We start from the raw sequence: 144,179 nt of genomic DNA on the forward strand, positions 1-144,179 counted from the left end.
AGTGGTTTCTGAGTACCTGGGCAGCTGAACCTGGGAAAACATTGGCCTGTGCAGCCTGTCTTAGTCAGGATTTCTATTGCTGTGATGAAACAGCGCTACCAACACCAACACTAACAACCTGAGGAGGAGAGGATTTCTTTCTCTTACTCTTCTATACCCCAGGCCATCATTGAAGGCAGTCAGGACAGGAACTCAAACAGAGCAGGAACCTGGAGGCAGGAGCTGATGCAGAGGCCTTGGAGGAGTGCTGTTTACTGGCTTGCTCCTCATGGCTTGCTCAGCTGCTTTCTTATCTAATCCAGGTTCACCAATCCAGGTTGGCACCACCCGTCATGGATTGGACCCGCTCCCATCAGTTACTAATTAAGAAAATCAGGTTTGTCTACAGCCAGATATTAAGGAGGCTTTTTCTCAACTGAGATTTTTTCCCTCTCCTATGATTCTAGCTTGTGTCAAGTTGTCATTAAACTAGACAGTACACAGCTCTCTGTCAGTAGGAATCCACCCACTGTAGGTCTCAGATGCTATCTGGCAGTGTTCTTAGTCCACTGGTTGATTGGAAACTAGGGGGTCTGTTTGTGCATTCCAAAGGATTTACCTAAGGGTCACAAAGATGCTCTGTCCTGTACAGAGGAGGACAGCCAGGGACTATTTAAAGGTCTAAAGATGCTCCCAGGTGAAGTGGCTCTGGACTTGGAGCATTCTAACCTTCTCCATAACACCCCAGTTCTAATCCGTTAGCCCAGCCTTGCTGACGGCCCAATGGGAGGTGCAGCACTTCACAGCAGCCTGCATGGACGGTGGCTTAGCCAACTGTAAAAGGAAGGGAATTGAAAGCAGGATCTGGGACAGGAACTGCAATTTGTATGAGGTATACCCCAGAACATACTGGAGACTAAATTTAGTAAATATTAATGTGCACTCATGCATGCCAAGCAGATCATTCCCAGCTGTACCCCTGCTGTAGCTCAGCTCCCCCAACTCAGCACTCAGGTCAATTGTGCTCTCATATCTGAGTTCCATACTCTAGTACTGCACACTTACCTTATTTACTTTTCTCGATGCTCTGATAAGATACCCGACGTAAACAACTGAGAAGAAAGGAGGATTTGTTTTGGCTCACGGTCTCGGAGAGTTCAGTCGCCATGGCAGTAGGAAAACGTCTCACCTCACAATGGGAAGTACAGAGAGCGGTACAGAAGTGGATCAGGGCAAGACATAAACCCCAAAGGATGGACCCCCACTGGCCTGCTCCAACTGTGTCAGTATTCCATTCAGTGGTTCGTGTGTGTGTGTGTGTGTGTGTGTGTGTGTGTGTGTGTGTGTGTGTGTGTGTGTGTGTTAGGCCAGAGGTTGACATCTGGCATCTCTCTCAATTGCTTTTCCACCTTTCTTTTTGACACAGTTTCTTACTGACCTGGAGCTCGCCATTTCATCTAGACTGGCTGACCAGTAAGCCCCTGGGAGCCTACTCTCTCTTCCTGCCCAGCAATTAGATTGCAGGCCAGCTTGTGCAGAAAGCACTTTACCTAATGAGCCATCTCTCGACTCCAGTTGATGTGCACTGTAAATCTCTATGGGTGCAGCCCCTAGCCATGCCTAGTGGCCTCTAGCTGCCTCTAGCCATGCCTAGCTGCCTCTAGCTGCCTCTAGTCATGCCTAGTGGCCTCTAGCTGCCTCTAGCTGCCTTTGGCCATGCCTAGTGGTCTCTAGCCTCCCCTAGCTGCCTCTAGCTTCCTGCCTGGGTAGTCCCAGATGATTTCCAAGAGGCCAGTGACTCTTGCTTAGTGCTGTGCTTCAGAAGCTGCTCATCTGTCAGTATTCTCCCCAACTCGATCTGCCCTTGGCTTGTAGTGTGTGATTTACAGAATGTGAGGCTTTTCAGTGATGTAAATTTCACAGCAGAAAAGCCCAAGCTATTTATTCTCCACTAAGAGAAAGCAGAGCTCTCTAGAGTGAGAGTGATTTCCATTCTTTAGTAATATTCTAGACTGCACTGGAATACTTATTGTGAGAAAGCAGTAACACTGTCGGAATAACAGAGAAACACAGAAAAAAGCTTAAGGGGGAGCCTGTTGGTCCATTTGTGAACATTTGAACACCTAAAAATAAAACCAAAATTATGGTTAATTAAAATTACGTTGAGCTGTAAAAAGCTAGTCAGTAGTGATAGCCAAAGGAAAATAATGAGAATTTCCTTTTTAAATAACAAGACTTACGCCGGGCGGTGGTGGCGCACGCCTTTAATCCCAGCACTCGGGAGGCAGAGCCAGGCAGATCTCTGTGAGTTCGAGGCCAGCCTAGGCTACCAAGTGAGTTCCAGGAAAGGCGCAAAGCTACACAGAGAAACCCTGTCTCGAAAAACCAAAAAAAAAAAAAAAAAAAAAAAAAAAAAAAAAAAAAAATAACAAGACTTACATCTGGGCTGTACTTATTCAGATAAATAAAGATGCTCTTCACATTTAATCTTATGACTACACACACAAACACACGACCGTGCACATGCACACTCACATGCACACTCACACACATACATACACAGAGGCAGATGAAAGAGTCAGAGGCTGAGCCGATTTCAGGTCTGTGTTGGGATGTCCTCGGCTACTGTGGTGACCGACGAGCATTCATCATTTGCTAAGTTATTGTGAGAGTCTGCGGAGCCTTAAGATACAGTAACCCCTTCACTGCTCACATCTCCTAGAATTTTCAGTTAGTAGAGAAACATTGAAGTAGGAATCTGGAAATAAAATTCTGGACAAGGGTTGTGCAAAAACTAGATTTAGCTAGCCGCGGGTCTTCTCTGAGCTTCTAGGAAGTACAAGATTCTCAGAAAATGAAATGGCAGGATCCTTTTTCCCTCCCATGCCAGCAGGCAGACTCCTCAGCACCTGCTGTAAGTCTGCAGCTTGTCTCTACCTGGCAGCAGCAGAACCTAGTGTAAGCGCTATTGACCTTCATCCGACTTTTTACTCCTGATACAAGGAAACTTCCAACCCTCACGCCTTTGTCTCCTTTGGATATGGAAGTGCTTCAAGGGCAACCGGGAGCCCAGGGAGGAGTGAGGGGGTTTTAATTTTAAAGAGACCAGAAATGTGTGAATGGGTGTCTGCTGGTTTGCATTTATTTGCTGTTTTGGGTTTCCAGCCGCTGTTTCTGGTTGCCCTGGTTACTCCTGTGACTTTGCTCTGGCCCTGTGTGATCACTCAATAGAACTGCCCATAAGAAGAAAGATGGAGCCCCAGACCTCACACCTGGTGCCCTTCTAGAGGAGGAGGAGGAGAAAATGCTGTCAATCAGATCCCCAAGGGACTTTACTGAACCGAAGGATTCCTGGGAGGTGGCAATAAAGGACAGATCATTTATGATACCTGTTGATCTTCAAAGAGAGTAAAATTGGAATAGTTCATGTCTGGGGTTTCAGGCCTGGGCTAAGACTTACGTATTTAATAGTTTTGGAAGGTAAATCACACCAGAAACTTCTCTTGACAGTGTTCCTTGGACTGAGATCGGCTAGAATGGGACTGCTAGGCTGAGGCAAATTTGTCATTCTGCTGTAGGAATGCAAAAGGGCAACGTGAATACAATTGAGAGGTTTTGAAAGGCATCTCTGTAATAGCAGAACTAGAGACATGATCTTAGGGAGAATGAAGAGGGAAAGCCGAGAGAAAGGGCTCCCCAGAACCCAGGCAGAGATCGGGGAGCTTCAAAATCAGGAATCGTCGGCTTCCAATCCCGCGTCAAGCAATTCTGTCCAAGTTGACAGCAGGCACATTGAGAGGAGGTTCAGCGTGTTTTCACAAAAGACGAGGGGCTTGCTGAGAAATAGGGCCGCTAAGCGGTGATGCCTGCGTGGTTTCTGTCACACTACGAGGGCTTTTTTTGGAAGTCAGAGAGAAAACACAGGAAGGAATAAAAAGAGTCAAACGCCCTTTTACAATGTTCTCTGTGCTCCTGGACTGGAAAGCAGGTTTTCACTTTATGAGTAACTGCAGGCTCTGAGATGACTGTTATCTTCATTGAGTCCATGTTGAGGCGGAATTCTACCCAACTGTTGTGAGGCGGAGAGTAGCATGGAGAGTGAGGTCAACATTAGCATATTAAAGAAACAGTTGGCACAGAGACCAGCGGCGGCTCTTTGCCACACAGGCCAGTATGTACCAAATAGAGCATGAACAGAAAAGGCCCATGCTGTGTGAACGACCCCAAAGCCTGGGATATAAAAATTCCCAGCAGCTTGTACAGCGTTCACCAATGAACCTCTAATTGTCCTCTCAGCTCTGGCCTCTTTCTGCTCCTGGAAGGACAGCGTTTCTCTGTAAACTATCTCTTCTTCTGCTATTACCCATGTGTCTCTGTTCAGGTTTTGGTTCTGGGACACAAGAAGTTGGAAACCCCCGTGGAGACTCACTGGATCCTAAATCCACCAACAGGTGGAGACTGGCTAATCAAAGAGTCTAGTAGGTTCCAGTCATGCCATACTAAACATCGTTGCTTCCACAAGACGCAAGTTATACTATGGTGACCCAAATGGGAGATGGAGTGGTCATTTCTACCTTGGTGGGATGAGGAGGAAAAGGCGTACAGAGGAGGAACGCTTTCAACTGAGTCTTGAAGGAAGAGTAGATAGATGCCGGGGGGTTGGAACACCAGACAAACAACACGAAAAGTAACCTGCAGCATAGCCAAGAGCAGCGAATGACATAGGCTGGTGTTTGTAACCATGAGCAGCTTGTATGGCTGGCTGGCTTGGTGTGGGTTGTCAGAAGCAGGCAGGATGTCATAGTAAGCAGCTGCATGAGAAGCAGGACCTGATCATGGAATTCCCTGTTTTGTGTTACAAAGATTGCTTTTTCTTATCTGTTCAATAAATGCATAGATTAAAAACCTACCAAATGTTAATTCTCAGGAGACAGATTTGTAGTTCTTTTTTGTTGTTGTTCTCATGGGGCTTTTAGTATAAAAGGGACAGACAGATATTAAGCTAATGATCATACAATTATTTAATTGCACAGACAATAAGCATCTTCTCTGTGGAAGTTAATGATGTATAGTGAGAGTTGTAACAGGGAAATCTAACTTAGTCTAGGGTCCAACAGTTCCCAAGGAGGTAACACAAAATCCGAGACCTGTATAGATACTAGTCAGCTAAAGGAGGCTCATTTGGACACTTTGGAAAGAGGGTTTGGACAGATATGACATGGACAAAGGTCTGGAAACAGTTAGGCGGAGTTTTATAGAAACAGGCAGGTGGGAAAGTCACATGGCCATATCTTCATCTCAGCAACCATTCTGTCTGCATTGTGAGGAATGCTGGATGGAGAGTGTGGTGGTTGGTTTTATGTTCTGAGGGCAAAGGGATGGCCTGATAGCATGCCAAGCTTTACTTCTAGGTGTTCCCAGTGGCTGTCTCAGGAAGAGACCAGCATTTGATTCAGTGGATCCAGTGAAGAGTACCACTCAGATGTGCACACAGCATCCTCCAGTCCCCCAAGGGCCCAAGAACAAAAAGGCAGAGGAAGGAGCAAGTGTCTCTCACTTCTTGGGCTGAAACTTCCATGCTCTTGTGATGAGGAGAAGGAAACTACTTGACAGGTAGTTAGGGTGGGGACCTCCAAAATCAACCTGTTCTGTCCTGGCCAGGAGCCAGCAATGGCCTTGATTCTATGGCTGTTCTGTCCGGGCTGAAAATGCCAGACACGTTTTGGCCAGGAGGCATTGGTTTGGTTCATGTCCTAGGTTATTTACATATTTATTTATTTACTCTTTTTTTCTATAGCATAACAACCTAATGAATACAGCTGTCTGGAAGCCACACATGAAGAGATTCTTCACTGGTCCTTGAAGACTTGTGCCAGAATCTCAACCCAGTCACCAGGATGGAGAGACATCCTGTCCACTGTGGGGACTTATGGCTGGGCCAGCTGGGCTGACCAGCCCATGTCTCCTTATGTCTTGGCCCAGTCATTTCAAAGACTTAACTACTTCTTTAGTCAAAAAGTCCTATTAACTCCTGGACAAAGCCCCTCTCTTGAGACCCCCTCTACTTTCTATACTTGCTTTCTCTCTATAATAAAGCTCCTTGTTGAACTTATTCTTCATTATTTGTGAAATTCACTCTTGGAGTTTGCAACACCAGGAACCTGGAATGTCCATTGATCCCATAGAGGTTTTAGCAACTGTGACCCTGACCACTGAGTTAAGCCCACTTGAGACTAGAAAGTCTCTGTCATACTTAGGGGGCCGCCATTTTCCCACCTCACTTGAACATCAGTGCTCCTGGTTCTTAAGGCTTTAGACTCAAGGTGGGATTTACGTGAGATCCACATTTTTTCTTAACTTCTGCTGTTTGGATGGGACAGTATTGCTGGCGTACGTGGGTACCAACTTGGAAAGAACAGATGGTGGGACTTCCAAGCCTCCAGCATCATGTATCAGGTTCCCACAGAAAACCTTCCCTTATATCTCCAGGCACCATATTGGTTCTATTTCCTTGCAGACTCTTGGCTAACACTGGATTTGTAGGAGGCAATCTGTGCGACATTGTGACCCATCTGGTGGGAATGACAAAGTGACAGAATTGTGACAGAGTGGACAGAGGAGATGGAAGAGACTTGGCAGATATTTAGGGCTTCGAACTGGCTATACCTAATGACAAATAAGTTAACTATGGGAATCATGGAGAAAAATGTCAAAAGAGTAATCCTTAGCTATTTGGATGGAGCCCTGTGTGAATGGTAAGATGAGGACACGAAGGACCAGGTGGGTGGCAGGAATGAGGGGACAGAAAAAGCTTCAGTGTGGATGCCTTTACCTTGAAAGTAGATAGGCAACTGGATGCGAGCATCAAATCTTCAAAAGATTGCAAAGCAAGAGTTCCACAAATAGGAAATGTTAGCAGAGAGGTAGGTGGCGGCAGAAGCCCCAACACCTGAGAACCCTTACAAAAGAATGTGAGCCTAGTGAGAAGATAGGAGAGTCAAGGCCGGAGCCTCTGTGAGAGTGACTGAGAAGCTAGATTCCTGAGGACTAGCAGTGATGCCATGAGGTAGATCGGGAGACTCTTGGTGCCCTTCCTCCAAACTCCATGACTTTCCTTCTCCTAGGCAAACCCTAATTCAGTGGAAATTCTCTGGCTTGGATCCAGACTGTGTGCCAACTGTCTCCCCACACAGACAGTCAGGAGCTCACACCACACTCATGTTTAGAGGCTGTGCAGATGCAGGAAATGACAGAGAAGCCAAGACTAAGAACTGTAAACGGATTTACTGGATTGACACTGTGATAATGTTGACTCAGAAAGTGACTTTGTGAAGAGAAACCATGACTTGTAGTTTCCAGGACGATCCATGTGGATTTGGGGATGTGAGCCCGGAGTCTAAGTGGGAGACTAGGCCTTGTCATGTAGATCTGGCATCTGTCTCAAGCTGATTGTTGGAGTGATAGGGCTTGTGTTTGCCAGAATGTCCCATCACCCACCCTGAAAAATTCATTTTTCTGAGTGCTGTTTCCTGTCTCTACTTCTGGAGTGCTGGGATTACAGTCGGTGCCACTGTGCCCTGTTTACACGGTGCTGGGAATTGAACCCAGGGCTTTGTGCAGGGTGAGCAAACAGTCCACCAACAGAGCTCTATCCTCAGCCATAAAACGTGGCTATTTACCAATGTTTACTTCTCTTTGGTGGCAGGCCCCTCGGGATCTGAGGGGTCTTCAGCAGAATGTGGTGGTGGTGGTAGTGGTGGTGGTGAATGATCCACATTTGGGAATTCAGGTCTCCAAGGCAGCAGTACCAGCCTACTGCCTCTGACTGGGGTCCCATATCGCCATCATATACAAATGTGCCTGGGGTCTCATGGATGTGATCGCTTGTGGCCTGGGGATTGGGGCCAGATTAATATATTCTCAGGGTCAATGGAGTTAGAGTCACTTTCCAGATTCATCTCACACAAACGAGTCTGGACCAGAAAAGAGAGGGTTTCCAAAGAGACCTTCCCGAATTTCACATTTCCTCAGAATCCTTCGTGAGGGGATGTCCTCATCACTTTCTGCTGATGTCACATCGGCCTTGTATTCTCCCAAGTTCCTGCTGGGGAGGGCCTGACTGGCCCCACCCTTCTCCACAGATGCCTGCTCTTCCGGCAAGCTCCTTGTGGCCTCAGAACCCTCAGAACTAAGGGTAAACAAAGAGCCCTCATCAGAATCAGACTCATAATTGGCCACCCAGTCATAAAGAGGGTCAAAAGGAGCACCTCTCAGCACAGGCTCCTCAGTGGCAGGTGTGACATGAGGGCCACTGTCCCACCTTGGCATAAGGGAGGGTGGGTCTACATCTCTTGGGTCAATGTGTAGGACCTCATCGTAGACATCTGAAAATCTTTCCTCTGCATCGGCTTCCTTGAAGCTTGGCTGCTGTGTGGCCAGCCCCCTAATGGAATGGCTCACTTGCCTTTCCTCAGAAGATTCCATTGGTGAGCCCATAGCTCCCAAAGCTTCAGGGGACCCGCTTTCCTCACTCTCTCCAGACCCTTGCGTGTTCATTTGTACTAGAGTTTTGGAGACAGGAGCTACAACATCTCTTGACTGTGACAGGCGCAGTTCATCGCATCCACCATCGACGATGGCACTGGGAACAGTTCCCAGCGGGACAGCAGTGGAAGACCTATCCGTCACATCCTCATAGAGAGAATATTCCTGAACCACTGTGTCATAATGTGATTCTTCGGGAACATTGCAGTAATCCTGCACAGCCGAAATCAGCTCGCGAGTGTCAGCGTTCGGAAGTCCATGGAGAGCTGCGTGGGCTGGGTGGCCATATGGAAGCACGTCGCAGTCTCTATTTCCGGCCCCAGTGTCGTGCTCAAGTTGCCCTGGGCTCTGTTGACTACTGAGATCCATTTTGCGGTTCCCTAGTACCCTTTCTGACATGACAGCACTGTATGGGGCTGGCTCTGTCACCTGGGAAGGGTTCTGTCTCTCATAAAGGTTTAGGTGGTGGGAAGCTTGGTGCAGCTCTGTCCCTTGGTGCTGTACACGTCGGGGAGCTTCGGCGTCATCACAGAAACCTTCATTTGAATAAGCATTTTCTGAGCCGGGCCTTTTGTTCAGGCATCTTTGTTGCCACAGTCTGTCGATATAAGGCCTAGCAAAAGCGCCCAGGCAGAAAGCCACCACAAATGTGCTCAACACCGACAGGCAGATGGGCAGGGCAAGGTCTGGGGCGTCATCATCCTTTCTGTCGGTGACATGTTCGTCCTTGGAGTCTCTGAGTTCTGTGGGGGGCTGTGGCCATATCTCCTTGAGATCATCATAGCCCACCTGTGCCTCCTTCTCCAGAGCTGAGGGGTGAATGTCCATTCCTTCCCGGGGTCTCTCTGCTTTGCCCTGCATGAGGCTTTTCACATCACTCGGAGTAGGAAGAAGGTGTGTATCCCTGGAAATTCTGATCTGAGGGGTCTCCAAATATGGCTTCTCATTCTCTGCAAGAGAGAGATGGGAAAACACACTGACTAGATGTTGGAATAAGACACCAGGCTTTCAGAGCTTCTGTGAGCACTCCTCAATCTTCAGCTAGCTCTGTTTTCAAGCATGCATCAAGGTAACAGGTAATCTTAGTCATTCATGTATTCTTTCCTGTTCATTGCCCACAGTGTGCACATGGCTCTGCATACATTTTCACGAGACTGTGAGACATAGGCCTGCTTCTCACAGGCCCAAGAGGTTGTGTTTCTGAGGCAACCTGCCAGACTGCTGCCCACAGGTGGAAGCAGCCAGATGGGAGGGCTAACACATGGCTTCTCCTTCCTCCATACCCTCAACTACTTCTCATTTGCTAGAACATTCTATTAAGCCTCTACTGCATCTGCTCCTGCCCTACTTGTTGTAGGTTGGAATATTAGTTCCTCACTATTCTCCAGTTCTGGTAAATAGTAAACCACCCTCTCTTCTCCTCTGCCCTACACACTCAGAATGCTGGTCCTGGCTGGTGACTTCCTTCTGCTCCTCGTGGATGTCTTCTAAACTCAGTAGTCATGGCCATGACACTGCTTTAAAGGCAAACCCAAAGTGGTCAGATTCCAGGTCTTTTATCCTCAATCTTTTTTTTTTAAATCTTTTATTTTTATTTATTTTTTTAATGTGCATTGGTATTTTGCCTGCATGTCTGTGTGAGGGTGCTGAATCTCCTAGAACTGAAGTTACAGACAGTTGTGAGCTGCCATGTGGGTGCTGGGAATTGAACCTGGGTCCTCTGGAAGAGCAGTCAGTGCTCTTAACCGCTGAGCCATCTCTCCAGCCCTTATCCTCAATCTTGTTTCCAGGATAGTGAGTATAGCAGGGAGATTAAACCTCCCCAGATTGTCCTGCCTCAGTGGTATAATCTGTTCGTAGGAGAAGGATGAGGATCAAATCAGATGAATCTTTACTTTTGAAATCTGCACGCTTGTGTTCTGTACTCAGAGGGTCACGTTTTAGAGGTTAGGAAGCATTTGGAATGATGTTAAAACCCTTTCTTTAATCAATAATTAAGAATTGGGAGGAAATCTGCAACATTTTGGGGGCGAGGCTTCCAGGCAAAAGTCTTTTCTAGCTAAAGAAATGTTGTGTTTCTTTGATCATGTAAAAAAAAAAAAAAAACCTGTCAGAAGCCAAGGAAACCGGTTAAGTGCCAGGGATTGTCCTGTGACTCAGGCCAAGGCTGAATGGGGTGGGGACCAGCATCCTTGTTTTTTGAGAGACTGTCACTACTTTTAAGGAGACTGCCTTCTTACATGCATTTTCCAGGCCAAATGAAACTATTTCAGAAAAAAAAAAAACAAAAAACTAGAGATACCACTCACTTACCCACAGACATGCTGCAGATAGCATTCCACTTTTTCCTCCAGGATGCAGAGGTGACGTTTTGGAAGTGGACATTGTTCTCGCCACACTGCCACTGGTTATCAGCCAAGTCAAGTTCCAGGTGGGGTAATTCTAGAGCAATGGTCACGATGGGTGCAAGGGTGGTCAGTGCATTGCTTCTGAGGTCTACCACCTGCTTGAAAGGAAGGAAATGTAGGTCGGTCTGTGCACAAAGACAGTGAGGTAAGAAACTATAAGGAGTTACACACAGATATTTCTAGCTCTACAAAAGGAATACAAATTTAGGCCTGGTATAAAAGTCAGTGAATACCGCGTTCAAATCCCTGCCCTACCCACAAAGCCTCTGCATCTTGGCAATTGTTTGCTTTCTGTGATCCCACCTCCCAGCGTTGTTCATGGGTTAGATGCTTGCAAAAGCTTTTCAGACATCCAGACACTTCATGCTCTTTATTTACCATATAACCTATGGTAAATTCCAGACTCACATACTATTATCGTTCAGAATTGGATCCAGGTCAAGAATTTCTCAAAACATTGCCATCTTGGACATAACAAAGGATGTGAACAATGAGGCCAGGAAGCAGAAAAGAATTATGTGTGGTTGGTTGACTATCTCAGATAGTCGTACGTGGTTCTTAGCGCATTTGCGTGTTCAGTATCTGCAAGATGACTGGTTCCTCCTGGACAATTAGAAACGCATGAAGAACCAGGGGACAGAAATGATTCAACGGCTCAAGTGACAGACCAGGGTGTGCTAGGCTGGGCACAGTAGTGTGTGGCACAGCAGGGAAGTTATGTTGGGTCTGACTGTGTGCCTACTGCTAGCAGGGCAGCGTTCTATACCAGGCATTCTGCGGAGTGGTTTATGTATGTTTTCCCAGATTCCCCCAACAACTACCACGGCTCCCCTTTCACACAGTGTACCCCACACAGAACGTACTTGGTGGAGGGGTCTGGATCAGAACAGGCACTCAGCAAATATCGGAAACTATAAATCTGGTGTGGTGGTGCATCGTAATCCCAGCGCTTAGGAGGTAGAGACAGGAGGCTCAGAAGAGAAAGGGCAGAGAAAGCACCAAGCTTGAGACCATCCTGAGCTACTCTGGATGCTCTGAGTAGCTCAGGATGTAAGTAAAACTCTGAGTAAGACTCTGTCCCAAATGAAAATAGCAACAATGAACGGAAATGCTGGAGAATTCAAGGACAGAGTAGCAATGCTTTCTGGTCTCTTAGCTGTGTGTCTTCACTTCAAAACACACCCTTTCTGAGCTACCACATTAGTGTGGAGGAGACATTTGGGGACCATCAGGCGGTGACAACAGAACTATATGTCAGAAAACAGAAAATGCCAGCCTTGCTTCAACAAAAGAGGACATAGGTGCAAACTAGAAAGGTCACTTATCCCCAACAACAACATTTTCTCTCCCGTCCCCCAAGAATAGTCAAATTTTCACTATATAATCCAGGCTCGCCTCAAACTCATGGCAATCCTCTTCACTCAGCCCCTTGATCAAGGCCAATTTCTGAATAAACATCTCAGATTATACAAATTCCTAAGATGAGGTAAGTCTAACAACCAAAAGACTTCACCACAAACACAATCACTAGAAATACAATTGAGTTTTTCATGAACTTTAATGAGGGTGATTTGCCTGTGTTGAGCAGCTATGTGGCCTTGACTTTTCCTGAAACTAGGAAGCAGGAGGCCAGGACAAGGAGGGAAAGCATCCACTTGGGCCTGGTGTTGCCCAGGGACGGGGGTTGTCCCCCATTGGTACCCTGGCTCAGCATCACACTGAGTTATTCTCATGCTTTCTGAGGAGATATTTCCTCTTTGGTGTATTTTTATATCCTAGCATTTTTTTTTTAATATTACAAATCATGGAGCTGAAAGTCAGTGTGGAGGAAAGAAAATGAATGAAATAATTCAGGAAGAATGATTTCCAAGAAAAGAGGAGAATAGAATTGCAACTTAGCAAAAGAAATCCCCATCCTACAGCATTTGAAAGGCACATATATTCCAGGAAGGCTGGGAGACCGGCAGGGTATTGCTACACAAATCACTGTATCTAAGAAGAACGAGATAAGATTAAGAAGAGAAAGGCTAATTTGAAATGTCGGTGAAACTTACTCCATCCTGTTTAAGTACGCTGATGGATTTATGTTTTAAAAATCTATTTGGCTTCCGGGAAGGTGCCCCAACAGGAAGACCGACACAACAGTGCAAATGTGAAATTTATCTTCCAGAGGGAAAAAGCCAACTACTGTGATAGTCAGCTTACTGGTGCCAAACATCCTCATCACGGTCCACAGCCAGTGGGTGGAGTTATTGCCAACCACACAGAAGGGAACGCTGAGCAGGGAACTCGATGAATATTCCCAGTACTGGTGAGTTGGGGATTATGGCTATATTCCAAACATGCTCAGAGCTGATTTATAGCTTGCCCACGCTATTCTTAACCCTGGAGCTTCGAAGACCCGTGAAGTACAATAAAATGCACAGGCGAGGAACACACAGGACGAATTCCACATCCAGATGTACCCGTAACCAGTGCGCACTGGTTAAGGCTCCTTCACAACTTGCCAGTCTCCTGCCAGCCAAGTGAAGTGAGCTCTTCTGCTCCAACAGCTGCCGTGGCAGACAGACCCCAGAGTGGCCCCCATGACCCCACCTTCTGGTATGCAGGCCCTTAAGCAATCTCTTCCCCCCAGTGCAGGCAGGATAGGCAATTTGGTTTTCAGCCAACTGACTCTACCAGTGCCAGCAGTGGGGTGCCGCTTTCGTGATGATGACTTTCCATACCATAGAGATGCTTTTCTTATGCAGAGCAGAGAATGCCAGAGAGACCACTACCTCCAAAGCAAGATGCCACAGCGTGAATAGCCTGGTGGAGAAGGCTTCAGGGCAGAAACCTGAGGGCAGGCTTAAGCCAACAGCTGGTAATGAACTGAGTCCTCAAGTCCAACCGCCCAATAAGGAAGTAAGTCCTGCCTGCCTTGCTTAGGTGTCTGTTCTCCTCCAGTGGGGCTTTTAGGCGAGACTCCAGTCACCACACCAGGGCAGTTCTCTTGAGTGACCATGAGGTGGAGGCCCCAGCTGAGTCATGTCAGAATCCCTGTCCCGCAGACATTGCGGGGTGATAGATATGTGTGGTCTTAAGCCACAAAGCTGTAGATACAGCAGTAGACCACTGGTGCAGCCACTCAGGAGCATCGCCCATTGTGCATCCCATTGTTCGTTCAACAGGGGCTTAAAATGCCCTCAGCTTAGCCCTGGGAAACAAACTCAGGCATGATGCTCTCCAAGAATGTGATTACCATTTAGTGTGAGCGGGGACAGGGCTAGGCATGGACGACTCACCATGCTCAAACCCTGTAGGCACCAGTGCCAGAAGGAAACATGCCTCCACGTTGTGAGCTCGTGAACAGAAAGACTAAGGCACGCCTCCGAGCGGAAGTGATGTTCGACCAAAGCTGGGAGGACTCCTAGCCCTAGTTCTTGCAAGATAAAGGGGAGAAGCAAGTGGGGGTGGAGGAGACCTGAAGGGCAGGCAGGAAGGACAGTGGCACACATGGGGACAGACAGCCGTGCACAAAGGGACAGTAGTGTGGAGTGGGTCTGGAGAGGCAGCGAGGGGCTGGGCCCCGGCTGTGAAATCTTGGAAGGGTTCTAAGAAAGAGGAGCGGCACGGTTAGATTCGTGTATTAGAGAGCGCACATCCCCCCAGGTCCTGTTCTAAGCACTCCATGCGCAGTTTAGCTTCTCATCCTCACGCGGAACTACCCTCTTTCTGTTACACAGGCAGGAGACTGGGGCGCAGAGAGGGACGTGGTACCTGGCCCGCGGTGCTGAGGTTGAAAGTGGTGGACTCTAGGCTGGAGCCAGCCAGTTCGCTGCCCGCCTCGTCACTGCTTTCTCAGTCTTCTGTCCACGAGGAAGGTTCAGGGAGCCATGGTGGGTGAAGGGGAGAGGTGGAGGGTTTTTTTTGTTTTGTTTTGTTATTTTGGATTTTTTTTTTTTTTTTTTTTTTGGTTTTTCGGGACGGGGTTTCTCTGTGTAGCTTTGGTTTCCTAGAACTCACTCTGTAGACCAGGCTGGCCTCGAACTCACAGAGATCCGCCTGGCTCTGCCTCCCGAGTGCTGGGATTAAAGGTGTGCTCCACCATGGCCCGGCTGGAGGCTTGCTTTTAATAGCACTTTATGAAGTGCTGGGGAAGCATCCGTGGTCTCTGTCCAGGCTGCCTAATATGACAGCCATTAGCCACGTGTGGCCACTGAGCACTGAAATGTGGAGATATAAAACACACACTAGAGACTGGAGGCTTTGCTTGAAAAGTGGATTGTGAACTACCGCCTTAACAATTTTATATTAATTATACCTGTAAAAGCTGTTCTATTGGGTTAAATAATGTCCATTATTAAAGGGTAAACTCTTCATTTCCCTTTTTAAAAAGGATTTATGTCTTAGCATTTTTAATTATGTGTAAGTATGTGCACATGAGTGCAGATGCCTACGGAGGCTCTGGCCTGGAGCTAGAGTTACAGGTGATTGTGAATCACGTGGTGTGGGTGCTGGGAATTGAACTCCTGTCTTTCTGCGGAGTAGTGCATGCTCTTAACCACTGAGCCATCTCTCCAGCCCCTCAATAACATTTGAAATTGCATGTGTGTCCAACTTTGTAGTGAACAGCAGTGACCTAGAAAAGTAAGTGTGTGTGTGTGTGTGTGTGTGTGTGTGTGTGTGTGTGTGTGTGTGTGTGATGGAGGTAATGAAGATAGGAACTGAAGAGTCTCTCAACTTCCTTGGTGGTCCCTCTGATATGTCTGAAGGCCACTGATAGGAGCCATCACGCTGTCCTTATCGACAGGAAGGACATGGGGAAAAGTGTTTGCAAGAACGGGACTTAGGGGTTCCTCAGTTTCAGCCCTATCAGGGAGGCAGTTTACAAGGCTCACGGCTCTGAAATATGACATAGACACCCAACTAGGAACGTCAGAGGTGTTTGGAACACCAAATGGCATGTGGTAAGTCATGCACATGTATGTACTATTATCACTGTCATTTTTATTGCCCCTGTATGCTTTGGATATTAAAACTACAGGGTTGCTAGCCAGCAGCAACCCATATGATCCTGAGCTGCTGACATCTCAGCGTTGGCCACAGTGGCTCAGAAGGACCTCCCAATGCTCCAGTTTGTGCAAGAGACCTGGTACCTCTGACTGAACTTGCAGCCTAGGCAGGTGGCATTATTTATTTGTTTGTTTGTTTCATTCTGTAACCCTGGCTGGCCTGGAACTCCCTAAGCAGATTAGACTGGTTTCAAACTCTTTAAATAACACATTTAATTTCTTGCCAACTGGTAAATGGAAACTTGGAGTTGAATCTAATTTGATTTAGATAAATAATATACCAAATTTTTTCTTTCATTTTTAGATATTGTGTCTTGCAAGCCAGCAAGATCTTGAACTTGATATATATGTAGGTATGACCTTGAACTTAATGATCCTCTTGCTTCCATTCCCCAACCCCCCAGAATACAGGTGTATGCTGGGGATCGAACCTAGGGCTTGTGACCTTCTAGGCAGGTCCTTTATCCACCCAGCCACATCTACAGCCTAATAATGTGAATTCTTGCTGCTGAGAATTCTTGTTAAGTTTGTGTCCATGGTTGTGGTCTTTGAATTTTGAGCAATAGATTTCAGTTGTTTTAGGAGCTCTTAAGTAGACTCACACACTTTGACTAACAGCCAGTAGCCCTGCACATGGAGACACCCTTCAAAAGAAGTAGCCCTCTAATCTAATTGGCCACAAGTCTGTATGGTTAAGACAGCTATAAGAAAGACTTTAGAACCTGTAATTTTTTGAGGTCCTTGAAGGCGTCTGGGTGAACGGTGTGTATCTGGTTGCTCTTTAAATAGATGCACTCCAGCTGGAGGCAGCTATGAAAATCAGACAACCCAATGTGAACGATCCTGTTGAATGACAGATCCAGACTCTGCAGCGACTCCAGCTTCCACAGTCCTGGGAAAAGGAAAGGCAAATTAAAACCCAAATCTGGTGCTATTGCCGGCTGCATAGTGGGTGGTAGAAAGTTGGGGATATTGATGGCCCTCGGGTCGGAAGCTGCCGAACTGTATTGATGCTGTGAAAAACTAAGTGGTCTTAAGAGAGACTGGGACAATTCACCTGTGAACTTATTGAACAGGAAGGAAAAAACTAAGTCAAAATAGTATAGAATATAATAATGGCAATGTTCTTGAGGGATACACAGATACAAACATATGTAGATATGTATTTTGTGGGGACAGAAATAAGGAGGTGAGTGAAATTATCAATAGTCATTGAAGTTTGGGGTAGGACGGCTGAGGGGAAGGAAGAGGGGTATGGACAAAGCTTTCTTTTAACTTTGTACACATTGGTTCTTTCTTTCAAAGGAGCATGTGCTATTTTCATCACACATTCATTTATTATTTATCTTTTGTGTACTTGTGTGTGGATGGCACAGTGCATGCATGGAGGGCAGAGGAGAACTACCAGTAGTCATTCTCCACTTCCACCTTGGGGGCCCCAGGATTCGAACCCAGATCATCAGGCTTGGCTGGAAGGACCTTTCTTTACCTGGTGAGTTGTCTTACTGGTCTAGGGTGTGTTCTTTTTAAATTAAAGAATCGATTTTAAAAATTCTAACCGTGATTAAGCAAGGTGATGAGCAGATGTTTGTTAATTTAATTAACCGTGAGTAAAACTGAATGATTTCCCTATGATAACACAGGAGAAACTTACCCTGAGGTTTATTATTACATAAATGAATTCTTCCAATTTTAAAGTTTCTTATTCGGTTATTAAAGCTTCCTTTTTTAAAGCTCTCGTTGCGTATATTCATTCTACATTGTCCTGTAGGACATAAGAATATTGTTGTGCAAGTGTATTGTATGTTGAGTGTGTCTGCCTCCCCTCCCTCTCTGCTTGTCCCTTGTTCACTTGGAGGGTTCCAGTTCTGCTTCCATGTCACACACACACACACACACACACACACACACACACACACACACACACACACACGTACCTTTATTTTTAGCCATTTCCATTCTCATAACTATTTATCATTGGTATTATAACCATATTCTAGGTATTCTTGGATATTTCAAAGGTAAAGAAACTACATGCAGACTTTGCTTTCCAGCACAAGAATCAGAGGGAGTTTTAGCCTCTGCCTTTGTGTCTCACTTTGTTCTGGGAAGCACGCAAAAGATCCCATTGGCACTGAGGAGGAAGAGGGTGCCAGTCACAGCAGACTTAATCCCCAGATGGGTCTCCCAGGGAGGTGCTTGCGATTTCACACGTTCCTCAGCCCTGTTCTCAAACGTGGGCTGAGTCTCTAATTTCTGTGTAGCAGATCAAGCTTATTTAGTTCCAGAACCAACTTTATTTCTTACGTACTGTCTGCAAGGTATTGACGGACAGCCAGACTGATTCTGAAGCGAGAGAGTAGCGTAACTGAAACGGCTCTACCACGTAGATCGTCATACATTCACTTGAGGTACCCAGATTAAGCAAGCGAACTTTAAAGCAATGAATCAGTCAGAAGATTATGATGGAGGCACTTGGTGCTGATGACAAATCCTTACCCCAGAAGCTTGGAGTGCTGGATGATAAGACACGTAGACAAGAAAAGTTACTTGTCAGGCAAAGTGGTTCATCATCCACACCACACCACTGTACAATGGGCTATTTGTCCGTCTTCCTGACTATCAAATGATCAAATCTTTTCTGTGCAGAATAAGGTGAACTCTTGTAATGCTTGGGATGTAGGGTTTGGCCTGTATACACAGAGATCCAAAAGCATTGAGCCAACATTAAGGATTCAATGCAAAAGCCTGCCTCTCAGGCTTCTCTGGGAAGATTCAAAGTTCCAGCTGGCGTATGACATTTGGCTAGATGGGGCATGAGCTTGTAGAAAGCTATTATTTCTCTGAGTACACACACTCTGTCTGTCTGTCTGTCTGTCTCTCTCTCTCTCTCTCTCTCTCACACACACATACACATGAGAGAGAGAGAGAGAGAGAGAGAGAGAGAGAGAGAGAGAAAAGAGAGAGAAAGAGAGAGAGAAATTGGTCAAGAAACTCTATTTACAAAGCAATGAGAGCGTGTCAGAGCTGGTGCTCAGAATACACGTGTGTGAAATTCTCCCATGTTGCACGCTCCCATGCCTGGAGTCCGTGTGTGCTGTCCCACTGTCCTGGTCCCCCAATGTACCTTCTCCCAACTCTCCCCAAGTCCCCCTCAACTCTTTCTTTACGCTAGCATCAGTGCCAGGAGACATCCAAATGGGGACCTGGGGGGAAGGCCAGTTGTCAGCAGCCTCAGGAGTAGAACACCTCCTCTGAAGAGAAGACACGTCTTTATGCAGAGCACTTTCCCCCGTGTTGAAATGTGCATAAACACACGGGCTGGGAAGGGCATGAAAGACCGCCGGGAAGAGCATCACAGGTTCCCTGCCATTTTCCTCGTACTTGTCCGGCCTATTTAGAAATGTGGATTCAGGCTTCCGAAAATGTCTCAATGCTCAGCTGAACCGAGTAGGTTCCTAGGAGCTCAGTGGAGGAAGAGCACACACTGGCTTTGAAGGGCAGAAACCCAACTGTGTGACGCTCCCGTTTAATCATGGACTCTCTCAGCTCTAAGCATTTTGCCAGTTTTTCATTTTTAATGTTCACAAAGTCCTGGGGCTTCTCCCCACTTACAAACAAAACACCAGGGCAAGACTTGCCCAGTGACAGAGTGGAAGGAGCTGGCTCAAGGCCCAGGTCTCATTACCCTGTAACTGTGCCCCCAAACTAAACAACAACAAAACAGACATGGGCAGATACTGGAAGAACAAAGTGTAAAATGGGACAAGAGAGTAGAGCTCACTGGGTTCTTAGTCACCGTTCTATTGCTGTGAAGAGTCCCCGGGTCCAAGGCAACTCTTAGAAAACAAAGCATTTAGTTGGGGACTTGCTTACAGCTTCAGAGGTTTAGTCCGTTATTATCATGGCAGGGAGCATAGCAGCACGCACGCCGGCCAGCCTAGTGCTGGAGAAGTAGTTGAGAGTTTTACATCTGGATCTGCAGGCAGAGAAAGAGGAAACTCGGCCTGGCGTGGACTTTTGAAAGCTCAAAGCCCACTCCCAGTGACACACTTCCTCCAACAAGTCTACACCTTCTAATCCTCTCAAATAGTGTCACTCTCTGGTGACCAAGCATTCAAATATATGAGCCTATGGGGGCCATTCTTATTCAAACCACCAAATTCCACCCCCTGGCTCCCCTAGAACTGTAGACACATCTTAATGCAAAACTGTACTCAGTCAAACTTCAAAATCCCCACGGTCTATCACAGTCTCAACACTGTTTAAAAATCTGAAGTTCAAAGTCTCTTCTGAGATTCATGCAATCTTTTAAGTATAACCTCCTGTAAAATCAACGTTAAAAAAAAGCAGATCACATACTTCCAACATACAGTGGCACAGGATATACATTACTATTCCAAAAGGGAGGAAAGGGAGCATAGTGAGGAAATACTGGACAAAAGCAAGACCAAAACCAGCTGGGCAAACTCCTAACTCTGCATCTCCATGTCTGACGTCAAAATGCTCTTCAGATCTCCAAGTCTTTTCAGCTCTGTGGACTGCAACACACTTCTCTCTCTTGGGCTGGCTCCACTCCCTGTTAGCAGCTCTCCTCAGCAGTTATCCCACGGCTCTGGCCTCTCCCACATCTTGGGGTCTCCAAGGCAATCCAGGATTCATCTTCACAGCTTCACACAGTGGCCTCTCTGGACCTCCACTCAGGGACACCCCTGACACATGTCTGGCTTTGGCAGCTTGCCTTAGTCTCGGACGGAGATGCCACAACTCCTTTCTTGGATCCTTGACTCTAAAGCCAGAACCCCGAGGCTGAAGCTGCCAAGTTCTACTGCTTGTTGGAGGTGGAACTTGGCTCCCTCGTTCAGTTACATCTGCACCAGCTGTTTGTTGTGGATGGTGGCCTTTGCTGCTTAAGCTTTTCTTTGGGATACCTGCTGAGGAAAGCTGCTAATAGGGAGTGGAACCAGCCCAAGAGAGAGTTCCTGCCCTGAGGTCATCACTCCCTTTATTTCGTTTAGCATCAGGCTTTCCTTAAACATTTTTAATCTCCTTGAGCACCGGATTTAACTCCAGGACACTTCCTGGTGCTCCTTTTCTCCTCAAGCGGTAGTTCTGCATTTCTCCTAGCCTCACGTGCTCCTTCTCAGTGTAGATCTGCACAAGAGCGACCGCTTAGGAACCATACAACATAGTCCATCCGAGGCTGTTTTGAAGTCTCCTCTTCCAATGACATTAATCCAAAATGCTTCAATTTAACCTCAAGCGGAGTCTTAGGACAAGGGCAAAAAGTAGCCACATTCTTTGCCAAAATATCACAAGAACGGTCTCTAGGCCACTAATATTATTGATATTACTAATATTCTTCCCTTCTGAAACTTGAGCGGGGCCTCCAGAGTTCAAGCCTCCCTCGGCACTGTCTTCCATGCTCCCACTAACCCTCACTGAAAGCGTCCCAAATCTTCCAGAATCCTCCAACAAACAACACAGCGAGTCCTGTCATGGTAATACCCCAGTCCTAGTACCAACTTATGTCTCATTTTATTATTTTATGTTTTTGAATGTTTTGCCTGCATACACCCACACATCATGTGCATTTCTGTGGAAAGGTGTTGGGGTCTTCAGAAGAAGGTATTGGGTCCCCGAGACTGAAGTTACAGATGGCTATGAGCTGCCATGTGAGTGCTGGGAATTGAACCTGGGTTCTCTTCCAGAGAAAGTGCTTCCCCCCCCCCCCCCCCCCCGCCCCGCCCCAAGACAGGGTTTCTCTGTGTAACCACCCTGGCTGTAGACCAGGCTGGCCTCGAACTCACAGAGATCCACCTTCCTTTGCCTCCCAAGTGCTGGCATTAAAGGCTTGCACCACCACCACCGGCCTGCAACAGTGCTCTTAACCAATGAGCACTTGTTTACTCTAGTCCTGGATGGATCGTTTTATATATACCAACGGAATCAAGCTTTTTGATTAGACTATCACTTCAGCTAGATCCTTACTGATTGCTTGTCTCCTTGGTCTATTCTTGACAAGGGGATGTTGAACTACCAGGTTTTTTTCAACTATTTTTTTTTTTTTTTTTGTTTTTTTTCAAGACAGGGTTTCTCTGTGTAGCTTTGCGCCTTTCCTGGAACTCGCTTTGGAGACCAGGCTGGCCTCGAACTCACAGAGATCCACCTGCCTCTGCCTCCCGAGTGCTGGGATTAAAGGCGTGCGCCACCACCGCCCGGCCTTTTTTCAACTATTCTTATGCTCCATTGCTAAGTGCATTTATGTTTAGGATTATTACAGATTATCATTATTTTTAAAGAATCATCATCCTTATCATGATGTACTACTCTTCTTTATCCTAATAATTTTTTTCTGTTCTGAGGTCTTTGTCTGGAATTAATATAACTTCTCTGGGCTGGGGAATGGCTCAGTGGATAAAATGCTTGCTGTGGACCTGAGTTCAGATTTCTAGCTTTCTCATAAAAGCTAAGTATGATGGTGTGAGTCTGTAACCCCGTTACTGAGGAGGCAGAGACAGGTGGGTCCCAGGACTTTGCTGTCCAGCTAGTCTAGCCAAAGGTGAGCTCTAGCTTAAAGGAGAGACTCTGCCTCAAAAAATAAGGTGGGGGCTGGAGAGATGGCTCAGTGGGGAAAGTATTTGTCATATAAACATGAAAACCAGAGTGTGGCCCACATATAAAAGAAGCCTGGTGGGTGTGGTATCCCACCTGTAAACTCAGCAACTGGGAGATGGTGGAGACAGGCTCTTTAGAGCAAGTTGTCTATCTCTGTTAGCCAAACCAGCAACTTCAGGTTCCTTGAGCAACCCTGCCTTAATGTCAGGTGGAGATCAGACAAGAAAGTCACTTGTCATACCTAGCATTAATTGTTCACTTGACACACACAAGAAAAGTCTCAATTGAGTAGTTGTCTATCAGGTTGGTTTGTAGACATGTCTGTGAGAGATTGTCTTGATTGAAGGAGGATGGCCCAGGCCACTCTGGGCAGCACCATTTCCTGGGCAGGTGATTTGGGGATATGTAAGGAAGCTAGCTAAGAATAAGCCTTCCAGTAAACAGCATCCCTCCATGGTTCCTGCATCGAGATTTCTGCCTTGACTTCCTACCCAGACTTCCTTCAATAATGAATGTGACTTGAAAGTTTAATCCAAATAAACCCTTTCCTTCCCTGGGTGCTTTTGATCAGGGTATTTTATCAAAGCAACAGAGTGAAACCACACACACACACACACACACACACACACACACACACACACACACACACACACTTTGCTTTTCTTTTGGTTAGTGTTTATCTTTCTCCACCCATCTGCAATGCAGCACATTTAGCTTCCCCCATACTAGCCTAACTATCAACCGGTAAATGGTGGACTTACACTCAGCAGTGAAAAATAACAAACTATTTAATTGATAACATGAATAAACATCAAAATAATAACACTGAGATAAAGATGCTAGAATAAAATAAAAGTTCTCTACAGATGCTTCCTGATGTACAAAGATCTTGCATTTTAACAAATCCATCATAGGCTGAAAATATCATGTCAAAAATGCCTTTACTACAACTGACCTACCAAATATCCGAGCCGGGTGGCGCACAGAGTCATTGGCTGTTTACCTTCATGACCAAGAGGCTGATTGGCAGCCATGACTCGGCCACTGCCCAGTATCATAGAGAACACCATATGATGTATCAAAGGCCCCAGGGGAACAAAAACAAAATGCAAAGGACAGTTTCTACTGAATGTGCATTCTTTTGTCACCCCTGTGAAACTGAAGAGTCATTAAGTTTGAAGCATCACCAGTCAAGGTCTGTCTGTATTGTATGATTCCACTCATGTAGATAAACGTACAGGAAGCTCAAGTGGGCTTACAATGCCTGGAGAGGAACCGGTGTTTTCCTGGGTGGAGGGGATGATGAGATGAATGGGAAGGACAGATTACACAAAGGGTATGGAGAAACTTCCGTGGTGATGGCTAGGTCACATCTGGATGGTGGTGATGGTTGGCTTACCGGCCAGAATAGCTTAGAGTCAGAGCACAGATCCAAGGATGCCTAGAGCAAGGAAGGGTAGGGGCCTCTAACACTGTAAAGGCCCACACAACTGTGAACATAGCAACAGTATAATTGACAAATACTCTGAACCTTTGAAGACCATCAGAATAGCTTTTTTTAAAAAAATGAGCATTTGCTCTTATAAAACCTGGATTGTTGTCTTTTTCTCTGTCAAATATTTCTGTACAAGATTCTTTTGTTGCTGTCTTTGTTTTTTGAGACAGGGTTTCTCTGTGTAGCCCTGGTTGTCCTGGAACTCACTCTGTAGACTGGGTTAGCCTCGAACTCACAGAGATCTGCCTGCCTCTGCCTCCCAAGTGCTGGGATTAAAAGCATGTGCCACCACCACCTGGCCAGAATATAGCTTTGAATATTCTATTGCCTGGAATTAAAGAAGCAACAAGGACAGAAGACTGGGGTGGGCCCCACAGTTGCAGAGCAATCCAACAGCACCAAAGGTGATTAACGGTGCTAAGTGTTCTGTATGACATCACTCTGTATTCCAGGCTACACAGTGTTTGTGTGTATACACATTATTTGGTGATCCTGTACACTCATTATTCTCAGAGGAAAGACTTTCTTATGTTAAGTGAGTTGTTGAAGGTCAGTTAGTAAGTAAATAGAGTCATGTAAGATGTTTTATTCAACCTTCCTCATAAAGCCAACCCACGATTTCTCAAGAAGGGTCAATTTCTTCTGGCTGTGGGACTTGGTGTCATGAACTTCTTCCGATTTTAGGGGATTAAGATTTTGTTTTATTAAGGTACTGGTGTGGTTCTTACAGATGACCTTGGCTACTTAATTGCTGTGGGATGTTCTGTATGGCAAATGTGTTGCTGATTAGTCATTAAATAAAACACTGATTGGCCATTGGCTAGGCAGGAAGTGTAGGCGGGACACGGAGGAGAATAAAGCTGGGAAGTGGAAGGCTGAGTCAGAGAGACACTGCCAGCTGCCACGATGAGAAACAGCATGTGAAGATGCCGGTAAGCCACGAGCCACGTGGCAAGGTATAGATTAATAGAAATGGGTTAATTTAAGCTGTAAGAACAGTTAGCAAGAAGCCTGCCACGGCCATACAGTTTGTAAGCAAAATAAGTCTCTGTGTTTACTTGGTCGGGTTTGAAAGGCTGTGGGACTGGCAGGTGAGAGAGATTTGTCCTGACTGTGGGCCAGGCAGGAAAACTCTACCTACAAATGGCGTCCAACGTGGTGGCAAGAGTTTCCACCTAAAAACTGAGAAAAAAAAGATGCTAAAACGGAGCTAAAAACAGCTTCCTAATTGTCTCTCTCAAATGAGCGGCAGCTGCCGGTTTGAGTTACTGGTGGGTTCCTAGAGTGCGTGCTCAACCTGCAGTATGGCGGGAATGAGGCCTCTGCAAGTGGCACATTAAGCTACATGGTGGATTTAGCCTTTGCTAGTACAAAACAAAAAAGGGTTTCTGGGCTACTTGCTGCTTGGATAAAAGCATAGACCCACGATAGCTCCCAGAGCTGGCGGTAAAGTACCACGCCATGTTGGGAAGCTGAGGCGGGCGGAGCCAGCAGCCACAGCTGCTGCAGCTTAAAGCAATAGATTCACAATAAGACAGATTCAGATGTAATAGTTTACAATGTGTGTAAAATATACGTAGGCTTGAAAGAGACAAAAAAGGTGATATATAAAGTTATATAAACAAATACATAGTTTTAAAAAATAAAGTCTTTAAAGAGACAGTAAAGGTAGTATAAAAAATAAGCCACGTAAAAATGGATATTACACAGAGAATCTGGATTGTGTTGTCTTTGGGATTTTTTTTTTTTTTTTTTTTTTTTTTTTGGTTTTTCGAGACAGGGTTTCTCTGTGTAGCTTTGCGCCTTTCCTGGAACTCGCTTTGTAGACCAGGCTGGCCTCGAACTCACAGAGATCCACCTGGCTCTGCCTCCCGAGTGCTGGGATTAAAGGCGTGCGCCACCACCGCCCGGCTGTCTTTGGGATTTTTAACTGCAGAAAAACATTTGATTGTAAAAGCTGTTGAGTTATGCCAAAATGTATATTTTAAAGATACCTTGACTTCAAAATTTGGATATAAGGATATATTGCTTTGGAAAAGAGTCTCTTTTGTTTCCACAGAAAGCCAGAGGCTATGGATTTGTTCCAGATTAAGATATATCAGATTTGACCAGCCAAGACCCCCTGAAAGGTCTCCTATGACACCATGGCCCAGATGATCCAACATCCAGAATGGTTTCAAGGCAACTGGCTCAGACGATGCAGCCTCATGGACTATTCCATAATCCTAAAATTTTCTTTGTTTCCCCATAAGATACAGTGCCCCCCTCCAGCAGGAAGTAGTAAGAGAAGCTACGCCCAAATTCCCAAATTATATGTAATTTTACTTTGTTAAGGTTAAAACCTTCCTTTTTGAAAAAAAAAAGGGGGAAGTGCTGTGGGATGTTCTGTATGGCAAATGTGTTGCTGATTAGTCATTAAATAAAACACTGATTGGCCATTGGCTAGGCAGGAAGTGTAGGCGGGACAAGGAGGAGAATAAAGCTGGGAAGTGGAAGGCTGAGTCAGAGAGACACTGCCAGCTGCCACGATGAGAAACAGCATGTGAAGATGCCGGTAAGCCACGAGCCACGTGGCAAGGTATAGATTAATAGAAATGGGTTAATTTAAGCTGTAAGAACAGTTAGCAAGAAGCCTGCCACGGCCATACAGTTTGTAAGCAAAATAAGTCTCTGTGTTTACTTGGTCGGGTTTGAAAGGCTGTGGGACTGGCAGGTGAGAGAGATTTGTCCTGACTGTGGGCCAGGCAGGAAAACTCTACCTACACTTAATGTCTCCCAAGATGGAGTTAGGTCATTCTAGGCTGCAAAACTAAATGGGGAAAATGTGTTTCTTATTTGAGCCACTGAGGATAGGTAGTCAAGTGAGCAAAAGTTGTGAGGCACTGGTTGGTACTGGGACATCCTATGGCAGTTAGAATCCATGTTTCAAGCAAGGAGAATTCAGTGCTGACAGGAAGAATCCGAAGTGGCTTTGTGGAAATGGAATTAACTTTGGAACTTCATTCTGATGACTGCATGGGCTATGAGGGGCTGGAATCTAGCCACTGAGGATTTAAGTGACCAGAGCTGGTGTCATTATTTCCCTGGATCATATTAGAGTCACTAAGTAAAAAGGCAGGAGAGGATGTCTAGCCACCACCGTAGTAAACACTGTCTGTGAACAATGAACTTCTGCATGCCTTCCCAAGTGTGATCATCAGCAACCATGCCCTTCTGGAGTTAATGGCTTCAAGTTCATATTAAGAACTGAAGTAGGGTCTAAAATGGTCCAGGGTGGGACATTTTATTCAATATGTCATCCCTTATTGTGACCAAGGTGTGTAAGTGACTCAAAGTTTGTTCTCTTAGCTTAATGTCTTCTGTACATTTTGTTTTTTTAAACATTGAATTGACTTTGAGAACAATTTGGTTATTTGTATTTCTATAATCCAATAGCAATCCCTATGGGTAAGAGAATACAAAAAGCTTTTGTTTTATAGGACACAGGATTTTCTCTCCTTCTTAATTCTTCTCATTTCCAATGTCAGGAATTATTTCACCTAGTCTCTAATGCAGCTCTCTGGTTTCTGGAACTTGGTGGACTGGCATGAGGATGCCAGCCTGACCCGTCAGCCTCACTGAACTAACGCAAAGTGTTTGTCCTGGTACATTTCCAGGTACTCTGAAAAGCACTGAAAATACTGCTGGATGAAGGACTTAGAGTCTGACCCCATTGCTCTAAACTCCTCAAATACTCATTGCTATGGCCTGGCCATCTGTCCCCAGACTTAGTCCCCAGCTTGGAGCTACTGAGAGGAAGTGAACCCTTCAAGAGATGGAGCCTCCCAAGAGGTCTGAGGCCACTGGGTACATGGCCCTGATGGGGACTGTTGAACTTGGGAGTTCTTGCTCTCTCTCACTGTCTGATACCACAGGTTCTATCATGTGTTCCTGTGAGGATGTACAGCTCAAAACAGGCCCAAAGCAACAGAATCAACTGACATGGACTGGAACCTTCAAAACTGTGAATTCAAACAAAGCTTTCCTTTTTAAGTTGTTTCTCTCAGATATTATGTTACAGTAATAATAATAAAAAAAACCCCTAATACACTGATTTGAAGTTGTTACTACTCTGAAGTTATGGGTGGAAGGTGGAACTATCATTCAGGTTACATTCCTGTCTGGCTTCTCTTTTGTATTGCCCAGCACCGGACCAGGGTGTTTCCTCCACACACAGCCTGTTGGTGATGTCACAGTTGACTCAACACAGGAGCATGCCTGACCATCGATTAGTCAACGTGATGTTCCAACATTATAAAAATGAGTTTTTCTGAGTGTCCTATAAACAGTCACTGTTAAAGACACCAGTCATGGCTTATAAAGCTGTATGTGCTACATGGCTAGTTGCCCGAGAGCTGCCTTCTGGGGTGTCTCCAATTTATTCTTGTTCTGGACAAGTAAAGCACATCTAAATAGACGCACACGGCTCCCTGCTCATGAATTATAGTGGACTATGGATCCCATCCATGGCAATAACTATTTAACATTTTAAAAGCCAACTTGAGATTTAGAGAGAAAGCAAATTAATTATTTGTTTCTAAGTATACTGTTGTTCTCAATTCTCGCCAAGAGAGCAATAAAAACTAATATTTGCAAATCACTTCCAGGTTTTTAAACTACCTTCTACAACTTATAATTGCTACCATATACTGTGCATGGCTTACCACATTATAGCGACCTGAGGGACCTTTTTCATGGAATCTTCACAGTTCGAATAAAGCTTGATTTATGATGGCCTGAGTTATGATGTTTTTTCTCGCCAATGGTACGAAATTGCGCTCACACAGCCACCGCTTCCAACCTTCGGTGCTGTCTGTGTTCAGCGTTACATGGGATAACCCAGCGTTTTATCAGAAAACGGACTTTATGTTCCGTGGCTTCCATCTGGCTGCCAGCTAATGTAAGTGTCCCGAGAATGTCTGAGGGAGGGCACACTGAGCTATGATGCCTGGTAGGTTAGGTGCTGGATTAGGTTCTTTTCTGTTGCTGGGATAAAGTATCTCGGCAAGACCGACTTAAGGACAAAGGGTTTTGGCTCACAGTTCCAGGGTCCACTGTGGCTGGGAGGGCGTGGCCACAGGGAGAGAAGGCATGGTGCAGGAGTAGCAGCAGGCTGATTACATGGCATCCAAACTTAGAAACACAGAGAGGACAGCCAGGGGGCCAAAGCCCTCCCTCAGTGACATATTTCCCCCAGCAAGATTTTTTTTTTTTAATCCTTCTAAAGTTTTTGTAACCTTCCCAAGGAGTGTCATTAGCTAAGGACCCAGTATTCAGACACATAAGCCTTTGGGGGGATTGTTTAATATTCAGACTCCAATAGGAATATGTAAATGCATTTCTGATTTATGGTATTTATGACCTGTGATAGGTTTACGGTGATTATAGGTCAGGGAGCACCTGCTTTATCTAGACGTTATCATTAGACAGACTTGAGCAGGAGAGTTAAAGAGGGAAGGATAGCCCAGAAGTAGGGCAAGGCCCCAAGGAGCACCTCTCACCGACTCCTCCCTCCAAGATGGGATTTAAGGTTGTGTACCCTGCCATAGTCAACCTCACAGAACGGCAAGGGGTTTTGGAGAGGATCCAACCTGGGCAAACTTCAAGTGTACGCCGACTACAGGTAGTGAGTTCAAATCACAAAAGGACTGGATAAAATGACCTCGCTACCCAATCAGATTCACAGATTACAGGGACTTTCTGTGTTCGCATCCTTCCTCTCCTGACAGCATCGTTTGCCAGAGTTCGAGCAGAATTCCAGATGCAGGAGTGGCTCATTTCGTTTCTCTGCATGTTCACCACCCCCCCCCCCCCTTACATTCTGGGAGGCAGACATTTAACCTCAGAGAGGAAGAAGCCTGTCTCTCTACTGAGCCTTTGGCCCTGAATTGAAATTTCATTGGTATCAGGCAGAGCTGCAAGCCCTCTGGAAAACACATCTGTCCTCGGGAGGGAGGGTCGGATTTCTCTTCACTCGGGGACAGCATTGTCACTGGCTAACCCTGTGAGTCCCCATTGCCTCTGTTCTAGGACAGAGCAGGCCTGTGCTACTGTCCCCAGCAAAACCGAGGCAGAGGGGTTTGGAGTCCTGAACCTCAGAGGAAGGAATCCCCAGGGCTTTTCCCGAAGAGCTTTGAAGAAGCTCAAAGGGGAAGACATTTCCTCCAAACTGAAAGACTGAGAAGGGATATTCTCTGAGCAGCAAGGGGTCTCTCGCTGTCTCTCTGCACCCCCCCCCCTCTCTCTCTCACACACACACACACACACACACACACACACACACACACACACACACACATCCTGATGCCCTGATAGAACCTAAAATTCTACCCCAGCTGTGGAGCAAGACTTAGAAAGGGCGCAGGAGGGTCAGCCTAAGGCTGTTGCATGCACCCTTGCAAACACCCTCCTTACCCTCCTCGGGGCTCAGAGCCAGAAATTCCTCTGTTCCAGAAAACTGAAGGCCGCATCTCCAGGGCCCAGCTTAAGCTGCAGCAAGGGATTCTGATTTTGATTTCACAGTAGGAAGTTTTACATACAAACAAATATAGAATATTGTAATATTCTTAGTCTACATTTGGAGGACAACTGAAAAGGCAAAATGTATTCCAAAAAGAAAAAAATTGTAAATAGGATAACATGTATAATTTGAATTATATTGTATATTAAAAAATACCTGTATCCATTCTTTCTCAGCGCCTTCTCATATTAATAAACATATATAAAAAACAAAATAGATATCTTGGCTAGGCATGGTGGCACTCATGTTTAATCCCAGCACTTGGGAGGCAGGTTGATCTCTGTCTGTTTGAGTCCAGCCTGGTCTACATAGGGGGTTCCAGGCCAGCCTGGGCTACACAGTGAGACCCTGTCTCAAAAACAGACAAACATAAATACATCAGAGATTATTATCTAGCACTTAGCTAAGTCCTAGGGTTTCTTGACCAGCTCACACAACATCAGTTCGGGTGGTACAAGTGGGAGGTTAAGCCGCACTAATTGTAAATTCCTCTTGGGCAGGCAGTGCCATTAGGAAACGCCTTTATTGTATTTGCTCGGTCAAACCGCTTTGCGGTTTCAGCTGCTCCCTTGAAACTGAACAAAATACAGCGCTCTTGTTGACATCAAACACCAGCTTCCCACGCACTGTTTCTCTGTCTCATCCATTCATTAAAAGTGCTCACCTTTAGGAGTGCCACGGAGTTGATTTCTTTGAAGGATCAGCACCTTTAGATGGGGGAGACTGCAGGGCCAACCTCCGCTGTGGTGCTTTTGCTGTGAGGGGCAAGGCAGGGGCAGATCCAGCCAGAGGGAGCGCATGGCGTTGTCGCTGAGGTTTAGTAGTTCCAAAGCATGTAAAGGAGCGAGAGCGCTGAGGGTCATGTTCGATATGCTGTGGTTACTGAGGTCCAGGCATTTTATTTGCCATTCTTTTCTCGTGTGAGACTGGAAGAGGACTCGAGAGAAAAGGGAGCTCACATCCACGGTGTCTGCTGTCTGGGATATGTGCCTTGTAGACCAGTTTGTCAGAAGATGCCCATCGCAGTGGTACTCAGAATTGTGAAAAATACTGCTTTTTCTTGGTGGGGTTGTTGCCGTTTCCAGAAAGCAAAGATCTATAACTATGATAGTAACTCCGAAGTAGAAGTCTTTCATAATGCCTGGGAAAAGGTAAGTAAATTGATTCATTCAAAATAACACGTTAAAAAAACAATAGAAAACTTAATTTCCAACTTACGATTTAGGAAGCATTCTTAATTATCAAGTGAAATGAACATGTAATTTCTTAGAAACTGGCCTCTGAGAGGTCGCTACCCCAAAGCTGTGACTGATATAATGAGATGTTCATACATTCTATGGAAAGACCTCCCCTCGGTATTCACAGAATAGACATTTACCAAAGCCTCACCTCTACACTGCCTTCCCAGGATCCTCCAGCCTGGAGTCTGCTTCCTAGTGAGTCCAACGTCTCTGCTGCTTGTCACCAGCATGGGGCAAAGTCTGTTATGCTTATCTAGAACACCGTCATGTGGTTTATTACATGAATGACACACAGTTACACTAGAGAGCAAACCTCTCATATGAATAGAAAGTGCAACTCACAGAACGGGCACCCGGCTTTTTCCCGACTGGACCCATAAGCTTTATCTTTATGGCGTTTGCTACTTTTCACATACTTTTGAAATCTTTTTCAGTATATACAAAATAAATAAAAATGGTCATGAGAAGGATGTCCTGCCCCCGAGTCATGAGGATGTCATAAAATATAGAAATGTCAAGTCTTTTTCATGTCACTCTGTAGGTTTTGGAACAAGTTACAAAGGCTGAATATACACAGGAAAGTAATGGCAACAGGTGAGTAAATGGATCCTTGAGATTTGCCTTAACCTAAACTCCATGAAGACAAAACCAGCGTACAAAGAATAAGCTTTCTCAGCAATGTATCACCCATTCCTTTCTGGTCTCAAGCCACCTGTTTGAGTTGCCATCACATCTGAAGTACTAGAACAGCTGTTCTGAACTTCCGGCCCCTGCGCCCTCCCCCATCCATTGTAGGTAACATCAAAGGATAGGTTTTTCAAAAATACCATTACCCTTATGCATTTTTCACCTTTGAAATTTTGAAATGTTCCTTTAATTGCCTATAGTCTGAATTCCCAAGGTTGGCATTCAAAACTTCCCATAATCTAGCTAGCCTGGTGAGCTAAGTTTGATAAATTCATGTGGGGTAGTAACTGCAAGATGTGGCCCAGACCAGGGATACATATGTCCACGTCACACCAAATGAGTTTTTCAATCTGCCCCTAATTCATGATCAATGCCAATCCCTCCCGTCTGTGGTCTGAATCTTGCACATTCAAGTCTTATCTCAATTACTATGGTCCGAACCCCTCTTTCTTGAGTTAGCCAATATTTTGTCTTTGCTTTCACAATACTTTAAGTATTGAATGAACATATTCAGTACCCTTCAACTGGACAGAGTGTCAAATGCCATCACACATCGTTAGTGCTCTGCTTTGTGTATTTCAAACAAAAAGGAAAAAGAGGGTGAGTATCTCCCCCACCCATGTTTCATAGTTTTAATGTTCTGGAGTCTGTCACTGGGTTGTGTTTTCTCATGAATGAATGCACAGAATGAAGGACATTCTCACTATAACTTCAAAACCTCCATTTCATACGAGGTCAACTCTCCCATATCTCAGAGGGTGTCTAAATTTAGGTACATAAACTGCAAAGTTGCCCTACCTACAGCAAGGAGTAATTTATAGTATACCCCTTATACAACAGCAGAAACTGAATTCATTTTCCTAGTCAGAGAGATATTAGTTTCGACACTAAAGCTGCAATCATTATGTGCACGATTGGATGTCAAGCTAATGTAATATTAGCAAAAAAATACATCAATCATAAATGCACATTCCTTTGTATCAGAGAAGAAAATAATGGGGTTGAAAAGCATACCTTTTTTAGAGTGAAAGATTTCTGTAATCTGGCCCTTTTCAAGGTAAAGAGGTTGATATATGAATAGGTTTGCATTCAAAACAGGCAGGTTAGAATAATTTTATTTCTAATGGGCAGTGATGGCACACACCATACATAATCCTAGCACTCGGGAGGCAGAGGCAGGCGAATCTCTATAAGCTCAAGGCCAGCCTGGTCTACAGAGTGAATTCCAGGACAGCCTAGGTTGTTACATAGAGAAACTCAGTCTCAAAAAACCAAAAAAAAAGTATTAATGTTAAGAAACATTATTTATATTACATACAAATGTCTATGCATGGGGCAAAACAAAGCAAACAAAAACAAAACAATCCCCCCCCCCCAAAGAAAACAGTGAGAACTCCAGAGGAAAGTATAGGTAATTAAATAGAATGTAAGTCTTTAACTAGACTTATTCAAGTTGAAGTATGAGGAAGCAGTTAGAAACAATTGGGGACACGCATACATCAGAGTGGGCCAGAGAGGTAAGAGGAAAAACTGAAGTAGAGAAAAGGTGAAGATTAATTCTCCCATAAGAAATTGGAAAAAGAGAATGAACTAGTGAGGCTCTCTGGGTAATGAGACATGGGAGGGACAGGACTCCGCCCTCAGGCCTACCTCAGGGTCCTTAGGCAGTTTCTAACTGCACAGTCTCCAGTTGATTGGGCCATGTGGGGAGTTCAGATCTGTGCCTTGAGGCTCCTCCCAGGTTCCCCGGCTCTGTAGCCAGGCAACGCCCTTTCATCTCCTGGCTCTTTCCTTAGTGAGTGAACACCCTCTCCTGGGCCACCGGGGAGAAGCCTTCTGTAAGGCACAGATGACAAGACTATCTAAACAGGGACTGCACAGCTTTCTGACTCCAGAGAGGTCACATAAACAGGTCTCCGTGGCCCGGTCTCTAGCTTTATTTAGAAATCTGTGTTTGTGTAAAGTAGAAGCACATTAATAAAGTCATTAAGAAACTGACAGCAAAGTTCACAAAATTTTATTGTAAACACATTATAGGTTTATCTTTGTGTGGCATAGCTTGTAACCTTTGCCCCTCTTACGTCTTCGAAAGATCACAATGACCAACACTTCAGGGCTCCTCTTCACCAAGTTTAACACAGAAATTCCACCCCCCTTAAAAACCACTCATCAAAACCAGGTCGAATTCCTACCTTTAATCATTAAAACTGTCACACAAACTTTATTTTGCTTCTGTTACAATGCAAAAAGATTGCCAATAAAGCGTATTTTAAAAGACTGCAGCTGATGGCTGGCAGCTCCTGCTTGGCTGTGTAGACTCCCCTGTCCGCTGCGCAGTCTCTAAGGAATCTTGTATTTCTTCTGTCTCTTTGAGCATCTGATATCCACGTCTAAAACATTGTCCTTACTTACAAATGTTTGTCTGTTTTCCTCTTACGTCTCCTTCCCCCCAGGCTGCGGCAGCCAAGTCCTCTGAGTGTGCTGTGTTCCAACAGAAGAAATGAACAGATGAGCAGGAGCCCTCCCCCTGGTGGCCAGCTTGAGCAGTGTGGCTTCACTGTGTACCAGGACTTGATCTTGCTTGGCGCCTCAGCAGAGCTAGCAGGTCAGTGCCCCCCCCCCCCGGGGGGGGGTCTACCTGCAATGCCTTCTAGAATGTCACACCCAGTCACCAGCAGCTTTGCAAAGCATCAGGTGTTCTCTTGCATCAAAGTGCTCAATGGAGATGTATCAAAACACAAGTGTTTCTCAAGGAAATGCAAAAATACATTTTTCATGAATTGTATTTAGTAAAGAATACTTTGTAATATAGTGTTCTGTGGTTTTAGTAAAAATATTTATTTAAAGAAATTCTCAAAACAAATTGAAAAAGAACACGTAACAAATGTACAATTTAAAATACACTGAGCATGGAAATGAGAACTCCAAACATGATTTTTCTGGGCATTTTTTAGTTATTAAACAATCCTTGACCATATCCAGAGGCATACATCGCTCTCTTCCTTTACATCTAAAACCTGCACTTAGTGTCAGGTCTCAGCCTGAGTTCACGATCTCTAAGGTATTCAGTTTTTTCCACTTGACAGAACTGTGACAGTATTGAACACAAACTGTTTTCTAGGTTGATTTTCTTATCTACACATGACCGTGACAGTATACAGGTGTCCTTCTGTGTGGCTAGGCCCATGACACCTCCCTGCTGTCTACAGCTATGCATTCTGGGTACCCGATCCCATGTATCTTAGTAGTACCAGAAAATTGCTTTCCAATCAAGTATAAAATACACTAGAATCCACTCGTTTGAGGGCTGTAAATAGTTAAAATGAGACAGTGAGATGAGGGGCAGAGATCAAAGTTTTATACCTAGCTAAAAATCACCTGTATCATCTCCTGCATCAGCACCCTTTGTCCTAGTGTGTACTAGTTCTTGGGTGCAATACACTTCTAAAGGGGGATGCTGGTATGGGACACTGGAGGAAATACATCGGGCAGCAGGCCCTACTGAGGCCTAGCCTCCCCATTTCCCCTGAGTCTCCCCAGGGCTTAAGGGACAATATATTGGCCTCTCTGTAACTCATTCAGGTGCTCCCATGTGGCATGCAGACCAAGCAGATCTGTCTATTGAATGACAGCTTGGAATTGGCTCAAGATAGTTTAAAATCTGACAGTGATTGGTCATATTTTCTAACAGATTAGTATCTTAACTAGAGTAGCACACATGTTTGATTTTTACCTATTAGGTAAATTAGAATTAAGCCTTTTCCATCTTTTGAGAGTTTTAAATAATTGACAATTCAGTGTAGAGTATAAAGGCAGAAACACACTTGGAATCAGTTTCCCCTAGTTTAGAACTGTACTTGAATGCCAACCCAGGATCCATCCTTTACTATGTGGTTGGGATGGGGCAGCTCCTTAGTTTCTTTGACTCAGTTTCCTGATGGGGGAAGGTGGATTGAAGCACTTCCTGAGAGGCGCAGAGAGAATGAGAGAGACTAAACACACAGTGTCCAGGACGGTGTTGGGGAAGAAGAGGTCCACTGATGACAACAGCTACTGTTACCACTAGTAACAGTACACACAAGTGAGAACTGGGGTTGGGGGTCAATGGCTACGCACTGCAGATACTTATATGTATCATTATTTCAAGTAAACATTCCATGACAGAGTATTTTCTTTAGTGCAAAACTAAGGAAACATAGTTTCTTACAAGCTCATAGATGGAAAGTTCTTCAATGACTTGTTTGTGAAAATGTGGCTTCGGGTTAATGCAGTAAAAACCTGTGCCTTTTCCCATAAAAGCCAAAAAAAAGAAAGAGCACAGACAGTGATGCTATGCTCTCCAGACATCTCGAGTGGATCTGGAAATAACCAGAGGCTTACTTACATAGTTCTTCATCCCTTTGTCCTTTAGACAAGAGATAGTAGAATGTTAAAAACACTTCAAGATTACTTTTCATTTTATTAATTTCTCATAATTATTTTAGAGAACTGTCATTTTAGTATCAGTGCAACTTAATAAAGCATATCAGAATTTAGGCACTCAAAAGTCTCTTAAGTGTGGAGCGTACATAATCGATACAGTGGTGCTCCCCAGTTAAAATACTTACAAGTTACCGCAAACTGTAAAAACATGGTTCACATGCATTCTTAAAAAGAAAAGGTCAAGTGGAGAGTGGAACACACTGACCCTGGGGACAGAGCTCCTAGTGAGTGTTTCCACAAGGGTTGTCTGCCACCTGGCAGCCCATGTTGTGGCCCGTCACTTGTACTTTGAAGAGTGTGCCGTCTGCACACATGCAGAGCTTGTATCGTACCCAGTCACCGCTCCCCGACTGGTCCCCGCTGGAGGAACTGGGCAGACGCGTTGGGCTGACCATCACGGTTCCATTGAGGATGATGCTGTTTTCCTGTGAGGACAGGAATATGGGCATAGAAGGAACTTACTAAACCAGACAAAACTTACCAACTATTAAAAGGAAAAGGTGGCAACCAGAGTAAAGTCACGACCGAAACAACCGTGGCCACAGCAAAACCAACCACACACAGGATCAAAAGGCGACTGCTCATGTTAGTCAGCCCACACTGAGTCCACAAACCTGAAACAGAGCTTGCCGACACTCGTCAGACACATCCTCGCACAGCAGGACCGATGGTGACAGACTTGGATAATTTTCACCTTCTGACTCCAGAGAATTTTTAGTTACTGACTAATGTTGATATGGGGGGGGGGTGCATTTTTCTCTTATAGGAAACTAGTTTTAGTTAATAGAAAGTCAATTAAAGACTAGAACTATATAGTTTATTAGACAAGGCTTTCAAAGAAACTGAAGGTTTCTTCTTTAAACTCATAGCTACAGAGTCATTGTCATACTGCAAGCTCTTAGGACCCTTTGTGTGTGTGTGTGTGAACATGCGTGTCTTTGTAAACGGCTCTCGACCATACCTTATGTGGTGAGGTCTCCATCTCCCTGACACTGGAGCTCAGCCAGTAGCCTCGGCTGTCTGACCCATTTGCCTCTGCACCCTCAGTACAGGACTCTAGGCACATACAGGATATGTGTGCCCATCTGATTTGTGCCCTAGGGGTTCTGAACTCAGGTCACACGCTTGTTTGGAAACACGTCACCAGCTGAGCCATCTCAGCCTCCCAAGACCCTTCCCTTTTAGGGACCAGTAGGTCTCTACTTCTCCCCCCCCCGCCCCCCCCCCCACCTCCCCTAGGTGCTGGGGTATGACCGTAGACAAATGGGTAACTGGCCCGTTCTTGTAGAGTGCTATCCAGCTGTAAGCATGGAAGTCATCCCTTTAGGGAGGGCTTAAAGCACTGGGAGCTGGCGGTAAAGTGTCAGAAATGTCTAGTGCTATGCGCAGACTGAAGAGCGGCTTTTGTCGCAAATGCTTGGAACAGAACCACTTCACATTTCTAAGTTTATTTTATTTATTTTGGAATATCTACATAGATTTTACCGGGCAAACATCCAAATGTTCAGAATACAGCGCTCAACGTTATTCTGAAATAAAGTTCCGAGTATTAAGGGACCTACTTCCAGTTTTGTGTCCATGCTGCCATCTTGTGGTCATTTAATTTTTCTTTCTTGAAACTATAACTGTTCCATACACTGTAACACAGGGTGACTAAAGTTAACAGTGTTTGTCTATTTAAAAACAGTCAGGGGGGCTGGAGAGATGGCTCAGAGGTTAAGAACACTGACTGCTCTTCCAGAGGTCCTGAGTTCAATTCCCAGCAACCAGCACATGGTGGCTCACAACCATCTGTAATGAGATCTGGTGCCCTCTTCTGGTCATACATGCTGTATACAAAATAAATAAATCTTTAAAAAAAAAAAAAAAAAAAAAAAGGTCAGGAGAGATCATTTTGAATGGTCTTAATCTAAGAAGTGGTAGATATCTGAGATGATGTGCATGTTAATTACTCAAATTTGATCATGCACACATGTATAAAAACATACAATGTACCCCATAAATATGTAGATTACATGCTAATTAAAAATAAAAGTGAAAACTAAAATTTAAAAGGTAGTTTGATAAAATTATTGCTAATGATTAGCTTATATACTCTAAATCTAACTACTGATATCACCTGACTTACAAAGCCGAGTATCTTTTCGATACTAGAAACTAGCATGTATGAATACTTCAGGTATTTTAAGATTCGTCACATCGATAAGGCAGAATGGTGTGAGGATTTCCTGGAGGACACAATGAAAGATTCGGTAACTTAGGCGTGTTCTGCATACAAAGGGCTCGGACCTCACTCCTCTGACCTTTAGCGTCAACTACAACCTGGAGCCGTGACGGCTCGGCATTCCTCAGGGAGCTCCCTACCACAGCGCCGGGACACTCCTGGGGTGGCTATGCTGCCTCCGGCAGGAGTTACAGTCCATGGTCATCCTTGTCATCCTGAGAGGGGACTGGGCACTTTAGGGGGAAAGCCGTCCAAGTGAAGTGCCTACTTTTCTTCCTAAAGCTTATCATTTCTAAGAGTTATAAACCTGGATTTCTCTTGAAAGGGAAGAATGATCTCTAAGTCCTCAGATTTAAGGCCATTTTTGTCACGTGATGCTTGGTGACACACATTTCCCTAGCCCCATGTAAGCAGCATGGTACCCAGAGGCATGTGGGATAACTCCGTTCTGGCCCAAACTATGAGCTAGTAAGAAGGGTGCAGACTATGGCTCCCTGTATGACGTAGGAGGCTGGTCAAAACCCAGATAAAATCCGTGAGGCCAAAGCAAATGTCCCAGTGAAGATAGGCTCTCCCTCACAGCTAACAGACGTCAGATAAAAACACCTGTTCCCATTCACTTACGGTTCTCTTTATAGCCTGGACACAAAACTTGGGAATGGATAGGAATAATCTTCAATTAAACAACAACAGCTGCTTCGGGGGACACAGGTTTTGATCTAGAATTCTCTATCAGAAGGTCTGTTTGGGGTTTATTTTTCTGCCTTTTAAAATAATATAAAAATACAAACTAGCAGAAGTAAAAATGAAATCACCTGTTATTCTATCACTCTTAGCTAAATATTGTTAACATTTTACTATATCTTTCCAGATTTTATAAACATGCACATGTTCTGAAACAAATGAGGTAGTCCACAAATTATTTTATAACTTTCTTTCATTTCACAATCCATTTGGAACATCTTGGCATGACAAAAATAATTTTCAGTGATTATATATTATTCTACATGTAATTATATACTATTCCAAAATCATTACCTTGAATTCACACACAAAACAATACTCACAGCCTTTAACTCCACGTTGCCCCCCATGTGAAATTCGATGGTTTTGCCCATGATGAACACGCCTTCATTGCCACGCACAATTGCACGCCCATCAACTTTGATATTTAAATCACTGGTAGCATTGCTGGTAATCTAAAGAGGAAAACACATGCTGGAAAGAGTTCATCGGTGAAGGGAAGAATCCTCATAGAGAAGTGAAAGTTTCAATATGGGCTGTGAAGGGCGGTTTTATAATTGTGGGAACTACCATAAAGAGAGGACTTACTCTCCTGCAGGCTAAGGACAGGGTTAGAAGCAGCCCCTGGACGGTCTGGGGGCCATGTTTTCAGGCAGCCCAAACCCTCCCCCAGAGAGTAGCTGCAGCCAATTCCCCCAGTGATGTTGAAAGAACAAACCACACCCTTTCAGTGGACGCTTTCTGAACATTCAGACTTTTCACTCCACTTGGCAGATGAAACTCGTGAGTCTCGTAATCGGTGCTGAATAAGATGTTCTGTGTCCTTGGGTCAAAAAACTGCATTCCAATGTCACTGGTGATAGACGTTTTGTTCTTTTCTACACTCAGCTTGGTTGTTCCTTGCTGAAAAACAATCTTCAGAAAAATGCTTCATTTGAGTATGTTTTTGAAGAATGCGCAAATGTTTCAATGTTCACGAGGACTACTATTTTTAGGGACACTACAAAACAGTAAGGTTTAAGAACTAAAATGGCGGAAAGAGCCAGACTTTCAACTCTCTTAACTGCACCTGCCCATGAGACTGCATAATGCACAACTTTAAAATGAAGGACAAAATGAAAAAGTGTGCACTCCTTTGCTGATCTATGGACCCACTGGACAAAAACACAGGTCACAGGGAACATGGCTGGGCCAAGATGGCCAGTGTGGAGGTGAGTAACCTCCTGAGGTTCATCCAGTTCAAGGTCTGTGTGCACTGAGCAGCATTTCTCTTCCCAATTCCACGAATCTGGACTTTCCGACCTGGGAAGGTGCTTTTACAAAGGCTTTGTCACTGAAGAGCCAACAGTGACCTACCAACCTGTACACTCATTACTCCAGCCAGTGCTTCCACTGGGGGAAAACTCTAGAATATTAAATACCCAACTCCAGTGAGACTATAAAGCTAAATATCACTGACCATTGGGTATTTATGAATGTGGATACGTTTGTGTGTATAATAGATATTTTCAACAAGAAGACAGTATTTTCCAGCACTCAACTGTAGGTTTTCGTGAGAACTGTGGTCCACGCCTCTCTACCATCTGCACACTTCCTTTAGTGGGAACTTACTGGCTGGTTGTTGCCAGTGATGACCAGGTTCTCATTCCTTCTTCCTCCCACGGTGCTCTTGTAGAGCGGGTGGATGACGCCCATGTCAGACACTTGCTTGAATCGCAGCAGGCCGCTTTCGTGGAACTCCATGCTGTCACAGCCATTTGGCCCGATGCGAATCACAGCCCAGATGACAAGCGTAATCTGAAGGAGAGACATGTCCGCTGTCACTAGTCACACACCAGACACACCTGGAAGCAAACAGGAGTGAGCATGTCCCAATGTGTGTGGCCTCCTGACAGACGTGTTTAGTTAGGAGATGAACTCACTGGCGGTGGGCTGCTTAGAGGATGCGTTATTTTTATCTAAGTGCTAAACACACACAGTCAAGAGCCGGACATGCGAGGTCTATAGAAAATGCAGTGCTGCTTCTTCCTGTTCTCACTTCATCTTGTTCCCTAAGGACAACCGACCACGTTCAGCAACGTTAGCCCCTCCGTCTGGAGTTGATCTCCCTACTTCTAAATAATGTATACTGAATTTCTTCCTCCACCGATTTCCTTCACTTATTTCCTGTTTTAGCAGGTAAGAATTTGAGCTTTCTGTTACATCTTTTCTCTTCCAACTCCAAACAGACTAGGTTAAGTGTGTGTTCAGTATTTGTGGCCACATAAGTATTATTTACCATCGTACCAAACACTATCCTGTAACTCTTTTTTAATATGTATGTCTTCATAGTTCAATATTTTTTCATTTGGAAATTCAACTAAATCTCAGGCACTTCTGTATTTCTGCAAATCTCTCAGTAAAATAAAAGTTCTGCAGTTCAAGCTGCCCCGACAGTGTCGGTTCTGTTTTTCTCTTCCAGTCTGTTTTCCTGGACCTGGTCTTTTTGCTCCATCCACTCATGTGCTGGGACTGTGAACTTGCCTCTCACGCTTTCTCCCACGTGACATGCCCAGCTTCCTGTATCCCCAGATTGGAAGGGCTTGCTTCACTGCTTTCTTTTGGTAGCCCAGTGGCTTCCATAGAAGTAAAAATGTTTGGCGCATGTGTATGGTAAGACACAGTCTGTAGAATCCCTCACGTTGCGGGACGATCTGGTTGACGTGCTTCTGAGACCTGACCTCTGACCTCTGAAGGCCATGGTTTTATTACCTTGCTGTTTCCAATGATCACGACAGGGCCAGGGCCAGTTTGCTTTTGTGTTCATCCTACGTAACACGTTTTTCTCCTCTCTAGAAATTTTGAATCTTTTTATTTCCAGTTTTCTTAAATTTTACAGTGATAGTGTGATCTGTCTGTCTGTCTCTCCTTCTTCTGCCCTCTCTTTTAAAATATATCACACTGAACCCAGAATGGTTTCAATTTTTCTAGAGAATTTTCTTTTCTCTTTTCTTCCCTCCCTTCTTCCTTCCTTCCTTTCTTTCTTCCTTCCTTCCTTTCTTTTTTTTTTTTTTTTTTTTTGAGACAGGGTCTCACACTATAGCCCTGGCTGTCCTGGAATTCACTCTGTAGACCAGGTTGGCCTCAAACTCAGAGATCCACTGCCTCTTCCTCCCGAGTGCTGGGATTAAAGGGGTGTGCCATGTCACCAGGCTTTAGAGAGTTTTCTTAGTTCATTTGATTTGATTCCTTTCCTTCAATGCTTTCTCTATCCTCACTTTCTGAATCTCCTTTATTAGAAAGCTCCAGATTGACCCTTTGATTCTGTAGAACTCTGTGGAAGAGCTTCAATCTTTCCAATACCTGCCCACCCACCATGGATGTCTATTTACTTTTTAAAAAACTTGTTTATTTTTCTTTTATGTGTGTGGGTGTTCTGCCTGCATGCACTGTCTGTGACCACATGTATACAGTGCCCTCAGAGGCCAGAGAGGGCATCACATCTTCTGGAACTGTACTGTTGTAAGCTACCATGTGGGAGCTAGAAACCAACCCCTCCCCCACACCTCTGCAAGAGCAGCTAGTGCTCTTAACCGCTGAGCCATCTCTCCAGCCCCATATGTGAATATCTATGAGTTCTTCATTATTTAATTGCACCATTTGAAATGCCGTGTTATTTTTGTTTCATGGGTGGAATATTGTCGTTCTCAGAAGAAGCTAATTTTCAGGGAGTTCTTTTTGTTGTTATTTCCTGAGACAGAATCTCATGCAGTCCAGGCTGGCCCCTAATGCACTATGTGGTCAAGGCTGGCTACTTCCCAAACACTGGGTTTACACGTATGCACACCATGGCTTTGTGGGGTTTGTTTTCTGCCATTCCTTGCATTTTCCCTATCTCCCTGAGCTTCTGCTTCACCCACGGTGGATAATTTGTCTCTATCAGTTTTCAATGATCACAGTTTCCATTACAAGTCCACTGACCCCTGGCCCAGTGCTCAGACAACAGCACAGCTAGCCTGTCTCTTCGGCCCCTCCTACTGGCATTCACCACCACAGTGAGCTCATAAGGGGCTCTATGTGGGGTGGACCTCCTGACCTACAGGCTTCCCAGCAGGGAGTGTTCTTCTTTACTGGCCCTGTCAAATGTCACTGTCATGTGGCATTCTTTCTCTGGGTGCTTTAACTCTCCAGAGAGGGGCCCTCCATCTCTAGGCTACTTCCAGGTAGCTGGAGGTAGAGGATGAAAGGAAAGGGGTGTGGGAAGTGAGCCTCTGCACTCAGGGTTAGGCTGCCCTGTTTTCAGGATGGAAGTTCCCTCGTGCAGTGGTCCAGGGTGTCTGGACACACACGGCTTAGCTGTAGTCGGACAGAATTGGTTAGCTTCTGGTTGGGAAGTGAGGCCCAGGAGTTTCACTAACCTCAGACTTCACACAATTTATCTGTTTCAATTCCTGCCTTGATCCTGAGTAGTAAGGTCCTTGTCCTTCCAACTCTGGGTTCTGCAAGGCACTTTACCAATACAGGTTGTATTCTTCTGTCACACACACACACACACACACACACACACACACACACACACACACAAGCCTGTCTTTCTCTTCTGATAAGTTACCTGCCATTCTCCCTCCTCTTTTGTCTTCATAAATTATGCCTTAGGATTTTGGCCACTTTTCACTCTCTTCAAATACATTGATGTTCCTGACACTGTTACTTTGGAGCGAGCTTTTTAGAGAAGAGGACATTTCTATGTCTTAATTCTGCCATCCTTGCCAGAAATCTCTAATAAAGCAAAAGTATAAGGCACAATAAATCCAGACTGCATGCTCCCAGTAAAGCTATTTATGGTACCTTCTTTAAAGCATGTTCCAGCTCTTCCCTGAGTGAGGGATTAGACACGAATGTTCTGGAAGTACATACATGGAGTACAAAAGGATGCTCAGGAGCATGGGACGGGGAGGAAAATCAGTGGCTCACTTTGAACAGATGGTTCCATTCACTGATGGTGCCACAGGCTCCAATGCTAACCACCGGAGCTACACCCTCATATTAAAAAGCCCCTTCCTCAAAACAGTAACTACCCTGGGAAGGCACAGGCCAGTGCTCAGCACCTCAGTGAGAGCGGGGAAGGCTCAGGCCATGGCTCTATACCTCAGCGAGATTGGGGAAGGCAATTTTTCAATTTTGTTCACTTATTTTTGTGGGAGTGGAGAGAGAAGCCTGCTAGGTTTTTCATGTTAAAGCACTAACTAAAGACCAATAGGAGATAAAACACCTACAGAAAAGCAGAAGGCAAGAGCATCCCAAAACACAATACACAAGCAAACTCCGTGATCTCGCTGAAAAAGATGGAAAATTCCCCAAGGTAACTGAAGAGACCATACTCTGCCCCACAGACTCACGAGTAGGTTGATGACAGCCAGGATAAACAGGAGGACAATCACACAGATGGCCAGGTTGCCCTTTCTCCCTCTCAGGCCAGTCTTATGGAGGCGATCTTCATCAATAGGAATATACCCGGCTTTAAAGTTGCTATTGTGCTCTTTGTTAACGTTCCTTCGCTCCACAGCTTTCTCCCGCATGGACTTCTTCACTGGTCCATTGGAACTTTGCTAAAAACGAAACAGAACAGAACAGCTACACTCTCTTCTGATGCATTTTTTACATTCAAATTCATAGTTAAGTGTTGCTGATAGACGTCCCATGAATACACTGCAAGTCAGGTTGAACTGCAGCCGTCAAGGTCACTGTCATACAGCACATCTCTCTGTGCTTTTGGTCATCTGACTGTCAACGTGGGCACAGCTCGTTTCTGTGTAGAGCTGGCACACACATCTATTGCAGTGGGCGATCTCATTTTCACTAGTGACTTGTTGAATTTTTACTTTTTACATCTGCATGAAAAGAATTTGGAATGGTTGACAGAGATTGCTACTTATAACTCAACCAATTAAAGCCTACCTTACTCTAGATCAGCAATTTTCAAAGTGTTCAGGGGCAGTTGTGTGAGTATAAAAGTTAGGGGGGTACCAACTGAACTCTCTTCAAGGTCTGAAATGCCAGACACATTTTAAAAATAATAATATTTGTTTCTCACCCTCACTCTTTTGAATGAATAATGGTGTTTCTAGAGGTCACGTGACCATTTATAATAACATGATTGTTCTAAGAATTAATGAAATGTTTGTCGGGCATTCCTATGCTTTCACAATTTCTAAGTTTTAATTTCTAATATGGTAAATACCAACAGATATTTTAGAGTGTAAATAGAATCTAGGATCAGAAAATTTGAGAACTTCTTAGCTTGACCACACCTAAGGGACATTAAGCATTCATGTATAACAAACACAGAAGGACCAGCAGAAATGGGTACTGCCCAATTTCCACATTTTTTATGAGTTCTGAGATCATTCATTTATTGTAGAAGGCACATACTAAGACCTGTATGCTGAAACACTATCATGATACATAGGAACATAAGCTAGGAGGACGTGATCCTTATCTGCATGCATTACAGACCTGCATTGTGTGTTATATGATAAACACACTCTGTGTGTCTGGGTGCCAAAATCAGTAGTCTAGGCAATACATGCTTCAGAGTTCAAATGGGGGCGTTGGGACACTCTGGAGTTGTTAGGAGAATGGGGGGAGCGATGGTCAGATCTGGAACACTGGGAGAAGGAAGGTGGGAAGTAGAGAAGGGTGTAGACTCTGGTCTTTGGGAGTCACTGGAGGCTTCTGAGCACAAACGGCACACGCTTCAGCTAAATGTTAAATGAACACTTGACAGGTAAGCAGGCGCTCTCAGATAACGTAGGAGTGGAGGTTTGAGGTAATGGGGGAATGAACTGAGGTGGGAGAGAAAAACGAACCAAGGGAAAATAAAGTGAGAGATGTGGTAAACATCAAAAGCACCACAGTGTGAAAGATGAACTTCCTCCTGGGGGCGGTGGGGAACGACTGAGGCACTGCTGCTGCTGCTGGGCTCCTCTTCCTACTCCTAATCTCCTTCCTTTCCCCCTCCTTCCTCTTTCTACTCAATCTGCCTCCTCTTCCTACTCCTCATCTCCCTTCTCCTCCTCTTCCCTCCTCCAACCTTCCTCCTCTTCTGTATTTCTTTATTCTTTTATTTAGTGTGTGTGTGTGTGTGTGTGTGTGTGTAAGCACATGCACCATGGTATATGTGGTATATGTGCGGAGATCAGAGGACAGCTGTTGAGAATTGGTTCTCTCATTTCACCAAGTGGGTTCTCAGGATTGACTCAGGAACTTAAGTTGTCAGCCTTCGTGGCTAGGACCTTTATCCACCAAGCCATCTTGCCAGCCCCTACTGAAGACATTCACATGGCAGCAAAATCACGCCCCAGAGGAGAAGGGCTGGATAGAACAGCTGGAGAAGACGGTGTCACCACATTTCCTTGGCTTTGGAGATGGAGCTGGGGGAGAACTGCCAGGAGCCTGTGACTGTGACACAGAGGCGTCCACGATGACTTCCAAACAGAATAGGTTACTTAATTTGTGGGACCCCGAGAACAAAAGCAAGTCTTCCTGTTCAAATACAAAGTTGAGGACAGCAGATCATTAAGCCCAAATCGTGTTTCTCTGTTCAGGCAGTCCTGCTCTGGTTAGGGTAGCCAAGTGAGCAGATGACTGTAGCCTTTGAATGGTCAGAACAGACCCTCGGGGCATCAAGATGCATGCACAGAACAGCAGACTCTCTACCTCAGAGGCTGATTTAGTTAAGGGGTAAACTAGGAAACCAAGGAACGGCTTCAGTCCCAACAGTTCACGTTGTCTCCTTTCGGCCTCACTTGTTCTTGACATTTTGTTGGGAATCTGCACTTTGCCTGTAGTTAGAGCTGACGGTTGAATTTTGTTTGGCCATTTGACTTTTAGGCACTCAAAGGCAGATTTCATGTCCTCCAGGAACACATACCTAACAGGTCTCTAAAACGTTAGCCACCTAAGAAAAAAATCTTCCAAAGCCAATTGAATATTGGCAGTTTCACTCCCTTCCCCCCCAATGATGTTGAAGAATGGGACGTTTTAAAGGAAAACTATCTTACTGGTTATTTTAAAAGGGAAACAAGAGTAAAGAAGTGACTACAGAAATTGTTTTTATTATATTATCACTCCGGCAACTACATGCACGGGCACGTATTCACACATCTCACACACATGTGCATGCTAAAAGTACAGCCTTTTTTAAACTCTTCTAGGCTTACCACGAAGACCAGGAAGTATTTGCTAATGCATTCCTTAAAAGTAATCTTAAACCCACTGGACACGGGTCAGTTTTTATATTGCTCCGAGAAACCAAAGTGGGAGGGGAAAAATGTCTGCACATCGGGCAGGGCAGAAACAAGACCTGGCCACGATCCACACCAGGCAACAGCTGACCACGACTTGGCTGGTGTCGGGCAGCCTCCCGGCCCCAGCTGACGCTATTTTTATCCGCACGGTGGCTGGCTGCGGAGGAGAGGAGCGTCCAGGCGCAGGCTGCGCAGGCCGGTGACCCGGGTCACTCCCGCCGAGGGACAGCTCCCCTCACCGGCCTGGGTCCGCGGCTGTGCAGGTTCCCGCCCGGCCGGCCTTCGCCAGCATCGCCGCTGCGGACAGCTCCCGCCGCCCCGCCCTGCCGCCCCGCCCCGCCCCGCCTCGCCTCGCCTCGCCGCCCCAGCCCGGCCCTCACGCCCGCGTCCCCGCCCTCCGTGGGGACGACCCGGCCACCCCGCTCCCCAAGCCCTCTCTCGGCCTCAGCAGGCACACAGACCTGCTCAGCGGCCGCCGCCGCCGCCGCCGCCGCCGCCATCTTGGCCCGCTGCAGCCCGCGCTTGCGCTCTGGCACGGGGGTGGGTGGGGCTCACATCCTCGCTGGCCACGCCCCCGGCACGCCCCCGGTACGCCCCCGAAGGAAATCCAGAGTGGGCCGAGGGAGTCTTGTCGGCTCTGATCCACCCAGGCGGGTCACTCGCAACCGTGAGCGGCTGGCTGCGGGTTGGATGGGCGTGGCAGGGATCGTGCGCGCTCCGGGGCGTCCTCAAATTCCTAGGAAAGGACGCCTTCAAAGTCCAAAACACGCCTTTCCCTTCCACACACTACCTCCCGAGATGTGAGGTCTTGAGAGTTCTGGAAAGAAATGTCATCGAGAGTACTCGCGGGCGAGGCTTGGGAGCAGACCAAGTGGACGGAAGTTAGGCAGTTAAATCAAACCAGTCCTCCAAGAAGACCGTGGTCAAGTCTGGCACTCTTTCTCTGAGGCATTAGAAGCAGGTTGTCTGTCCGTACAACGTTGATGCGCGGACTCTACCAGGTTCTTAGGAACCCAACTATGGACACACAGTGAGCACCAGGAAGACATTCGGAGGTGCAGGGAACAGGTGCACATTGGTTGCTCTCTGGTTAACAATCCGTTATGTCGAAAGGAAAACTGCAGTAGAGTGAGTAGCATCCAACGTCCAAGAACTGTTCCTCAGGTCATGAATAGCTTCTAGAAAGTACCACGGACCCCCCCCCCCCCAGGGGATGCTGGACTCTGCTTCCTTTCCCCAGGAGCTGGGTCATCTTGATTTTGTAACCAGTCACTTTGCCGCCCCGCCTACTTCTGATGGCTGTGAAGTTTAGATAGGCACTCACATGACGAATGTCTTCTAACCTTTTTCCTTTCTCATGTCTGATGCGGGGTAAGAGCTTCACCTGTGTGGTCATTTGCCTGCTCATGTCTTCTTCCCCACGTGCTGAAACCACCTGGCTCGATCTCCATAACATACCTACATTTTAGGCAGGAAGTCCATAAATACACCCCTTTGGGAATCAGCAGTGTCTGTGTGATAGCTTGCCTCTAGTCCTGTTTATCAACGTTGACAACACAGCCTTTGACTGGTTCTGGGATCCTGTGCGTCTTTCACTGTGGTCAGAAGGTCTTTTCCTTTTTCTCGACAGACATACTCCTTTGTATCCCCCCCAGACCCCATCAAGTGTCACATTCTTTTTGGAGCCGTTTGAGGCTCAAGTCAGTAGTATGGGGCACTCTGTTTTTAATCTTGTGTGGGGTTTCAGTTTGCAGTGTTGAAGGCCTATGTCTCTATCACACACAATAATGAAACTTATTAAATGTCGTCCACAGCTGCCTGACATTCCAAGTTAGATAAAAAGCTCCATCTTGCTTTTCCTAACCCGTCTCCACGCAGGAGCTTTGATAATGGATTTTTCTGAAGTCAGATGCCTCTTGGCTGTCTGAAGATCTACTTTCCCTGGATTCCCCATTGCTAACAGGACATCCACTTGTTTTCCTTGCCAATGTGTCTTGTTTTTTTAAGACTTGATATTTCATGTGTTTGAATGTTTTGCCTGCAGATACCGATAGGCACTACCCGCATGCCTGGTACTGGTGGGGATCAGAAGAGGGTGTGAGACCCTGAGACTGGAATTACAGTTATGAGCCATCCAATGCGCACAGGGAACTGAGCTCAGGCCCTCTGCAAGAACAGCCAAAGATGTTAACCTGTGAGCTGTCGCTCCAGTCCCACTCCCTTTTGTCGTTTTAAAAAAAGAGAACCAATTCATTTATTCAACCACAAGCATAATGTGAGCCATTTCTAATGCTATTATTTGGAAGCCTTTCCCCCCTCTGAAATATTTGGAGGGTGCTATGTGCTTGGCAATGTCTCCCAGCAGTCTTGTTTTAACTGATATTATACCAGTTCACTATGACACACACAGTTTATATTTAATATTTTCTTATGTAATTTTGCTTTTAGCATAGTTATCTCCTAAGCAGACTGGATGCTCCTTAAAAACTGGGTGCAGCCGGGCGGTGGTGGCGCACGCCTTTAATCCCAGCACTCGGGAGGCAGAGCCAGGCGGATCTCTGTGAGTTCGAGGCCAGCCTGGTCTACAGCGCGAGATCCAGGAAAGGCGCAAAGCTACACAGAGAAACCCTGTCTCGAAAAAACCAAAAAAAAAAAAAACTGGGTGCAGTATGTCATTACATATTACTCCAAGTCCTGATCACCGTAGGAACCAAATACACAATAAATGCCCATTAATTCAGATGACTGAATACTGGCCTTTTTCATTGACTATAAAAAATGGTAAGTACCTCTGACATAGATCTGTTTTAACACCCACCGTACAATACCCCAGAGAAGGACCACATTCCCATCACCTGTGCTTCCCAAGTACTCTTCCTGAGTCCCATCTCACCTCCTACAGGACCTCCCACATGCTGTATAAGAAGAGATCCAATTACAATTCTGGCTGCCTTCCCACTGCCTATGAAATAAACATTAACCTCTTGGTACAAACAGCTCATCATAGCCAAACCCAGGACTATTCTCGGCTTGTCTCTGACTCTGTAGTCACAGTGGACTCTATATTTCTTACCCTTGCAGCTTTTATTTCTCTGCATCCACTTTCCTGTCCCTGGTGGACTCCTGCATCCTTCCAGAGCTGGTTCTAAATGTCACCTTCTTCCGAAAAGACAGGGGAGGAGACAAGGGAAGGGAGAATCACTATGTCCATAGCTGTATAGGTGTCCTGTTAGTGCTTTACACACCGAGTTACAATTGTTGTGTCTGTCTCTTGCAGATTGTGAGATCCCAGAGAGCAGGAAGCCAGTCTGACTTCACCTTATACATGAGACAGATGGGTGGGTTGTCATCGAAATCCAGGAAATGCTATTCAGTGCATGAAAAGGATCCATTTCCATACCGCCCATCCTAGGCCCTGCCTTCATGCTGTACCATGTCATTCTTCTGAGAGGATGACGGGTATCTGCAAGGCTGATCAGACCTTGCTCCTCTCTCTACGGTGTCTCAGTGTGTGCTGAGCCCTCCCCTTCAACGGCCATGGCCACAGCGCCATGTATCTGCTCTTTCACTGAGCAAGTGGTACTGAAAAAGTTGACGTCAGGGATCGCCTCTGTGTTGAAGTGAGTATAACAGACACCTTGGTTGGGATTGGGGGGGGGTATTTGGGCCAACACAATATCCCTGTCTCATTTTTCTCTTCTATTCTGTATTTAAATTTATTGTAAATATTTATTTAGGTATCATAGTGATAAAATTTCAATAGATTACAATTCTTGCAGTTCGTTTGTTCGTAGGCAAACTGGACATGAAGGATCGTACAGGAAAATAATTCTGGTCTGTCCAGAGAGAATGCACACTGGTATTGTATTGGCACTCCACAGGATACCTTGACTTTACTGCTTCCTAGAGGAGGAACCTGCCCTCAGCTTCCATCTGAACCAGTTGATTCTTCCTTTGTGGGAGTGTCCCGTGTCCCCCTCCACCACCACCCCGCCCCCGTTTAAGTGGAAGAAAGCATAAAGGGCAAAATTAAGTTCCTGATGTAAGAACAAAGACCACTTGGGTTAGCAGATGCTGACTAAAATGGACAAGGAGGACAAAACGTCTTAGCACACCGCGAGTAAATTCTGGTGTGTGTATATGTGTGTGTGTGCGTGTGTGCGCGGGCACACACTTACGTGTGAAAAAATATTTCAATCTCTTAACCTTATTTTTTGAGACAGGGTCTCTCCTTGAATCCGGAGTTCAGTGATTATCTAGACTAATTGGCCAGCAGTCCCAGCCAGGGAGTCTCCTGTCTCATTCCCCTCCCCCCCTTTAACGTGTGTACTGGGGATCCTCACGCTTGCTTGACAAACCGCTTGCCAACCGGGAAATCTTATCACTGCGGCGACTGTTTTAAAAGCAATTTCATATCAAGTAGAGCAAAAGCTAGTTTTCCACACAGAACACAGACTGGCTAAGGGCTTGCACCTGTCCATGCTGAGGAAGACCTGAAAGTTAGGACGAGGATCTACCTCACCGTGTAGCTGTGTGTGTCCTTCTATAGAGTACAAATCTATTGACTTAGACCCACCGAGTGGGTCCAGCGACAAAGCCAAAGATGTAAGCCGTAAGAACGGACGTTTTAGCCCCCGTTTCACACAGGCAAACGGAGAATTCAAGGCTTGAGAGGTGGAGGAATAAAGGAAGGGTCAAGGAAGTCTGCTCAAAATTTCCACGGAGTTAACCTGCTTTCCTAAGGCACGCACTGTCTGTCGCCCAGTATCGGGTGCCGCCGCAGGTTAGGTGTCCTGCGGTCACCCAGTCCCCCGGGCAGGCCTAGCCCAGCGCAGGGTCCGGCAGCAGCTCCCCCTCCCCCTGCTCGCCCCTAACCCCCCCCCCCCCCCGCCCCGGCCCCGGATCTGGACGTCCTCCAGCCGCTCGCACAACCCGGAGGTCCGACCGCTTCGGTACCCTCGCCCTGGGCCGGCAGAGCCATCGCGAGGTGGGGTGAGGGGTGGGGAGGTCGCGGTCTCGGCAGACCCCCCCCCAAGGTCCCCCAGTCTGGGCGCGAGCTGGGCTGGGGTGGGGCGGGGCGTTGCTGCGACGCGAGCCGCGGGTCCCTGGCAGCCGGCCGCCACGTCAAGGTTTGTTTAATAATCGACGGGTTATTTATGGCCTGGCTGGCGGGCGGCGGCGGGGGAGCTGGAACAGCGCGCCGGGCCGTGGATAAGACGTGACGCCTGCGGCTCAGGGCGCCTCCCCCCTCGGCTTCCCGAACCCTGCCAGGTCCGACCCGAGGGGGAGGATGGATACTCCTGCTGCGTTCTGAGCCTGCGCAGAAGATAACACCCCTGCGGCCACAGCACCCCACCGTCCTGCCCAGGCCACCCCCTCGTCCCTTCTACTAACTCGGTCCCCCGGAGTCGGACGCGTGGAACAGCGCGCGATGGCAGACCACTTGAAGAAGCTGGCCAAAAGCGAATCTTTTCAGACCCTCCAGGATAAAGTCACCTACTGGATGAAGGACTACAACGTGAGTCGGGCTGGGAGACCCCAGGGCTCGCCCTGCCTAAGTTTCCCCGCACAAACCTCGACCGGGGCTGGCGTTCACAAAGCCACCGCTTTTGAGACCCCAAACGGGAATCTCAGACTCCTACCCCGATCAAAGAAGGAAGCCCCCTGTCTATTGGAACCCTTCAGCCGGGGTGGGGTGACTCCTGAGGCCGCAGAGCGCTAATCGGTGTTCGGTAACCATGGACGCTGGAGGCCCTAGCAACAGAAGAGCAGAGTCCGGGCTGCCAGCCATTCCCCGTTCTGTCTGCCTGCTTTGGAATTATTTTCTACTGCACCCTTCCCACTCCCTGCCTTTCCACAAGGTTCTCACTTTTCAGGACACCCAGGATCGTATCAGAGTGAACTTTTCTAAACCTACACCGGGGAGTTACTTATTATAGGAAAAGGGGTACTTGCAAAAGTTACACCTTTTGCGTGCTGGTCAACATAGTAGTTAGGAAGGTACCAGAGCGGCTTCCAGGAGGTGTTACCAAGAAATTACTGTGTCACCAGCATGCTGTCACACCCAGAAACACACTCCCAATTTCACTAATCCCATTCCACCCCGACTCCAGCAGCAGCATGCTGAATTTGCCTCACATTCGATGGAAGTGCCGGGAATAGGAGGCGCTGGGTTTTACCCAGCGCACAGAGCCATCAGCAGGGAGAGATGTGAGCTGGGAATTCAGGTTGGCCTGAGTTTCTTGGTCTGAATGTGGCTACAAATAGCCAAGTAATGTTTCCCAGCTACTCTGGGTCTCAGTACTTCGATCTGTTCCATGGTTGGGATTTTAATTATTATTAAATACTAATTAAATAATAATAATAATAATAATAATAATAATAATAATAATAATAATAATAATAATATGTAAAGTTACTTTCTAGCCCGGCGGCAGTGGCGCAGGCCTTTAATCTCAGCACTCGGGAGGCAGAGCCAGGTGGATCTCTGTGAGTTCGAGGCCAGCCTGGTCTACAGAGTGAGATCCAGGACAGGCACCAAAACTACACGGAGAAACCCTGTCTCGAAAAAACAAAAGAAAAAAGAACAAACAAAAAACAATCAAAAAACCAAACCGAAACAAACAAAAAGTTACTTTCTAGATCTCAGATTTTTAAAATCTAGATGGACTGGTTTCTGAATTTATGTCTGAACGCATTCCATATTTTGTTATGTGTAGTTTGGATTTGTGTCAGTTGCTAAGCATGTTCCTGCAACCCCCAAAGCTATTTTATTAGTACTAGGGAATTTTGACTTAAACCTTAAGGTGAATATTCACTGCAGCAAGCTCTAATTGTTAAAATGCTAGTTGTAGGAAAACTACATTTATCAAAAAGCTGTAAATTGTATTTGCTTTGGAAGGTTGATTTTGCTGATTGTATCCATATTGGCTTAGTTAAGACTGACTTTAAAAAACAAGTCATGCATAACCCTTTACAATTAAAACCGCCCCCTGGGGGAAAGTTATTTTAAAAGAAAATGAATAAATGGCTTATATTAATCCTAAACTCAGTGCATAATTTAAATTTTCTTCCAATTAATGATTTTTTCAGACTAACACCCGGTTTAGCATTCCTTGATTTCCTTCCTGTGGTTTCCTTCCCTTTCATCCTCCTCTCCACCTGGTAGCTGTGCGTTAACACGGGCTCACTGTGTACTGTGCCTCAGTTTCCCTTCAACCATGGTTTCACCTTCCTCAATTTCAGATACCTACAGTCAACGATGGTCTGAAAAATATCAAACAAAATTTCAAACAAAACCAATGGCTAGGTTTTAGATTGTGTGCGGGGTAGGGTGATGAAATCTTTATTAGAGGTGGATTCGTGCTGAAGCTTGTTCAGAGTATGCCTGAGCTATACACTACCCACAGATAGCACCGCCTCAGTTTCCAAATGGACAGTTGATGGTCTTTAAAAATATCAATCTATGCCCCAAAGCACTTAAAAATCTTGGCTTAACTGGGTGGTGGTGACTCACCCCTTTAACCCCAGCACTTGGGAGGCAGAGGCAGGTGGATGGATCTCTGTGAGTTCGAGGCCAACCTGGTCTACAGAGTAAGTTCCAAGACAGCCAGAACTGTTACACAGAGAAAACCAAACCAAAACCAAAACCAACCAAAAAACCCCAACCAACCAACCAACCAAACAAAAAAACAAAAACAAAAAAAATAAAAAATTTGGTTTATTTTTCATCTTAAAGCATCTAGCAGTCTTCTGGGTCATGGAAGAAATTACTCCTTGTAGATTCAAACACAATGCTTTTTAGGGCCAATGAGATGGCTCATTAGGTAGAGTCACCTGCTGCCACGCCTTGACCTGAGTTCCATCTCCAGGACCCACATGATAGAAGGAAAAGACTGACTTCCACAAGTTGTCTTCTGACCTCCACATGTGTGCTGTGACTCAGTTGCACCTTCTATCCAGACATAAATGTCATAAAGTGTTATAAAAAAATTTCCAGGAAAAGGATGCCTGAAGAGACCAGAAGAGGGCACCAGGTCCCCTGAAACCAGAGTTACAGATAATCGTGGTGGTACATACACCATGTGCATGCTGAGAATTGAACCAGGGTCCTCAGAAGAGCAGCCAGTGCTCTTAAATGCTGAGCCATCACGCCATCCCTAATGGAGCTGTGCCTTAATGACGAGCCTCCATCTGCAGAAGAGAAAGAAGGCTGGAGAAACTCCAAGTACAAGAAGTAGGGTGCCTGACGGAGCTGGTGGGGCCAGGATTAGCTCAGCGTGGGGGATGGCAATGAGATGAGACTGAGTAGGTTGGAGGCAGATGTCAAAGAGCTGTGAGGGGTGTGTTTGGGAGTTCAGCCTTTGCTTGAGGGCCAGAAGGAGACTCTGAAAGCACACTGCAGGAAGAGGACCATTTGGAATCAGGTTTTATACTGGTTGCTCTAGTTGTCTTGTGATGGGGAAATTGAAATTTCTAGAAAGAGGGCTTGGGGCTAAGTGATACTTGAGGCAAGAGAATGTATGAATGAATCAAACTGGCATATTTAGCAGACAAGATGAAAGACACTAAGAACACCCCTTAAGGTTTATGTGAGCGCCCACTGTTTAAATACCTGAAATTCATGGGGCAACAGCTGTATAGTTTTATCGGCCAATTCTGTAAAAGGCAAGAATCACTTTATATGCAGAGATGAATATTGATGACAATTACTCATTGGACATGTCATTTGAAGACGAGAAATGCACCTTATGTTACACTACCTTCAGTAGGTCAGTTCCAGACTGAATCCCTTCTCCCTCTGGGATACTTCCATTGCCCCTCAAAGTCCTATGGACCAAGGAGTTAACTTGAGTTAGATGTGCTTAGCCTTGATTCTAAAGGTGTGTGTTCTATAATTAGAGCAGCAAATGGTAAATATGCTATCCTTTATAATCTATCCTTAAGACATGGTAGATGACTCTTTTTTTTTTTTTTGGTTTTTTCGAGACAGGGTTTCTCTGTGTAGCTTTGCGCCTTTTCCTGGAACTCACTTGGTAGCCCAGACTGGCCTCGAACTCACAGAGATCCGCCTGGCTCTGCCTCCTGAGTGCTGGGATTAAAGGCGTGCGCCACCACCGCCCGGCTGACATTTTTTTTTTAATCTGAGTCTTGTTACATTTCAGCCAGGTTAGCTTCTAACTTGCAATTCCTCTGCCTCAGCCTCTTGAGTGCTGAGATTATAGGCATGCAATTGTTTTTAAAGTAAAATAAGAGATAACTAGGACATTACAATTCAGAAATTTTATTTGTTTTTTGTTCTTTTTAACAGAAAAGGATCTCAGATAGCCCAGGCTGGCCTCAAACTTGATTTTGTAGCTAGAGATGAACTTGAATTTCTAGTCTTCCTGCCTTTACCTCCCATGTACTGGGATTACATATGTGAGCCATCATGCCAAGTTTATGTGCTGCTAGGGATAGAATTAGGGGTTTGTGCACGCCAGTCAAGGATTGAGTCAGTGGAATCCCAGCCCCTAGAAAGTCTGGTTATTTAATATGTGAGTGAGGCTAATGGCAAGAGCTGGTAATATAAGAAGAGATCTCTCTATAGCACTTCTCTTACCTTAAGGATTTCTATACTAGTAGTTGAAAACATGGTATTAAATGTCAGCGTATAAAAAGGAGATCTTACTGAGGTGTGTATTCCGTTTTGTTTAGAATAGTATTTGTGATTGAAGTAGAGGTCTGTCCATGTTGCTAGGGTGTATTCAAACACTCACTGACCATTGGAACCGCTCCTCAGTCAACAGACTAACACGTTCTTCAGGGTGTAACCCAAGCAGTAAACTTAGAGAGAACTTTACCCTCTTCTTCATCTCTTTTCTACCAGGTCAAGCTGCAGAAATGAACAAACCCTCGGAGCTCAAAATCTCAATGGGAAGGACACTTTTAAAAAGTCCCAGGGCAGCTCTCCAGCTCTGGTTCAGTTCCCCTCGGGAGAGCGTAGCTGGTGTCCTCTCATGCCATCTGGAGGAGCTGCAGGGGAAGGAAGCAAACTTGTACTGCTCTCTTACATGACATATCAGTCTTATCCATCATCCCTTTGCCAGAAGCATGCTTGTGTATCCCTTAATGATGGATGTATCTTTTGAGAAAGGTATCCTTGGGCAATTCTGTGGTTGTGTGAGTATCACAGTGTATACTTACCCAAGCTGAATGATGCTATGGAAGTACTATCTTGCATATGGCTGTTAGTAACAGAAATGTCGTATAACCATAGTTCTGTGGCTCCCATCTGATTGTCAGGCAGGTAAAGAGCAGCTGAGAGTGTAAGCACACTGCAGCATCACAGAAACCTGCTCTTGCTTTCTTGGAGCCGCCCTCCACTTTGCCTTCTTGCTCCTTCATCTTTCTCTTTCTTTTCCTTTTTTTTTGTTGCCACCATTTTTCTCCTTACTAGCTGCCCCTTCTTCCTCAGCCCACTCTGGACACAGCAAGATGGTCCCTGAGCCCTCGGCCCATCCTGTGTCATTACTGTGATCTCACCTCTGTGGACTTCAACTCTCTCCCATCCAAAGCCGCCACCCCCTCCCGTCCCCCCATTCCTGCCTCTCTTTAGCATTCAGGACTCCACCTGTTTTTGGTAGTGTTGGTAGTGTTGTGGTGTGAAGCATGTCTCACATGCTGAGGTTGTGGGAAGCAGTGTAGAGCCCAGCTCAAACATCCTTTCTTCGAATGACCTGTCTTTTCTTTCCTGCGTCGGTGAGTCTCCTGTAGTTAAGATAGCCAATGCATAGGATTGTTTTGAGGCTCATCCTGCAAGGTAGTCTATGTAAAGTGTCTTAGCACAGTGCTGGGAGGGAGTAGAGGCTCAGGTAGAGATTCTTATTAGACATTTCTATTTCCATCGGAGGGTCCTGCAGGCACCCTGAACTGCCCATGCCCAAACTCACTACCCTTAGGTAATGCTGACATCAATGGGATCTTGGCTGATGTAGGGGTGATTAATGATGGGGACCCTTGGGATATCCACATCCTTCATCCACTCCCCTTCAGACTTACTCTTCTACCACCCCTCACCCCTGCATCTTCTACCTCTCTTCCAGAGTCACTCTCTGATGTAACCTCTACATGATCTGTCCTAAAAAGAGTTCTGTAAGGTGAGGAGCACCACTGATCTTGTCAAGTGACCTGACCTTGCTTGCTCTGTTGGTGTCGTCACACGTGGATCAAGCCAGAACCCTTCTCGTGGCAGGCTGAGGCTTTCCTTTGGGTCTTTGGATGAAGGAGGCACGTTCTCCAGATGTGCCTGCTGTTGCTGCTTATGGGTCCTTCTCTTGAAATGCCGTCCCCTCTCCCCACTTCCCCTTCTCTTCTTTCCCCTTCTTCTCCCCTCCCCGGCTCTCTCCCCCACCCCGACCTGGAGCTTGTTTTGTTCAGCCTCTCGCTTACTTCCCACACAGAACACTTGATGTAGTCTGGGATAGTCATTTATAGACCATTTGCTTCTCATTCTCCTTTTTCCCCAGCTGAGCTCTTCCATAACAGTCAAAACATTTCATTTAAAAGCAGCTTCGGCATGGGGGCTGCCAATCCAAGGCCCTATATAGACTAGGAAGTCCGGGACTTATGAATGGATGAATCTGGAGACTGCGCTCTGGACAGAGTACATTTAGTTCCTATCTTTTCTCTGTTTATTAGATGATGGGGCTAATCAGGTAATGTGATCCTATTATAACTCAAGCGTCGTGTGCAGTGCTTTGTGTGGGGAGCTGGGCATGCTGTGACATGCCTTGAGATAGCCTGTTTGGCTATTTGTGTTGTCTACACAAACGCTCCTTAGGATACCAGACAAGGTGTAGAAGTAGGCAGTGGAAAACCACAGACACACTTCTAATTTAGAATCTGTGCTTTTGTTAGCTCAAAAAGTCAATTGCTTCCTAAATCTGAGGACACAGAGCATCTCATTTAAATGTCTTTCATAAAAGAATTTATCTAACTAGTGGAGAATGGGATTTGAACCCAGAGCTCCCTGATTCCTAAGTCCCGATCACTCCTACGTACCACCTCACAGCTGCCATCTGTTTCTTGAAGGGCTGGGTAAGTTGGCTTAGGAACTTTTTCCTAACACTTTGCATGATATTATCATTCCTGCAGTATGAGATGGGAAATGGGCCTAGTCAGCAAGGTTGGGTAACTCGCACATAGTCCCGACATCTATGTAGTTTACACCCATGGGATTTATTGCTTGTTCATAGTTCTGCCCCTTCTTTCAGTGTTGGAATCAGTTCAAGGTGTAGCTTTGAACGTTAAATAATGACCAAAGCAGAATAAAAGGCAAGAGGCCCACGTGACCTTCAAGTGTTTCATTCTCATCACCGAAAGGGTTCCACATCCAGTAGGGCCATCTCTTTCCCGCAAACCACCTAGCTGACTGAATTTCTTCTCAGGCTTTAGAACCTCCCCCAATATTTCAAGACAGCAACTCTTCAGTGGACTTGATGCTTCTCATCCTCTCTCCCTCCCTCCCTCCCTCCCGTCATCTATCTAGTGGACACAGGCCTCCTTTTGTCTTGTTCCCCACCCTGTATCTGGCACCCAGCACAATCCCTCCCTGCTGTTAAAGGAGTTGTAAACTCGGCACATAGAATGTTCAAAACTGAATTGTATGTACAAGATGAATGTTAAAGTGGATAAATGAGGCAGCAATGTGTATTGGGGGTGTAAAAAGTCTCTTCAGTTCATAAGGGGATTTTTTTTTTCCCTTTCTGGATTCTACTGAGTAGCGTCATTCCTGTGAAAGCAGCTCCTTAAACTTCAATGGCTTAAACACCCACACAACAGCTTCCTCAGCCGTTTATCAGTTGAGTGCCAGTGTTTATCAAGTCAACAGCTTTGGGGGTCTTGTGGCTCCATACTCCCCTTTCCTCTTAGAGATTTCACAGGATTGCCCAAGAGATTTTCTCTGCCAGGCCTGGTCATGGTGTATACCACTTCCCAGACCATGACTTAAACTCAATCACAGGGTCACCTGGGTCAAACGGCTCAATCCCAGCTGTGTGCCCAGAGGCATAGATTTTGGGGGTGCCCAGCAATCTCTGTCAGAGCCTGGTAGCCCCTGGATCACACAGGCTCATGTCTATCTGCAGTGGGTTCCTGAAAGTGGGAATTGACCGGGTGTCTTCTGTTTTGACATTACAGACCAACACCTGTGATGAAAATCTAAATTATTGCATCGGGCTCATCGAAGAAGTCGCCAAAGTACAAGCACAGCTCTTTGGGATCCTCACAGTGACAGCCCAAGAAGGTGAGAGCAGCTTCTTCCTCCCACCCTCCCACCCTCCCCTTCCCTGTTTGCTCTCTCTCTCTCTCTATATATATATATTTGTGTGTGTGTATGTGTATGCAATGTGTGTATGTATGTGTGTGTATGTATATGTAATGTGTGTGTATGTGTATGTAATGTGTGTGTGTATATGTGTGTGTATGTATGTGTGTATGTGTATGTATGTAATGTGTGTGTATGTGTATGTATGTATGTGTGTATGTAATGTGTATATGTATGTATGTATGTGTGTATGTAATATGTGTGTATGTGTATGTATGTAATGTGTGTGTATGTGTGTGCATGTGTATGTATGTATGTGTGTATGTAATGTGTATATGTATGTATGCATGTGTGTATGTAATGTGTGTGTATGTGTGTGTATGTGTATGTATGTAATGTGTGTATATGTGTATGTATGTATGTGTGTATGTAATGTGTATGTGTGTGTGTGTGTGTGTGTGTGTGTGTGTGTGTGTGTGTGTGTGTATGTGTGTGTGTGTGCATCCTCTGGCTAAGATCTTTCCCCAGTCCTGCTGATCTACCTTGTATATTCTCTTAGGAGGACATAATGAGGGTGTGGAAACAATCAAGGGTCGCCTTCTGCCTTTGCTGGAGACTTCTTTCAGTTCTGTAAATGTGACAAAACTTATGGAGAACAAGGACTCCTCTCTGCAGGTAAGGATGCTCAAGGATGATGCAGCATTAAAAAAATTGGAACTTCCAAGATAGGAAAATTAAGCAAAGAGTGTCCTTACTTAACTTCCACAAGTCAGTGTCGGCATCTAGACAGTTGGAACCCAACCTGGAAAGACAGGATGCACCATATAAGGCATCCTGTTGTCACAACTAATAAACAAGTATACATACTTTACACTTTTAGGATTTGAAAGCCCAAACACCATGGTGCAGACTCCAGTGGGGATCCCGCAGGAGACAGCATTACGTTGGTGGGCATATGTAAGGGGATGATCACACATCACACGGCCGGACAGGAAGCCAGAACATGGGGAGGAGCCAAGCTTGCTCCTTCATCATAACTCTCTTGAGAACTAGCCAGGCTCTTCTGGTTTTCCATGCTCTAACGGCTTCTCCCATCAGTCCCTCCCTGTCACTTGCACACACCAGGGCCCAGGCTTCCAATCCATGTACTCTTGAGGGACACAGTGTAGCCATATTATATACCATGGCTGCCAGTAGTTTTACTTCCAAAAGTTTAAATGGCTTTGCATAGATTCCTTATAAGAATGGTCATAGTTAGAGTGGGCTGTTGTGAGCAGGAAACAGCAGCTGAAGGGTTTCTACTTAGGTGAGAACCAAACTGGACAGAAACCCGTACTCTCTGCAGACCCTAGGGAAGCTGTAAACTTTTGTTTTCATATACTTGTTGGTCACATGGGGACAATAAGTTTGCCAATTTAATGGTAGGATCCTGATTTTTAAAATGTGGTAGGTATAAAAAAAAACCATAACAGTTTTGCAGAGAGCCTAGCACCCGGTAAGATCTCTCTCCAGCTAGAGATGACACTTGCCATTAATGTTCTTTGAGGATATATGCTGGTTAGAGTTTTACTTCCTGTGGGTGTTATTCAGGTTAGGATTATGCTTTAAGTCTTTTTATTCTGGGAGCAGAGACGATGCAGGATGATGTTTTAAAGTCTTCCCTTAAAATCAAGTTGTAATTTATATTGTAATTAATTTATATTGTAATTTACCGTGAAGCCCACAGCAGAGGAGTTTTGAACCAGGAACAAACACACAAAATTCATTCCTGCACTGACACACAAACCATCACCACCCTCCCAGCCTGTTTGTGCTATGTTCAGAGTAGCTGCTGTTCTGGTTTCTGTCGTCTGGGATTGAGGGCTCCTGGTGTAGAGTCACGCTCTCTTGTGTGTGGCTTCTTTTGCTTAGCACAATGTTTTTGTCATCTGTCCATATTATTTTCCATGTCCATATTACTTTTTTTTTTCTTTCCAGGTCACGTATCTTAGAGATAGAAACAAAGACCGTAACGTGCGGGAACAGGACCAACAGCCATTAGACAGTGACTTCAGCCCAGACCGCCAACAAAACCAGGTTCAAGACGAGTAAGAGGAATGCAAGTTATCTTTTTTTCAAGCAGAATTGTTCTACAGTTAATTACTTTTTAAGTTTGGAAAGAGAATAATGGGTCATGAAAAATGTAGGGATTTGCAAATTTCTGTGTGTGTGTGTGTGTGTGTGTGTGTGTGTGTGTGTGTGTGTGTGTGTGTGTGTAAGGGAGGAGGAGAGGGGGATGGAAAAGGAGGAGGAGCAGAAGGTGCACGGGAACTTAGTGACTGAGTTGGGGCCTGGATATCTACATTCTATGACCCTTGGTTCTTCACCTCTGGCTCTGTTGCTCCCTCAACAGCTCATATTTGAAATAAAGAGCATTGGCTCTGTTAGTCATCAGAGAATGTGTAGAAGAAGAAGGATGAAGCAGGGTGAGAGATGAGCTGAAGAGGGAAACTGAGAATAAGAGGTAGAGCAGGGACACCTGTATTAGTTACTGCTCTTGGTGCTGAGACAGAGGATCTAATAAGAGGCAGCTTAAGGGACAAAGGGTTTATTTTGAGGAAATAGATTCCATCATGGAGAAGAAGGCATAGAGGCTGAATCACAAAGCAGCTGCTCACATTGCGTCTAGTCAAGGGGCAGAGAGTGATGAATGCTAGGTTCGGCTCTTTTCCCTTTCTGTTCAGTCTGGCAGGTTAGGCTGCTGCTTCCGGCTTCAACTACCCTAACCTAGATAATCCCTCATAGGCATGCCCAGAGGCTTATGTTCCAATGGTCTTCCTTCCTTCCTTCCTTTCTTTCTTTTCTTTTTTCTTTTTTTTTTCTTTTTTTTTTTACAAGATGTAGACCATGGCTGGTCGGGAACTCACAGAGATCCACTTACCTCTGCCTCCAGAGAGATAGAATTAATGGCATAAAGGCATATGCCACGACACATGTGACTTACCTTCTAGACGCTGTCCAGACCTACAGTATCTATCTATTATCCTTTTTTAGGGAAGCATTTTTATCTTACTAAGATAATTGCAAACTTAGTCCAGATTTTGAAATAACTAGCTATTATATATGTCATATATAATATATTATACTAATAATATATGTTATATATGTGTTAAATTTAATATGTGTATATTGAAAGGTTAGACAATGTCAGGCAACAGGAATAGCAGTCAGGTTAAGCTTCTGGAATCACTGCAAAGAAATTTCAGGCTTTGGATCTGAACTTGAGGAAGACAGGCAATTTATATGGGACACCATTCAACATGCTTAATTAAAAGTAACCTAGCAAGCAAACAAACAAACAACAACTCAAACCCTATCACCCATACCATTCCTACTATGGACAGGACAGTGAGGAAGTCAGGGATGGAATAGTTTGTGACTCTGTCTTGTTCTCCGGTGGAATTTTCTTTTTTAATCTCTACATGGAAAATCTTCTGTTTTGCTTGATAATAAGAACAATACAATTTTCCTTCTCAAATACATAGAAATATAAATGTAAAGGTGGAAGTCATGTTGGCTCCCAATGTCAACATTTTGACATACTTTTCTCCAGACACACTTCGTGTGTGCTTGTACCTCTACATACACCTATGCAGCAGTTACAGAGCAGCAGTAGCCAAATGTACACACACAAACACCGAGTTCCTCTAAAAGACTCTAATGTGTTTCAGCTCATGCTAGCTGATCTTTCTGTATACCACTTCTTAGTGAGCGTACCTCATTTTTTCGTAGACTTCTTTGTGGAAAGTGTCTACTAAATTCCAAGAGCCATTTCCCTTTCCAGTTGATTTGCTTCTTGTGGGATTCTTTCCTGGCTCTATTCTTAGACATCCCAAAGATGAGTCACTTGAGGTCTTACACTGCCCTGTGGTCTTTGCTGGCCTTGGTTCTCTCTGGGCACTAGTGTCTTAGGCCGGTGAGTTCTGAGTCAGGGTTTATCTGGTTCAGTTTCCTGGAACATTAGCTTTCAAGGGAAGAGGTGAGGACTCTCTGGTTTCTCTAGTTATAAAGGAAAGCTTTGAGAATTTGTTGCATTTTGATGTCTGCCAGCACAAATGGGGCCAGAATTTCCTGCTTCCCTTTTGTGTGTCACATGGTTCTTAAGGGATAATAAGAACCAGGAATCTTGGTTGTCTTAGTCAGTGTTCTCTTGCTGTGACGAGACCACGACCATTGTAACACTTATCATTGAAAGCATTTAATTGGGTCTTGCTTACAGTTTCAGAAGTTTAGTCCATTATCATCTGTTGTTGTTCAGCTTTCTTAGCTCTAGATGGATATTCGAGCCCCATGTTGGGTACCATTAGTTGTTGTTTGTTTGTTTTTTTTTTACTCTTTTTTTTTGAGGGCCCGCCACCCAGCTCCCAAATAAACCACACACAGAGGCTTATTATTACTTATGAATTCCCAACCTTAGCTTGGCTTAGTTTCTTGACAGCTTTCCTTAACTTATTCCATCTACCTTTTGTCTCTGGGCTTTTCCCATTCTCTAACTTCCTTTTATTTTATTTTATTTTTTAAAGTTTTTCTTTTTTTTTCATTAAGAATTTTTTTCATTCATTTTACACACCAATCAAAGATCCCCCTCTTCCCTCCTCCTGCCCCCCCCCAGCCTCTCCCTCCCAACTTACCCTCAAGAAGGCAAGGCCTCCCATGGGAGGCACCTTCAGTAGAGGCAAGTCCAAGTCCTTCCACCTGCCTCAAGGCTGCAGGATGTGTCCCATCATAGGTAGTGGGCTCCACAAAGCCTGCTCATGCACCATATGAATTCTGATCCTACTGCCAGTCCCCCCCCCCCAAACAGATCAAGCTACACAATTGTCTCACCATGAAGAGGACCTAGTCCAGTCCCATGCAGCTCCACAGCCATTGATCCGATTTTCATGAGTTCCCTCTAGTTTGGTTTGGTTGTCCCTGCATTTCTCCCCATCACTATCCTAATGCACTTGCTCATAGAATCCCTCTTCTCTCTCTTTGATCGGACTCCTGGAGCTCTGTCTAGTGATTGATTGTGGATCTCTGCATCTGCTTCCATCAGTCATTGGAGAAAAGTTCTGTGATGACAGTTAGGGTATTCACCGGTCTGATCTCTGGGGCAAGCCAGTTCAGTTCAGGCATCCTCTCCACTATTGCTGGTAGCCCAGGCTGGGGTCATCCTTGGGGATTCCTGGCAACTTCTCTAGCACCAGGTTTCTCTCTATCCCCATGATGTCTTTCTCTATCATCTATAAATCTTACTCTTACTCCATGGCTCACTGTGTAGCTGGGTGGCTGATTCCTTCTGGATCTCTTCTCTCCTCCTTCTCTCCCTTCTCCCAGATTTCTCCCTTTCTTTACACTCTCTGCCTGGCAGCCCTACCTATCCCTTCTCCTGCCTTGCTATTGACCATTCAGTTATTAGACCATCAGGTGTTTTAGACAGGCACATTGACACAGCTTCATAGAGTTAAACAAATGCAACATAAACAAAAGTAACACACCTTAAAATATTCTACTACAGTTATCATGGTGGGAAGCATGGTGGTGTGCAGGCAGACATGTTGCTGGAGAAGTAGCTGAGAGTTCTATATCCAGATCTGTAGGCAGCAGGAAGAGAGAGACATTGGGTCTGGCTTGGGCTTTTAAAACCTCAAAGCCCAACCCCAGTGACGCATTTTCTCCATGAAGGTCACACCTACTCCAAACTGCCACACATCCTAATCCTTCTAAGTGGTGCCACTCCCTCATGCCTAAGCATTCAAATATACGAGCCTATGGGGGCTTCTCTTATTCATATCACCACATTGGTGAACACATATTTTTTATAAAAAGGTTTTTCTTTGGAAAATGCTTCAAGGATAGAAATTTGTAAGACTAGTGCCCACAACACCTACCTACCCTTTCATGTCATGTGTCTCATATACTTTATTACTTCTGAGTGACTTGTTTTCCCTCCAGAGGCCTTCATGCTCACGTGGAGACACTTGCTGCCATGTTCTTATTTTGGTTAGTTTTGTCTAACACCTGTTTGGCTCTTATTGTGCTTTTATTTAAGATCTCCCAAATGATGGAGTCTGTGTGTCCTGTATCAGAAATTTGCTCAGAGAATCAAATCAATCCATCACCAAACATTTAAATAGAATATATTTTAACCTGACTAAAACAGCTTCTAGTTTAGAACTGCATCTCTAGCTCTTACCTATTCTTCACGTGTGAAATCAGTCCTGTGTTGGCATGTGTACGCTTGTGCATATACACGCTCATGCTGTGTGCAAGGAGGGGATGTACTTCCTCATCTCTGTCTGTACCCTTCCCTCTTGTCTTGTACTTTTCCATTTTTTTTTGCTACTGTTGATTTTCTTCAGTTGTCTCTTGATTAAAAAAACCTCACTCTTCCACATTTACCTTTAAAATCTGTAATAGATTCAAATTTTATTAGAACAAACTAATTTTCTTTCAACTCGCAACAACCATATTAAGTCATGTCTACTCCAGCACTCTTTTAGACTGTAGACACTTTATTTATTCATTCATATCATGTTTCATCTTTCACAAAGATCCGTGTGTTAAGCACTGCTTTAAGGGCTGAGGGTAAAGAGGAATGATACAGTTTGTAGCTTGTGGTATGAATAGGAGATAAATGTGAACGGCACTCAGTGGAAGAGGGGGCGCTGAGCATGAAGGTGTGTGTGTCCGGCGGCATGTAGAGTGGCGTGGTAGGAGGTGGACATGGGGTCACGGTGTAGGTAGTGACTGACCGCCTAGTTATGTGAGGTTGGTAGGGATTCTTCATCCCCTTATTTTCCAGTCTGCTTCATCCTCTAGGTGAAGATCTGCGTTTGTCAGATTTCCAGTGCTGTGTCAAAATACCCGAGATCTAGAACTTAAAAGGAGAAATGGCTTTTTGGCTCAAGGTTTCAGAGATCACGATCTCTGGGTCTCTTCACTTTGGGACAGTTGAGGCAGAATATCATGGCAGGGAGTGCACAGTGAAGTAAAACACATAGCTTCATACTGGCTGGGCAGTGAAGAGAGAAGGGGCAGTCTCTCTGTCCCCTTGAAGGCCCTGCTCCAGTGTACTGTATCTGCCAAGTGGGTTCCACGTGTTCCCATTAGCATTTACAACCAGGCACCAAGCCTGGCACACTTGAGTTCTGGGCACACACTGAAGATTCAAACCGTAACAGGATCTCAATGTTTTACCCTCTACTATTTTTTCACTAAAAGACTCATACTCTATAGACTCAGGACTACTGTGATGAGACAGCCTAGATATATCATGAAAGGAAAGTCACAGATGTCATGGATCCTTGGGGAACCTGCGATGTCTCCCCATACCAGGGTAGCTCCATTGGGGCCTTCATCCAGTGTTGTCCATCTCACCTCCACTCACTAAATTTAAATTCTCTAGAGAGAGAAAGATGATGTGTCTTGATCCAAGTTAAGAGGGTCCTGGATACTAATTTTGACGAAGGTATTTGGAAAATTGTGCTTAGTAAGTAGTGAAAATCAGGTGCACAAAGTCATGAGATAGGTGTATGAACTACTTTTCTCAATGCTGTGTCCAAATATCTAATGAAAAGCAATATAAGGGAGGCAAGGCAGTTCAGGCCACATAGTCCACTGTGGCAGGGAACCCATGGTAGCAGGACCAGCTCCTGCCTGTGGCATCAGGAGGCTGCTTGCTCACATACTGGGAGATTGAAGAGAAAGGGGACTCTTGGTATTGTGCTGACTTTCTTCCTTTTCCCAGTTTCCTCAGACGTATTTGATGTTGCTGCCCATACTAGAGAATGTCTTTCTCTCTCAGTTAATCCTCCATGGAAGCTCCTTTTCAGACAAGATCCTAAAGAAGTGCCTCACGGATACCTTAGATGCTTCTCGGCCTATTAAGTTGACATCAGGATCAGCTGTCACGAGGCTGGCGAGATAGTTCAGTGGTTAAAGGGTGTTTTCTGTCAAGCCTGATGACCTAAGTTCCATGCCTGGAAGGACAGAAATGACTCTCACAAGCTGTCTTTTGACCTCCACAATGTGCACTGTGGCATGCATGAGTACACACGGTATAAAAAGAGAACTTTAAAAAGCAACCGTAGTCAGCCTGACACCCAAGCACACCGCTTTAAACCATAATCGTATGTCTTGGCTCCTATAGCCTCAGGCAGATCTCCAAGTGCAGAATGCATTTAGTTCATCTTGAGGAGTTCCTGAAGTCTTAAGAGTTCTAGAACTGTTCAGAAACCCAAGTTCAAAGTCTTCTCTGAGATTCAAGGAACCCTATTAGCCCATATAAAACAGAAGAGTAAGTTCTGCACTTTTAATATACAGTGACACAGTAAACATATCAATTCCTTAAAGGTATGAACTGAAGCATAGAAAAGAGAGATCAGAGCAGAGCAAGACTGACCTAGCAATTCAAAACCACATCCCAAGGCTCCATGTGTAGCATCTGGGGGGTCTTTGTGGAATTATCTAGGCTCCAGTGGCTTTAGGGGTAGCCCCATTTTTCTGGTGTCTCTAAATGTTCTGGGGTCTTCACTGAAATATAAGGAGCACTCTCACAGTTTTGTGCACAGTGTACTTGGTAACTTCACACAGGCTAAGCAACCTTGATACACATCACCTGCTCTCATTAGTGTTCTGGATCCTTGGTATCTTATCTCCATGCCGCCTTCATCCTTGCATCTTGCATGCCTGCAAAAACAGCACCATATGGCTAATGCAAAGTTCTCCCACCACCTTGAGATGCAGCCCAGCACCCTTGGACCATAGTGCAGCGACCTGTGTGATTTCTCAGCTGAAGCCAGGAAAATACTTTCTCATCTAGCTGTTTTTCTGTGGAGTACCTTGAAGGCCCTATCTTGTCAAACACTCTCCCTTCAAACGAATTAGCATTAACAGACCCAGGAACCATTGTTGGTTGGGATCTTGTCTTCTACACAACTTTTGTATCATCCCCATGCAACATTCAAAGTTTCTCTTTAATGCTGCTAATGTGTTTAATCTCTACCTGCCTGGTCTTCAACTTGAACTGGGTCCAAGTTCTCTCCCCCCCGCCCCCACTAAACCGCACACTTCTGTTTGCAGCCGTGTCCAGGTTCACATGGTTCTTCAGCAAACTGCGCCTTTTTCCGTCTTTATGATCCGCCGCTCACTCTCACTGTAAATCTGGGAAATGTGGTGAGCAATAACCACACCACAATCTACAATCTGGACATTATGTTGTCCTGAAATTTCCTCTGCCAAACAAAGGATGCACTGTTTTCAAATTCCACCTCAGGCCGTGGGCAGAATGCAGCCAGACTCTTTGCCAGGATGACGTGAGTGGTTCCTAGTCCAATTCCCAGCGAAGTTCTGTTAGTCTCAGACCTTGTGAGCTGATGCTGTCCATGCTTCTCCAGTTCACACTGTTCATATCTCCGTTCTGTTCTCAGAGATCCTCCCGGAGATCTACTGAGCTCCGATCACAGCATTCTAGAGCTTTCTCCAGCCTGCAGTTGCAGCCTCCTATTATTTCCACAAACCGGTTGCACCAGCCTCTTGGTCAGGGAGTCACAGCACTGACTCCACTTTTTAGGACCAATTTTTGGTTTAGTTACGTTCCTCAATGCTGTGAGTAAAAATCTGATGTCTTAGGTAGGGTTTCTATTACTGTGTCATAAAACATCATGGCCAAAATCAGCTTGGGGAGGGAAGGGTTTATTTAATGTTACAACTTGTAGTTCATCATCCAGTTAAGTCAGGGCAGGAACTCACAGCAGGTTACTTGAAGACAAGAACTGATGCAGAGGCCATGGAGTAGTGCTGCTTACTGGCTTGCTCCCTATAGCTTGCCCAGCCTGCTTTCTATAGCACCTAGGGCTTCCTAACTAAGGTGGCACTGCCCACAGTGAGCTGGGCCCTCAGAGAGCAATCAACGATCAAAAGGCATCACCAGCTTACCCATAGGCCAGTCTGGTGGGGGTATTTGCTCAATTGAAGTTCTGTCTTCCTAAATGACTCTGGCTTGTGTCAAGCTGACATAAATCTAACCAGCATACCTGAAAAGATAAAACTCAGGAGAGAAACCTTTGTATTGGCTCATGGTTTGGGGGTATAATCCATTACAGAGAGGAAGGCGTGGATGGAGGGACAAGGCATTGGAGGCATTTGGAGGCTGCTTGCTCATATCTTCACGGATCAGGAAGTAGAGACAGGACAGGAGAATGCTGGCCTTCAGTGGCTGTCCCCCGCCCCCAATTAGTCAGCCCATGGGATGCTTCTGACTCCATTAGAAGTTATCCTTCCTATCTCCAGTCAATCGTCTCTGAAAACATCCCCATAGACATACCTCCAAACACGTACTTTGCCACGATGTTTCTTAACAGAATCAAGTTGGTAACCATAATTAATCATGGTTAATTCGTCCACTATGGACGAATAACTATTTTTTTTATGTTGAAAAAGTACTAGAAAAAGAAATGAAGGCCCGTAGTGAAAAGCATTGAGAACAGGAATTGGTACCCATTGGAAAATTGAGAGCTTACATAGAGAGGCGACCTGGAGACTGGATAGAAAAGGTCGATGATGTAAGAGGACTGAGCAGGAGGAACTGAGTTTCTTTATCATTTACCATCTGATGTTGATAGCTATCTTTTAGGGACTAGCTCTGTAATCTCTCTGCATTTGACTAAGCAAGGGACACTGGCGTGTTTCTGTTTGAGTCCATCGTAATGTCTACAATATGATATGCCTGAGGGCTGAGAATCTGATGTTGTTTAGGGTGAATGTATAACTCAGGTCAGGAGTTCCCTAGAAAATCGACACCTTGAGTTGGAAAGTCTGGCAATTTGGGAAAATCTGGTTTTAGTTACTGATTTCTCTTACAGTCTGGCTGACACTGGAAAGAGTCTTGATGGAACCAAGAGCAGATCAACCATATCCCTCATGGCTGCAGAGGAGGAGATAAATCAGCTAAAAAAGCAGTAAGAAAATAAAACAACCCATAGAGTTCCTGCAGCTGCTGCCGAGTCACTGAGTCTAGCTTTTCAGTCATTTACGACAATGTGAGAATTCACCATGAAGGAGGAAGGGCAGCAGCATTTTTATGAATGTTTAGTTTCTTTTTTTTCCACTATAGGAGTTTCTTACTGACTACAGGCAATTTCTAAAATGTAGCATAGTGTCCAGGAACCTAAAAACCTCTCCTCTTTCTAGTAGTACTTACTGTTTGTTACCACCTGCTCTTTGTTCCAGTTAATATGTTGAAACCACAAAGAGCACACTGAAGGCTATAAGGTTTGGAAGTCCACCTTTTCATTTTATATATATTTTTTTTAATCATCAAGGAAAAAAGTAATGCAGAAGTTAGTTTCAAATAGGTCCATCATCTTAAATTGTTTTAGAATTTCCTTCATGTTGAGCACTAACTTGGATATTAACATTTAATTCTGGATGCAACGTAGAGGGAAACTTTTGTTAAATCTTGATTTAGACTTCAGACTAGTTCCTAATGATTGTTTCTAAAGGGAAACAGTGAACACAGGTCCTTTGTCTTCTCTTAAGTTTGAAGTCCCAGCCTTCCCCCAAGTATATTTTACATGTACACATATGCACACTGCAAAACACACATACTTTTCACATACACTTTAGCTTGATTTAGTTTCCATGTTTATTTTAGTGTTAATTTCTTCTAGAACATTCCTGAGGCTTCTCAGGATGCTGTTACGTTTTCTACGTCTTTCTTCTCCTCCCTCATTTGGATCTCTTACGTCCTGGTTGGTACACCACCTTGAGTTCCCGGGTGAGATTACCCAGCTGTCTTCTGCCGTTTCTAGTGCGCCTTTGCTTCCTTCGGTGCTCCTGGCTTCACGACATCCTAAGCAGCCTTTCCTCCTTTCTTTCCCTTCAACTGGTGTTGTTTTCATCACCACAGGTTCTCAGGGCTTTTGCTTCTGTTTTACTGTGGTCACACCTCTTTGGAGCTTAATGAGGGTGTCGGTTTTATGTGTAACGTTTTTTATTTTATTATTTTATTTTAGTGCTGCGTTGTTTTTAGAAGTCCCTACCTCCAGCTAGCCTTCTACTGTCTTCCTTCATACTGTCTGTCCAACAAATGAGCTAGTGAGGGTAGGGGGGTCATACCGGTGTTGGACTAAGTTTTGAAGGTTCAGTGTTTTTGGAGTTTTGTACAATGAAGATGAGTCCAGTTGTAAAGCACTCTACTTCCCCCCGGGGGACCCATGTTAATAGCCTTTCTTCAGGAAGCTTCCCACCTGTGACCTGTAGAAGTGGGCTGAATCCTTATCTCTGTGGTTTTGTTCTTTACTTATTGTATGTCTTCACATCTATTTCCTTGGGTGTTTCCCTGCACAATAATGGCATGTGAATGGTACCAGTTGTTTTCTTCTTCCTTCCTTCCTTCCTTCCTTCCTTCCTTCCTTCCTTCCTTCCTCCCTCCCTTCTCCCTCCCTCCCTCCCTCCCTCTCTCCCTCCTTTCCTTCCTTCCTTCCTCCCTTCTCCCTCCCTCCCTCCCTCCCTCCCTCCCTCCCTTCCTTCCTTCCTTCCTTCTTTTCCACTCCCTTTTCTTCCTCCTCCTCTATGCCCTTCCCTACCTCTTAAAAAAGTGTTTCCTTTTTTCTGTCCTGTTTCCTTTCTTTCTCACCCCCATTTCTTTTCCTTTGTTGTTAGACTTAAATCTCTTCAAGCCCAGGAAGAAACCCGCCACAGACACTCAGACAGTCGGCGCTCTGAGGCTTCCAAGTCTGACCGTCGAGTTTCAAGCAAACGGACGTCAGATGCGCGGACCTCAGAGCCACGGAGCCAAGAGGTGATGTCAGACTATGGGAAACAGCTCCAAAATCTGAAGGATGAGATAGCTGTCTTGTCTGCTGAAAAAGCCGGTCTCCAGGGAAGGTCTGAAAAACTCTCACAGATCCCTTCATTTGCTTTTCATCCCCCCCCCCCCCCGAGTTAGTAGCAACAGCCTGGATAGTAGAGAGAGGACAACAGAGTGAAATCCAAGCCCCAGTGGCCTGGGAAGCTTCGGTTCGGTTCGTAAAAGGGTTATTTTCTAGAACTGCACCCTTCTATCCAGGAAGAATGGCCGAGAGGATGAAAGTGGTGTCTTGGCCTGGAAACCAGGCTTGTGTGAGCTGGCTCTTCAATGGTTAATACAAGTTGAAAGAATGTTCCATAAGCTGAAGATCTTTCCCGGAGAGTCCTGTGTCCAGGGACTGGAGATGATTGTTCATTCCACTGCATTACTCCCCCCCCCCCAGCCCCGAGCCACACTCGCATTTTGTAGCCAAGATTGGCCTGCGGTTCACTGTACAGTCCAAGGTGGCTTGAGATTTGCAATCCTCCTGCTTCAACATCTTGAGTGATGGGCCTCCAGTTGTGAGCCACCACACCTGGCTGGAGTTTCCTCTTTTCTCTCTCACTCTGTTGATGGCCGTGTGTAGGTGGTTTTCGGGAAACCCCTCCCACTCCACACGATGGGGCAGATGAGGAGGACAGCATTAAGTGAAGCAAAGCAGTTGTGTCTCCAACGCTGCATTTCCTTACTTATTCTAGTCCCCTCCCCTCTGGCGTCTCCCGATTGAGGTTACTGAAGCCCTGGTTCCTGACCCTCAGTTTGCCTAGATGTTTCCTGAGTCTTGTTTTGTGGAAGCTTTCCTCTGCTGTACTGATACTGGCTGGCACTGAACCGTCAGTGGGGATGGTGGAAGTCTATGCACCATGGGAACTGGCAACACTAGCAAGGAAGGAGGCGGTCTCCACTCAGAGTCTGCTGACTGGATGACTGCTTTATCCTGCTCCTTGTATAGTGCTTTCTGTAAGACTTCTCTTTGGAGCCTCATTGCCTTGGGGCTGACTGGTCTGATATCTAATAGTTTACTTCGCGCTTGATAGCAGTCCAGTTTCAATGACAAGGTCCCGGGAAGCACTTGGATGCTGTGTTAGTACTCCAAGCTCAGTTTTAAGAAACTCCAGCATCTCTGACTTGTATGCTAACTCCAGCCCTCACCTTGAGGGCTTCCGGTTCCCGCTTAGTGAAATAGTTAGTTGTCAAAGCTGGAGACCCAGGGTGACTGAAAATATAAATTGAGGCATTCATGAATTGTGAATTCTAATTCACTAGGTAAATAGGGGGTATTTTTTCCCATTTCTGGGGGCCTTTGGAGATTAAAAAATGCCTCCCCCTAGTGGAGAGACCATCCCCACAGACCTTCCCCCTGCCTGCCCACATGTGAGAGGTTGTATGGTGCTGGTGTGTCATTCGCTGTGTCCCCACACAGAAGAATAAGAGTTCAGGAAGTCCAAGAACAAGGGAAGAGGGAATCACAGTTTTGCCCAGCGGATTCTCGTTCACCCGCAGGTCAACCAGGAGCCGGTCTCCTAGCCCTAGCCGCAGCCGAAGCCGCAGCCGCAGCCGGTCCAACAGCCCCTGCACCACAGTGGCCAAGATCAGAAGCCCGTCCCCAAACCGGTCCAAAATATCCAGCGTGGCCCGCAAAGCTGCTCTCCTGTCCCGCTTCAGCGACGCCTATTCCCAGGCCCGCCTGGACGCGCAGTGTTTGCTGCGGCGCTGCCTGGACAGAGCGGAGACGGTGCAGCGGATCATTTACATCGCCACAGTGGTAAATGCGACATCTGCACTGGACTTCGGGTCCTTGGGGGCAGTGGGAGATCGATCACAAAGTGAATCATGCAACCTTAAAAGGCTGGTGCATCCTGAAGTTAACTCCACATCTGTCCCGTCTCCCCCCCCCCCCCCATTCTTTCATTATAGATATTTGGGAGCTATTCATTTTTCACGACTGTGAACGGTCACACATATTAACATTTATGTTGGCCGGACATTTATTGCAGTGTCCGTCACTCAAGCCAGGACCATCTCAAACGGCACCATGTTAAATTGATAGTGTACCTTTTGTGGGATGTGACTACACGAGCACATAGTAGGGCTTTTGCTGTAAATGATGATTAACTATTGGTCTTCTGCCAGCCTTAGAAAACTAGAGGATGAGATCGTGCACTCCTCCGCCTAAGTGATTTATGAGTTACTAAAGCTGCCAATGCTTTAGCTATTTGAGTGCTGCAGATTAAACAGATATGTGAATATAATCCTCGGTTTTCAAAGTGAATATATGTGTCCTGTGGGTGGATGCCACCTTGAGACCCCATTATCAGAATGAACATGAAGAAACAGAAACATCATGTTAAGGCGAGAGCAGACAGATCAGAAATTCTGGATCTATTCAGTTATGTCAAAGGTCAGCTAACTATGTGTATGGGCCACATCTGGCTTGTTCCTACAACACTGCGCAGGAGCTAAGAACGAAGAATGGTTTTATACTTTTAAAGGGGGTATGATAAAAAAAACAGTCAGTGACAGAAGTGGTAGCCAGTGAAGCCTAAAGCGTTTACCATTTGGTTCTTTATAAGGAAAGCTTCTCAGGCCCTGGCTTGTAACTCAGTGATTTGGTTAAAGGTGTTTTGTGATGTGGTTAAAGTGATTTGGGTAAAGCTTGAGAAACCAATACATACATGCATAACAGGTATGGGATAAAGTTTTATTGAGTTTGTAATAGAAACCTGGGACAGGTTGTTTTCTCTTAACATGTTGGCCAGTATCATGGCATTGCTGTGTGCCCACAGCACCGGAACTTCCGTCCCTGGGTCTGCATTGTCTTGCTTTTGGCACTCAGAGTTACCAACACAAGGCTTACTTGTCTTAAAATTAATGTGTTATCATGTACATTTCTACATGTTTTAAAACTGAGAGTCGTACTATGTCCTAAGTCAAAACCGTGTTTGGCCAACTGTGCTTAGTTATCTGAACACTGGTTCGATGTTGCCTTCTGAATTCTTCCTAATTTCTTTCTTTGGACCTTCTCATCTCCTCTCCTCATCAGATAAACTTGCTGTGTTTTCATGTGCAGGAGGCATTTCACGTAGCTAAAATGGCGTTCAGGCACTTCAAGATCCGGGTAAGGAAGATGCTGACCCCGTCGCACGTGGGCTCAAATGACTTTGAGAGCACGGTTATGGACTACATCATCTGCCATCTTGATCTCTATGACTCGCAAAGCAGTGTTAATGTAAGTGTTGAGTCTCTTTGGAGGGCTAGCGTGTGGCTGGTGATGACATACCGAAGACCGATAACTTAGGAATCCGTCTGTATGTTTGGTGTTATGTCTATGTGGGGGAAGAGAAGAACAACATTCAATCTGCCTTACAGAACCGGTCCTTACTGGCAGCTTTTCTTTTTTGCATGCAAGAGTGGTGTGTGTGTGTGTGTGTGTGTGTGTGTGTGTGTGTGTGTGTGTGTTGCATGTGTCTGGGAGGGTGTGCACACATTTGTGGAGGCCAGAAATTGACACTGGATATGCCTCTTGATCACTCTGTAATTACAAACGCAAGGTCCTTTGTTGAGTTTGCCAATTTGGGTGATTTAGCCAGCCAGGTTGCCCAGAGAACCTACAGTCTCTGCCACTTTAGTGCTAAGACAGACCTTGAATTTATGTGGGTGCTGGGATTTCAAGGCAGTTTTTATGCTTGTGGTGGATGCTTTATGCTCTAGCCATCTCCTTAGTTTCTTACTCAGACATGGGGAAAAGTTCTGAGCTTTATAATCACATCCTTTAGGGGTGATTTTAAAGGGGTCTTTGAGATTGGGAGTTGAAGTATTTTAGTTCTTTTTTTTTTTAAGATTTATTTATTATGTGTACAGCATGTATGACTGCTGGCCAGAAGAGGGCACCGGATCTCGTTACAGATGGTTGTGAGCCACCATGTGGGTGCCGGGAATTGAACTCAGGACCTCTGGAAGAACAGTCAGTGCTCTTAACCTCTGAGCCATCTCTCCAGCCCCAGTATTTTAGTTCTTAAGAGCAAGGACTCTGGAAAATGACCTTGACGTTGCCACGTGACTGCTGTGTTGCTTTCCACATTCATTGAAACTCCCAGTACTCTGTTTTTTTTTCCAGTCTCTGAAAGGGAGCATCAGAGATCATTATCCCACAGAGTTCCTGGGTCAGGTCAATGAAAGGAGGTGGGCCATTTGTCTAGCACAAGACTTGGTGCATAGTAAACACTTAATAAAAGCAACCTACTTTGGCTGGCATCTCATAGAAAAAAAATCAGGAGGGAAGATGGCTCATTTGGTAAAATGCCTGCCGTGGAAGCATGAAGACCTGAGTTCAGACCCCAGGCACACACATAAAATCTGGGTGAGGTGGCACACGTCTGTAACCCCAGCACGAGGGATCAGAGACTGGCAGATCTCTGGGACTCATTGACTGGCCTGACAGCTTACCTAAATCAATGTGCTCCAAGTTTGTGAGAGACCCTGTCTCAAAAAATAAGATTGAGAACAATAGAGGAAGACATCCGTCGTTGACCTGTGGACTCCCCATGTACCTGCATTCATGTGTGCACACACCCATATGAACATGTACTTCCCCCCCCCCCATGAACTTATAAATACCATGAGCCTCTTCCTTTAGTTTTTAAGAGGGATTTTTCTTGCTTTCAGTTTGTTTCTGCTGTCTTCTCTCTTCTTCCCCAACTAGGAAGCGGCAGCATCCTTCTCCTCGTAGCACACCTACCCCCTGTCCTGGATTAACTTATTTTAGTTCACATGCTCTTTCCCATCTCCCATCAGTCATAATTGGTGTCGGGAATCCTCTGGATGTCGGAGCTTCTTGTCACAAGTTGGCAGCCAACTGATGCCATCTTTTGCTTTTCAGGATGTGATCCGCGCCATGAACGTCAACCCCAAGATCTCCTTCCCTCCTGAAGTTGACTTCTGCCTCCTCCACGACTTCATCCAGGAGATATGCTGCATTGCCTTTGCAATGCAGTCCTTGGATCCACCACTTGATATCGCGTTTGGGGCCGATGGAGAAGTCTTTAATGATTGCAAGTAAGATACATAGGAGCAGGCGCTGAAAGATGCTCACTGTCTCTGCTCCCCAGGAAGACGAAGGGGAGAGAACCCTGGTAGAGAAATCAGTAGCCACTCCCATGCCTTGAGTTTCTCTGTACCATCATCCGAACCCCCTCTTGGGCTCATTCTTCACTGACCATATTAGCTTTGGGGAGACCTAAGGAGTTGCCTGGAGCCTGGCTGGAACATTGGTAGTTAAAAAAAAAAATGTATTCTGTGAACACAAACACAGTTTTAAAGATTAATTTTGTTATTTTTATTGTGTGTGGTGTATGAACGTGTGTGCACATGTGTGCAGAGGGACACTCCCTGTGGAGGCCAGAGGTTGATGCTCAGAGGCACTGGTTCTTATTGCGTGATTTAGGCCAGGTCTCTCAAAGTGTGGTGTGTGCACCACCAACCTCAGAAGCAGTCCAGGCATTTCTTAGGGACGCACACATCTGTACCACAGTGTGTGCTGTTTGCTGCAGTGGTTCCAGCATGGGGTTTGGGAGGCTGCAGTTCACAAACACCAGGCACACTCCATGCACACTGACATGCTGGACTCCCGTTTAGAAGTATTAGATTCTACCAAATTTCACACGGTGAATATTCCACTAATAAATCAGAAGAAGTTGAAATAACCTGAAACATTCATTGAGATTTCTTACTCTGTTCTCTTGTGCATTCCCACAGGTACCGCCGCAGCTATGACTCGGATTTCACTGCTCCCTTGGTCTTTTATCACGTGTGGCCTGCTCTCATGGAGAATGACTGTGTCATTATGAAGGGAGAAGCTGTCACCAAGAGAGGGGCTTTTGTACGGTGGCCTTGCATAGTGACAATTCATCCCCAGTGTTTGATTCACAAGTTCGAGAACATTTATAAACCCAAAGATTCTATAAAAGAAGTTGATAGAGTTGTTTGATAAAATTTCATACGAAGGAGAAAGAAAAACAGCTGTCTGTTGTTTGGAATGTCCCACAATTCTTTGCAATTCCCCGGCAATGAATTCATTGCTGCTCTTCTGTCTAAAGATGGAGTTAGCCGTTACTTATTTATCTCTTCCATCTTAGAGATATTTTGACATTTCTCCGTTTGGGGAAATTATGCATGTATCCTGTTTTTCTTTCCTTGGTATGATGTATAGGGAAGGGAAGGATGGAATAAAACGGGGCAGAGAAGGTGGGGAGAAAGGAGCCATTTGGCTTTGGAAGGATTGTTTCCTATGTAGCAACTCTTGGTTATAGATGGTTTGACTATCTTAAAAAGTTGAATAGGCCGGGCGGTGGTGGCGCACGCCTTTAATCCCAGCACTCGGGAGGCAGAGCCAGGCGGATCTCTGTGAGTTCGAGGCCAGCCTGGACTACCAAGTGAGTTCCAGGAAAGGCGCAAAGCTACACAGAGAAACCCTGTCTCGAAAAACCAAAAAAAAAAAAAAAAAAAAAAAAAAAAAAAGTTGAATAGCCTTCCAAATGGAGTCTTTAGTGTGTGTGTGTGTGTGTGTGTGTGTGTGTGTGTGTGTGTGTGTGTGTGTGTGAGAGTGTGGAGTTTGTGTGCTGGGATCCATGGTCACAGGGACTTTGGATATGCATATACCATGATGTATTATTTACCTCATCCTTTCCCAGACAGAACCAGGTGAATGCTGAAGGGGGTCCCTTGGTCCAGAGCTGAGGTGGTGGTTCTGGTCCCTGTTTTCTGAACTGGGTGAGAGGGGAGGTGCTTTGAGGCTACACATAGTAGGGGAATAGAGAAGCTTATTAAACAAACAAACAAACAAACAAAAACATAGAATATTGGTGTTTGTGTTACAAGTTAAAATCCCATTGTAGTGAAAACTACCTCCATAAAAGTGTTTTGTGTTTCAAAAGCTGAGCTTATCAAAATTGGCTTTTGTCCCCTTGACAACACATGAGCTCTACAGTGAACATTTTCATAACACAGTATTCTTGCCCTTACAACTCCCTGTTAGGAAATTTTTACTAATGGAGTGTAGTTTGGAAGGAGGGAGGTGACTCAGTCACAATCTTTATGATCATGTCAAAGAGTGATTGTCTATTGATCCCCTCTCTCACAAGCACACTTACGTTTGCCCCTTTTTATGGACACACAATTAAAGCAGCACATCTACCATGAATTTGGTGTATAATTTTCTTCATATGGACTTAGTAGCTGGCCCTGCAGAGGCCTTTTATTGTGTTCAGTGAGATTTCTTTTTTCTGTGGTCTATATGACCTCGGTGCTGCATTTACATGGTAGATACTTAAAGTGAGCAACCAGCCAGCCATGAATCCCAAAGCCAAACGCGAGGACTAACAGTTTACTCATGAAAACACTCCTCCAAGCACCAGAACGGGAACACCCTCAAGTTTGTTATAATGGGGCTTTACTGGAGGAGTTCTTGCCACATACTGTGTGGTAGGAAATAATAGGAGTGTTGCTCACACTGGTGACAAGGGGAAAATCTGTCCTGTCAGTTGAGCCTGTGGGAAGCCGCGTCTGCTCTAACAAACTCATGACTCCTCTGTCTCTCTTTCTCCTTTTAGTGGAGTTCTGTGCGACCTATAACACGCTGCCGCAGCAGGAGTTTAAGTCCCATCTGTCCTCGTAACCACGTTGGATTAAGCACGGTACATTCCTGTCTAGTCATTCATGCAGAAAACCTTCTATGTTGATACTTTCCTGTGAAAGGGGTGATGGCCAATCTGTAGGTAGTAAGAAAAGCTGTTGCTCTGATACAAACCCTGTGTGTCTTTGTTTTGTGTTGTTTTGTTTTTTTATACCACGATGGCTAAGAAACTTAGTGTCCTAGAAAGAGATGGAAGTGCTTGCTTGTCTTTTCAGTTTTCCTGTTGAGGTCTTTCAAGGAATGAAAGACTTTACCTATTTAAAAGCTGTATTCTTTGCAACCTTGAAGAGGCTGTTAGGGAACGGACAGTTGGACATGGGACATTTGAGTCACAGATCTGAACACAGGTCCCTGTTTTTTGTTTTTTCCAGAAATTAATACATGAATTTGGAGGGATTACTTAAAGAGTCTAGATTGAAGTACTCTCTAAAGGGCAGTGAAAGTATTACTTTGTCCCCAAAATCAGTAGAAAAGATAAAATTAGTTTCTTTGTATATTAATCCTTGGAAAGATTACTAATCTATTTAAATTAAGAAATAACAAAATATTTCTGAGGGCTGGAGAGATGGCTCAGAGGTTAGGAGCACCGACTGCTCTTCCAGAGGTCCTGAATTCAATTCCCAGCACCCACATGGTGGCTCACAACCATCTGTAATGAGATCCGGCACCCTCTTCTGTATTTGTAATAAATAAATAAATCTTTAAAAAAATATTTCTGAAAACTCTCACTATTTACATCACAATGACTCATCCCTGTCCACTTACTCACCAAATAACACTTAGTCAATATCTGTTGAATGTGGGGCTGGACCAAGAAAGACAGGCTATGGATCTACCATTTCTTCAGCTGGAGATTCTTCCTATGTGTGTTTGACCATGTTCTCAAGGACAGAGCAGTGAAGGACTGCAGGTCGGAATACCTCACATCTCCCACCTGTCTCAGGCAATGCGGTGGCAGAGCTTCCTCTGCAGAACAGCTCTATAATTACTCAGACCCACCATCATCTCTGAGTTTAGCAAGCACCCACTATTCCTTCAATAGGCTCCTTCTCAAACAGAACTCAAAGGCCAGATGGGAGGGATGCAAAAATAACCAGATGCGGTCTTCTCCGCGCGAATGGGTCACCATAGAGGAAGATCAGTGTACTTTGAACAACTTAGCTGGATGATCACGATGCAGATCAAGTTAAGAGGTCCATGGGTGATGTGGTGTGATGTAGTCTATAATGTAAACACCTAGAGGTGGTGAGGAAACAGCATGGAAGCTGGGACTTGATTGGCTTTTCAGAATGGTCAGATGTCACATAGGAAGAAAACTACGTAAGAATTGCCAGGGAAGTGGAAAAGACCCACAATGTACATAGTCCTTTTGCTCTTGGGGATTTTATAAAACTGAATTACATTAATGAATAAATATGTACAGTAGGTAAAAAAGAGGACCATGCATTTAGTGACCTGATGGATAAAAAGGGAACCTTGGGAGCATCATGATGGGATGTCTCCCTATCCCAAGAGGAAATGGTGTGTCAGAGGGGAGAGTAGTTGAGACTAGTATTAGTAGATGGTTCTCCAGCCCTGGAGATTTGGACTCTTGATTTAGTAGAAGTTTTATCCAAGAGGAGTGTCCCCTGCACTGAGTCCTGAGACGTGTTTGAACCCGCTTCTCTTTATCATTCTATGCTCAGGGAGAGCAACATAGACTCAAGTGTAGATGAAGACATAAAACACATCCTCAAAGATGAAACTGAGCTAGCTTCCCTTCTCTGCCCATCTCTGTTTCCCTCCAACACAGATAACACCTCCAAGATGAAATGTAAACTCTTTGGTTGGTCTGTCTTTTAGGCTTAACTCAGGCCATGATTCCCACAGAACGGATTCCACCTTGGACAGTATCTAGTTACCTAACCTGTTTTAGAGTTCCCAACAGAAAACAGGCTTGTAGCTGGTATCAGACGTGAAGGCACAGTATGGTAGTTTCTTCTTAGAAAAGGTAATGGTAAGATTTGAAAATCCTTCTTTTATGGATGCTCAGACCTTCCTTAGTAGGGCAGGGTTTGGACACATGAGAACTTTTATAAAGAGTCTTGGAGCTAATGCCATAATTTTAGCTCTTATTAGTTAATTATGTTTAAAAAATTTCTCTCCCATTAAGCCATTGAATCTGTCATAATTTTAGCTCTTACTAATTATGTTAATTTTTTTCTCTTCTCTTAAACCATTGAACCCAACTTCCAATCACCAATATTATTTATTAGATGTGCATTTACTTAAAAAGCTAGGCAGACTCATGTGATGTGGTATCTCAGAGCAACTAACTGGCTAGTTTTTGTTTTATCTTATTATGTTTTATTTTGTTATGTTTTGTTGTTATCTCTTAGAAACCTGTTCTTTTTTCTTTCCTTTTTAAGAGCAATTTGCTACTTTCTCTTTCTTTTTTTTTAAAGATTTATTTATTTATTTTATGTATATGGTGCTCTATCTGCATGTATGCCTGCATGACAGAAGAGGGCATCCGAGCCCACCGTAGATGGTTGTGAGCCACCATGTGGGTGCTGGGAATTGAACCTGGGTCCTCTGGAAGAGCAGCCAGTGCTCTTAACTGCTGAGCCAGCTCTCCAGTAACCCTGGCTAGTTTTAGGAATTACTTATGTCCAGGTGTTTCATTCTCTGAGCACTGTATGTTGTTCAATTCACCACACTCTTTTCTGTTTTCAGATGTCTCGGAGTCGGAGTCCTTCTCCAATAAGATGTACATTGCCAAGTAAGTGGGACAGTCAAAATGGAGCAGGCTTTCTACTTTTTAGACAGCCTCCGCATTATGCCACATTTTGGAGCAAAATGATTATTCTTGGGGAATATTTTTCTTCTCCAGTTCACACTGTTTATTTCATTTCTGGGCCCTCTCATCGATGGTGCCTGAGCTGGTCTCATGGTTTACAGAAAAGCAACCTCCATGGAGAGATTGAACTGCTACGTCCCTTTGTATTTAGACACCTCGGAAGAATGTGCAAAAACTTGGCCATAGTAACAAGCTGTTTGTGTTTCTCCCTAGGATACTAAAACCACCAGCCACGTTTGTTTGCCACAGTCCACTGGAACAGCCAGCTTCTTCAGTGCCTCCACCTACCTGACTTGTCTGCCTCCGACCTCACTTAACATGAAATGAAAAGGCAATTCTGTGTATCACTCCGCACAGAGAGTTCAATGCTTTGGCTCAGTGCCTTTGTAACTCTGGGTAACATAGCCGCTCCTTTTATTTTGTAGGAACAAATTCCATCAGTTTCATAAAAACAAGGACATAGGCATATAGGATCACATTCATTTGAATGAAGTCCATTACGAAGGAATGGACTTCCCTCCCAAAGTACTGGGCTCTTTCAGAGCAACCCTAGGAGTGAAAGTAGAAGCCATTATCCAGCCGAGTCCCAAAAGAAGGACAAGTGCTTTTCTTTGCGGATCAGTCATACATGCTCTCATTGTTAGCATCAGCTTTTAGCCCTGAAACCGTGGGTTCAGTCTTCTGATCCCCTTTCAAGGTTTCCAAAGCATCTGTAGCCTCAGGCTGGGAAGTTCATCCCAGCACCACTCACATCAGGGAAAATGTAGACCATAAGAAGATATTACTTTCAAGGGATAGAACAGTTAGCTTGCTTCTCTCTTTGTACTTTGGCTGAATGTCAAAGCTACTGGGTTTTCTGTTTCCCATTTTCCTTCCTTCCTTCCTTCCTTCCTTCCTTCCTTCCTTCCTTCCTTCCTTCCTTCCTTCCTTTCTTCCTTCCTTCTTTCTTCCTTCCTTCTTTCCTTCCTTCCTTCCTTCCTTCCTTCCCTTCTTTTTCTTTCTTTCTGTTTTTGTATACAGGTACCAGAACTAACTCCTCCATATTCCCCCCTTTACACGTTTTCTTGCAAGATACACAATCAATCAACAAATTTAATCAACTAACAATTGATTAACAATCAAGCTTAATCAGCTAATGAACGAAACGGCTCATACACTGGCACCTTATTACAGATAGGTTAATGTTGAGTAATAAAAGATGCCCCAGAATGGGGCCCGTGAGAGGGCTTCCTATAGAGCAGCGCTGTGGTTAGACATCAGCTTGAGATCCGTGTTCATCATCTGCCGTTTGTCTCACAACTAGGACCGCTTCAGAGTTTTAATGCGTGTGTTAAATGTAGAGCTGACCACCCCCACACTTACTCCTCTAGCTGTGCTGAATTTTCCTGGCGTCTGCCTGTGACGTCACCGGCTATGACTGAACATCAGCAATGGGAGGCACCTTGCCACCCTTGGGCGTGACTTTCTGAGATGGTGGGCCTCTCAGAAAATTACATTTCAGCTAAAAGCCAGGCTTATCCAACTTAGCGACAGCATTCCTGAATGACCAATTGTGTGATAAAACTGCAATTGTCACTTGTGTTGTGTGACAAGAGGCCTTTCTTTTTTTTAAATGAACATTAAAATTCCAAACCAACCTTTATTTTTTAACTAACCATCAAAACAATATTCTTTTCATTTTTCTTTATTAAGAAATTTTCTACTGACTCCACATACTATCCACAGATCCCCCTCCTTCCTCCTCCCACCCCCCCCAGCCCTCTTTCCCAAGCCACCCTGCAACCCCACATCCCCCAAATCAAGGTCTCCCATGGGGAGTCAGCAGAGCCCAGCACACTGAGCCTAGGCAGGTCCAAGCCCCTTCCCCACTGCACCAAGGCTGCGCAAGGTGTCACACCACAGGCACCAGATTCCAGAAGCCTACCCATAGACCAGAGACAGATCCCGATCCCCCTGCCTGAGTGCCCCCCAAACAGTTCGAGCCAAACAACCATCTTCCGTATCCAGAGGGCCTAGTCCAGACCCATGGGGGCTCCACAGCCACCCGTCCACAGTTCATGGCAAAAGGCCTTTCTTAAGATCTTACTAAGTATTGAGGATGCCTCTGTATCTTAATTTTTTTTTCTTTTCCCCCTAAAGCCCTATGTGTCATGTAATTTGGAAACAGCAGTCCAGTTATTTGCTCTCAATCCTATCAAGTCACTTTCCTTCTCTCAAGGTTCTGATTTGAGCTCCCATGCAGAGAAAGCCAAATAGTGCAGAGCATCTTTTGGAAGGTGTCCTCGATCCCGGAGGAGGCTAGCCTGTCCTCATGGCATCTGGGTGTGGGAGGCTGGAAAGCTCTTGTTTCGCACTCTGGGTCCATGTGGGTTTCTGTGTTGTTGCTCAGCATCTAATAAAGCCACAGTAGAGTGCTGTACTCTGACATGTCCTCTTTCCAGATTCTCAGGTTCCGTGGTGCCCCCCACCTTCACTAATCCATGATCGTGAACCACGGTCACACATTCATCAAGTAAATACTGACCGTAGCCTGCCCCGGCTGGCTTGACCCTGAGAAAGCTGCAGCCCACGGGGGAGCCAAATGGCTGGATTTGTTTTGTCTTAATCACAGCTCCTCTCGCCTGCTCGGGATGCCCCTGCGGACCCCGCTTAGCTGTTTCCCTTTACGTGACTTCGGTGGCTCCTCACAATAGCTAGGTGCGTCTGTGGCTTTGTATATAAGGAACTTTTTTGTTCACTGCATTCTACAATCTTGTTTCAATGTCTTTTGCTTTAGGGTGAGACCCTGTCTCATTTTCTTCTGTTGGTACGCAGCACTGGTTCTTTACTTTTTTTGAAGGGGAAATTATACATTTACATGCATATATACATATAGATATCTATCTCCCGGATTTGTCCTATAGTGCTGAGGATATATATGTGGAGAAGGGTTGGCTTTATGGAGTTTAATGTCCCATTTAGCTGTATTCCTTTGTGATTTTCTGGTCATAAAGAACAGATGTGAATACCTAAGAACTTGGAGCCACTGAAAGCTGGGCTTGTAGTATACAACTGTAACCTCAGCACTTGGGAGACCAAGGCAGGAGGATTGTCAAGAGTTTAAGGCCAGTTTGTGCTATTTAGTGAGTTCTAGGGCAGCCTGAGCCGCTTAGGATGGCCTTGTCTCAACCAACAAAAAGAAAAACACACAGAGAGAAAGGTCCAGTAAATATAGCGAAGAAAATGCTACATGGATCCCATGAAGGATTCAAAACTACTATCAGGCAAAGTATCTCTACATAGAACAAAGCTGTGGGGTGGCTGGGGAGAATGTCCCAGCCAGCTCAGTGCCTGTTGTACAATTATAAAACTCCAAGTTTGGATCTAGCACCAAGGATCCAAAGGCTGAGCCAGAGACAGGCCCGCTGCTGGAGCTCCTGGTCCACCAGTCTAGAGAAACAGGTGAGCCCAGGTCGGGGGTGGGGGGCGGGGGGGGGGGCGTCGGGGAGAATCATCTCAAAAAGAAGATGGAAGCAAATTGAGGAAGACGCTTGACATGGATTTCTAGCCTCCACATTCAACATGTGCACACACACACACACACACACACACACACACGCACGCACGCACGCACGCACCCAAGGTTGGGGGCAGAAAGGGTGTTCGGAAAGGGAAGGGTAGAATAGTGTGGTAAAATACACCAGAGAATAGACCTCAACTTTAGAATCTGTACTCCTGGCATTGTTAAGCTCGTGTGAGAAGCAGAAGCAGTTCAGAGGACATGGCTTTGAATGTCCCACTAGTGCAGCTGTTTGCCCCACCCATTTTATCTTAAACTACAGGGCATGATCACTCCGATTTGCTTTTGTAGGCACACCATACGTCCTGTAGTGGGCATAGTGCGGCCAGCATCATCCTGTAAGGCTGGAGTTGGTGGGAGATTTCTTAGTGGTATTGCTTTGAAAAATTCCAGTCATGGAACTAAGGGTAAGATGTTCTGGAACTTTAAACTAGAATTTATAAACTGCGTTAGACCATGGAACCATGAGCCCAGGAACCATATGGATAAGTGGAATTTAGAATGGCATGTTAGCCTTAATGCTGGAAGGAGCAGAGGCCTTGAGAATATGGTACGAATAGCTTTCTCGTTGCAAATGAGATGTAACCGGACAGTTTCACACTTGAAAAACTGTCCAGCAGAGGTCAGCATGAACACACTTTCCAGAGTGTCACCAACAATTAGCCATCAAAACTGGGCACATACTTGTCCTTCTCCTGGGTGGGTGACAGAGGAGAGTGGCAAGTGTGCATATTGCAGATTTAATTACAAATTGGGTTATAGTGCTTCTGGAATTATAATGAAATGATGTACTAAAATATGCTGTAAAATGTACTAGAAAGGCTACTTAGTAATTGGGCAAGGGCTAGAAGATCTTGAGTGTCACACTGTAAATCAGGTCAGCAACTCACTTCTTATGTTGGGACACTGGGGCTCCAGGGCATTATATTTCTAAAGATACTTCTGTCTCTTTAGTTCAGGGAACAAGTTCCAGAGCCCTGCCATAAAATAGCATGGGCCCAGCCCTGTGGGTCATGAGTGTGTGGTAGGATGGGCCAGGGTTCCTTTGGTATCATTCGAGAAGCTTTTGCTGGGGTGTTACAGGCTATTGCAAGACTTTCAGTGGTTGGAGAGAGTTTTAATGGAACTCTTACAGGGTGGTAATTTAGAAACCCCATTCCAGGACATGCTTGTCTTTAGATGTATTTTTTTTTTCATTTTTAGAGTTAAATATGCTGCTGACCATTGAAAACCATTGTATTAACTTTTACAAGTGAATGACCTATCAGAGTGATGTCATCTACTAAACACACTGTCTAGTCACGGAGCAGTGAGTGCTCTGGTGACAAGTGGCAGTGCAAGGTTGTTAAAATTTAACTTCCACCGTGAGGCATTGTGGGGGTGAAATCTTAATTCTATGAGGCCTAGAAGTGGGGCTTTGGGGATGTGTTTAGTATTAGACGATAGAGCCACTAAGTGGGGGCGTGATTCAGTCCCAGTGGCTGCAGAAGAGACATACATACACACCCATACTCACTATTTACTGCTGCCTGGTGCTCTGTGCCATCTGTGGACTCTGTTAGCAAGAAGGCCATCCCTCCATGTGTCCCTTAGACCTTGTACTTCCAGGACCTTGAGTCATAATAAAACCTTTTTAGAAAATAAAGTCATCTTGCCTCTAGTATTTTATTATAGTAATGAAAGATATACCAGTCATTGAATAAAAGACCCAAATCTGCAATCTTTTATTTGTGTTCTTTATACATGCTTATTTTTGCTTTCTACTATATATGTGTGTGTATATAATATGTTACATAATATATGATATTATATAATATAGTATATATTAACTATTATAAATGCTGTATTATAAAATAAAATTCCCTCTACTTCCAATGCTGATGCCAGAGTTTATCCAGCATGTATGTTTTCCTTTAAAATCCCTGTCTGTACGTCTTCATTTCTAATTTCTCTCTGGTTTGCTCCAAATTTCTCCCTTTCTCTGGGTTTCAATTGTTCTTATCTCTTTGATACAAATCCATTTCCCCCTAAATGCCAGTACCTAACCTTTAGAGTAAGTAGGAGTGAATTGAAGACAGCAAATGGCATTTCACATGAAGATTCATGTATGTCCTGATTCATATAATGCATTAATTTTACTGAACTTTCAAATAATTTCCAACTTTAAATATTTAGGTTATTAAAAACAACAAATTTAAAAAGTGAGTTATACGTACAATAAATCTTAACTATAGTTATTCTTAGCTCATTGAGTTCAATGAATGTATTAGCTAGTATTTCCCAAATTTTGACAAAAATACCTGTTATGTACATCAGAGATGCATTCTTGGGTTTCCCACCAAGCTTACTAAGAGTCTGTGGGGTATCTGTATTAGCAGGTCTTAGGTGATCATTGCTGTGATGAAACACTGTGACCAAAGCAACTTGGGAAGAAAAGGGTTTATCTGGCTTACATTTCCATGTCACTGTTCATCATTGAAGGAAGTCAGGACAGGAACTCAAACACGGCAGGAACCTGGAAGCAGGAGCTGATGCAGAGGCCATGGAGGGGTGCTGCTTACTGGCTTGCTGCCATGGCCTGCTTTCTTATAGAACTCAGAACCACCAACCCAGGGATAGCACCACCGACCACGGGCTGGGCCCTCCCCCATTGATCGCTAATTGAGAAAATGCCTTACAGCTGGATCTTATGGAGGCATTTTCTCAATTGAGGTTCCCTCCTTTCAGATGACTCTAGCTTGTGTTAATTTGAGATAAAACTAGCCAGCACACACACACACACACAAAAAAAAAACCAGGCAGGTTTGAAAATATTGGCCTAAGACCAGGTGTTAGTAACCCCACAAACAGAATGGCATAGACCCAACGTATTGCCCGGAACTTTCTAAACGGAAAAATGCTGTGCTAACCTAGTAACTTCTGAGTGTATTCAACTATTTGTCTTAACCTGGAAATATGTAAGTTACTGAAAATTGAATATATTTAATCTTTATCGGCATGTATACCTAAAACACATGGCAAATTATAAGCTATACATTTAGATGGTCAATAAAAGAGGAGGAGGAGAAAGAAGGTCAACATTTTCTTGTTTGGACAATTTTGTTGTTGTTGTTGAGATATGTATTTTTTCATTCTCTTACATTGTAGAAGTCTGTGTTCAGCATGTGTATTTGAAAGTTGGAGTCATAACTAGGATTATGAGTCCCAATGGGTGCGTCTGAATAGTCATGGTCACATGCCAAAGGGAGCTAGAAGTTACCTGGGTGACGGAGGCTTGTGATTACTCTGCTTGTCTCCAGAGGAAAATTCTAGATAAGGGAAAGTGATTTTTGAACATCAGACTTCACAGGTGGCCTTCCTTGACTGGAATTCCCTCAGACACCCAATAGAAAAGTTTGGCCTTTTACTTCGAAAAATATTGGTGATCCCCAAGCTGTCAGAAATGAACTCAGCCCATTCTCTAACGAACAATGAAGCATTTCCCCTCTTTTTCTCAAAGCCCAATTTAATTTCCCACTACCTAACACATCTCAGTGGTGAAATGTAGAGTCTAAGGAAAGAGCCACATGTAATCCTACTTTGAGTGAGACAACATTTGAGAGGCTTGGCTGGGTTAACAATTCTATAAGAAATGGAAATGACAGTTCTTTTTAATGTTTCTTGGTTGAAATTCAACCTTTCTCCATTGAATAGTCGATGGTGATAATGTAATATAAAATGACATTGAAGTTTGGAAACCAAAGATGTAATAGTGCATGGCCATGACCTCCCCTCCCTAACTAGCTGAGGCCAAAATTGGAAGAAATCCAAAGGGCTAGATTTCCTAGAGAAACTCCAGACCAGTGACCCAGAATTTCCCTGGGAAATACATGAGACAAGCCACTAGATGGCAATGTTGCTTAGGAAATAAGAGGCGCGCATCTGAGAAAGAAACAGAAAGCCCTTAGATAATATTTACAACTTCATTACTGGTTTAACTGCTTACTATAAATTTGGACAATATCTTATATTGATAGTGAATGGTCAATATAAAACCATAGTGTCAGAAAATTAATTTAGTAAACAACCATGCCATAACACCTGATAATGGATTTATGCATTTGGTCCCCTTGAGGCTCAAGAACCAAATTCTTAAGCTCAATGGGCAAGGGTGGGGGGTCACTTTTTTTTTTTTTGGTGTTTTAAAATTTCAGTTGAACACCATCATTGTGTCAACCTGGGTTCTTACTGAGATGCAGTGCAATGGTATGTTTGGGACATCCTTTTTGCTCTTACTGTTGTGGAAGACCCGGGCTGCATTCCCAGCACCTACACCATGACTCACAATTGTCTCAACAGCAGCTCCAAAGGACCCAGGTTGACATGTCTAGAATACACAAAGAACTAAAAACATGAAACATTAAGGAAACAACCCACTTACAGTAAAGGCAGGTAAATGAATGGAACCAGACAACTGAGAGTGGGTAACCTGGATCCAGAAAGACAAATGTCACCCATTCTCACTCATACAGGAAGGCAAGAAAAAAAAACACTAAAGTCAAGTGACTATGTGTGTGTACTTGTCTGTCTATGTGTATATATGCCATCCTGAGTTCATGTGCCCCATGTATATGCAGGTGCCTTTGGAGGACAGAAGCTTGGCTTACAGCAGCTGCAGTTTCCTGTAAAAACATCCTCACAAGATCAAGCCAGCCAACATCTAGCATGGATAGGGGAGGGGAGAGCTCACGAGACCCAGTCCCTGAAGAGCTCTTGACAGCTGACAGCTTCTAGGGGAGGGAAAACAGTTTTCTTTAGGGGTGTGGCTCCTGGAGATTGATTACATTCCAGTGGATAGCCCCACCCCCGTGAGTCTATGAGCGTATGAGCAGCACAAACTAGACTCCATAGGTTGGTTTTTTAAAAAAAGACACACACTTGGGATGGAGTGGGGAGCAAATGGAGACTATATCTAGGGGGAGTTAGGGGAAGGAGTTGGGGTAAATGTATTCAAAATACGTTGTTTGCTTGTATAAAATTTCAAAGTATTAATAAAAATATAAACAAAATGGTCTTACTGCAACTGAAAAAAAGAATCCCCCCCCCAAAAAAAAACCAAAAAAAAAAACCAAAACAAATCCCTGCAAAGCAAAGTTGCCCTCACCAAGCTGCTTAGGGTTGCCCTAACCAAGCTGTGTGGTTAGGGACACAGCTGATTCACACCAGGAATCAAGTTTCTTATTAAGTCAATCTACAGCCAAAGACAGAGAGAGTTGTAGTATCGTGATTGCGACACACCACTCTGAGAACAGTGCCCCCTCGAATTGCACAACACCCAAGGCCCCCAGTGAACCTGGGAGAGAGGAGGAGGCTTCAGGACTGGTTTAAACGACATCTTCAAAGTTCTAGCAAAGCCTTATCTAAGAAGAGAACCCTGCTCCCACCCCACCCCTCCCACCTCCTGTTAAGCCTAATTCTTTAAACAGGGCTTCTTTCTTTCTTTCTTTCTTTTTTTCTTTCTTTTTCTTTCTTTCTTTCTTTCTTTCTTTCTTTCTTTCTTTCTTTCTTTCTTTCTTTCTTTCTTTCTTTCTTTCTTTCTTTCTTTCTTTCTTCTTTCCTTCCTTCCTTCCTTCCTTCCTTCCTTCCTTCCTTCCTTCCTTCTTTCTTTCTTTCTTTCTTTCTTCTTCCTTCTTTTGGGGGAGCGGGGAGAAGGGAAGTACTTCTTTAGGAAAAAAGTAATTTGAATTCAAGTGAGGTAATTTAAGTAGTTGCTTTAGATACCAATAACTCAGTAGTACTGTTTTAATGCAGTTAAGAAACAATGGAACGAAATCTATAATGAGCTATGTCAACATCTTAAGGGAGGATGGGAATGTCCCGAGTTGCCTGTAAACCAGCTCAGCCTGTCTGGGGGAGTCCCACTGTGATTTGTGTCTGTTCATTAAGTCCTGTTGGAAACAGAATCAAACCCAAGAAACGACTTTCTCATCCCAGATGAAATAACATGTTATCAGGAACTTATCTCTATTGTCTCAAAATTGAAGAGTGGCGTGCGTGAGAAACAGTGACTCTCCCCGTTTGCGCATCTGGTGACTCGGCTGTGAGCATGGATCCCACCACTCCTCTTCCACCTTATTCCTGGGATGTTTGAGGTCCCACCCTGACCATTGAGCAGAACTGTCAGTCTGACATACAGATGCCATCATTGGCTACTCTAAAAACAGCATGCTTGACCTATCAAGGGAACACTGAATAAAACTCTGAAGGAATTCAGCAGCCGGAGGCTGTCTTATTTGAGTAAAACATCATTGCCATTCGTATTGAAAGAGGACATCTTGTGTCGGAAAGACAGATACTGACAGATAACCGAGGTCTGCTGACTGCAGCTCTGCTGTACACTCTTCGGCTGAGTTCTGAAATATGTATGAATCCATGCACAATACCAACCGCTGGACCACCAGCAGGATCCATTCACAATGCCAACCCCTGGACCAGCAGCAGGATCCATGCACAATGCCAACCCCTGGACCACCAGCAGGATCTGTGCACGATGCCAATCCCTGGACCACCAGCAGGATCCATGCATGATGCCAACCACTGGACCACCAGCAGAATCCATGCATAATGCCAACCACTGGACCACCAGCAGAATCTGTGCACAGTGCCAACTGCTGGACCACCAGCAGGATCCACAAATGATGCCAATCACTGGACCACCAGCAGGATCTATGCATAATGCCAACTGCTAGACCACCAGCAGGATCCATGCATGATGCCAACCACTGGACCACCAGCGGGATCCATGCATGATGCCAACCACTGGACCACCAGCAGGATCCATGCACAATGCCAACCGCTGGAGCACCAGCAGGATCCATGCACAATGCCAACTGCTGGACCACCAGCAGGATCCATGCATGATGCCAACCTCTGGACCACTAACAGGATCCACTGATGATGCCAACTGCTGGACCACCAGCAGGATCCATGCATGATGCCAACCTCTGGACCACTAACAGGATCCACTGATGATGCCAACTGCTGGACCACCAGCAGGATCTGCTCACAGTGCCAACCGCTGGACCACTAACAGGATCCACAGATGATGCCAACTGCTGGACCACCAGCAGGATCCACAGATGATGCCAACCACTGGACCACCAGCAGGATCCACAGATGATGCCAACTGCTGGACCACCAGCAGGCCTGTTTTGATTTTAATGTTAGAAAAAAGAGGGGCTGGAGAGATGGCTCAGCAGTTAGGAGCACTGGCTGCTCTTGCAGAGAGTCTGGGTTCCATTCTCAGCATCCACATGGTGGTTTACAACAGCCTGAAATTCCAGTTCCAGGGAATCAGATGATTTCCTCTGGCTTCTATGGAACCAGGCATCCAGTTGGTACACTTACATACATGCAGAGAAAACACCCACACATTAAAAAAATTAGAGTAAAGACTAGGACCAATCTTGAGCTGCCTGGTCAGACTAAGTGACCAAGGAGAGCTGCCACTCAGACAAAGCAAGTCCACTAACTGTTGTTTTCAAAAATTATACAAGTAACTTAGGGGGAAAAAATCAGAATTTTGTTGTATTTCCTTAAGCTTTTAGACAGAAAAACAAACCCAGCCTGACTTATATGAACCAATTTTTTCTTTTCTTTTACCTTTCTTTCTTCCCCATCTCTTCCTCTTGCCTTCCTCCCTCCCTCCCTCCCTCCCTCCCTCCCTCCCTCCCTCCCTCCCTCCCTCCTTCCCTCCCTTCCTTCCTTCTTTCAAATAGAAACTAAATAGCCCTGGCTGACCTGAAACTCACTATGTAGAGTAGACTGGCCTCACACTCACAGAGATCCCCCTGCCTCTGCCTCCCAAGCGCTCGGATAAAGGACATGTGCCTGACTTGTCAATGGGTGTGTATGAGGATGCACCTTCGTTGTTTTTTTTTCTTCCAAAGCATGTAAAATAACATGCATGGGAGTAGGGCGTGAAAACAGTCTGCTGGCTGAGTCCTTTCTGGCAAGCTGTCCACTTGAGCTCTCCTCACACCCTCTGTGACCTTTCTCCAAGATTTACCACAGGCGAGAGGCCTGCTTTTTATTGTCAGAAACTTCAGACAACTGCCTTGGTGTAGCGTGATTCATTTGTTCCTCTGAAATGTGCACATGTAGTCACAAATCAGCAGACACTGGGGGCCAGCTCCATGATGTCCCCAGTGTCTCACAGTCCTGCCTGCAGTCTCAGCCCCAGTCCCAGGGCTCTGCCTGACTAATGAGCTCTGAAGTCTCAGAGCCCTGAGGGGGGCACAGCAAACACGGAGGAACAGGGACGGTGTGATGTTAAACAGAACATTCTCTGAGCTTTGTTGAGAGGAGACAGCTGGGCATGACTTCATCACTTCCCCTCTTTCAGGGCTTTAAGAAGAATAGCAGACCTCCTGGGCTCCCCGGGGAACATGGGGTTCCCAGTAACTCGGGAAAAGTAGGGTGTGCTGAGATGAAGATATTGCCTGTTCCCAGGGATGGTTCCTTCAGGACTTAGACCAGCATTTTCCAGCACCAGCCCAAGGAGGATGGGATTTGATCCATTCTTGGAAAGCACAAAAACACACTGCCCACCTCAGACTCTGGCGTGACACAAGCTGGAGACTCCTCTGGGTGGCTTTGCCTTGATTGTGTGGAGTATCCCGATAGGGAAGCTGGTGTCAGAAAGGGAGGCTTCAGAGTCTGGTCAGCCATGATTCTCGAAGCTACCCATGCCTCTCAGAGTAGCTTCTGAGAGGAGTGGATGCCAGCTGTAAACCCTTGGGTCAAAGGCTTCAAATGTGGGGGTGCCATGATCCCTTCAAGAAGACGACAAACCCAGGGCATCAGATTTAGGGGCATTTCATTCTCAGGCAACCCTAGACAGAGGTTGGGAGTGTGGTGGTTTGAATGAAAATGGCTCCCATAGGCCCATAGAGAGGAGCACTATTAGGAGGCATGGCCTTGTAGGTGAGGTCTTGTTGGAGGAAGTGTGTCACTGGGGGGTGGGCTTTGAGGTTTTAGAAGCTCAATCCAGGCCCAGTGTCACTCTCTCTTCTTGCTGGATGTAGAACTCTCAGCTACCTCTCCAGCACCATGTTTGACTGCATGCCGCCCTCCTTCCCTTCCATGATGATAATGGACTAAACCTCTGAATCTGTAAGCCAGCTCCCAATGAAATGTTTTCCTTATAAGAGTAGCCATGATCACGATGTCTATTCACAGCAACAGAAATTCTAACTAAGACACAATCTCATGGGAAATACTTGCAGTCCCACAAGACCTGCTCCACTCCTGTGGGAAAACATTGCCATTCATGATGGTGCATCTGCCATGAGCAAATGTTTTTCACTGGGTCTCCCTGTTAGAGGTTTTAACACCTCAATACTACTATGCTTCAGACCAAACCTCCACAACGTGAACCTTTGGGGGACACACTCCAACCATATCTAAACCCTGTCCCTGGAGCAAAGTGACAGATACTGGTAGAACCAAAGGCATGAACACTGGCGTCTGCCTCTGAGGTGGCAATCAATCTGTCTACTTTCTCTGGCCTCATATTCTCATCACTGTCTCCTGGAGCCACATATAGCTCCATCATTGAACAAGGACCAACTCTTTATCCTTTGGGTATAAGGATCAGGTGATTTGATCTGTAGACTCCTTCTCAGATCTTGGATTTAAGACAGATACCTAGAAACCCTTGCTCTGCTCATGGCTCCTTTGTGAACTAGGGGACACTGAATAACTTCCCAGAGACTTACTGTGGTGGTTTGAATGAGAATGCCTCTCATAGGTTCGTATATTTCAATACTTGGTCTCCAACTGGTGGAACTGTTTGGGAAGGATTAGGAGGTGTGGCCTTGTCAGCTTTGAGGTTTAAAAATCCCATGCCATTCTCAGTTAGCTTTATCTCTCTCTGCTTCCTGCCTATGGGTCAGGATGCAAGCTCCCAGCTACAACACCATGCTTGCCTGCCTGATGCTATGCCCCCTACCATGAGGATCATGTTTGTAAGAATTAAATTTAACCATACAGAACAGGTGCTAAATAGATGCTCTGGGAACACAAACCACAGAACACTAGAGAAACAGCTGTGGAAGTTACCAGTTCTTCATTGTCAAGGAGCATCTTGAGCATCTCACTTTCCTGTGACACTCCACCTGGCCTCAGCCCTCTGTCGCCAGTGTCTCTGAGTCTCTGTGTTTTCTGGCCAGAAGTTCCTGACCACAGACCACCATGGGCAGTCTAGGAACCTCAGGACTTTAACCTTGGGTTGGTCCTTGTCTTAGTAACAGAGGAGCAAGTAGAGTGTTAAGAGGGCAGATGGGTTTTCCTACAAGATGCATTGAAAACATTTTTTGAAAAGTAATAAGAATTGTGCATAATGACTTAGTAATATGTGTTTTTTTTTAAATGGGAAAGAGAACAGACACTTGGAAGGCTGAGTAGCCTTAAAACAGCCCAAAGGGAGTATTTGGAATGTTTTACCACAAGGGAATGATAACTATTTGAAGTGAGGTGTTTTATTTATTTGACTTGATCATTATACAATATATGTGCATTAAAAAATCAGAATGCACTCATGAAATTGGATAATCATTATGTCGATTAACAAGACAACAGATGGGGGCTGGAGGGATGGCTCTGCAGTTAAGAGTGCTTGCCGCACGTGTAGAGGATCGGAGTTCGGTTCCCAGCACTCACATTGTGGGGCTCAGAACTGCCTGTGACTTCAGCTCCTGTGGAAGCTAACACTCTCCTTTGACCTCTATACACAGCTCCATGCATAGGTGCATAAACACAGACACATGTATATACACACAAGTAAAAAGTTAAATATATTTAAAAAAATAAAGCAAACATTTGTCTCGGTAAAACACACCAGGAGCATCTTGCCGTATGTCATCACCCTACTTTGAAATACTTTGCATGGTTCTAAGACAGGAAGAAAAGCTAAGAACTAGAAGATAAGGAATCTCGACTCCTATTTTTGTCGTGATGAACTCACAAGCACTGGGACTAAAGATCCATGCCCTACTTCATGAAGTAATGAGACTGTTCTGCGGAATCCCTATCTCACATGAGCCGAGTAACTGGTGTAATTTCTGACCTGCTCTGGCCTGAGGTGCTGATGACAGAAGTAAGTCTACATTCCTCTTTGCATAGTCAGTTTTGACGTCAAATGTCTGTATTTCCGAGCACAAGAATTTTGTCTAGTCTAGTGGATGTCAAAAGCAGATGGCACGATCCCTTCCAGTCTGCTGATGTAAAAGCTTAGCAAAGTAGGAATCGCCACAGGCCCACTCCCCCATTTTCCTATTAACACAGATGACAGCAGAGTCTGAAAACCAGTCATAGTTTAATACTCTGGTAAATCCTTTGCTTGACTGCTCACACTTTTAATAATTGAAAATTCAATTAACTTGACTATATGAACATAGGCAGGGCACAAGCTCGGGTTTTATGTGGAGCCCAACTTGGAGAACTCCCAGGCAGCTCATGGACTCTTTTTTTTCAGCATGAACCTGCAGGGCCTTATCCAGCCTCCCCCTCTCTGATTGCCATGTGGCTCTCACCACAACTTTAATCAGGACCAGGCTTAGCCTGATGTGAAATAAGATCTAAAGGCTTCGAGAAGTCACCCTAATGAATCTGGAGCAGCTGGGGCCCACAGGCCAAGAGGAGCGGGTTAGAAACCACCATTTTCAGTCTGGATTTCCAGTCCACCTTAAAGGGAACACTGCTCATATCTTTGAACCTTGGAAACACTGTCTGACCTCGGGGGCTCCCTGTGAACCTGAACTTGGCTTGTACCAGTTTAGGAAATGACAAATGCCTGTTTGAATAACGGCATGCCTGGGTCTGGATCATTTGACTTCAGTGAGGGTTCGAATTTGGTTTTCCAGTAAATAGAAAGAGCCATGGACATTGTTACAGGTCAGGTCAGTATGTGTCTTTTCAAGAGTTTAGTTGATTCCCATCACTGCAGCCAGAGGGAAGCTTTGCGGGTTGGAAAAAAACTGCCAATTAGGTGTCCTTGGCATGGCATGAAATGAGACATTGGGCCTGAAGCTTCAGCGGGGCCTCAAGGACGCTTAGGGGGAGCCTAGAGCAGAGGCAGACGGGCTTGGCATGACGGTCACCTCAGTCCACACTGACCCTTGGGAGGAGTGAGGGGAGGCGCTGTGTCTAGAGAGCAGCACCCATTGCCTGCCACAAGCTGGCTTTGCAGTCCTTGGTGGAAACAGACGTGCGACATTCTCTTGTTCGGTACCCAGGAAACAGGCTGGAGACATCAAACCCTTCCTTCTAGACCTGTCACCTCGTAGCTTATGACTCAGGCCCCTTCATTTACTGTTTGTACAATGGGGTTAGAAAGGTCAACCAGATGCACTTTACGTGAGATACCCAGGAGAATTGTTACAGAAGTAAGTAGGACGTGTAGACTTCGGGTTATTAGAATTCAGTCTGACAAACCCACAATGGCCTCTCTCTAACCAGATGAATAAAGAAAACATCTCTACTGACAGAACTCATAACATGTTTACAGAGCTTCTCAATCCTGTCACTTTGGGAGTGGACTGACTGTAATTCAGTTTACACCCACGGTTTAAACTTATGTTTGATCCAGTGGCTGAGAGGATAATTTCATAGTATTTTAAATCTCTTCATTCCCTAATTCTTCTTCAGGTTGGTACTCAAGTGAGTACGGGATGGGCATCACAAGTCTGTGTGCCCATCATTTGGGATGCATAAGTCATGTTTCTAAGGTTTGTCTATAAGGGGGGAGGGGGGGAACCTACAGGGTTCCTTCCACCGAAGCAGAAGCTCTGACATCTAGCTTAATGGGACTGTTTGAAAAACGCCGCTTCAGGAAGTTCCTCGTTTATGTTGCCAACTTTGACGAAAAAGATCCTAGAACTTTTGAGGGCATTGGCCCTAAGAAGACCTCAGTGAGAGATACGTATAAGAAGTTTGATTTGGGCCAAGATGTTATAGACTTCACTGGCCATTTTCTTGCACTGTACAGAACAGATGGCTACTTAGATCAGCCGGGTTATGATACCGTTAACAGAATTAAACTTTACAGCGAGTCTTTAGCAAGATAGGGTAAAAGCCCGGACCTTTATTTGCTCTATGGCCTTGGAGAATTGCCACAAGGATTTGCCAGGTTAAGTGCTATATATGGAGGTACCTGCATGTTGAATAAACCAATTGAAGAAATCATTGTGCAAAATGGGAAAGTGGTTGGTGTGAAATCTGAAGGAGAGATTGCTCGCCGTAAGCAGCTCATCTGCGACCCCAGCTATGTCAAAGATCAGGTTGGAAAAGTGGGCTGGGTAATCAGAGTGATCTGTGTCCTTAGCCACCCTATCAAGAATACCAGTGATGCCAATTCCTGCCTAATCATCATTCCCACAGAACCAAGTCAACCGCAAGTCAGATGTCTGTGTTTGCATGACCTCCTTGGCACACAACACGGCAGCACAAGGCAAATACATTGCCATTGTAAGTACAACTGTGGAGACCAAGGGACCGGAGAAAGAAATCAGACCAGCTTTGGAACTCTTGGAACCAACTGAACAGCAGTTCGTCAGCATCAGTGACCTCTTTGTACCGAAAGGTTTGGTTACAGAGAGCCAGATCTTTATTTCCCGTGCCTATGATGCTACCACTCTCTTTGAGACAACCTGTGATGACATTAGAAGTATCTATAAGAGAATGACAGGATCTGAGCTTGACTGCGAAGAAATGAAGCGCAAGAAGAATGACATTTATGGAGGAGACTAACAGCAGTACATATAATGTAAATAGGACAAACAAAATTTGGCAAATAATGTGTATTGTATGAAATCAATACTGCAAGCCCTGCTTTTATGATCAAAATGGAGATTGAAGAGTGCTATACCAGTGAATACTCCTTCCCTTCACTTTTCTAATATCATGTATTAACTTGTTTTCATGGAGTGTCTAGTCAGAATTGGTTGGTTCTGTTCAATTTAACCAGACTGGCTTTTTTTTTAAGTGAAGGAGCTGCTCTAAACAAATATTGATAGAGAACTTGATACAGTACTTGTATCTTTTAATCAGTGTAGCCTTTGCTATTGGGTCTGCTCAAGAGCTGGATCTATACAATTTGTGCAGATTGTATAGATATTGGGAGTCTAAACTGAATATTCTTTGGTTTGGGAAAACATTCAGAGTTTTCTGGCTTTTGCTATGTGAAGTATTAAAGCAGGGCCCAAACATTTTGTTCATGTCGGTATAAACTTCTAACTAAACTTCAGACTTAGGAAGTTGTTTGGAGGGAAGCCAGTATGTGGTATTTTAACCTACTACAATTGCTGAGAAGGAGAAAGGAACCTTATGTATGGTAAGTAGGGAAAACATAGGTATGTCTTCTTCAATGGACCAAGCTGCACTGCGGTATTGATTTGACAGAGCCTCAATTTCAATGATCTCTGTCTCAAAATGGCTCCAAGTGATTACTGTACTGCAAAATAAAGTCAAACTCTGGAAAAAAAAATAGTCCTTAGTGACAAGAGCTTGGGATGTAAATGTCCCGTACTCTGAAGACGTGTGTACAGAAAGCAGCTCAGCGCAAATGGAGGATCCGGGTTCTTCCCACTCACCTAGAAGTCACAAGTGGATCTTGTCTCTAGTGTAGCTACTAAGCAAATCTTGATTTACAAATGTTTCTAATTGCAGAAGCTGCTGGGAAAATACACCCACTGTGACCCACACATTCATTCTGTCTGTTTACTGTGTCCCTCCCACAGAGTCGGATACTGTGGTTTGCTTGCCTAGGATAGGTTGGATGGAAGCAGCTGGGAGACTTCAGTGGAAAATTCTTGATTGAACCCACTGGTGATGGAAGTTGGATGTCATCTGGACTCTTCTGAACTCTTCCCATGGAAATGAGAGCAGCTGAAGCAAACCTCACATAATGACTAGTACCCATGTCAGATTCAGAAGTTCGCTTTCACCTCTGGCTCCACTGGCCCCTTTCCTTGAAGTCTTATTTTGCACTCTGCATCTTAAAGCCGCTCCGAATTTTCCACACCCACGTGACTCCAGGCTTACCTATGTCTTCTTGAGCCTCCCATCCCTGCAGTCCTGAACACACAGGCGTGGGCTGTGGTAGCACTTTTGTTGGAGGCTTCCTGTCGGTTCCTATCAGGGAGCTTTGCTTTACCACTGTAAATACTATATACAGCAAATGACTGTGAAATAATCAGCACAACATTTTTGTATTAAATCCTTTTTCTGTCAGGGTTGTCAAGACACCAGGCATCTACCAGGCATCTCACCTGCTCTGACACACACAGACCACACTGTGAAGGACTGGGTGCAGAGGCCACACTGTGATCTTGTCATCTCACTGGCTCTTCTGTGTTCATTTTCTTGCTTTCTCTTGATTTTAGCTTTCCTTCATTTCTAGGTATCTCCCAGAATTCCATAGCCTTCTGCAGCCCTTATGCATAATGTAGTCCCAGACTCACCACTTCGTACCTTTCAAGCTCTACAGAGGACCAAGGTGGACATGTCTGCTGCCTGTGACAAGGGTGCTGCATCCATGATCTCTCAACAACATGACTGTCTGCACAAGATCACACCAACCAACACGCCAACACAGATGGGAAAAGGGTTCATAAGGCCCCACCCTCAGTTGCAAAGCTAAAGATAGGGGGCTGGAAAGATGGCTCATCAGTGCAGAGCATGTATCACTTTTCCAGAGGACCTGAGTTTGATTCCCAGCACTCACATCAGGTGGCTCACAAACACCTATAACTTCAGCTCCAGTGGGATCTTTGGCTTCTTCAGGCAAAATACACTCACATGCATGTGCTGTGTTTCTGCATAACTAAAAATAAAATTTAAAAAGAGAAAAGCTAAAGGTAGTCAATGGCTAGAGAGAGAGAGAGAGAGAGAGAGAGAGAGAGAGAGAGAGAGAGAGAGAGAGAGAGAACAGACAGACAGAATTAATTTTCTCCAGGGATAGGTCCCTGATAGGTCACTCAAGACTGAGTGGTCAACCCTAAATCTGTGTGCATGTGGGCAACACTAACTGGATTCAATGTGTGTGTACAATAATAATTATAGAAGAACAGCACATGAATTTGGGAGGACGATATGGTAGTGGGGGACACAGGAAGAGATGTAGGGAGATAAGGAGGGGTAAAATGATAAACTATAGTATATCTGTGCTTGAAATTCTAAGAAAATAGTCCATGAATAAAAATGTAAATTTCATGTTCTTAAGTAAGATGGGGGAGTTTCCCAGGTTCCAGTACTTACTGATTGTCCTCCATCAATTTATCTTATCTAATCTCAGCTCTCTGTCCATAAGCTGAGCACAAGAACAACTTCTGGGGTTAAATGAGGCAGCTCTGATCAGTGAGAGCCAGAGATGAGGAGAAGGATAAGGATAACACAGCACCGAGTCAATGTGGTAAGGGCAGACACGCGTCTTCCCACAGCTGGTAAAGCCCATCCTGTGTAAAACACAATGGACCCTAATGTAACCATGGACTTCAGTTATTAATAGAGAAGTTCACCATTAGACCAATACTTGCCCCAAAGCTACTGCAGTAATGCAAAATGTTGGTAATGAGACATCAGGGTGGGAGGGTTGATATGAAAAAAAAAACTAACATGATAGACCAGTGTTGGTGATAAAGATGGCAATGCTCGTTATTGCTTCAAACCTATCCTGGGTTATTGATGAGGGACAAGGACAGGGGTATTGTGCAAAGTCCAGAATGCTGTCACTTCTTACATGTTCTATTAGCTAAGGAAGTAAGCCCAGCTCAGGTGCAGGGACTGGAGAAACAGACTAGACCTTTTATTATTTGTTTGTTTGCTTTTTGTTTTCTTTCTTTTTTCCTTCCTTCCTTTCTCTTTTCTTTTTCTTTCTTTCTTTTTTTTTTTTTTTTTGAGAAAGAGTTTCTCTGCGTAGCCTTGGCTTTCCTGGAACTAGCTCTGCAGACCAGGCTGGCCCTGAACTCAGAGATCCACCTGCCTCTGCTTCCCAAGTGCTGGGGTTAAAGTCATGCACCACCACTGCTTGACCAGAATACTGTTAATGACAGGAGGTGCAGTGTGTACTGCAAAGGACCTGGTGCAGAGATCACACTGTGAAGACCTGGGTGCAGAGACCACACTGTGAAGACCTGGGTGCTGAGACCACACTGTGAAGACCTGAGTGCAGAGACCACACTGTGAAGACCTGGGTGCAGAGACCACACTGTGAAGTCCTGGGTGCAGAGATCACACTGTGAAGACCTGAGTGCAGCAATCACACTGTGAAGTCCTGGGTGCAGAGACCACACTGTGAAGACCTGAGTGCAGCGATCACACTGTGAAAACCTGGGTGCAGAGATCACACTGTGAAGACCTGGGTGTAGAGATCACACTGTGAAGTCCCGAGTGCAGAGACCACACTGTGAAGGACTGGGTGCAGAGATCACACTGTGAAGACCTGGGTGCAGAGATCACACTGTGAAGGGCCTGGGTGCAGAGACCATACTGTGAAGACCTGGGTGCAGAGATCACACTGTGAAGACCTGGGTACAGAGATCACACTGTGAAGGGCCTGGGTGCAGAGATCACACTGTGAAGGTCTGAGTGCAGAGATCACACTGTGAAGACCTGGGTGCAGAGACCACACTGTGAAGACCTGGGTGCAGAGACCACACTGTGAAGACCTGAGTGCAGAGATCACACTGTGAAGACCTGGGAGCAGAGACCACACTGTGAAGACCTGGGTGTAGAGATCACACTGTGAAGTCCCGAGTGCAGAGACCACACTGTGAAGGACTGGGTGCAGAGATCACACTGTGAAGACCTGGGTGTAGAGATCACACTGTGAAGACCTGGGTGTAGAGATCACACTGTGAAGACCTGGGTGCAGAGACCACACTGTGAAGGACTGGGTGCAGAGATCACACTGTGAAGACCTGGATGCAGAGATCACACTGTGAAGGGCCTGGGTGCAGAGATCACACTGTGAAGACCTGGGTGCAGAGATCACACTGTGAAGACCTGGATGCAGAGACCACACTGTGAAGACCTGGGTGCAGAGACCACACTGTGAAGACCTGAGTGCAGAGATCACACTGTGAAGACCTGGGTGCAGAGACCACACTGTGAAGACCTGGGTGCAGAGACCACACTGTGAAGGACTGGGTGCAGAGATCACACTGTGAAGACCTGGGTGCAGAGATCACACTGTGAAGACCTGGTGCAGAGATCACACTGTGAAGTCCTGGGTGCAGCGATCACACTGTGAAGACCTGGGTGTAGAGACCACACTGTGAAGACCTGGGAGCAGAGACCACACTGTGAAGGGCCTGGGTTCACTTGCAGCCATCTTCGTTTAGATAACCACCAAGAAGATGATCACAGGTTTCTGCTTATCTCTCCTTCTGAGATTTTCATAGGGGCCTTAGGTCCTTCACACTCAGCTGACCAAATTCCTGGAACTTTTCCTTTTACCTAATTAGAAAGTTTGAGTTTTTAAACTTGACATTCACCAAAGCTTAAGATTTTAATCCGGAAAGACAAAGGGAAAGAAAATCCCCTCTAGAAGGCACTCAAGTCCACTTTGACCTTAATGCACGGGAGCTTTTGTGAAAGGGACCTACAACCTGTCCCAGGCCTGGAACACATGTCAACAACCAGCTCTGTTTTTATTGTGTTATCCAGAGCAGTGATCTCGGTTGCTCAATTACACTGGAAAAAGAAAAAGAAAAGGATTCTATACCACAATTTACGAAGCCCAAGACACTCGAACAACCGATAACCTTTGCTGTAAGAAACAGGGGTAACAGCCACCCTGGGAATAAGCACATATTGGGCTTAACTCCACTCTAGACATTTCATGATGTTTGGTGGAGAAATGCTCCAACTCATGGTCTGGTTGCCACGGTTTCCATCAGTTAGTTGCCCTTGGGCTACTGCTGACGTCTGTGGAGAAACACTGTGCAATTTTACGGGAAAAGTATTAAGAAGAAATCCGCCCACATCATGAAGAAATGGGGTTGAAAATTTTCCACTTCGCTATATGACTTATATTTTTAGTTGTAGGAAAATATTTGGCTTCTTCATCATAGGCTCAGTGTGGGATATCAGATGTTCTGAGGAAAAAGTCCTAAACACCATCAGCTGTTGAATGTACATGAACATTGACCCTACCTCTGCCCCAGACACCATGTGCTGTCTGTCTGTCTGTCTCCTCTTGACTCCAATATCTAGGACGTGCGTCTGAAGGGATTAAAACTCTCTCCGTTTCCTGGGGAAGGGGACGTGATGTGTCTCAGAGTATGTCTTCTCTCTGCTTATTCTGGATCTGATGTTATGTTTGAGAATTGTTCATTCTTAATGCAATTCCATTTCTCCAACACCAAGGAGCCAGTTGTAGGGAGACTTCCTGCTAGCCAGGGTCCAGGCCAAATGGAAAAGAGACAGTTTCTGCCTTTCTTTTTCTGAGTCATTCAGTCTTGGCTGATGCTTTTAGAATATTTCCCAAAGTGTATCCATGGAGAACAGATCCAGTAGAATGTTCCATAGTCAGATAACTGAGGAATGCTAGAAACCAAAACTCTGTTCTTGGAAAGCTGCTGTGCAAACCAGCAAGGAAAGCTTCCAGAAGATTCTTTGTAAAGAAATGCTTTTCTTTCATAGTCCAGTCTTCCACACATGCTCGTTTAGAAGCTCTTTAAGAATAACCATTCTAAATAATAATAACTCTTCTAAACACTGTAGGCAATTCTGTCATGCACTGAGGTAGAGCAGGGGATGGGGCAGGGTGGGGGCATTCTGGCCACTTAAGGACCTGTCTCGTGGAACATGGGTTGTCCCTCATCTCACAAAAGCGCTGTTAGTGACTATACACACTTTTCATTTCTAGTCAGAGCTTTAGGGATGTGAATGTCAGCAACATGGGATGCTCAGAAATTGTGGTGGTTTGAAAGAAAATGGTCCCCCAAAGGGAGTGGCACTATTAGGAGGTGTGGCTTTGTTGGAGTGGGTGTGGCCTTGTTAGAGGAAGTGTGTCACTGTGGAGGTGGGCTTTGAAGTCTCATATGTGCTCAAGATACTGCTCAATGTCTCAGACTACTTCCTGTTGCCTGTAAGCTGTAGGACTCTCAGCTACTTCTCCAGCACTATGTCTGCCTGTACACCACCATGTGCCATCATGATGATAATGGACTGAACCTCTGGACTGTAAGCAGGCTACACCAATTAAATGTTTTCCTTTATAAGAGTTCCTGTGGTCATGGTGTCTCTTCATAGCAATAAAAACCATAAGACAGAAGTTGGTACCAGGGACTGGAGTATTGTGGTAATAGTCTCGACCATGTTTTTGTTTGAAGGAATATAGACCTTGGCATTGTGGATTAGAAAAGCAGTTGAACGCTTTAAGTGCTGCTTAATGGGACACACTAGCAGGAGCATGGAAGACAGTGGTGCTGAATGTGATTTGATGAACTGAGGGGGGCTGGCTCATGATGTTTCAGAGGAGAAGACTTTTAGCATGTTGCCTAGAGACCGTTCTTGTGATATTTTGGTGAAGAAAGTGGCTGCCTTTTGCCCTTGTCTGAAGAGTCTCCTGAGGCTAAAGTGAAGAGTTTTGGATTAATTCCCTTGGCAGAAGAAATCTCAAAATGGCCTAGTGTAGACTCTGTTGTGTGGTTACTAGTGTTAACTCTAATGAAGATTTATAATGAAAAGGAACAAGCTGAGCAAGGAAAAATATTTGAGGAGAAAAAGAGCACCAGGAGGTGAAATGGAGCTAAGTCCTGTATTCAAGGAGATAAACAGATTAAGAAATGAAATAGAGAGAGTGGTGACCTCAGGGCAAGATCTCACTCAACTAAGTTTCCAACTTGTGAAAAGGAATAAAGAAAAGCTTAGAGTCAGGGATGATGGTACACACCTTTAATCCCAGCACTGGGAAGACAGAGTCTGGCAGATCTCTGAGTTTGGGGCCAGCCTGGTCTACAGAGCAAGTTTCAAGACAGCCAAGCTTAGGCAGTGAAGGACAGAAAGCTGGTGAAGATGTAATTGATTGATTAAGGAGATCATGTTCCAGCCCCAATAAGCAGCAGAACTTGGCAGCTTTGGCCATGTGGTTCTGGAGTTAAGGACAGAAGAAATGAGTTATGGAATTTTCCTCCACGCCTAAGGAAAGACACTGTCAGGGTTGTCCGTGAATTGAGGCTCAGAGAGGCCATTGTGTGAAGCTGTGAAGGAGAAGCTTGGATTGTCTTGGAGACCCCAAGATGTTGGCGATGCCAGAGCTGTGGGATACCTGCCAAGCAGAGCTGCTAAGAGTGAGTGGAACCAGCCCAAGAGAGAGAAGTGTGTTGCAGTCAACAGAGCTGAAAGGAGTTGGAAATCTGAAGACTGTTTTGACATCAGGCATGGAGTTGTAGAGTTCAGAGTTTGCCCAGCTGGTTTTTGGTCTTTCTTTGGTCCAGTATTTCCTCACTATGCTCCCTGCCCTATGTTTTAGAATGGCAATGTATATCCTGTGCCATTATATGTTTGAAGTATGTGATATGCTTTTTGATTTTGATTTTACAGGGGATTACAGTTAAAAGATTACATGAATCTCAGAAGAGACTTTGAACTTTAGACTTTTAAATAAGTTTGAGACTGTTATAAACTATGGGGACTTTTGAAGTTGGACTGAATGCATTTTTGCATTATGATATGGCTACAAGGCTTTGGGGGCCAGGGAGTGGAATGTGGTGGTTTGAAAGAAAATGGTCCCCAAGGAGGTGGCACTGTTAGGAGGTGTGGTTTTGTTGAAGTAGGTATGGCCTTGTTGGAGGAAGTGTGTCACTGTGAGGGTGGGCTTTGAGGCTTCTTTTGCTCAAGCTTCACTCAGAGTGAAGTGATACTCACTTCACTTCCTGTTGCCTGCAAGATGTAGGACTCTCAGATATTACTCCAGCACCACATCTGCCTGCACACCACCATGTTTCCTGTCATGATAATAATGGACCAAACCTCTGAACCGTAAGTGAGCAACTCCAATTAAATACTTTTCCTTTATAAGAGTTGCCATGATCATGGTGTCTCTTCACAGCAATAGAAACCCTAACCAAAACAGAAGTCAAAACAAAAGGCTTACCCCCCCCCCCACAATTAAAAGAATACATCTTAAAGAATTAGCCACGACAGGGCTGGGGCTATAGCTCAGTGCTTAATCACTTCCCTAGCACAGATGAGGCTGAGGTCTCCATCTGCAACACTAAAAGCAGATGAAACAGCAAAACAAAGTGATAGAACCCCAGAAAAAAAAGAAATAGTTATGAAGAGTAAGAAAGGAGAGAAGAGAGAGTGTGAAGGAGGGAAGAAAGGGAGGGGGGATGAAATGAGGAAGACAGGAATTCTGAATAAATGAAACTGGAGGTCCTTGCCCTCTGCAATGAACTTGCCTTGCTCTCGATCTCCATAGTTTGATATTTATTGGCTCCAAAGCAAGGCAGAATGGGTATGAATCAAATGATATGTATATATCTATATATTTGAATGATATATAGATATATACATATATATCACTCAGTTACTATAATCAACATACATTTATCATATATTATGTTAATACATTATATAAACCATATAAATTAATATATTAATATGTGTATATTAATACATATTAATAAATAATATAGTCTATACTATAAATACATATAAAGGCTGAGCCAGATCAAGAATTTCTTTTTTTAAACTTTTTATTGATTCTTTGTGAATTTCACATCATGCACCCCAATCTCATTCTTCTTCTCATCCCTCCATATCCACTGCCCTTGCCATTACCCCAAAAGAAAACAAACAAGCAAAAACAAAAATAAAAAACCCAAACCAAATCAAAACAAAACAAAAAATCCTGCTTTGGAAGCTGCAGTGTGTCGTGGTGTGTCACCCTTTTGCCCAAACAGCTTTGCTTGCAAATGTTCACAGCCATGGGTCGCTGGTCTGGTTCCAGGCCTCTGGCTTCTGTCACACTATCAATACTGGACCCAAACCCGGACTCTTAGATATCAGGCAAGAGGCAGACCCGCACCACAGAGTCCGCTCTCCAGCATTAACCTGGTGAGGGATGGGGCCAGCTCCCTCCAGCACCAAAGTCAGCAAGGGACCGGGCCAACTCGCCTGCTCTCACCGCCTTGGGTGGCTCTCCCACGCTGCCCAGGTAAGAGGTAGGGCTGGTTCACCCGCACCCACACCACAAGGGCCAGCTCTGCTCTGCTGCCCAGACGAGTTGCTCTCCTGAGTACTGCAGCCTGTGAGAGGCTGGGCCAGCTCTCCGGCTCTCAGGACCAGCTCTCTCATCTGCCATAGGTGCCAAGCGAGTCGAGGAGAAGCTCCCCCTTGCTCACACCTCCTCATGACTTATGCGGACGGGCCAGCTCTCCTGAGTGCAGCGGCCAGTGAGGGACGGGGCCAGCTCTGTGCAACTCTTGGGCATCAACATGGCCCCGGGCGGCAGTGAGACAAGGGGTGTCCACATAGCCTTTGTTGGTAACATGGGCCAGGGACATCGACTCAGACCTCTGCTGCTGCAGGGCCACAGACCCAGACATGGCCTTTGGCAGCGGCATGGACTGTGACAATCCATGGCCTTAGGTGGCAGCTCAGGCTACTCACATCAGGCTGTTCTTCACTGCCCTCACATCTCTGGTTCCACCTCTCTTCATAGCGCTCAAACTGTTCAGCTTCTCTTTCTCTACCATCTCTCTACCCCGAACTTGCTCAACGCCGTGCCGCCCACGCGCTCGCACCAGCGTGGCTGAGGGTAGGGGTGTCTCCAGGGTCTCTTACGTCTGGCCTGCCGCTAGGAAGCGTTGGGAAGCCGAATCTGAACTCAAGTCAGTTGCCACAGCGGCTTCTTTATAAGGTACTGGCCCCCTTTTTTGACGCTGGGTCAATTCTTCTTATCATTGACTCTGTGAAGTTTGCCTTCACCAGCCAAGCTCTAAGAGAGCAGGAAAGTGCGTCTGCCCTGTCCCGCAATGTTCCCCAATGCCAAGAAGCGGGGCTTGGCCCAGAGTCAACACCATCTTCCACATTTCCCGCTCTGCCTCTCTCAACAGAGCGCACCACTCCGTTTTCCTGTCTTTCCCATCTCTCCTTCACGTTTCTGTGCTTTGTAGTGGCGTCCAGCCCCGCCGGGGGTAGCGCTTGGCTCTCTTTCTTTGCCCCTGCCCCAGGTCCCAGATCAAGAATTTTCAAACTCCCTTAACCTGCAAACCTTTCTTAAAAAGTGCATTATTGCGACTGTGTGTATATGGTGTGTGTGTGTGTGTGTGTGTGTGTGTGTGTGTGTGTGTGTGTGTGTATGTCTAGGTCAGAGATCAACTTTCTGGAGTCAGAACCTTGCTGAAGAAGGGTCCATCTTGTTTCTGCTCCTCTTCATCCTCTGGGCTGGTTGTCCTGTGAGCTGCTGCTGGCAGATTCTCCTGTATCCACCTCCAGTCTCACCGTAGGACTGCTGGAATTACAGATGCACGCCACCACATCCAGCTCAGCCCTCTCCACCCCTCCCTCTCCACCTCCAACCACTCCACCCCTCCCCACCCTGCCACCCCCACCCCCTCCACCTTTTTGTTTTGAATGAATTCTTACTTGGAAATCCCAGACACGTAATAATAGGGTGAAGGGAAATTCTTTTGATGTGGTAGCATGGAAGGGAGCTACAACGGTGGGGTGGAGGTGTGAGAGGCTGAGTTCTCCTCTACAGACCTTCTCTAACCACTGTACTGGCTTCAGAGCTTGAAGATTTCCAGGTGAGTGAGGTAGGTCCCGAGGTTTCTTGCACACTTGACATTCTAGTTTTGAATCTTCTTATCTTGGGAGAATGTGCTTAAGAATAACACAGACCAGTCGGAATTTAGGATCGTCACAGCATGGTTAGCAGCCAAGGGGAGAATTGCCAGGCAGTCTTAATGCAGCTGCCTGCTGGGTTTGGAGTGTGGCAGAGAGCAATCTTCGAAAGCAGCTCCCGCTTTGTCTTAAAAGCCCAAACCCAGTCCCTGCTGGGTGTGATGTTAAATGCATCCATTTGTGGAACTGGGCTGAACTGAAGAGACCTAGCACTTCAGGTACACATCAGGGAAAGAGCTGATGGTTTCTTTACTCCGAATCAATACAGATCGTCACTTTGACAATCCAGGTCCACACACAGATGATAAAAATGCTCATGTAAGTTTCCTCTACATTGTGGATGCTTCGAACTGAGCATCTGAGGCTTCCTGTACTATGATGCACCTAAAGATGCTGGGAGACATGCATCCACCTGAATTTGGGCACAGAGCTGCTCACTCATAAGTTGTTATGGTGACTGTGTCTATGAATGACTCGTGGTGTTGACCAGAAGAGGGGCATGTTTGCACACCACGGCATCATGCTTAGCCGGACTCTCAGGGAAGAGTGACGACACACTTTTGCATTTGTTTAGGACTCTGGAAACGCTCTCCCTCAAGACTCTATCTGGAGAGAACCCAGATGCACTCTACAATGGATGGTAGCTTCACAAAGACACAGTCCATTGTTTGTGGAACCTACTGGAAAGAGGCAAAGACTTCCTTTCTGATGACTGCCTAAGCAAAGAGCAAGTCTAGGAATGGAAGATAGACATGGACATCTCAGGGCAGCCATTATGGGATCCTGAAGAGACAGCCCAGATTGAATCAGACTTTTATGGTGTCACTCGATTAAGGGTTATAACAAGAAATTCCTCAAAACTAGAACTATAGGTTCATGGTGAAACCCACTGGATGTTTGCCATACTTACTGTTTATAAGATCAACTGGTGTCCCACAGGCCACAGTGCCTCAAAGGAAGGGCACCATGTTTCTTTACTTCTCGGGTACTTTATATCTCTAGACTCTGGCATAACACCCAGCACATAGTAGGTGATTCTTTGACCTGGATATTCTCTTCTTGCCTTTCTTGGACCTATATCGGCAGTCCATCCCAGGGCCTTCTGTCAAGTCTCTTCCTGTGGGGTGGCTCTGTAATATCACCTTTTCTTTATAAGCACTTCAAGAAATCTCTAAGTGTGTAGATGCTTTGGTCTCAAGTTACTACCTTGTCTTACAAGATGGGAATTCCTTTCTGCCTTATTTTTTTTTTTGTCTATAGATGCTGACTGCCAGATTTTATTACCATCTCTGCCTAAAAATATTGGTCTTCAGAAGCCAGTTTCCCATTCCCAACAGAAGGCAAACTAATTAGAAGTCTTTAGGGCAAGTTTTATGGGGGCAAAAATGCATTTTTAGAGCAGCCGGGGGAACTGAGAATACCTTAAATAAAAAATAGAAAGTGAGAGGGTCTCTTGGGTTTGCAAATGTCCGAGTGAGGAAATCAACCAGAAACCCCACTCCCCCAAGGGCATCGAAGGTAATGTGGAGGCTCCCAGAAGAGCTGAGGGTAATCCTTCAGTGCACAGACAGGCTGCAGGTGGCATGTTTCAGAGATCGAAGAAATGGGGCACCCTATAAATTTTGCTAACTAAAGCACCCATAGCATATCTACTATTTAGAGTCTGAAACTTGGAGGCAAGTGAGAGAAACTGAGGCATGAAACAAGTTCAGCTTTCTAAGTTCTGGGGGCAGGGTAGGAGCAGCATTGCAGAAGCCAGGTGATTTCTGTACGTGAGTCTCAGTTTCTTAGAATTACAGGTCTTAAGCAGGACAGTCTGCCATCTAATTTTGGCTCCACGATTAATAGCGTTTCCAGGTCATCACATTATCCACTTTGTTTTTCAATTTTGTCATCTAGTGAACGGAGTTTATCACAATACTTACCTTATAGTGGTTTTGTTCAAGCTTCCAATTAATTAATGCCCATAAAATTCTTAGTGTTCCAATATGTCATACTCAAAAATGCCCCATTATTATCCTCTATGAGGCTGTGTGCTCTTTCATTTAAACTCTAATGGTTTTTCTTTAAAATTCATTTCTTTTTATCAAATGTGTATGTGTGAGTGCCTGCATGTATATATGTGTACCACATGCACCTGATGCTCTTGGAGGCCAGAAGAAGGTGATGGACCCCTTGGGAACTGGAGTTTTATTTATAGGTGGTTCTTAGTTGCCATGTGGGTGTTGGGAACTGAACCCAGGTCCTATACAAGAACAGTGAGTGCTCTTAACCTTTTGTGGTTCTCAACCTGTGGGTCATGCAACACCTTTAGGGGTTGAATGACCCTTTCACAGGGGTCACATATATACGATATTCTACATATAAGGTATTTACATTACGATTCATAACAGTAGAAAAATATAGTTATGAAGTAGTAGCAGAAATAATTTTATGGCTGGGGCTCACCACAGCATGAGGAATTGTATTAAAGGGTCACAGCATTGCGAACCACAGTAAGCCATCACTCCAGTCCCAAACTCCAGGAACTGATTACATCAACTGAACAGGATTTGTTACAGAATTGTGTGTGTGTGTGTGTGTGTGTGTGTGTGTGTGTGTGTGTGTGTCCCTGTTTTAAAGGACAATTTGGGTTCTTTCACTTAATAAAAAAGAATTTCAAGATTGCAATGTCAGAGCACTAAGCCAAGCAAAGGGCCCTTTCTCTGGGAGCTCTTGTGTGACCCACGGACCATACACCCATGAGACTGGTCCTGGAAGATTTTAGGAACAATACATTCACAAAAGAAGTCCGGGAAAGCTAATTACCCTCCTTTGCTAGAAAAGTCAGGGTACAAGCCATGTATGAAGACTAAACCATTCTAAGAAAACATTATCAGGATGGGCCATCACAGAACATAATTTAGGGACATTGCTGGTGAAATGCAGCAACCGTCACTAGATTCATACAGAGAACCAAAGTACAGATGCCAGTGCAGAGTTGATTATCCCAGAGTTCCCTTTTACCTTTCTTTGCAAATGAGGGGCTCCCCCAAAGCTACATAAGACTACAATAACCAGGAAATCTGGTTTTCACTTTTGACTGGTGATCGCCAGGACATAATTCTGGATTGAGTGTTTCTAGGTCATGCGTGGCTTTCCAATAAGAAAGATTTATGACCCAGATGAACAAAGAACCAAATAGAAAATAACAGCTTTGATTGAGCGGATGAAGAAGAAAGTACACGTTCTACTTACACCCTGCCAAATCCTTTCAGCTCGGGGATGTGTATGGGCTACAGTTGCTGGAAATTAATTAGACAGATCAAGGCAACCAAGAGGAAATTAAACCCTAGACAAAAATGGATCTATGCCCTGGGTCATTAAGTAACATATGAATATATATGCATATAAATACATATTTAAATCACATTTGGGAAGCTCTTCATCTACTATTGTCTACAGTTCTCTGAAGGCTCAGATGTTCCCAGTGAGGCAGACAGCCATGGGCGAATGTTTTTCAGATAGAATGAATGGATTACTTTGAGTATAAATGAGATTTTATATTCCCTTTATGTGATGCTTTTTAATGTTCTTTCTTTTCTCATCTAAGGAGTTAAAGCACAGCTAATCACTCATTTTTCACATGAGTGAAAAAGTTATTATTATTATTATTTAAACAACAACTTATTTCTTTTATTTTCATCCCAGGGACTTTTGACAATCACTGTTTAATGTTTGCACTGGAAAATAGAGATGGCAGAGGGAGGCAGGGAAAAAGAAACAGATGTATGTGTTTCAAATGTCTTGAATACTCATTCATTGTCTGTATAGGAATATAGGAACAATAATTTTTAATCTACAGTACAAAATTATTAGTGCTTTACATCGACATTATGAACTTACCATAAGATGGCAGTTCAGCAGGAAACACTGGAAAATGAACTGAGATAAAGAGATTCAGCAGATACCTAAAAACTAGAGGAAATGTCTAAAAAAAAGAATACCTGTAAGGTTTATCACATTTGCTGTGTTGATGCTGGTTGGAGAAGCTCGGAGGTTGTGCGGACAGTCTCAGTTCCAAATTCCCGAGTATGCGTCATCTTGGCAATCTGGACAGAGATTCTCTGTTCTCTGAGCACTTGGGCGGAGGTTTCAAAAACTTTGAAATGTTATGAAAGACTTAAATACGTATTTTCAACTAGTGCTAAAATGCTGCCTTGCTCCCAGCTGCCATTTCTCCAGCTGTTTTCTGACTCATCTGTCCTCCTGGAACATCCTTATGCATACATCAGCAAATATGACTGCCGATGAATCCTCTCATCCAAACGCATGAAAAGAATAAAGTTTTAATTTAGATGGCAGGGGGTCAAAGCTAGCATCTGAAATGAACTGGTGGCTTTGAATAAACACCTGACGCAGCTCTCCAATGTCTAGGAGCCTGAACCTCTCCAGTTACTTTACATCAGAAGGAAAAGTCAGTGGTGCCAAAGGCCGGGCTTCTGGGATACCTTTTCAAACCTTCGGTGAGCATCTTGGAAATTTCTCCATAGTACACCCAGGAAGAGGGTGCCTTAGTTAGGGTTTTTTATTGCTGTGAAGAGACAGCATGACCATGGCAACTCTTATAAAGGAAAACATTTAATTGGGGTGGCTCGCTTACAGTTCCGAGGTTCAGTCTATTATCATGCAGGCAGATGTGGTGCTGGAGCTGAGAGTCCTACATCTTGACTCAGAGGCAAGAGGAAGTTGACTGTCACGCTGGGTGAAACTTGAGAAAAGAGAGACCTCAAAGCCCGCCCCCACAGTGACACACTTCCTCCCAACAAGGCCACACCTCATAACAGAGCCACTCCCTTTGGGGGCCATTTTCTTTCTAACCACCACAGAGAGCTATCCACCATTCTTTCTCTTTCCTCCTTTCTCGTTAGAAATGGAAGCAACCTTTGATTTGATACACCATAGAATATTTATTGGACTATTATTAATGGTATGATTTGTTTTAATTGGTGTTTTATTTATTTTTTTCCTTTTGCTATTAAAAATTATGTAGTGAGCTAGACTTATTTTACAATTCTTTAATACCAGCACTTGGAAGGCAGAGGCAGACAGACTCTGTGACTTTGAGACCAGCCTGTTCTACATAGTGAGTTCCAGGACAGCCAAGGCTATATAGTGAGACCCTATCTCAAAAGAAAAACAACAACAACAACAAAAAACAAACCAAACAAAAACCATAATTAATAAATTGCATAGCTATATTTCCCATCAAGGAGGTACCATAGACCTCGAAACATCACACATATTGCTATTCTTAGTTGCCCATCAGAAATAGATGCTAAAAACCCCACGCACTTCAGTCTCAAGATATAGTTAAAACAAGCTGGAACTGAGCTGGAAGCTCCCTCCTGCATGGCTAACTTTCAGAGTGTCAGAAAGGCAACCCAGGTTCCTTGGGAGATAGGGAGGGCATCCGTGGTCTTAAAAACTTTAATTCTTACCTGCCAAGAAAGATGTACCCACTGGCACAATAGTAGCTCAACTGTTGGGGTGATAACCATGTGCTCTCAGATTGCATGTGAGGCCTGCTTCACAGAAGGGAGCGCACGGCTGGGACTGTAGACCTAGGGGAAACAACCCATGTCTCAGGACGTCATGGGCCAGAGGGAGGAACTCACTGACATTGTTTAGCTAAATTGATATGGCAACAAACTACGTTCTAAAAATTGGCATTTATATCCATAGACAAATGCTCCCCTCAGCCTTAGTCAGAGAAGCTTCTCTTTGCAGTGAACGGCATGGATGCAGAAGACTCGTGGTTGCTGCTCAAGGTGCTTAGCATGAGCAACAGTTGAGTGGTTAGCTCCAAACAGGTCACTTCTAAGACTCAGGGGAGATCAGGGAAAAGGAAGCAGAAGGAATGTGAGCACCCGAAGACAGGGAGAATGACTGCACAACGCTGTCTCCAAGACACAACACAGCCATCAAAAACATGATCTTCTAGGAGCTATGGTTGCCTGCACGGGCCTGTGCAAGACAGGGCCTGTCAATAGTCACGGATCAGGAAGGAGCTCCTGGGCTCCTACTTCTCCTTGCTGACGGATTTGATACTGACGGATTCTGAGGGAGAACGTCATTCTCTTTAGCAGCGCACCCATCAGGAAGCCCACTGGGCTCCAAGGCATAGTTCCAAACCCATGGCCTCACAGGCAGCCCTGGTTAAAGTCAGTGCAAAGCAAAACACAATGACATGAGCGTGGTAAAAGACCCGTAGTGTGGAGGGGGCCCCTGGGGATGGGCCAGAGAACAGAGTCGGGAGTGAGAGTAAACAATGTATGGAATTGCCAAAGAACAGATTTAATTAATTAAAGAACCTCGAGAGTGAATAGATTGCATAAATACCTTTTACCAGGCACACTTAAAACAATTTTAGGCTTTAAAAAAAAATCCTTTAAGTAGTTATTTTTCTTTTTGTGAGTGTTTATTAGCAAGCATTAGTTGCACATTTTAATGAGGTATGGTGCACACGGCATGCACTGATGAAATCCAGTCTCCCCCCCCACCCCCATATCCTAATCTGTGTACCTATCCCAGTGCCTAGTTACCACTTTTTACTTTCAAGCAATTTTTTTTTTAAGTTTCTACAAATGAGAGAGAGTGCCTGCCTTTCTGCATGTGTTTATTTCACTTTATACAATGTGCTCAAGGTCGACCTCATTGCACAACGATTGCATGTCTGACTTCATAATACACCCCAGTTCTACCTCCTTTTCCCGATGATGGTAGGCTTTGCATCTCATTCTTTTTCACAGTTCTGTACTACTCTATTGGTTACATGCACCACATTTGAACTATGTAGCTCTTGTTGAGTACCTGGGCTGATTCCATCTATGAATAGACTTGAATCCTTAAGAAAACTGCTTTGCTGAGATATAGTTAACAATGAACCGGACTCATTTAAACCACACAATTGGATTCATTTGGGCACACGAGAATACCATCAAAATCAAGACAATGGACATTCCTAAGGCCCCCGAAGTTTCCTCATCTTTTATAATCCTTCCCTCACACCAGCCTTCGAGGAGAACCCTCATTTGTTTCCTTTACTGTCAACTTATCTGCCCATTTTTGAATTTTATATTAACAGAATTGTATAGTCGATCCAGGTGGTGTGTGGCTTCTTTTACTCAGCACGGTTATTTCGAGATTAGATGCATTGTGTGTGTAAATAGTGCATCTACTTGATAGCCGAAGAGTTTTCCATTATGTGGATATACTACAATTTAGTTTTTGATGGACATTTTCTTTTGATAGTGGAAACTTTAAGAATTCTTTTACAAGGTAGTATACTAATATGCATTACCTTAGGCATTCCAATTGCTCCGTATTCTTGCCAACATTTGGCACGGTCAGTTCTCCTCATACTAGGCATGCACAATGGTGACGTTTTTTCTTAGGAAGTTTTTCATATATCACATCGTGACTGAACTATTGGTGAATAACGAGTTTTATGAACTTCATTTTACATCTGGATAGTGGGTATATCTTTTAGTTGGCTAATTCAGTACAGCAATTGACTACAAACCTGAGACTAAGCATCTCTGTTTTGCTTCTGATCTTGGAGGGAAAACAGGTTTTTTTTTTTTTTTTTAACCAGGAAGTTTGATGTTAGCTTTGGACTTTTGTAAATATATTTTAGAAGTTTCCATATGTTTCTAGTTTGCTGAGAGCTTTAGTTAAGAATGGACGTTCACATTGGATTTTGTTGAGCACAGGTTTTTTCATCTGTTGAGACAATCTTATATTTTCCCTCTGTTTATAAAAATGGGAATTATATTGATGGTTTTGAAGGTCAAACCAATCATCATTCCTGGATTTAAAAAAACAACAACACTTGGTTATCTTCTATTATTCTTCCCCCCTATAGTTTAGACTTCCTAAAGTTTTGTTTGGGATTTTTTTTAACCTCTATAATCATGAAAGATAGTTACAATTAATTATTCTTTTATGTCTGGTTTTAGTAATACAGAAAAGATGGTCTCATACAACCAACTGAGAAACATCCCCTCTTCTTGAAGTTTCATGAAGGATTTGCATGGAATTGAATTATTCTTAGGTAAGCTCTCCATAGAAAGCATCTGGCCCTAGCATTTTCATATGAGAATGTTTTCAAACTACAAATAAACTTTTTATATTGGGTATAGAGTTATTCAGATTTCTGAATTGCATTGGTGATTTATCTCATCTTGGTTGTTGAATTGATTGGCATAAAATTGTTGTCAATATCTCATTATTCTTTAAATAGCCCTAAAAATATTTAGTGATAGAACTACTCTCATTCCTCATATTTATAATCCATGCATTCTGTTTTTTATTTTCTCATAAATCTAGCTACACATTTATTTTATCATTAACTAATGTAATAGCTTGTTTAGTAAATGGTCAGAATCTCTCGGGCTTTCTTAGGTGAACTGTGGCTAGGTTAGGACTAATTTTAGCACTTCTCTGATTTTGGTTTCTGAAACTCTAGCCCCTTCGACCTCCTCAGACTTTAACTTTTGTCTCCTCAATTCAAGGCGATTCCACATTGGGCCTGGGTCCCCCACTCTGCCCTCTGTAAGGAGATGTTTCAGTCCATTCAATACATTTGTCTCTCCTCCCTTGGGATTGCTGTCCTTTTCAACCTGGGGCTTGCTAGCTTGAAGAGCCTGCTTTCATGAGTTTTGTCTGTTTTTAAGTTAATCCAGGCAGGAAAGTAAATCTGACCCATGTTCCTTGTTGTGTGGCAGGAAGTTGATATCACCCAGATAGAGTTCTAAAGGCTAGTGTTTACTGGGAACTGTATTCTAAATGTTTCGAGGTAAAATGGAAAAGCACAGAACCAGAGAACTATAAAACACCCTATTATAATTCCCATCTTAGAAGTGAGGGAATCAGGGCACAGAAGGATTAAATGTTGCTGAAAAGTCTGATATGGGCAAAGCCAAGAGCCTGTGGCTTGCATCCAGATGTATCTGTTGCCAAAGACACCTTCTTCACCAGACTCTTCCTGTGGCTCTTACATTTAGCTCTGACTGTTTAAACAGATCTGGGAAAAACAAATTGCTTTGTTTTATTGTCATCAACATGGAGCTCATCCTTTCCAGAAAATTCTTTTTTTACTCTGTCTCTCTCTCTCTCTCTCCCTCCCCTCCCCCGTGTGTGTGCGTGTGTGTGTGTGTGTGTGTGTGTGTGTGTGTGTGTGTGTGTGTGTGTGTGGTGTATGCATGTCTATGCATGTCTGTGTGTGTGTGTGTGTGTGTGTGCACACTTCCCTATGCATATGTGTGTACACATATGGAAACCAGAAGTCCGTACCAATGTTCTCTTCTAACATCCCTAACCTTATTTTTTATTTATTTATATTTTGAGTCAGAGTCTCTCATTGAACGTGACGGTCACTGACTGGATAGGCTGGCTGACAAGTTACTCCCCAGGATCTGCGTGTCACCACTCACTGGTGCTGGGGTATAGATACTTGCTAGCATGACTGGCTTGAAGTGGGTCCTGGGATCTGAACTCGGGTGCCCATGCTTTTGGAACAAGCATGTTGTCCACTCAGCCATCTCTCCCGCCCCCTCCACTTCTCCTTCCCCCCCCCAGTGGATGCCAGATGGGGAAATCTTATAGGTTCCATACTATAAAGCCTGATTTCAAGATTTCCTTGTGTAAATAGCATTAGTTTATCTGGGACCTTGACTTTTTCTTCCTGTTTGCACCGAAGCAAATTAAGGCTGAAAGTTTATACCATAATAAATTTCCACTACAAATGTATTAATTTTGGTCAAGAAATGACCAACTTCTTTCAAACAAGAAGGGGAAAAATTTAGAAAGAAAACATTTTCTTGGCGAGAGCTGTGAAGATATCCCTGAAGTTTGTATGGAAGGAAAAATGAGGTTCAACTTTCAAGTCCACTGCCAACTTGAGTGTGAGACCTGGCATGAGGGCTCCTCTGTGGAGAGAGCCACTGGCACATGCCCACAGCACTTCCAGGAATCCTCCAGAAAGCCCCACAGGGCAGAAAGACGCTGAGGCCAACATAGTTTACACAAAGGCAGAAGAGTGGTTTGTTACGGATCTTTCTGAGGGGAATATTAACACAAAATTTCAGGGGTGACTCGGAGATAGATTTGAGTATAATTCTGAGGTTCTCAATCACTCGAGACTCAAGATGTCATATCAGGGGTAGAGATGCACAGACCTTAATCCAGGGCTGGAGGATGGATGCTATACTCAGTGTTGGGATTTGAACTTCTTTTCTAGTCTCTTTGTTCTCTCTCTCTCTCTCTCTCTCTCTCCTTCCTTTCTCCCCTCTCTCTCTTTCTTTCTCTCTTTCCCTCTCTCTCTCCTTTCTCTCTCTCTCTCTGTTTGCACATGTGCATGCACACACATGTATCTGTGTCCTTGTTGAATTCTACTTACATAAGTAAAGTGTATTGTTGAAAAATAGGAAATATATATACCTTAAACTGCTTTGGTGACCAAAAGCCTGGGAATAGATAGCCCAGGGACCTAGGGTAAAACCAAGTACTACTGTTTCACTAAAAGAACGTAGTAATAAAATAACTCCTTAATGACATTCTGCTATTCAGTGACTTGTTCAGCCATCATCAGAGACGTTTCTTCCTGCAACAGATGGGAATAAAGATAGAGACCACAGCCAGACAATACACAGAGAGTGAGAGACCTGGAAACACTCAGCCCTAAGGGATGCCTCCATCAAATCCCTTCCCTCAGGACTCAAGGAACCCTGCAGCAGAGGAGGTGGAAAGAGCGTAAGAGCCGGAGGGGATGGAGGCCACCAAGCAAACAAGGCTCTCTAATCAATGGGGTAGACGCACACATGAACTGACAGAGACTGAGGCAGCATGCACAGGCCTGTCTGCACCAGATGGGGTCCTAGAGCTGAAAGGAGAAGTGGGCACACGCCCGCCCTCATCGCTACTCCAGAAGCCAGCTCCAATAGGTCACCACTTGCAAATGAAAATTTAGTTTTCTCCAAGGTAATATTACTAGGGAAACAAACTCCTCTTAAGGGTAGTCCACATGTCCAGCAGTAGTAGATGGCCAACAGAAAACAAATTCAACAGCATCTTTGGAGGTTCCTTGTTATTCACAATGTCATTTCAGGACTTTTTTTTAATCTAATTTTTTATTTTATTGTTTAATATTTTGTTTATTTATTTTTTCTCTTCTCGCTCTATAGGTCCTTTGTGTGTATATTATGGCTTCCAGTTTTGTGTTTTTATGGGATTTCTGAGTATGCAAGTGAATGGGTCTCGAAGTCTGTATCTGTTTCTTATTCCTTTTCTTGGGTCTTTTCCTTTTGTTTGTTTGCTTTGTCCTGCTCAGATGTGTTAGTTTTTATTTTATTTTATGTTATTATTTTCCCATTAGAAGATTGTTTGTTTTATAATGAGAGACAGAAAGGGGATGGATCTAGATGAAAGGGGAGGTGGAGAGGAGCTGGGAGGAGTAGACGGAGGGGAAATTGTGATCAGGATGTATATAATTCCCAAAACTTTGTGTGTGTGTGTGTGCGTGTGTGTGTGTGTGTGTGTTAATTGTTCTAGACCTGGAATACACTGGGTGTTTTGGTGGAAGGTGAGGAAAGGGCCGATGTCTCATCTGAACTTAGGTTGGAAGGGCCCTTGCCGGAACATGATGTCTTCTTATAACTTGTTTTATGTTCTGAAATCCAAATCCTCCTACTTCTGACTTGTGAGCATCCCCAGAGATGGAGTGCCTAGACCTCTGCTTAGACAGTGATGGTTTACAGGGAAGCCCCCAAACTGACTAGGGCTTAGGCCCTGGACTGGAAGCGGTCAGAACAATACTTCCCAGCCCCGCAGCTGTGCAGGTTACAATCCACAGAGGGCCCCTAATCATGGCTGTGAGTACAGAGAGAGAGCAGCTCCCCCTCCCTGGCCCATGTAAACACTGTGAAGGCTGGCTCACCATGCGTTCAATATAATCCTTTACAAGAGCCTAGATAGAGACAATTAGTGGAAAAGAAGGTTTGTATTAGGGGAGTACTGTGTCATTTTGGTAATTGGCAGGGATCAACTGTGATTTAAACAAAATGGCGTGTTGGTAAAAGCAGCTGCTCTCAAGGTGAGAGCTTGGGGAGACTGCAGAAATACTAGGCAGGTAGAGCATGCTGGCAGGAGTGGAATGACCTGGCAAGGGCTGGCTGCCCTCCTGCCTCTGGCACTGAAATCTGAGCTCCCTCTTCCAACAACTGCAGAGTTTGTGTCATGAGTACAGCGGAGCCACAGGATCCCATGTCCAAACATTCAAAGCCTATAAATAATTACAGATCAAGTAATCGGCCAAATAAAACATCATACCCCCTTCTCTTGACAAATACACTTTACCAATCAGCTGAAAAAGTCAAACATAAGAGTTTTCAACTTCCTCGTTTCTAATGAATGCAATTCAGCTCTGCTTTAACCCAGCCCACAGCACATCTCTCTTACATCAGTCTGCTACACAAATACCAGCCACTTCTGTGGACAGCATCCCTTGACCTTCCTTTGGGTTAGGAATGTGAGCATTCTGCTCCCAGGGGAATGGACAGAGGAAAGATTACCATAAGGTTCTGAAAAAACCCTCTGGGTCAGTGGGCAGGGAATTCGGGGCACCTGGGTCTTTGGGGGTATAGTCAAGAAGCAGGTATAGAGAGGTCAGGCTCTGAGGGGGTGGGTTCTGTGGGATACGAACATTCTAAGGAGGGTCACAGTGCATGGTACTTAGGGCAGAACCCTTAAACCGAGCCATAGAAGGGTCCCTTTTGTCTGAATCAAAGCAAGCATGCCAGCGGCAGATCTGAAGTGCTGGTCTATGAACTGTAAATGGCTACTGTCTTGCTTTCTCTCACTATACCAAAATACCTGAAGATGAGTACCATACAGAGAAAAGAGGTTTATTCATCCCAGACTTTTAGAAGCTGAAAGTCCAAATAGCATGGTGCTGGCTTTGGTGACCCATCTCCTTATTCTGCACGGCACCCCCCCCACACACACATACACACCAGCTGTGTCAAAACATGGAGGATGATGTCATAGGAAGTACATGGAAGCAAGTTGTCAGTGAGGAACATGAATCTGGTTAAAAAAAAAAAAAAAAAGCTACTGTCACTCCTTTCAGATGGAATGGACCACTCCAAAACAGGCTGTTAGGTCGGAGCCTGCATGAGAAAAACCGAGAAAAAATATATAAATGAGATCATGAACACTGCGGGTGGTCGAAAAAGCAAGTAAACATGGGATTACCTGCTACTCAGTGTGAATGAGGGCGTTTTCTGTCTGTTGCCAATTTCCATTTTTGAAGTCTGCAGTGTCTTCCCAGGGGGTGATGGGAGTGAGCTTAGAAGTACCTTGGCCGTTAGTTGGCGTAGTAGACATTTGCTAGTTTTGTCCATGCACTGTCTACTTTCTCTTCCCGTGTTCCACAAAACTGCTCTTTTGGTGTCAGTTTCTGGTTGGAATGTTGTTAAAGGCCCCCTAGCTTAACTCATTCAGAATGTCACAAACTCACGGTCATCCATAGGCATTGGATCCTGAGTGTTGGAATGGCCGGTGAGACGTCAGCTGTTGGCACCTGTAACTGATGGCAGATAGCTAAAGATGGGGATACTTATGAAGGGGGAGTTTCAGGCAGAAGATGCGACAGGCGGGTTATTAGAAATTCCTTCCCAGAATCCAGAACTTGTCTAAGTCAGAACCAAGTTGCCCTCAACTTCTAGTCGCAGACCATCTGGGTACTTCAGTGGGTTTGGATGAAGTTCTCAAGGTCAAGAACCACCTAGAAGACTACTTTTCTATATCCTCTGCTCTCCAGGACAGACCTGGTGGTCAGCACCACCCTGAGCTGCCACACCTTTGCGTTTGAATCTGGATTCCCTCGGTTTCCCGTAGGCTTTACTTTCCTCATTTGTCAAAGTGGGTGACAGTCTGGGATGGGAAACGAAGCTAAGGGTGGGGAGGGTTCCTGATGCTCTTGGGTTCTCTTGCCATTGGATGAGGCACCCAACCCTTGGGACTTGCTGTGGTCAAGTCTGAGAGGAAACTAAAGTGACTTCTCTCCTCCCACTGTTTAGTCAAGACAGTCGGCCTCCTTGCTAGAGAACTGAACAACTTGAGGTCCACAAAAGGGAAACAGGAAATTACTCTTCTTTGCCCACATGCTGCCCACTGTGAATTCTGTGGGGGAAAATGCTTTTGGGTGACTACGGGTTGTTTGATTCATTTGAATTCAAATATGAGTTATTTTACTTGGTGTTTTGAGGCATGTGTGTGATGAGACACTGTCTATAAAACATGCTAGGGGGAAGGAATGGGATGATCTTGTGGGGACAGAGATAGCACTTCCACCACATCTTCTCGTTAGACAGAAAATCTGCTCACTTCTGTGGATTTGCGTTTGGAGAGAACTAGACTCCGCCCCCTTTCCTTGGTCTCTTCCCCCCCTGGACTTTCCTTTGATTTGTGAGGGAATAGCACTCTTGGTTTGACCCACTTTATTTCCCAGATGGGATGGATGTGTTGGGGTTTATGCTCCCCTCTGTTCCTGCACCTCCTCTTCTGGAGTCTCAGGGTGTTCTCCTGGATCCCAGGAGACCCCACACCTGCCCTCTTGGCAGGCAGCAAGGCTACAAAGGGAGATTTCGATGATTCTCCCCTCCTTTGGTTTCTTTCCATGCAGTAAAGTGAATCCTTCCCCACGGGTGCAGATTTTACAAGTCAAACAAAAAAAGTCAGATTCATCTGCAAGGACACTGGACTAGTACTGGCATTTTCAAGTCTGGAAGACAAATGGCCTATTTAATCAACTTGCCATGTCCTTCCTGAGCTCAGGATCTGTACCAAGGGACATGTATGCCCTTGATACAGATATAAAAACGAGTCTGCGGCCATGTAGAGTTTATGCTCCTTTACATATGCTGTATCATTTGATTTTTCAGCAAATCATCTAGGAGGAAGATGCAGTGACATTACATTTCATGCAAGAAGTGAAGTCCAAAGCTTGTCTGTGAGTATAAGTCTCAGTTCATATGATGCTGCTATAACAGATACTGCAGACTGAGGAATTTATAAAGAATAGAAATTCAGGGTAGGTAAGAGAGTACTCAGCAGATAAAAGTACTTACCTTCAACCTTGATGACCCGAGTTCAATCCTGGGGACCCACATGGTGGAAAGAGAGAACCAACTGCCATATGCTGTCTTCTGACCTGCATACATGCACCATGGAACCCATATGCACACAGATAAATGAATAAATAAATGAGTAAGCAAAAGTAATAATCAAAAAAAGTACATGCAGCTCACAATTCTGTAGCCTGGGAAGCCTTAGGGAATGGCCCCAGTATTTGATGTGAGCTGAAACTCCATGGTTAACTGGAGAAAAAGCAAGATATCCTTTCAAGATTTTGGACTGGAGTATGCGCTTCTCATTCCCAGGGTTGCCCTTCTGAGGCTCTCTCCTGCCTTTGCTTGGTGTGGTTTAAGGAGGGAAGACATTGGTAGGGTTAGAAGGCTGTGTGGCCCTCAGGTAATAGAGATCTGGCCCTGCTGCTTCTGGAACACCAGCAGATCAGAATGTGATGTCATTTTCCTTGATCCAGATTTGAGATCAGGCCAAAATTAGTTTGGCAGTGACCTTGGCATCAAGAGAAGGTTTTATGGAAGTATGTCAAGAGCATCTCTTGGTATTATCAAAGGAAAACCCTTCCAGCTCCTGGTACTGCCAAACACAATCGCCCTGTGAAAGGCAGGATGGGAAGACACTTGGGTTTTGAAGGGTGCTCAGTATCCACCTGGGGAAACATGGACTCTGCATTTGCTCTTCTCACCACTGGATCCCCTGAGTAACTGTACAAGCCAAAGGAACAATGTGACATTACCCACATGACCAAACCATTCAGCCATCTTGGAACAATCTTGGCTGTGGTGTCATGACAACATATAAACTCAGAATCAGTTCAGAGCCGCATGCCCACATCAAGGCATCAAGGTAGAAAGTCCATGGCAGTCCTCGTATAAGGAGGCCATGAGAAGGGAAGATCCTACCCTCCTCACAACTCCCCTCTCTGAACCATGCTCATCCTCTACACTCAATTCTTTGTCGACCTCTAGTCTTGGTAACTTGTTGGTTGGGCAAAATTGCTTGAATCCAGTCTACCTACATTGTAACCTTGTGCCTCTGTCTGCTTTTTACTTCCTCCATTGCTGATGTCATCTTTATCTACTTCTCACACTGTTTGTTGGTTCCTTATTTCATCATGGAGAGTATATGAGAATTATCTTAGTCTACATTGCGAAAACAAAATACCTAAGGCAGGACACTTTAAAAGCAAAGAGATCGTCTTAAATAATGGAACTGGCATCTTCTGGCTTCTGGGAAGAGCCTCAGGTAGGTCTACTCATGTCAGAAAAGGAAGAATGCTGGTGTGTGTGTGTGTGTGTGTGTGTGTGTGTGTGTGTGTGTGTGTGTGTGTGAGTAAGACTATAGGGAAATGCCAGACTAACTTTATAACAACCTACTCCTAATTTAACCAATCCTTAATCCTTCTTGAGTGTGACTGCGGGTCTTGTTTGTCTACCTTTGTCTTCTGCACAATGTTTCTGGAACATACTGGTGGCTGCTTGCTACAATTCGTCTTCCCAGTGGAAGGAATTCTCTGGAAACAAGGGCTTCCTCTGGTGGGGCAGGCTGTGAAGGGCTGAGCAACTGATGCTTCAAGAGTGGTCCCCACCAGTGATGGATGAGATTTGAAAAATGACCCACCTTCCTTGGCCCCTGGTGTTCTCTCTTCCATCTCTATAGCACTCCTGTGATACTGAGCTCCCGTTGCCCACAGCAACAGTCCGCTCATTCACACGCTCTGTATGGCTTCCTCTTTCCTGGACCACTTCCTGACATGCCTGTCAAGATTTCCTGGGACTGCCTCTCAAGCTGCTTGGGCATCCTTATCTCAGTGACTGCTACTGGGGGCGGGGGGTCTCAACCAAACTGACAAGGGGTGGGGTTCTGTGTAGGATGCTAACAGTCAACTACATGCACATGGAAATTTTGGAAGCACTTGTGAAGACCCTGAGTGTTCGTGTTCATCACTACTCCAAAGTAAAATCTCCCAAGTCTCCCCAAACTAAGATGGTGCCTTGGTATTCCCAAACATACATTCAAACTTGAAGATTTTCTGACAAATTAAAACCCTGAAGCTAGGCGGTGGTGGCACAGGCCTTTAATCCCAGCACTCAGGAGGCAGAGGCAGGCAGATGTCTGAGTTCAAGGCCAGCCTGTCTGGTCTAGAGAGCAAGCTCCAGGGTAGCCAGGGCTACACAGAGAAACTCCACCTTGAAAAACAAAAGTAGTAAATAAATAAATAATAAAATATGAGTTTCTGGGAGTTTAATAGCTATAATTACTAGATTCTGTCTTCCAAATAAACCACCAAGGCTTTATTTAGCTAGAATTAATCAAATTAAATTTAAACTTACCTTCTTTTTTTTCAACCCAGTCCCCTTCTACTCCCATCCCACCACCTGCACAATTCTGGCAAGCACCTTACCACTAATTCAAAAATAGTTGATTAATGTACACCCAGCTACAGCACTCGCCGGCCCAAATGTTTGAATATGGATTTTTTTCCTGGTATGTATGCCTTAACCCACCTGGATAAAAGATGTTTATTTCTTGAGGCTTTTAGTTATTTAATATCTGGTTTGTTTTCCTAAGTCCACTTTGGGTGTATTTAGAGGCTTATTATTTTTTCTAGAATAATATTTTAAAGTCATTTTGTTTTTCAGGGGAAGTGCCTGGCTCATTAGTTTTTACTATTCTTGGAGTTATGGCTTTAAAATGTGAGGGGCAGAGAAACCCTGTCTCGAAAAACCAAAAAAAAAAAATGTGAGGGGCAAAGGGACAGTAACCACTACACAGATTGGAAAAACCGAAAGCTAAAAATAGAGCTGGAAACTGGAAACCAAAACTTTATCACTCATATTTTCACAGATGCCATGTGGCTGGGACCTTGGCCAGCCGGGCAGTGGGTGGCTCAGCCATCCTTCATCTTCCTGGAAACTGAGGTGTTTTCTTGACAGCAGCAATAAATCAAGTGCTCACAGGAAGCTAGCGGATGAACGTGAGGAAACATAAACTGTACACGATCTGCCTGGAATCGCTCCCCAGTGATTTTGCTCCGTTGGGGTTATTAGAGAAACAGACCTCTAATCTTCAGGAGGATGCACGCATCCTAGATGTCAAAATGATTGCTATGTTAGAAATATTAATTTGCTTACAGCCCACATAGGCCCAAGTGAAAAGGCAAAGGCCTCAAGTCCAGGCAGCAGCCTACCTTGCATGAGCACGTTACAAATCCATGGTTTTTGTTTGACTTTCCAGACTGAAATTTTTGGCCTTCTTTAGGGTAAAGTTTTTTTTTCCAACAGGTACAATAAGCACCCGAAAGGAATTTGCTAGAGTTCATAGGAAACAAACAAGTATTCTGAGATTTTCATTTTGACATCCTGAATAGCTACTTGAAACTGACGGGCTGGAGAGCTGGCTCAGCCAGTTAAGAACACTGGATGCTCTTTCAGAGGACTCAGGTTCAGTTCCCAGCACACACGTGGTGGTTCACAACTGTCTGTAACTCCAATTCAAGGGGATCCAATGCCTTCTTCTGAACTCTGAGAGCACCAGGCATGCATATGGTGCATAGACCTACATATAGGCAAAACACCCATACATGTAAAATGATGATGATGATGATGATGATGATGATAATCATGATGGTGATGATGATGGTGATGATGGTGATAATGATGATGATAACAATAGTAATAAAGTGAGGTAGCTTTTGAACCACGCTGCTCTCTGAAGGACAGTGGCTTTGTCTACATAACCAACTTCTGGGCCACTGAAATGGTTCTGATGCACTTAAATTAGACTTATTGTTGCTGTTAACAATAAAAACACTGATATGGCTATATTTTGACTCAATAAAGGTATTTTGGATTGATAAAGTTAAATTTTAAAAGTAGTTAATTAGTAGCATGCTTAGACTCCTTGTTCCCCTTCTCAGGGAATCATCTTCACACTGCCCAGGTCCTATGCGGCTTCCGGATTGCTAACACCCACCCCATCACTGACACTCCCCCGACTCCCATCCTGTCTCTGTCCCACTGTAATGTCTCTGTGTATGATCTCAGCCATTTTTAACCTTGGAGGAGTTAAAAGATTTTTTTTTTGTTTCTTTTCTATGCTGGAAATCAACAACCCTTCCCTACAGGAGCATGCTCTCAATAACCCACAGCACTGTCTAATTTTGTTCCCTGGTCCACAGGACAGAAAAAAATATCCCCATCCAAAACTTTGGTGTTCTCTCTCAGCTTGGCTGCTACACAGACTGTCTGAATAAATATTACCAAGCTTCAAAAAAATTATCTTGGATTTCCTTCAAAGTTTTGGAGCATCAACTACTTCAGAAAGAGGAAAATCTCCTGCACAATGTTCTCAGGAGATTACTTAGTTTCAGCTGACTCTTCTAGGAAGAGGCTGCAAAATGACTGACTGATCCTTTTGGAAACAAGCAGCTGTGACTGTTTCCTCTATTCCTATGGATTAAGGACTCGTTAAATCTAGAATGCACTAGAAGAGGCTAGATGTCCCCCATAAAATGCACATAAAAAAGGAAATGGAAACAAAATTGAAACTGAGCAGAATCATTCTCTTACTCATCCATACATTGCATATCTGTGTTTGAGATACGGTCTCTTGATGTAGCTGAGGTTGGCTGCAAACTCACTTTGTAATCTTGGTTATTTTCCAACTGATGATCCCTCTGCCTCAGCCTCCTGAGTAACGGGGTTATAGTGTGTGCTCCCATGCCCAGCTTTACTACGTTCTTAAGCATTATCACATGAGAAAGTAGACTGGAATGTAGCCGTGAGAAGTTGAAAGTTCTGTGTAAGTTCTTGGTTGTCACCATGAGTAGGAAGCAGAAACCTCATGTCGCTTGGTTTGAATTGAGTGTCCCAGAGCTTGGTCCATCTGTTGAGGAAGTCCTTAGCATTTTCACAAATTCCACAGCTATTGATAAGTCAAAGCACCCCAGCTGCACAGTAGCATTCTCGCTATTTTACCCTCGCTATTTAGACTTATTCTAGCAAAGGCACTATTTTTTTTTATAATGTACCATCTCTGACCCACTTACAGAGGTACAGGGTAGAAATTTAGGGGTACCACTGGTTAGCTACACATTGTCCATCCCAAAACACTTCTGCCAACAGCCAAAATTAAATCCCTTCTTTCTCTGAACGTCTCAAGAAGCCTGCCCATAGTAAATTCAGTGGTAAATCTGATTCGTTTAAGTCAGTTGTCATAACTCCATCATTTGTCTAATCAGTTCGGGAACTGAGGTAAAAAGTACACACCTTCACCGTTACTGGTAATTGGATGGATAGTCAATTTTACTTGGAACAACTAGATTATAAGAAATAAGTTTTCTGCCGGGCAGTGGTGGCTGCCTTTAATCCCAGGCCAAGCCTGGTCTACAGAATGAGATCCAGGACAGGTACCAAAACTACACAGAGAAACCCTGTCTTGAACCCCCCAACACTACAAAAAAGAAAAAGAAAAAAAGAAATAAGTTTACTCCTCTGGATGAAGGTTTATTTGTTTGTTTGTTTTTTCCAACTACTTAAACCTAAAGAGAGAAGCAGGGTGTCCCATTGCTCTTGGTCACTGGCTTGTGATTATGAGAGAAATTGACAAAGGGACAAAAGATAGAAGGAGAAGCAAGGGCCTTCTCCAGCAAGGGAGACCTGATAGCTGAATCAGTGCTGCCTCTTGAACTGGAGATGGGACTTTCCTGAGAGTTCACAGCAGTTTTAGCTTCGAAAAGGGTATGACCCTTGAAGACCTTTGATTAAAAAACCCTTATCAGAACTCTAGTGTTATCTGTAGGAATAGAAAAATCCATCATAAACTCAGAGAATCTCAAAAACCCCAAGAGTCAGAATAGCATGAAATTCGAGAATGAAGATAGGAAGTTCACTGTGAAGCCTCTGGAGTTACAACAGTGTGGTCCTGATGTGTTCCCATCATCCACCTTCTATCTGCCACTTGTGATTAGTGGAATAAATCAGAGAGCCCAGAAATAAATCTGTACGCATATGACTAAATGATTTTCACAAACTACCAAGACCATCCAAGTCTGTCTGTCTTTGAAAAATTTAGTACTGAAAATACTGGACATCCACATGCAAAAGAATGAGGTTGGACCCTCACCTTACATGCTAGACAGAAATAAACTAAAAATGAACCAAAGACCTAACCTGAGTAAAAATGATAACACTCTATTAAGGAAATATGGGGGTGGAGAAGCCACTTGTCAGAACTGGCAATGACTTTTTGGATGCCACCAAAGGCACAGGCAACAAAAGAAAAGATAGATAACTCTGTGCTTCATCAAATTTTTAATATTTTTACATAAGATGATACTATCAAGAGAGTAAAGAGAAACTCATGGCAGGAGAAAAAATGCTTGTAAATCAGATGTCTGCTAGGAGTTAATAGAATAGTTAATAGCTAGAATATATGCTCCTGCAACTCAATAACACCAAAAAAAAAAAAAAAAACCAATTCTAAAGTGGGCAAAAGACTTGAGCAGACAGTTTTTCAAAGACAATATGCAAATGGATGATAAACACAGCAAAAAAAAAGAAAAAAGAAAAAAGTTCACTATCTCTTGTCATTAGGGAATGCAAGTCAAAATCTGTATTTCACATACGACAATGTGGCTAGTACAAAAATCAATCAAACAAATAAAAAGCTACAAAATAAATAGTGGCTAGGATACGGAAACTCTGAAACCTTTTGTTATTGCTGATGGGAATGTAAAATGTTGCAGCTGCTATAAAAAAAACAAACAGTATGGCAGTTATGGTAGTTTGAGAATGGGCCCCATAGGCTTCTATGTTTAAATGCTTGATCCTCAGTGGAACTGTTTGAGAAGGATCAGGCAGTATGGCCTTGTTGGAGAAGGTGTGTCACTATGGAGGGTTTTGAAGTCTCAAAAACCCATGCCAGAACCTTCTCTCTCCTGCTACCTGTGGATCAGGATATAAACCTCTCAGCTATTGCCCCATTGACATGCCTGTCTGCTTCCTGCCCTGATGACCACAGACTAAGCTTCTAAAACTGTAAGCAAGTCCCAATGAAATGCTTTCTCTGGTAAGAGTTTCCTTGCTCATGATTTCTCTTCACAATAACAGAACAGTAGCTAAGGCAGGGCTTCTTCAAATTTTAACTCTTTTTTTTTTTTTTTTGGTTTTTTGAGACAGGGTTTCTCTGTGTAGTTTTGGTGCCTGTGTTGGATCTCGTTCTGTAGACCAGGCTGGCCTCGAACTCACAGAGATCCACCTGGCTCTGCCTCCCGAGTGCTGGGATTAAAGGCTTGTGCCACCACCACCCGGCGACTTTTTCAAACTTTAAGCAGAATTACTGTATGAAGCTACAGTTCTACTCACAGAAATGAACTGGAAACAAGGGTTTGAACTCGTAGGTGTACAAAAGCAGCCCATAGCAGCTTCAGTAACATCATTTCAAGCGTGCAAACAACCCCAAGGTCTGTCAAGCTGATGAGTGGGTAAATGAAATGTGGTGTGACCCACAATGGGATCTGTTCCAGCTTTTAAAAAAAGAATGAAGTTCTGATAGGTGCTATAACACGGATGAACCCAAAATACACAAACTAAGTGAAATAAGCCAGGCAGAAAAGAATAAATCCTATGGGATTCTGCTCACGAAACACTTAGAGACAGAGAGGGTGAGAGTGCTTGTCAGGGGATGGAAAAGAGGAGTGAGCCCAGAGGACTTACTGCTAATGGCCGGGGTGAGGGTTTCACCACAATGAGAATCAGCAGTTTCAGTGTCATCTGAAATTATATAGTTAACATGACTAAAACGATGAACTCGGGGCTGTGCATATTCAACAACCACATACACAGAGCTGATGGCCACCAGCGGGAATTCTGCAACTTGGAAATTTCTGTGAAGGTTTCTTACTTAGGGACTTGGAAGAATGCAGAATGGGCTAAAATGTGGTTCAGTGAGAGAGGATCGAAGCTATGGAGCTGGATGGTAAAAAAAATAAACAAGCAAGCAAGCAAACAAGCAAAAACCTGCTGCAGGCTGTCCCCTCCCAGGTAAACCCTGGGGTTAGAGGTAGATGTCCCATAGCATGGAGGACAGGCTTTTGAGCCATTTCATCTGGGTGCTGAAGGGTGGACCCGAGGCCTATGACATGGGGCCTACACACGAAGTCTGTAACTTCCAGCACATTCTGTGGCTTTGCTGACCTTGTGCTTTTCTCATTTTGGTCCTTTGACGTTTTCTTTCCTAGCAGGTAAGCGTTTGTGGAAAAGATGTTTGACTCCCCGATGTACTATGGTGGCAAGTGAAGGGTCTGCCATATGTTCCTTATCACGGCAAGCGCGGATGATCAAAGTCAGACAGAACATTTCGTATTGAGTATTTCCACTGGGCTGTCTTATAAGTTCTTTTCCATTAACAATGGAGAGGAAAACAAACTGACGTCAGCCATGGACATTGCCAAAGTAGACATTTGCTTTCTGTTAGCTCCAATCCCCCTCCCCTGGGCTTCCCGTGTCTCACAAAGGGTTTTCGGGGTTAGATCTGCTTTATGTAGGGCTCCCAGAGATAAAGGTGGGAGACTCTCCAGTTGAGACCCCAGCTGTCCCTTTGGTCTTCTTCCTCTTCCTTTTCAGGGAACATCTGGAAGCGTCCATCAGAGATTGTTGAGCCCGTTCCATCCTTTCAGTGTTGATAACATGTGCAAGGCTGGCAGGGCTTAGCTCATCTATTTTTCTGAAGAAGAAACTGGTGTCTTTAACATACTCTCCAGACGTGGCCCATCTGTGCTATTGAGAAAACCCACATGAGCACCGAACAAAGTGGGGAGGCGTGTGCACCTTCCAGGCTCACTTTCATGGGGCAATGCACGGGGCAATGTGACCTCTCTGGATCTGCTCAGAAGTGTCCCACATGATTTGTCAAAGTTGATCCGACAGTCCCTTTAGTGCAGGCTTAGAGAGGAGTGGAATGTAGTCTGGATAGGAAGATAAAGAAGTTCAGGTCATGGCTACAGTGTTACTAAGGCCATGGGAGGTAAAGGGGCAACTGGTAGAGAAAGGAGTCTCTGAGAGCGGTTGGCTTTGGGAAAACAGAGCTGCTGCCATGGAAAACCTGGGTCTGAGTCCTTGCTCATTCCTCCACAGTGTGAATGTGTGTGGTGTGGGTGCTTGTGAACCCTTGTGACCTAAAGTTTATACAGCAACATTAACCCTTGCAAAGTATACAACTGGCTCATTCAGAGTACTGTGCAACCATTACCTTTATCTAGTTCCAGGATCTCTTATAACCCCAAAGGATGTTACTCCTCTCCCCATTAATCAGTCTCTCCTGCATCTGTCTTCCTCATCGTCCCTGGTAATAACTAATCTGCTTTCTATGTTTATGGCTTTACCTATTCCAAATATTTTATAAGTGTGGATTTTATGCACGTGGCCTTTGGTGTCTAGCTTCTTTCACTTAATGTAATCATTTTGAATTCATCCGGGCCATGGCATTTCTCAGTAGCCAGTTCCCCTTTCATGGGCGAATAATGGCTTCATTACACAGATATGCCACAAAAATGCCTGTCCATCCATTTGTTGATGGTGCTTGGGTTTTGTCTGTCTTTAAGCTATTATGAGCAGTGCAGCTACAAACATTTACATGAAAGTTTTAATTTGAAGAATACACTCTAGTTGTGTATCCTGCCTTTCTCCATGTGCTAGAAGGGGAAAAAATGACCAGTGATAAGTGCAACACCGACCACACAAAGCCAGTTATATGAATTTTGTTGACTCTATTTCTTCTGTGATCACAGACACAGAAGCCAAACATTTTCATCATCACAAGTGAAAAATTCTTATATAAAGTGTAATTACATCTGCGAGAAGACTATAAAGGCTTGTAGAAGTCTAAAGAACTCAAGGATCCTCTGTTCCTACCGATGGGGAAGTGCCCTAACTTTTAAAGAATCAAATACAAAGGCAGTAGACCGTACAAACTGAGAGACTGTTGCTGAGAGCTTGGACCACTGACCTGCCCTTAGTTACATCTCCAGCCACTGACCCACCTACCTTCACATCCAAACCATGTTCCTAGTTCAAGGGGAGAGAGACAGAATCTCCTGTGGCAGGCCACAGGGCATGCTTCCTGTGTGGCAGCTGGCCTCAGAACCATCAGTGAGGGAGATCACAGTAAACTGAGAGGTGATCTCACTGTTTCGCCCACCACAGCTGACAGAGAAATGACGCCCGTGTTCCTTACGGAGTTAAGGAGACGGAGCAGGGTCTAATTTCCCACAGTGGGAGACACAGTGCTGAATGCATGTCTGAATGCTGTCACTGAGTGGAGTAGAAGCTGGTCAGCACTGATCAGAGTGCTCTTAGCCACTGGGATTCTCTGGGTACTTGGACATCTGGTAGCTGGTCTTCTAGCCTATTCCAACAAGCTTATCACTGTAGTGACATTTTAAAGAAAAGATAAACTATCTGGTATGTGCAAGATGGATAAAACATTCAGTTCTAGAGCTAAGGAGAAATGCTTGCTTCCAAAGGCCAAGAGAAAAAGAATCACATGAGCCAAATAAATTTTAAACCTGTTGCTTTAGTGAAAAGTCCATAATTTTCTGTTTCCCTTATGGTAAGAATTGGTTATTAAATTAACCATGGTTTTAAGGCCTAAAAACACCCCTGAACAATTTTAATGGATGTGATCGTGAAATGAACTTCTCTTGATGTTAAAAGTTGCCACTGACTTAAATGAGTAAATGGGGCCTAGTTTGATGCAGTGGAAGCATCCCGATGACTGCTTATAGAAGATTAGATAAAACTTGATACAAAGCCGGGCGGTGGTGACGCACGCCTTTAATCCCAGCACTCGGGAGGCAGAGCCAGGCGGATCTCTGTGAGTTCGAGGCCAGCCTGGGCTACCAAGTGAGTCCCAGGAAAGGCGCAAAGCTACACAGAGAAACCCTGTCTCGAAAAACCAAAAAAAAAAAAAAAAACTAAAAAAAAAAATTGCTACAAACCCAGCAATTTAAGGGTATGTGTGTGTGTGTGCACATATATGCATGTATATGTGTATGTCTACATATATGTGACAACTTCCTTTGAGTCTGACTTAAGGGAGAGCATAGCAATTCTTTTATGGAATATATCTAGACAATGAAACGTTACGATTGCAAGCATCATTGGATTTGCAGAGCCATTGGATAAGTGGATCATGGAAATTGTTTGGACCTCTAGTCAGGAGAGCTGGACCAGGATCCTGAACCAGCCTGACAAAGACCCTTAACTTGCCCTGCCTCTTTGCCTCATCTGAAAGAAGGTTGTCTGTACTCATGGGTCTCCAGGGCCTCTGCTGGCTCTGACCACAAGGAGTGTTTGTTGTAATCAAGGCTTTGACAGATCTACAGACAGTTGGTTTTTCAGAGCCGCTTTGTCAGCAACATCAAGTAATTGACCATTTCCTCAAGTCCCGATAGTTCTCTGGTATTCTGTGAGATCTGAGGTGCTCTCTAGATAAGTGGACAAGCAGATAAGGCAAGGGGCAGAAGTTCTCTCGGAAGACTGAAATTGTGATCCCAGCTCTTGAAAGGCTGAAGCAGGAGGATCTGGGCTTGCTGCCAGTCTGGGATGTACAGTGGAGATATTATCTTGAAACACAAACCAACAAAACCAAAAGAGCAAAACCCAAACAGGACTCAAAGTGAGGCAACAAAGTCGACTTTAGGATGCTTCCCCATCCTAGAGCCCAGAAGAGTGAGTCCTCTTGCCTGAGACACACTCAGGCAGAGTAAAACAATAAGAAAGAAAGAAAGAAAGAGAGAGAGAGAGAGAGAGAGAGAGAGAGAGAGAGAGAGAGAGAGAGAGAGAGAAAGAGAGAAAGAGAGAAAGAAAGGAAGAAAGGAAGAAAGGAAGAAAGAAAGAAAGAAAGAAAAAAAGAAAGAAAGAAAGAAAGAAAGAAAGAAAGAAAGAAAGAAAGAAAGAAAGGAGCACACTGCTTGTTCTAGCTTCTCGTTGGCTGAAGGGGATGAACAGTAGGTCCTTTGCATTCTATCACTTGCCTGCACCTCTTCAGAGTGTCTCCTTTGCTACCCAAGAAGAAAGCCAGGAAGTTGAAAGCCCATTCTGGACCTAGACTTGAGAGATCCCAAAGGAAATCAATATAGACAGGCCAGTCAGCAAGGGTAACAAGAGTGCTCTAACCACGCATAAAAACAGCCAGTCCTCAGAAGCCCAAAGTCACCAACTCAGGCCTTGTTCGTATTGGGAGGGAGAGCATCCTCCGTCATGGCTGCCATCTGGGTAGCCCGAAGCCTCCCGAGTTGCTCACTCCCTGCGAGTTTTTTTTTTTTTAACCCCCCCTCTGGGATCTCTTGTCTCTGCTTCCCCTTTCTGCCTGGTAGGATTGCCAGTATCCCTCTTCCTGTGTCTTTCCCCTCTGTCCAGGCTCTGGGACAGCACTAGACTGTACAACCTGTTACGCAGAATGGCTCTATTTGCCTCTGTCTCAGAAGACGAAACTCACTGAGAGTCCTTTGTGAAGAGAAATGCTCCAGGAGCCACTGGCTTTGGGTTCTGAAGATTGCTTTAGGCTCCGCATTAGAAACTTCACTGAACTGCATGGGGGCGGGGCACAGCTTTGAGAACATGCTGGCCCGGAGCAGAGGCAGTACTAGCTCTGTGCTTCGCCAATTCCAGTTTTACTTTTGAAGTTTTATTTCTGTAAGAGATCAGTATGTTTTATTTCTTTCTATTGTGACATAATATTTATTCCACTGTTACGGGGCTCATTATGATAATTTGTAATAATCAAATTGTTATTTTTGTGTTATAGCCTGTAGCTCTTGACTGTTCATTTCTTTGCACCAGTGAGAATTTTATTATTGCCAATTAATACTTCTTTCTGATTCAATATTTAGCACATGTATCCCAAGATACTGAAATTTTAAACAAAAATATCCTTCATTGTTACTATTTAAAGTTGCAATTAATTTTTCAAAGGACAGATTGGTCCTTTCTCTCTCACTCTTAGGTTCTCTCTGGGGCTTCTGGAAGCAGAGGACCCTGTCTCTCAAGCAGTCAGGAAGCTGAGAAGTCTCACTGTTTCTTCAATTTACCTCCTAAAACAAAGGCCTGGCAAAACTTATTTTATTTAGCTAAAACACCAGAATGTAGAAATGGACCCGTGTCTGGCTTTTTTATACTCCAGACCCTCATCTACATGGCTGTGTTTCTCATTCTTTCATGAAAAGTCATGGCAGTTGAGTAATTACTGTGTATTGAATATTGGGCAAATCCCCCTGTCTGCGTCGTCTTTGTTCAGTGCAGTGAATCATTACCACCGCAGCTCTATTTTATGGATGAAGAAACAGGGCCTGAAGGGAGTAGCTGATCGAGGGCTTTTCACCATAGCGGGAGAATTTTATAAAACGACACTCCCACAGTGGGAATTAGTAACTTTTTTTTTTTTTTTTTTTTTGCATGTGGAATATGACGTTGTTTAATAAAAGTTGCCAGCTAGGAGTCTTTGGGAAATGACTTAGAAATGGCTGGCTCTTGCCTCTTATTTTTCTTGGCAAAGAAACATGTAAAATGGCTTGCTGTTAATTATCTGGGTAGAAATTAAGGTGACCTGAAAACTGCATGTCCCGAGGAAAGTCTCAAACTCCCCTGGAATAGTGAATCCATCCAGGTTCAGTCAGAAAATCAGAATCACACACACACACACACACACACACACACACACACACACACACATACAGAGAGAGAGAGAGAGAGAGAGAGAGAGAGAGAGAGAGAGAGAGAAATAGATGTGTGTATTATATGCTTTTTCAGGCCACTATAAAGCTTTTTATTAGCGTATATTAATTTTATACAGTGATGGGTATTACTATGATATTTTCATGTATATATATATACACACACATATATAATACATTTTAATCATATTCCCCTCCTCCCATAACATTCCCTTGTCCCTTCGCACTGATATACTTCCTCATCCCGACTAGTCCCATTTCCACATTCGTACCTTTTCATTTTTACTTTTAACCAGTGAGTTTAAGGAGCCTTGTTTTCAAGAGCACGGTCCCCTCACTGCTAACATTTTCCTATGTCGTATGTATCGCATGCTTGTGTGTGCATCCGATACATCTTTGTGTCCTATGCTTGGAGCGCTGGCTTTACATGTGACGCATGAACTTGAAGGTCACAGGGCAGGTAGCTGGGAAGGGAGACAGATGCGTGGTGGAAGAGAGCAGAGACACGCCACCGTGTTTGCGGGCGGTCTAGAGCTCAGCCCGGCTGTATTGGACACGCCGCCGTGTTTGCGGGCGAGCTCAGCTCAGTTTTAATGGACACGCCTCGGTGTTTGCAGGCAGTCTAGAGCTCAGCTCGGTTGTATTGGACACACCGCCGTGTGTGCAGGCCGTCTAGAGCTCAGCTCAGTTTTAATGGACACGCCTCGGTGTTTGCAGGCAGTCTAGAGCTCAGCTCGGTTGTATTGGACACACCGCCGTGTGTGCAGGCCGTCTAGAGCTCAGCTCAGTTTTAATGGACACGCCTCGGTGTTTGCAGGCAGTCTAGAGCTCAGCTCGGTTGTATTGGACACACCGCCGTGTGTGCAGGCCGTCTAGAGCTCAGCTCAGTTTTATTGGACACGCCTCGGTGTTTGCAGGCCGTCTAGAGCTCAGCTCGGTTGTATTGGACACACCGCCGTGTGTGCAGGCCGTCTAGAGCTCAGCCTGGCTGTATTGGACACGCTGCCGTGTTTGCAGGCCGTCTAGAGCTTTGCTCGGTTGTATTGGACACACCGCCGTGTGTGCAGGCCGTCTAGAGCTCAGCCTGGCTGTATTGGACACGCTGCCGTGTTTGCAGGCCGTCTAGAGCTTTGCTCGGTTGTATTGGACACGCCGTCGTGTTTGCAGGCCGTCTAGAGCTCAGCCTGGCTGTATTGGACACGCTGCCGTGTTTGCAGGCCGTCTAGAGCTTTGCTCGGTTGTATTGGACACGCCGTCGTGTTTGCAGGCCGTCTAGAGCTCAGCCCGGTTGTATTTACCTCTAGTCTTGATGAGGTGGTGTTCTGCAAGGCACCTTTCAACACGGAGCTGAGGACCATCTGGCCAAACGAGCTGGAAAGCCCAGAGAGAGGCAGTGGGAGCGGGCAGAGCTGAAGCAACTCTGAAGTCTTGGAGAGAAAGCAGTAGAGTGAGTGCAGAAACCATAGGTGGCCAGGCTACTTTTACTCTTCAGCTAATAAGTTTTAGCCATTCTCTGAGTTCCATGTACTTTCCAGCGATCATAAATTTTTTTTTATTTTTCTGCACGAGGTATTATTTCTCTTCTTTGCCCTACAAAGCTCAATTTAAGCCTCATATCCTTAACGAACCCTTCTCCACTCCTTCCTGTGTGGGTTACATGACCATGATTTTGGGGGACTGTGTCACAAACACCCAACTGACGGCACATTCTTTGCTAGGGTGTGTGACATCTGGCCCAGTCTGTACCTCCAGCTTTTGACAGCCTGC

General features: G+C 44.7%; 3 protein-coding genes and 1 pseudogene across 4 annotated transcripts; 2 read left to right on the top strand and 2 right to left on the bottom strand.

Moving 5' to 3' along the window:
* Positions 1-7,654: 7,654 nt before the first annotated feature.
* Positions 7,655-32,398, bottom strand: Lrrc66 (leucine rich repeat containing 66). The gene is given in 9 exon segments (XM_052735134.1): positions 7,655-7,675; positions 7,677-7,762; positions 7,765-7,852; positions 7,854-7,947; positions 7,949-9,473; positions 10,837-11,026; positions 16,708-16,877; positions 31,322-31,798; positions 32,047-32,398. Coding segments are annotated over 9 exon segments (2,823 nt in total). The 5' UTR covers positions 32,219-32,398.
* Positions 32,399-34,580: 2,182 nt separating this feature from the next.
* On the bottom strand, positions 34,581-48,913 carry Sgcb (sarcoglycan beta). The gene is made up of 6 exons (XM_052735137.1): positions 48,785-48,913; positions 45,414-45,623; positions 41,647-41,832; positions 40,759-40,950; positions 40,359-40,490; positions 34,581-37,492 (listed from the first exon to the last, which is right to left on the bottom strand). Exons 1-6 carry the CDS (start codon positions 48,821-48,823, stop codon positions 37,289-37,291), a joined length of 963 nt encoding a protein of 320 aa, XP_052591097.1. The 5' UTR covers positions 48,824-48,913; the 3' UTR covers positions 34,581-37,288.
* Positions 48,914-53,516: 4,603 nt separating this feature from the next.
* Spata18 (spermatogenesis associated 18) lies at positions 53,517-88,456 on the top strand. Of its 2 annotated transcripts, XM_052735136.1 has the most exons (13): positions 53,517-53,841; positions 61,503-61,608; positions 62,189-62,304; positions 63,607-63,716; positions 72,516-72,611; positions 74,317-74,541; positions 76,007-76,268; positions 77,574-77,732; positions 79,383-79,558; positions 80,258-80,381; positions 82,111-82,194; positions 84,909-84,954; positions 85,246-88,456. In XM_052735136.1, the coding sequence occupies exons 1-13, from the start codon at positions 53,755-53,757 to the stop codon at positions 85,251-85,253; spliced, it is 1,599 nt and encodes a 532-aa protein (XP_052591096.1). In that variant the 5' UTR covers positions 53,517-53,754; the 3' UTR covers positions 85,254-88,456. The 2 variants fall into 2 exon arrangements, with proteins under 2 accessions (XP_052591096.1, XP_052591095.1); XM_052735135.1 differs by lacking the exon at positions 72,516-72,611.
* Positions 88,457-101,347: 12,891 nt separating this feature from the next.
* Positions 101,348-102,379, top strand: LOC128108764 (rab GDP dissociation inhibitor beta-like; annotated as a pseudogene).
* The last annotated feature ends 41,800 nt before the right edge of the window (positions 102,380-144,179 follow it).

Source organism: Peromyscus californicus, unplaced genomic scaffold (genome assembly GCF_007827085.1).
Source record: "Peromyscus californicus insignis strain IS unplaced genomic scaffold, ASM782708v3 Scaffold_13__1_contigs__length_99412109, whole genome shotgun sequence".
Taxonomy (NCBI): Eukaryota; Metazoa; Chordata; class Mammalia; order Rodentia; family Cricetidae; genus Peromyscus; species Peromyscus californicus.

What these genes read in the sequence shown, in the direction of transcription:
- Spata18 (XM_052735136.1), top strand. Translation starts at nt 53,755, where the DNA reads ATGGCAGACCACTTGAAGAAGCTGGCCAAAAGCGAATCTTTTCAGACC. An exon ending in ACTGGATGAAGGACTACAAC is followed by an intron (nt 53,842 to 61,502) that starts GTGAGTCGGGCT and finishes TTGACATTACAG; the next exon opens with ACCAACACCTGTGATGAAAA. An exon ending in ACTCGCAAAGCAGTGTTAAT is followed by an intron (nt 77,733 to 79,382) that starts GTAAGTGTTGAG and finishes TTTGCTTTTCAG; the next exon opens with GATGTGATCCGCGCCATGAA.
- Sgcb (XM_052735137.1), bottom strand. Translation starts at nt 48,823, where the DNA reads ATGGCGGCGGCGGCGGCGGCGGCGGCGGCCGCTGAGCAG. An exon ending in TGGCTGTCATCAACCTACTC is followed by an intron (nt 41,833 to 45,413) that starts GTGAGTCTGTGG and finishes TCTCTCCTTCAG; the next exon opens with ATTACGCTTGTCATCTGGGC. An exon ending in TCACTGGCAACAACCAGCCA is followed by an intron (nt 40,951 to 41,646) that starts GTAAGTTCCCAC and finishes ATTTTTCTGAAG; the next exon opens with ATTGTTTTTCAGCAAGGAAC.